General features: G+C 46.2%; 8 protein-coding genes across 20 annotated transcripts in view; 4 read left to right on the top strand and 4 right to left on the bottom strand.

The window, feature by feature from the left end:
• sfrp5 (secreted frizzled-related protein 5) overlaps positions 1-1,206 on the bottom strand; it is a 13,387-nt gene extending 12,181 nt beyond the window's left edge. Inside the window, exon 1 of the mRNA XM_048988240.1 lies at positions 381-1,206. Coding sequence (XP_048844197.1) covers positions 381-942 — 562 coding nt within the window. The 5' untranslated portion in view covers positions 943-1,206. The remainder of the gene's footprint in view (positions 1-380) is intronic.
• Positions 1,207-25,146: 23,940 nt separating this feature from the next.
• LOC125715963 (golgin subfamily A member 7B-like) lies at positions 25,147-40,412 on the top strand. 2 transcript variants are annotated; one of them, XM_048988132.1, is made up of 6 exons: positions 25,147-25,385; positions 32,988-33,113; positions 34,426-34,578; positions 37,091-37,192; positions 38,350-38,456; positions 40,079-40,412. In XM_048988132.1, exons 1-5 carry the CDS (start codon positions 25,374-25,376, stop codon positions 38,434-38,436), a joined length of 480 nt encoding a protein of 159 aa, XP_048844089.1. In that variant the 5' UTR covers positions 25,147-25,373; the 3' UTR covers positions 38,437-38,456; positions 40,079-40,412. The 2 variants fall into 2 exon arrangements, with proteins under 2 accessions (XP_048844089.1, XP_048844088.1); XM_048988131.1 differs by having other exon boundaries at positions 25,150-25,385; positions 38,350-40,412.
• Positions 40,413-59,772: 19,360 nt separating this feature from the next.
• r3hcc1l (R3H domain and coiled-coil containing 1-like) lies at positions 59,773-63,687 on the top strand. 4 transcript variants are annotated; one of them, XM_048987912.1, is made up of 7 exons: positions 59,773-59,872; positions 60,663-61,107; positions 61,686-61,867; positions 61,956-62,026; positions 62,394-62,489; positions 62,764-62,904; positions 63,545-63,687. In XM_048987912.1, exons 1-7 carry the CDS (start codon positions 59,802-59,804, stop codon positions 63,595-63,597), a joined length of 1,059 nt encoding a protein of 352 aa, XP_048843869.1. In that variant the 5' UTR covers positions 59,773-59,801; the 3' UTR covers positions 63,598-63,687. The 4 variants fall into 4 exon arrangements, with proteins under 4 accessions (XP_048843869.1, XP_048843872.1, XP_048843870.1 ...); XM_048987915.1 differs by having other exon boundaries at positions 59,819-59,925; XM_048987913.1 differs by having other exon boundaries at positions 59,852-59,986.
• A 4,097-nt stretch (positions 63,688-67,784) lies between these two features.
• On the bottom strand, positions 67,785-90,430 carry LOC125715960 (lysyl oxidase homolog 4-like). Of its 3 annotated transcripts, none has more exons than XM_048988124.1 (15): positions 90,315-90,430; positions 88,610-88,878; positions 87,389-88,131; positions 85,676-85,890; positions 80,927-80,965; positions 80,411-80,633; positions 79,590-79,770; positions 74,628-74,782; positions 73,894-74,061; positions 72,592-72,754; positions 71,877-72,120; positions 71,316-71,431; positions 71,066-71,202; positions 69,046-69,157; positions 67,785-68,485 (listed from the first exon to the last, which is right to left on the bottom strand). In XM_048988124.1, the coding sequence occupies exons 2-15, from the start codon at positions 88,869-88,871 to the stop codon at positions 68,415-68,417; spliced, it is 2,829 nt and encodes a 942-aa protein (XP_048844081.1). In that variant the 5' UTR covers positions 88,872-88,878; positions 90,315-90,430; the 3' UTR covers positions 67,785-68,414. The 3 variants fall into 3 exon arrangements, with proteins under 3 accessions (XP_048844081.1, XP_048844083.1, XP_048844082.1); XM_048988126.1 differs by having other exon boundaries at positions 90,311-90,333; XM_048988125.1 differs by lacking the exon at positions 90,315-90,430 and adding an exon at positions 88,973-89,092.
• A 1,927-nt stretch (positions 90,431-92,357) lies between these two features.
• zgc:123010 (uncharacterized protein LOC641500 homolog) lies at positions 92,358-109,125 on the bottom strand. Of its 4 annotated transcripts, none has more exons than XM_048987314.1 (16): positions 108,802-109,125; positions 101,606-101,692; positions 101,298-101,378; positions 101,160-101,216; positions 100,922-101,086; positions 99,863-99,988; positions 99,067-99,112; positions 98,496-98,586; positions 98,278-98,419; positions 98,076-98,180; positions 97,849-97,939; positions 96,710-96,743; positions 96,494-96,571; positions 96,299-96,401; positions 96,025-96,149; positions 92,358-95,907 (listed from the first exon to the last, which is right to left on the bottom strand). In XM_048987314.1, exons 1-16 carry the CDS (start codon positions 108,904-108,906, stop codon positions 95,769-95,771), a joined length of 1,575 nt encoding a protein of 524 aa, XP_048843271.1. In that variant the 5' UTR covers positions 108,907-109,125; the 3' UTR covers positions 92,358-95,768. The 4 variants fall into 4 exon arrangements, with proteins under 4 accessions (XP_048843271.1, XP_048843270.1, XP_048843272.1 ...); XM_048987313.1 differs by having other exon boundaries at positions 101,606-101,691; positions 108,795-109,123; XM_048987315.1 differs by lacking the exon at positions 96,494-96,571 and having other exon boundaries at positions 101,606-101,691; positions 108,795-109,124.
• Positions 109,126-117,112: 7,987 nt separating this feature from the next.
• On the top strand, positions 117,113-119,922 carry atpv0e2 (ATPase H+ transporting V0 subunit e2). The gene is made up of 4 exons (XM_048987524.1): positions 117,113-117,320; positions 117,655-117,702; positions 118,089-118,195; positions 118,515-119,922. The coding sequence occupies exons 1-3, from the start codon at positions 117,217-117,219 to the stop codon at positions 118,180-118,182; spliced, it is 246 nt and encodes an 81-aa protein (XP_048843481.1). The 5' UTR covers positions 117,113-117,216; the 3' UTR covers positions 118,183-118,195; positions 118,515-119,922.
• A 2,542-nt stretch (positions 119,923-122,464) lies between these two features.
• LOC125715689 (CREB3 regulatory factor-like) lies at positions 122,465-132,417 on the top strand. Of its 4 annotated transcripts, none has more exons than XM_048987522.1 (10): positions 122,483-122,550; positions 123,026-123,098; positions 125,219-125,349; positions 125,591-125,707; positions 125,976-126,633; positions 127,046-127,207; positions 128,000-128,189; positions 128,643-128,716; positions 129,049-129,171; positions 129,340-132,417. In XM_048987522.1, the coding sequence occupies exons 3-10, from the start codon at positions 125,341-125,343 to the stop codon at positions 129,444-129,446; spliced, it is 1,440 nt and encodes a 479-aa protein (XP_048843479.1). In that variant the 5' UTR covers positions 122,483-122,550; positions 123,026-123,098; positions 125,219-125,340; the 3' UTR covers positions 129,447-132,417. The 4 variants fall into 4 exon arrangements, with proteins under 4 accessions (XP_048843480.1, XP_048843479.1, XP_048843478.1 ...); XM_048987521.1 differs by lacking the exon at positions 122,483-122,550 and adding an exon at positions 123,616-123,719 and having other exon boundaries at positions 122,577-123,098; XM_048987523.1 differs by lacking the exon at positions 123,026-123,098 and having other exon boundaries at positions 122,465-122,550.
• A 416-nt stretch (positions 132,418-132,833) lies between these two features.
• On the bottom strand, positions 132,834-140,940 carry LOC125715856 (ectonucleoside triphosphate diphosphohydrolase 7-like). The gene is given in 23 exon segments (XM_048987871.1): positions 132,834-134,407; positions 134,409-134,448; positions 134,818-134,840; positions 134,842-134,963; positions 134,966-134,979; positions 135,276-135,361; positions 135,465-135,527; positions 135,529-135,626; positions 135,629-135,786; positions 136,170-136,297; positions 136,299-136,337; positions 136,473-136,628; positions 137,092-137,150; positions 137,280-137,383; positions 137,656-137,806; positions 139,125-139,158; positions 139,161-139,217; positions 139,219-139,257; positions 139,259-139,282; positions 139,285-139,336; positions 139,514-139,696; positions 139,914-139,977; positions 140,413-140,940. Coding segments are annotated over 22 exon segments (1,818 nt in total). The 5' UTR covers positions 139,922-139,977; positions 140,413-140,940; the 3' UTR covers positions 132,834-134,227.
• Between the last annotated feature and the right edge of the window lie 757 nt (positions 140,941-141,697).

Genomic DNA, 141,697 nt, shown 5'->3' with positions numbered 1-141,697 from the left:
ACGCCTGTGTCCTTCATGCAGCGAAACAGCAACATTGACTAACACACCCCAACCTTCCCTTGCGGGTGTCTGACATTCAGTGTGAAGCTTCATACGCTGTGCCTGACCTGCCCATACGCATCAGTCAATAATAAAATAAAATACATAATCATCAATTTAAAATGAGCTTTTTCTTCTAATGCATGCATACACATACCTAAATGTTCGTATGATATTTGCTGATATTTGCTTTGTCTTTAGGTTTGTCAGAAGAGAGATATGGAAATTAAAAACCTCAGTAATAACTGAATCAGTAATTTGTCGCTGATCAATGTGACTTATACTGTCTTTGACATTTGCGGCATGCGTTGTTGCTGCGTGCAGGAGGGCGGTGGGGGTACCTGGTGTTTGCGTTGCGCTGAACTGCATGGGGATGCAGAGGTCGTTATCGATGGGGAACTTGTCACAGCGGAGCATCTCGGGCCAGGGGAAGCCGTAGGTCTCCATGACGGGGGCACAGCTGTCGCGCACGGCCTCGCAGAGCGAGCGGCATGGGTAGATGGGCCGGTCCAGGCAGATGGGCGCGAACAGCGAGCACAGGAAGACCTGCGTGTCGCCGTGGCAGCGTTTGGCCAGCAGGGGCACCCAGCTGCCGGCCTGCTGCCGCACCTCCTGCATGCTCTCATGCTCCAGCAGGTTGGGAAGCCGCATGCGCTTGTAGCCCACGCTGTGACACAGGCGCAGGTCGGCCGGGATATCCACGCACTGCGGCCGGCGCGCGTAGAAGCGTCCGCCACCCGCCACACCGCCGGCGCCACCCGTGTGGAAGTTATCCGACTGCCAGCTGTAGTAGTCATACTCCTCGGCAGAGGCGGAGCCGAGGGCCAGGAGAAGGAGTCCCAGGGCCAGGAGGGCAGGGGCGGCGGTGCCCGCGGGCGGCGTGGGGCGCCTGCGTCTCGCCATCCGCTTCTCGTTTCTTCGGAGGATTCCGTCAATTTTTGGGAGCTGCAAAGGGAATTAATCCTCTTTCCCCGGGGGGCAGTGTGGATGCTGTGGTGGAGGGCCCCCCCACGAGTCAGCTGAGGGAGGGATGGTGCGGCCAGGCGCCCCTGGGGGTTTCCTGCGACTGTGCGCTGCGCTCAGGTGGGATCCCAGGCTGGCCCGCTCTCCTCCTCTCCGAGGTGCACCTCTCGTTTAAGACCCGCCACTCGGCCTGGTCCCTCACCGGCCTCCGGCCCCCTCATGGGCTGCCGGCCCATCCCGCCTCTTCCCCCCCACCCCCTACCCTCGGTGAGGCTTTCCCCTGGCTGCTGTGAGCCTGAGCTCAGCCAATCGTGCCACACGGGGGCAGGGCCTTGGTGCTGCTGGACACTCCCATGCCACGCCCCTCAGAACCCCTCACCCTAACCCCCCCCCCCCCCCCGTCATGAGCACTTCTTGAGTTCTGCATTTTGCTGCTCCTTACTTACTCTTTTCTCCTGTTACACTCTGTCCCCCTGTCTCCTTCCCTCCCACTCTCTCTCTCTCTCTATATATATATTTATGTGTGTGTGTGTGTGTGTGTGTGTATTCCATGAACGCACCTACACAGGCAAACACAGATCATCCTCTCATACCATCACTGGCTCACAGAAGCATGGCGAATGAAGCTTCCATTCCTCGACAGCGAGAGCCAGCACAGCTACAGGTGGTCTCGTCCGTTGGCCTCTCTGGGGGGGGGGGGGTATGCTAATGTTAATTCCTGGCTGTGAATAGACCTCCATCTCCCTCTGTCTCTCGCTGTCAATCCCAGTTGGACAGAGAGGCCCCGCCAGCCCCCGCTCAGCCCCCCACCCCATTGGTGGGGCTCTCTGCAGTGGAAGCCAGGCAGACCCCGCGCTGTGTCCTCCATCCCACACCCCGTACCTCATAAATCTGCGGCTGCACTCAGCCCCTTAGCCATAATCACATAATTACTGCCGCTAAACCTTTTTCAGGCTGTTGTCACAACAGACAAGGATTTAAAAAAAACCAGCACCCACAAACAGAATGATTTATAAGCAGCACGTCACACACAGTCTCATCTTCTCATTAACGACACTTCCTGTTATGCCTGGTTTTTCTTATTCTGGGATGTTTTAAAATGATTCCCAATGACGCCGTGGATGAAGGGTGATTGAAGGGTTACGCCAAACTGTGACAAACTGATGACACTGAATTCAAGTAGTTTGCGTCGCGCAGCTAAAAGCAAAGCCGCTAACTAGCCAAAAAGAAGGTGATTTGTGGTAAGAAGACCTAGAAGAAGAGGTATGCAGGACATTCCTGCAGGTGAGAAACAAAGGAAAGATTATGTCTGTGAGGAGCTCAAACCCACATCAGAAGGGAGCAGAGATGCTAGGCGTAAATTCTTGTTACGAGAAGCTAGTTTATAATCCATTAAGGCTGAAAGGGAATGAAACACACTGTTATGTTTCATTCTGTTTGGTGCCATTGTTCGGGTTTATAATAATTATCATTACATTGGTCATTACTACCCCCACAATAATAATAACCGCACGTTGACCTCATTGACATTATGTTTGTTTCATGTAAGTTCATAAATAGAAAGTCTGTTCTAATACTTTCCATACTGAAATTGACAGCCTACTGTGCCTGTGTGCGTATGTCAGATTAAAAAAGGAGACCTTGTCTCCGTAGATAATGGAAATCGTCGGACCGAGATCCGACCCTTGTGGAACACCAGACGAGCAGACGTGAATTGCAGATGGAACCATTTTTTCAGGCAATATTTTTGCTGTTTCTTTAAAATGATTAAATAGATTCTGAGACAGTTCATATCCTCCCTGGTTTTCAGGAAATGCCAGTATTACTGTACAATGCCATCTGTTGGGGGCAGCGTGTGGCTCTGTGGGCTAAGCCTGTGTGCCTGTAATCAGAAGGTCGTAGGTTCAAACCCAGCCTCAGCCTGTGGGTCCTTGAGCAAGGGACCTTAACCCCCAGCTCCCTGGGCGCCGCTATGGGTGGCAGTCCTTCGCAGACAACTTCCTCTATGAAAAAGAGCAAGTTGTGGGAGACAATTTCCCTACGGGGATCAATAAAGTATCGATTATTATTTTGGGAGATGCGTAAAATGATGGGCCTCAACATACCTTCCATGAAAACGCGCTCGGCCACGAGGCAGGCAGACACAGTGAGGGGCTCTCCGGAGCAGCAGCAGACTCCTGGAGGCGGCGAGAGGCTGGCTGGGCACAGTGTCCCGCAGGACGTCACAAGAGATGCCACCTGCTGGTCAGGTGAAACACCATCACATCCATCTGACAAGTTAATCATCGATTTTGAAGCTTCCATCCCATTAATCTCTGAATTTGTGTAAGAAAATTGCACTGCGCCTTGGTCTGAACTCACAGTGCTGGACCAGAAGGGTTACTGGCAGATGGACCTGTGTACAGGACAATAGTTTAAGTTAAAGTGAATTAGGAATCAGTCAATGAACAGGTAGCCTGTAATTAGTCATTATTGAGTCAGAAACTTTTGTGGCCTTTGCCTGCAGAAAAATCATTAATTAGACCTGAAATATCAGCCAGCCACAGAAGGCCGACGTGTTCTGATACAGTTTGGATAGGAGACATCGTTCTTTTAAAAAAAATGGCCCCAGCCAGCTGCTTCTAGACAATCCGCAGACGATGTAAAGATCTTTCCCCCTTCATAAGAAGTGACAGAAGCATGCAGCACAAACACCGAGCTTGATATAGCTGCACATTCCCTAAGAACCACGAGTCAGCTTTCACCCACAGACCTGCGTCGCTCGCATGGTCAATAACTAAATAACTTACAGCTGTCATCTACTAATTTGGTGCCACTAAACGCGATTGGAATGGCAGAGTCTCAGCGAACAGACGCCGGAAGATCTTAAGAATGAAATGATTTATTTCTTGTCAGAATTATCCTCAAAATGAAGTCCTGAATGGTGTGACTGCGTCGTTTGCAGTGAAGGCTCTGTTAAGGCGTTAAGAGGACATGCTGATCCACATTTTCTCCCATTTAGCTCCAAAATGTCTTTCATATTATTTATTTTATACACTGCAGTGACTCCAGGTTCACAGTTGCTGACTAATGATGGACAGGCCCATAACTCTGGTCGCCCAAGCCATGAGGTCTTGAGATTTTGATGCTGGTTCATGTTTTACCTCAGCTCTAACTTCCATTACAGAGTAAAAAACTTGTTCAGTGACATCTGGTGTCTCGAGTGTACATCAGGCGCAAATTAAAATATGTTCTGTAGCATATAAGATTTCAGCTCCTGAAGGATAAAGGTCTAGGGCAGGATTGCCCAAATCCGGTTCTGGAGGGCCAGTCTGCAAGCCTGTTTGCAGGTTTCCCTACTCAAACACGTCCGCTAAACCTGGCAATTAGCTGGTGAGCTGAATAAGGTGTTTTAGCATGGAAATCTGTAAACCATGTTGCGGACGGGTCCTGCAGGACCGGATTTGGGGGACCCTGGTGTCGAGGTTCTCACACTTGAGCAAGATTTCCTCAGACCCAACCATATTCAGATGTGGGAATTTGTTCTGTTCCAGCTTTTTGGGGTTTGGTATGGCCAACCCAATAAGACACCTCTATCATGTAGGTGGTACCTTCCATCACATCTCGCTATCGTCTTCATTAGCTACACAACGCAGGTGAAAGGTAGGGGAATAAGATGGCACCTTCCTGTCTTACACCATCCGTATCCCTTCCCTAAATGTGTCGACCATCTTGAGTGGATTTTGGCTGTTGGTAGGGCTCACCACGCTTTTGGCCAGAGGACAGACCAGCAAAATGCAAACAGACCCAAATTGCAGCTTAGAAGGTTGAAATCTGTAACCACTCCCAGCTACACCATGAACTCACCCCTCACTAGATGGTTAACCTTTGAACACCCCCACGAGAGATCAGGACCTCGATGTCAGGTTGTTGGTTGCCTTAGAACTGCTGTCACCTTCAGCTGGGCTAGAAATCTTTGCAGAGTAATCGTTGAACAAAAACTGAAATTACGCAGCTCCATCATACGTATCTGCAACTTGCGATCAGTGAATTAGCATTACTTAGTCAGCATCTTCAAAGGTTTCAGATCTTAGACTCCATTTATAAATCTTCTCTATGAGCCTCTGCAGTAACTTGTCTGCAAAATGTGTGCTGTTCAATGTAATCGGATAGAATGGTGGGGGGGGGGGGGGGGGGCGCACGGGGATGTACACGTTCTCTCTTGTGGTTTGGACATTTGCACAAGGAAACCATTGGAAGTCTGACATCTCCTGGATGCTGTTTCACTGCTATGGAAACGTTGGGGGAGTCTTTCACAGCAGAAGAGGTCCAGGCTGTCACCTCGTCCTGCACGCATTGTGGCAGAGAATTCATTTACAAAGATGTCAAAACAATGGAAGGCAGGGATTATTGAACCGTCTAGTGTCGTGTTCTGCTCTGGGAAACGATTTGTTTGTTTTGTTTACTGACGACATGCTAAAAATTCAGCCATGGTATAAATAATTCTGGCCGGGGAAAATACGTGGCGGTTTGTACTCGAATATGCCATAAAGGAAACCATTTCGCATTCCGTAACACGCGGAGGAATTTATCTGTTTTTAACAACATTTGGATGCGATTCAATCTGGCGACAAACTGCCGCTGTGCAAAAACAAAAAAAATCTAAGTGGAAAAATACCAAGGATGTTAATCGCATATAATACAACTACTCTTATAACACTAGCGTTTAAAAGTATTAACATGAATTAGGAACTTCATGCAAAGCAGGTTACATGCATAGTAATATTTCTAGGAATAACATGAAATAATACATTCCAATATTTTCCTCATTAACTTCACCTTATCGTCAGAGAGGGATACGTCGGAAAATTACTGCGAATCGATTTTTAATAGGCAACGTCAAAGCGGTAGCGGAGGACAAGGGGGTGAGCAACATGTACCAAGGGATGTGCCGCCGCCCCCAAGGCACCCCTCCTGGCCAGGAAATTTTACTGAATAACAGACGATCATTGGTAGATAAATCCTTAACAATTTACCTAGAACCCCCCCCCCTTCCGCCTGAAAGTCTACAGAGCCAAATTAAATGAGCGTTATGAACTGAGCACTACTGTGAACGGACTCCTAGATAACGGCGTTATTTTTAACAGACATTAAACTGATTTAACCAAAAAAGGCTTAGTAATCCGGATAACCGACACTAGATTCCTGGGCCTATATTCGAGAAGTTTTTAATGAACTACACAGAGTGTAGAGAAATAATTGATCAGTATGCCAGGAATGACTTTAACGTGAAAACTTACTTTTATTATTCAAATCAAACCAAGACTGCTTTAGAAATTATTCTTGGAGCATGTAAATGAATGGGGGGGAAGAAAGGTCCAGCATTTTCAGTGACAATGGGGCTTTTTAAAGAGTGCGACGCTCAGTTTTCCCTCTGCGGGGAGAAGCGTCTCCGAGCGCTTTGCTGTCTTCGCACATTCGCTTTGCCGCTCGGGTGTCATGCCGCAGCAAACGGGGGACACGGGGAGCACAAAGAGCCGGTTATTAGGGCAGGGACCGGCGCCAAGAGAGCCGGCATAACAAAGGCTCATCCCGGGGCTTTTGCTTGTTTTTCCGCGAGTGGCTGGCGCGGATGGCAGGATACCAGTCGAAGCGCGGCGAGCATAGTTCAGGCGGAACCAATCCGGCTTTAGAAACTGGTCTGCCCGCGGAGAGTGATATCTAACGCCGGGTAATCATCTGATTGTTGTGTTTGGTTATACGTCAGAGACTCTGTATCAGGGGAGTCGAATGGAGTCCTTTTTGCGTGATTTTATTAGGGCGGCAAAGAAAATACTTTTTAAATCACTGATTCATCATCTTGATCTCATCCTTTCTATACAGCGCTAGTTCGACCAGTGCGCGTTTTTGAAATGCGCTGCAAGTTGCGCAGTAATTCTGGACTGGATCTTTCATGTCCCAGTAAGGGTCTAGCACTCAGCGTTTCCTCGTCTGGCTGCTCAGAGTGCTGGGCAGAAAAACAAAATGCAAAAATGCATAGAGAAACAAAACACAGAGCGATGCTGACTCTCCTTCGATCCTCAGTCTTGGACCACCGGCAAGGGGTCACGCTGTCGAGATGCACAGCAGGAGTCAGCTGCGATCCCAGGCAGTGTGGTCACTCTTGGACCGCGTCTGCCGGAGTCGGCTTTCCGAAGGGGCCGCGGGAGAAGGCGCTGCTGCTGAGGGGGATGGGAACACCCAGCTAGGCTTCGCCGCTCCCGGTTAAGCCGTTTTTAATGGCCGGGGAGGTATGTCAGGGTTCCTAGATCACATGAACTCCCCCCCCCCCCCCCCCCGTCCTTCAGCTTGGGAGCCCCCTACAGTTGGATGGAGAAGGGTGAAAAATTAAGTAAAAGAATACAGCGGTGTGAAGATCTATGCGTAAAGACGAACCAGAACCATGCAGAGCTTGACCTCAAAGTCACAAGAGTTAGCAGTTTGGGTAATATGTGACTACACAGATGTAGAATTATGGTGAGCTGTGTGTGTGTGTGATTAATACATTGGGGACCAGATTTGCCCACAATGTGATAAAAACCTGCGACTTTTTACCTTGTGAGGACGTTTTTTGGCTCCCCACAAAAGATGTGAATACAAACGTGTGTATGTGTGTTTGTGTGTGTTTGTGTGTGTGTGTGTGCGCGCGGTCGCACGATTGCACACCTGGCCTCATTTCTTGTACTGAATATTGGTGGGTTTTGTTTTTGGAAACTGTGCAGTGTTGGCAAAGCCCATCTGAGTATGACATGTGAAGTGTGGAACCTTTCACTGTCATCAAGAGTAATGTTACTCCAGAGGAGCGTCAGCAGAAGATGGGTGAGAATGAGAAGGTTCTGGAAGTGCGATAAGGTTCATAGCTGTTAACTGGGTTTTGCTTTCCAGTGGAATAACAAAATCGAGCACTGGTTTGCATCAAAGGTCTCCAAAATTACTTGGATTGTGGTAGAAGAAATGTAACTTCAGAACCCAAGATTGGTGGGATTTTGATTGACTGTCAATTGACTGGTTAAATTAGCTTGTCGTTGAGTCGCGTTGAGTGAAGCTGGGCAGCTGCTGAGGCTGGACAATGAGCCCACCCACCGCAGTGGCTTTCGAAGCCTCATTTTTCCCACCGCTATCGAAAACATTGGCCTTTCTGGCTCTGTTGATCACACGTGGCCGTCGGTGCCGCTGACACTCTCGAGTGTTGTTTTTGGTCTCGTCAAAAACGGCGGTAGCACAGTGGCTCGGAGGGTAGCGGACCTTCCGCACTCCTCCTGGGTTGCGGGTTTGAAATCGTTAGCCGGGTCTGGGTGTGCAGTTTGGATGCTCTCTCTCTGTTTGCCTGAGTGTCCGCAGGCTCTGTTTGGGTAGGAGGCCAAGCCAACTTTCCGCAGCCTTCGATTTGTTAGTTTGGGAAGTCGGCGCGATCGTAATGAGCGGGGAGAGTTAAGAGAGCTCCTCTTTCTCCTCGTCCCCTCCTCTCGGTGGAGGTCTCCCGGCCAGCGTGGACCTCCCTGCGGGTTCCAATCCTCGTGATCCATCTGGGAAGCTCTTGAGTCTCACCAGAGTTCTTCACAGCCAGAACGCTGGTGAGATTCGCCCGTGAGCCCGGAGGAAGTAAACGGGCCAGGCAGGGTGGGCATGAAAAGGGGGGGGGGGGGGGGAAATAAGGGCAAAAAAATGTGAGCTTTGGGTTTTTTATTTCTGCTCATTTTCATGTTTTCTGTATCTGGTCAGTCCTGGTCCGTCTTTCTGTGGATTGGCACAGAACCTGGACTGTGCTAGAGATCCTCCAACTTACCCCTCTGCCCTCCCCCACACTGCTCTTGAAATTGAAGCGGGGGTGTACATCTCTGTACTTCTCTCATGACTGTAAATGCTAGTCTGGCCCGCTGTCCTCTCACTTACAGATTTATTAAAGTGCTGTGTGTGTGTCTGTGTGTGTGTGACCCCCTTCCCTACATTCGGTTTTCCGTTGTGCCATCCTGCTTGTGTCCTTTATACCTGCTTGCTCCTTGTCACATGGTATGCGGGGGGGGGGGGGGGGGGATTTACTGTTTATAGCCCCCCTCCACCTGATTAAGTAAAGGGGCCTGAATGTTTAACCAGTTCGACTCCTGACCCAATGACGCCATGTATTCTTTTCTTGTGAGATACATGTGTGTGTGCCATGGCGGGGGGCCCCAGCAGGGGGCACTGCGCCTTCTTCGCACCACCCTCACCATCTGCCCCATACCTTGCTGGGTTTGCTGACCTACAATCTTGAAATTCGGTGCGTTTGTCCACAGGATTTCACACCACCAAGACATGGCTGCCAGACGATGAAGCCTTTGTTTGTGAGTGTAAATTAGTTTTAGTTTTTATATGATGATTTTTTTGACAGTCGACGTCTTTTTTGGGCTCAGTGGCTTGATGAGTAGTGTTATTGCCTTATACCTCTGGGGTCTGGGGTTCGAATCCGGCCCGTGCTGCTGCTGTGTTGCGTTAGCATGTTCTCTGCCCCCTTGCTCTTGTGGAGTTCCTTCGGGTGCTTCGAATTCCTCTTGTAGCCCAAAGACACGCATGTCGGCCCTTAGCGTGTGGACGTGCACGCGTGAGCTGCCAAAATCCTTGACTGGCTCAGGTTCCCTTGTTCCCTTTGTCGTGGCTGAATCGATGCTGCCTTGTCCTCCTCATTTTTGTCACAGCCTATGAAAGTCAGAATGCCCTCCTGGAGGACTAACACCCGCTGGTCCGTCTTGGTCTTTCACCAGTTTCAGTTTTTACTGTTCATTTTCACTCTGCGCCACAAGGGGGCAGCCTTCCCAAATGAGGACAAGCTTGAGGCTAAAGGACAGAAAGACGAGATTCCCCCCACAGGTAAAGAGAATTCACCAGTTTGACAAACATCAATCTCTGTTGTGTTTAATTAAATACTATTCTATCAAAAAGTCTAATAAGCAAAAGGCCTGTAGTTATTGTATCGCTTACTATAGGCCATATATGGTAGATTCTGATTCTGATACCGATTCAGGTTCTTAGGGTTCCTGGTAATTGAGTTTTATGATGGTGCTCTATTCCTCCCTGACGTGCATTTTGGGAGTACGGTCGCAGCACGTCGGCAGGCCTGCGTTGGTTCGAGTGAGGGGTAGGTGCAGACCATAGGCTGGCGAGGGGGGGGAGGGTTGGGGGTGTAGACGGGGCACCAGGTCACACCAAGTTGTTTTTGTACATCAGTGTTTCACAATCTGGGCCACAGGGAACAGGAAGGGAGCAAAACTGTGGAGCGTCTGGGGGCCCCGAGGACCGGGTTGGGAATCACTGCTACATGTTTAGGAGAGACAGGGACACACAGGAAAAGTCAGGCATTGGCAGTCCTCTGGGGCGAGCCCCCACCCACCCACTCTGGCTAGATGCTCATTAACAACACACAGGACAGTGTGATTGGGGGGGGTATTTTATTGAATCCATTTTAAAGGCATGACCCCCTCCATATGTGAGGAACGAATAAAACAGTATTTGTTGCTTGGTTCTGAACTCTCTGCTCATGTATGGAGGCTCGGATTACACGTCTGCTTGGGTCTGTGAGCGTCAAGCCCCTGTACGCACAGCTGGGAGCCCCCACCCCACTCTCCCCGCCTTCTTCTTCCTCCCCACCTCACCCCTCTCTGTTGGGTTTGGGGGGGGGAGTCACAAAGCGGCCGTCACCCGATACGCCGGAAATGTCACGTCCTTCACTGATCCGATATAATCGTGACGCGATTCCCAAACCAGACCGGCCCTCCTTGGCCTCAGCCATATGTTTGTATGTATGTAACTATCCTGAAATATGTCTTATAAAAAAATACTGATTTTACGGGAATTGCTGTACTTTCCTGCAGTGGTTTGTGTCATATTCATACTCCTCAACCTCGAGATGCTTCCAGTACCAATTATGGTGTGATCTTCACCCATAACGTGGGCAGATCCCTGTCCGCCGTCACGAGCGACCCCTGTGTTTAAATCACAGGCTTTTTTATCTGCTAAGGTTAAATTAAGGGTTGTCGTGATCCGTTCACAGTCAGTGCTGCTCTGCTTCTCACGTGCTCAGAAGGGGCTCTTGCCCTCCTTAGGTGTGATTAAGGCTCATCATGTGTTTTATCTCATTCCTTGACAGGTACGTTGCTTCCAGGCTGCTCTCCCTTAAACGCCTCTTCCTTTCTCTCCTCCATTAATTACTCTTGCTGGTAGAAAAGATCAGTTATCAAATCTCCACCCTCTCTGGTTAAAAAAATAACAGCTGGGATGACCTACATTTCAAGTGATGGATAGCAAACTGCAGGTTTCGCAGGCTTGGTGTTACTTCCTGTGTTTGTGCAGAGATGGTGAAATCAGGTTCATGGATAATCGGGCTGCTTCCTCGACCGGATCCCCCCGGACTGGAGAGCGGCGCTAATTTGCAGTTCGGCCCGGCACCTCGCTGCTCGGCCAAGGTCTTGCGGTACGGGACGCCCAAGGGGAAGGCAGGACAGGCTCCGGGTGTCTGTAACATCCTCCCAGAATCAGTGTCTGCTTCCAGGCAGCTCTGCCAGATCCTCAGGCGCGTGAAGGCGCTTCGACACAGAGAATCGTTTCCTGATTTAGCATTACAGGAGTTGCTAGGCACCAGCGAGGTATATTTGGCTGCTTGGCTGACATCTACATTAACTTATTTATACATTTATATATTTATACTGGCGTTCAAAATAAGGACTTTGAGTAGGAGTACAGCAGCGGTACTCTTCCTGGGTCTGGCAAACTTATATCCATCTGCCCATTGGCTTGGACAGGTAGGGGTGAGACCAGGCAGGTATATGGCAAAGACCAGAGATGAAGAGATTTCCCAGCTGGGCAGAATGTATTCAGTAGTTGTAGTGAATGGCACGGCGACACTTGTGCCATAGTAACCTTGGAAATAATAGTGGCCGTGTTCCTGGGTGTTCCATTGTGGCCGCCAGACGTTCTAGGATCCCCCCCCGGGGGTGGATTAGCTTACCTGGGGACCCTCGGTTGACATCAGCATAGACACTCGCATGTTGCTGATTTAACCTTTGCATTTTTCCTGAGGTGGGACGGAGCCCTAACGTTTGCAGGGGCCGTAGGCTATTGAGGGCATATTCTGACGTCACTCCCCTTTGTGAACACGCCCCCTTCCGACGAACCGAGTGGTATTGTAGTCGGAGAAACCGCAAACAAGTATGATTATCTACTTATATTCAAAATAGCTGGACTCGACAGGGATGCAAACTTAGCAAAGGGTGAGGAGACCATGACCAGGAATCGGGTTTCTGGACGTTTAAATGTGTAGTTTGTACACCGTCATCATTTAACACGTCAGACCACACTGTCACCTTCCAGCAACTTTGTATTTGAAATTTATTATATTTTAAAATATCTTTATTATTCTTTACTCCCTCAGTTTCTGTGTCCTGTGCACAGACCCGAGGAAACACATTTCATTCCTTCATGTTGCACAGTGTGTTGATGTTTAGGAGTGACAATAAAACCTTTGAAATTCAGACTGATTTGAGTCATATGTACCTCATGTAAATAGTAGGGAAACACGCGCAGCAAAGCCTGAAGGCAGACAAAAGGCTCGGCACCTGGTCGTATTTCAAGGCGGATTTGTTGATGAAATTAAAGCGACGAGGACACCAATGGATATTCTAGTTATTTGTGGACAGGTTTGTACAAATATTTTTTTATCACAACTTCTCTTTGGTCAGAAATGACAAATCAGGGTTTCTATGGATTGCAGCGATCCATTTGGTTCTCTTTTTCTCAGCAGTCTGTAAAAAGATACCTCTGATTTCTTGTTAAATTGATTTGTAGAATCAATGGCAGGGCAGCTGTTTCCATTCTGGATGTGTTTGTGTCCAAGCTGAATGCCGATGCTGCCACTCAGTCTTCTTGCCACTCAGTGGGTGTAACCGCTGTAATTTCTGCCTACTGTGACATCATGTGCATTCCTTCTACAGCAGGGTCTCTTAAACTATTTAATCAAAGGTCCGTATCAGCTTTTTATTCAAAGTCAGAGCTCTGCAACAATTTTAAATAATTTGGTTAACTTTAATGAATTAATAATGATCTCCAGACTTTGAGACCCTTGCTCTACCGCCAAGGGTTGCCTGTGCATTAATCGGCCCCTGATAGCGACGTCAACGAGGCTGTGCCCAGAGATGAAGAAATGCTGGCAGCAAATGTGGGAACATATCTCTACAGGGAATGAGAAGACATCAGACATCAGCCACAGTGTTCCACGCGTCCCTGGGAACTCCGAGAGGAGCTGCATGACCCAGGGCCACCACTCACCGACTTCTAAGAGCAGATCCTGGCAGATATCATGCTCTGGGGTGTGTCGACTGTTACGCTTGATTTTCACCATCCGTTTGTCCTGGATGGGACGGGTGGAGTCAACGTTTTAAGCACCCCTGGGTTTCCCATCATGATCGGCATAGCGGGGGCCTCGTAAAAGCAGCCGCTCTGTAAGTCTTCATCTATTAGTTCCCAGCTACCCTTCCTCATTAGAGCCAATTAAACATAATGATCCCCCTTCACTCTGTCACGCGATGAAGATGTGCGGTTTCTTTGGACGCCACGGCTGCGTCCACATGGCGTAGACCTCGGTTAATGATTTCTGGGCACTTGGCCTGGCTGTTGCCTTCCATTAAATACCTAATTAAGCACTGCCACAAAAAAACATTGGATCTTGCTTTCGGTGACAGCAGATTCAAAGAGTCAGAAATTCGGGCAGTATTTGTGGCCATTTCAGATGTTCCTGTGTGGCGTGGTTCCTCTAGAGGAGACCTCCGGGATTATGGTGCTGATTATTGCTGCACAGCATTGGAATATTGGAGGCTTCATGTCTAAATAACACAGGAACATCTTTAAGTTAATATTTGGCAAGTTGGAGTCACCATAAGCATCAATAAATCTGGGTATGAAGCAGAATATTCGCGGCTGGCATAGATTTTCCTTGCGGTGGCGTTTACATCCATGGTTCTGGGTCAACGATGATAGTTTCACTGGCAGATGAGGTCAGATAATGCGACATGGATGGGTGGGACTAGGGATCATGTACGTCGCAGAGATGTTTTTCCAGAATGACTGAGACAGCAGGGTCACCCAGTCCCTGGAGCAATTGAGATTAAGGACTCTGCCCAAGGGCCCAATGGTGACATCACTCTGCCGGCCATGATGTTGCAGTTCCGGGTGCAGCATCCGAACCCACTGAGACAAACACCACCCCAAACTGACCCCCCCCAGCCCCTAACCCCTGTCTCACCACAGTCTCCAACTGCAAGCTGCTGCATCTGTCCCAGCACCCACTGAGAATCAAGCCCGTCCAGCAAGCCCGGTGCGGTCATGACCCCGTTCGCTGCTGGCCCACTGCAGCGTGACCCGAGCCAGGGTGCGACAAGCCAGACGTTTGAAGATCAAGAGGTCTTTGAAGGCCTGGGGGAAGATGGATTGGAGAAGCCAGGAGCGAAAGACATAGGAGAAGAAAGAGGAGGAGAACATATGACAAGTTAACACGCAGCAGGCGGGACGTTATTGTTTTGGCTGTTCCCTGCGCCTGGGCCTGTCCCTCTGTCCATGGCTGTATACAGGCGCCTCCAGAAAGCAAGGGTCAGAGGACCTGAGTGGAACTGAGGACCCGCTGGATCCTGCCCAGGGGTTAACAGGCCAAGGAGTGCACTCATGTAGAAGGATCCCTCTCGGTACTTCACTAATGAATATCTCATTTACAAAATCCCAGCTGAAACCAGCAGCTGAATCACATCTGGTTCCACGCACCCGGAAGGTCTGACGCTGACCCACGAGCGGCCGCTGCTTCCTTCACCTAGACGGTGGTGGAGTTGAAAGGTCATGCTTGTAATTCCTCGTCCCAACTACACACGTCCCAATTAGTTCTGCAAATGCCCTTGCAAATAACCTGCTGCCATAACCTTCGTTGCCCTTAGTTGTTTAAATACCATAAGGCCTCAATACCAGCGACTCTAGCATGTTGAATAAAAGCTCAGAATATGATCGCTTAGACTTAAATGTCACCATTCTCCTGAATGTGGACTGAACCCAGCAAAAAGAATGTCTGTTTCCTTGATTGGTGGACCACAGAGGCCAGACTGGGACGCAAACCTACCAGGGAAGACAGATGTACTGGGCCTCTTCAAGCGACAGGCCATGTGCTAGACTGACACATTTACCACAGGCGATATTTAATTGAAATTTAAGTGATATTTAGCTTAGCGGCCGCTAAACAGTCCAGTCAGCTGCTTGGATGACTGTGGGAGTTACATGGTGGATCCAGCAGCAGAAGGCACATGAATAATGAGATGTTATAAAGCTTTACCCTCCTGGTTTGATGGATATTTATGAACTCCAGGACCGAGGGATGCAGTCTGTGGGACGTTTGGCAAATCTGCCAGCGGGCGGCGTACAAACACTGGGCTTAATGTAAGCCAGTTTCTGCTGATTAAGTTGTTCAATTCCTTGCAATCGGCCCTGAAATGCAAGCCGAGGCTTGGCGCTCGCCGGCCTCCCGGTCGAACCGAGTTTGCGTTTCGTCTTGTGCGTTTTGTTTTGTTTTGTTTTCCTTCGCAAATAGTAACATGCCGCTTGTTCCCCCTGACTTTGACGGGAGGGGGTCTGGATGGCGGATCGACTTACGATAGCTGGCTTGTACTGCGAGGGGGAGGCTGTGATATATGGCCTTCATTTTTACATCGGTCGAGCCTGTAACTATGCCTTTGTCTAGCTATTTTCATGTGTTGCTGGGGAACGTAGCGAAAAAAATTGCACCTGATATTATTTTTTTCTTGGCAAGGCTGTGAGAGCTCGGTGTCTGGCTTTGTATTGAGATTTTTCTGGCACGACATGAAAGCCAGTAGGATGTGGAATGGGCTGGATCGCCCCGTGTTTTGTTTGGTTTCAGTTCCGACCGCCCTCACTGGCACTGGCACTGGCACTGGCGCCGCCTTTCCAGTGCATGACACCCTTTGTTTCTAAATCTTTTTCGTACAAACCCTTTTCTCACTGTCATCCCGTAGAGCAGCGGAGCCTCCTGAGTCCTCCATCGCCACGCCCTCTCCTAGGTAGCACACGATTCACCTAGCCGAAAAAAAACCTCTCTTTTTTTGTGACGACTGCGTGTCATTTCTCCCGTCACGCTCCGTCGCATGTCGGCCTTTCTGCGTTGCGTAACGCTGGGCTCTCCCCCGGCGTCTGACATCGGGGACGTCGTTTTTGAGTCAGTCGCAGGAAGGTGGGGGAGCGATGTTCTGTGTCGTTCTGGGATGCTCCGTTCCCGATGCGTGAGCGGGGACTCCAGGAGGAACTGGATCGCAGTTGGAGTCAGGAACGCGAGGGCTTCAGCTTTGGTTCTCTTCAGGGGGTCTGTGCAGTTAACCACCGTACCCCCTAAACAGGTGAAATTCCAGACTCCAGTGCCGACCCTGTCATGTTGCCCTAATGGCTCAGATCCCCCCTGCTTTAATTAAGTAACCCTGGTCTTACTTGCCATACCCTTTACCCAATGGCTGACATAATTAAATCCTTTATACCCCGCCAGCCTCTCCCCTTTAATCTAATAGCTCACATTCTTCACCCCCCCCTTTGCTGAATGATGACTGCTGCCCCACCCCTGTACTAGATGATTACATCCTGCAGCCCTTTACTGTAATAATTCACATCATACAGGCTAAGGTCATTTAAACTATTGGCAATTTTCTGCACACTATTCATGACCTCCGATGTCCCCCCCCTCGCCAGTACTTTGCAAGCCACTTTTATGCCACAGACAAATTTATCTTGCAATGGACCCCTGGCTCTCCCCCCCCCCCCCCCCCCCCCCCAACCGCCATGATTTCTGTGCCTTTTCTCCCTCCCTGAACATTACAGTGAAAAAAAGAGTAAGCAAACGGATCCATCCAACAAAGGCCTGCTTCCTGTACTTTCCTCTTACTGTCAGTGGGAGGGAAGCTGTCGGGGTGTCGGGGGGGAGGGGGGGGGGGGCTGTAATGTCGCAGGCCGTCACAACCCAGCTCAAGATGGGGCTCAAAGAGAAAGGAACGATTTCATCTGCTTGGAAATGCCTCTAGCTGTTATGTTTGACATCGTCGTTCTTTTGTATCACAAGTCCTGTTAGTTTTCATTGTTTCCCAGAATGCCACGGTCTAACTTGCAGACCAGCTGGATGCTGAGAGCTTCCTTCTCTAGTACCAGACATGGGAAACCCGCTTTTACTCCAGGGCCCTGTCTATAGACCCGTGCTTATAGACCAGATTGGGAAATAATGGTATAGACTGTAAGGAAGTGAAGCTGCCTCTCCTCTGTTCAATTTGGTCGTGCTGCATACTCACTCCAGGCACTGCATTCTTCTATGCATGTCCAGGGATGAATTCAGGGGTTCGGCCACAGGGACACTGGCCCAGCTGGAAGCTGATTGGCCTTCTCCTATGTCACTCACAAATTCAAGGCATACCATTGGCTAATGATAAGGCCAGCCCCTCCATAGGAATTTTGGCCCCTCTCATACCTCCCCCCCACCTAGTACCTTATGGTACATTCATAAGAACTGAATCTCAAAGGACATCAGATGCATCCATCCATCGTTTATGCTACCATGCTATGCTGATGCTGTTTTTTTCCTGAGAGAATGTATGCCTTATTTCTGCACATTCTGTTTCATTTTCATTCTCAGATATTTTAGTTTTTAACATGACAGTTTTATAACAGTAGAAAGACACATTTTTCAGTTTTTAGCGAGAAAAAATTATCTAAATTGCTTAAGTACATTTACAAGCTTTTCCTGGAAAGGGAAGACACATGAAAAAAATGCCATTTTGGATGCGGTAGAATGGGCAGCCTTTGCTAAATATGAAACAGATGTGCAGCTTTTATTAGTTTGATTAGCAGAGAAATAAACAGTGCAGATATAAAACCAAGTCTCTGTCATGTGACCGCCACGTGTCATGTGACCGTCATGTGACCGCCACGTGTCATGTGACCACCACGTGTCATGTGACCGTCATGTGACCACCACGTGTCATGTGACCGCCGCTCATTATGCGTTTGTCCTGATCAGCATGCAAAAGGAACTTGCCTGTCTTGCCTCTTGCAATCATTTTGCCGGTGAATAGAGAGTATTTTTGGAATTTCCAGTGCTGAGTACCGCAGCTTTGCCTGTGTAGGTGTATCGCCTGTGTAGGTGTATCGCCTGTGTAGGTGTATCGCCTGTGTAGGTGTATCGCCTGTGTAGGTGTATCGCCTGTGTGCGTAAAGCGTGTGGTTCTCCTTATTCATCGGATTCGTTGGGTGTCGGCAGACGGAGGAATGGAAATCTGATCAGATTACTGAGGCTGCGGCTGAGGACACAACGTCACCAGCTTGGGTCAGACCTGCGGGGACTGAGTTCGCTCTCTGATCTTCTCCATTTATACTTGGCCTGGTTCCGGCCATGTGGGGTTTCTGCACAGTGAAGCAAGGCCCAATTTCTGGAGATGGGAGCCTTTGCAAAAGGCCCGGAAGGGCTCACGGTTCTCTTTCCTCTGTTCTCTCTCCTTCTTTCCTGTCTTTCCATCATTTCCACAGGTGTTTGAAGGCTCATCAGTAAGGCTGGAATAGCGCTGTTTCCCACAACAGGAGATATTCCTTCCTCTGAGTCTGTTGTGAAGACGGCCATGAAGAAAACAAATGGCTGATCCATCCTGCTATATCACATGGTGTAGTTGTACAGTTTTAGGTGCTGACTGCCAAAGATCAGTTGCAGCATGGATCACGCCAATCTCTTCTGCCATATTTTTAGTCATGTTTGTGAAAATACCTGTCGACAGATTCATTTCTTCTCCCTGGGTCTTCCTCTATCCACAATATCTGTGATCTTATTTGTTGCACTGCAGGAGTAGCCCAGCCGCCCCCCCACCCCCGGTTCCCTACTTTCTACAGCTTCCCGAATCCCGAGCGAAACCTCACTGGTGGCTGGCGGACCGGGAACAGAGGAGGAACAAACATCTGCTTTGAATTAGGCTCATCCCTGCCTCACCGAAGGGAGATGGGAGGCAGATGTGTACAGTGGCTGAAGCTCAAAATCCCTGGCCAGTCCTGCACATGCATGTACAGACACACACACATGTGAGGGGGTAGAGTGTTAACACCTGGTGATGCATCTCTCTGGTGCTTTCCTGTCCCACATCACCCCAAGCAGACAGGCAATGGCCTTGTCTTCAGGACAGAACCTGGACTCTCCTATTCCTCAAGATAGTTGCTGGCTTCAGCTGCTAATATCATTAGCTTGAAGCTACTACATCACCAAACCTTTAACCACGAGTGAAAAGGTTCACACAGCCTCCTGGGTCCCTGAAACGGAGCGAAACATGTCGCTTGCGGTGTCAGACACCTACGGCATGGGCTCTGTACGAAACGCCTCCTTACTGGGGCATCACGGCTCCAGCGTTCCAGTGGCGTCCCGTCAGGAAAACTCTCCCTCCCACCTGCCTGGGTTTTCGGGTCCCTGTTTCTATTTTAAGCCCTTGTGGGTCAGTATCCTACTGTGGGGCTTTTCGAGGGATTTCCGAGGATTTGGAGTGGGACAGTTTTCACGTAGCGGGTGGCACCTTTCTGAGCAGGGGAGTGTATTTTGATGTGAATGATACATTTTACTCCGTTAGTTGTTCCAGAGGAAATCGCTTGATCAGGAATAATCCACTGACAATGCTGCACTGTGGGCCTACTGGGGTCAGTGTAGCTTTTTAATGTCAGTGAATAAATCCCTCAGCTCTGGTGCCAAGTCCCTGTCAGGCAGCTCCTCAGCAGATGTTGCGCTGATGTTATCTTCTGGGACTCTGTCTTCCTCTCTTTTCTTTCCCAGAGTTCCGTGCACCATTTTGAAAGCATTATATAGTAATGGATTGCCACACGCTCTTGTCTAATGCCTTGGGGCGACAATCTTTTGAAAGGAACTATGTAAAATAAATTGAACTGAATTTAATATTAGCGTTTACATTCTTGGGTTTTTCATTTTTTATTTTAGTAGTTCGCGAGGAACTTGCAGCTGACTGGCATCCTCTCCAGGATCCTCTTTGCTGCCTGGGATTGGCTGCTGGATAAGCGCTTGGAAGACTGGATGATTCTTAAACCTACATGATTTTTAAGAAGTTCCAGGCATTTCATGAGGTGGATGGAGAGGGTTAGCTAACACTCCAGGCTCAGATGAATGTTCGTGGTGCCTTTTGGTGGTGCTGCACGCCTCTGAGAAGCGGGTTCCTTCAGGCCCGGAGTCTGCGGTTCTGTCTCGTCCTTGGGTGGACGCCCAGGCCGGCGTCCTTGGTCCTGGGCTGTCACCCTGTCAGCGAGTCCGACTTCAGAGCGCTCATTAATTCTCTTTATTGCGACATCGCCCAGGTCCGTGCATTTATTCTCGCCGTCTTTGAAACGCTCATTTGTTGCATTCCCGCGGAGTCTTGCACTGGATGGGGGTGGGGGGATGCATGCTTGAGGTAAATTTTGCCTTGGTGATTAAAAAAGCGGAGTTCTGCCCAGGGGAGGAGAGAGCTAATTATGTAAACGTGCGCCTTCCATGAAATATGCGAAAACCTTTTAATCTCCCTCTTTTCGTTAGCTGCACAAACGCAAGCGCTGGTTGCTGACAGGCCTTTTCAGGCCCTGTAGCTGCGTAATTGGTCATAATAATAATGATCATAGTGCTGCATTCAGCAAAGTCTGTAATAAAACAGTAAAAGCCAAGGAACTCTGTGTTTTTCTGGCAGTTATTTATCTGGAAGTCTTCACTCTGGCCTGATGCTCGTTCCCTGACCCAAGCTATGTTGGTCTGTCACTCACTTCTCCACGGTGCCCTGTTCCTCAGACCCTTACTGTCCTCCTCCGTGGTTCCATGTTCCTCAGACTTTTACTGTCCTCCTCCGCGGTTCCATGTTCCTCAGACTTTCACTGTCCTCCTCCGCGGTTCCGTGTTCCTCAGACCTTCACTGTTCTCTCCGCGGTTCTGTGTTCCTCAGACCCTCACTGTCCTCCTCTGCGGTTCCATGTTCCTCAGACCCTTACTGTCCTCCTCCGTGGTTCCATGTTCCTCAGACTTTCGCTGTCCCCTCCGCGGTTCTGTGTTCCTCAGACCCTCACTGTCCTCCTCTGCGGTTCCATGTTCCTCAGATCTTCACTGTCCCCTCCGCGGTTCCATGTTCCTCAGATCTTCACTGTCCCCTCCGCGGTTCCGTGTTCCTCAGACCTTCACTGTCTTCCTCTGCGGTTCCGTGTTCCTCAGACCTTCACTGTGCTCCTCTGTGGTTCCATGTTCCTCAGACCCTCACTGTCCTCCTCCGCGGTTCTGTGTTCCTCAGACCTCCACTGTCCCCTCTGCGATTCCATGTTCCTCAGACCTCCACTGTCTCCTCCACGGTTCCGTGTTCCTCCCTTGGTGACCAAGGCACACAGATATGCCGACAGGACTGCTATGCCAATTGCCTGTTGTCAAAGTATCTTTTACTGTCAACTCAGATGTATGATGCATGGAATCATACGCTAAGGTGGAATATTACCTTCTTTGGTAATGCTGACGAAAAGTAATGAACAGCATATAAAATAGACAAGGGCATTAAAACATTAAAATGAAAATGAAATACAGTCGCCCGCCTAATTGGTGGGGAAAGATTGTGCAAATTTGGCAGAAAGTGCCATAAATAAATAGATTTTAGTTCCGGAGTTATGAGTCCGGAGCCGTTATTTCTTAGACTGTTCAGCAATCAGACAGTCTGTAGAAAAAACCTTCTTTTAAAGCGCTCAAATGAAAAGTTTGTTTTCGTCTCCGAGGTTCTTGGGGTCGGTCTATTTGTGTTTATATTCTGTACTTTCTTCCTTTTCTCTTCTGTTTTTCGACAGGTAGAAATGGAGACGCTGAGGTTGACGTTGCGTTTCCCCCCCTCCGGAATTTCTCATTTCCTGTCATGCCGGAGAGGAACGTGACTGATTCAGCAGTGTTGGGGTGATGTTTGTGGTAGCAGATGGCCTGACAGGCTTGGCTCTGCGGCTCCCTCCCCAACATGTACACACAAACCCCCCCCCCCACGTTTCTGTCCTGCTTGGTAGCTCCATAGCCCTTCCAGGCAAAACACTGCATGTGCAGCCTAACTGAACATCTACCTGAAAGGGTTCCTGTGAGGTCACAGCCTTTCTAATCGCTTATCCCGCTCAGATTTGTGGGGAAAATACCATTTCATATAAAAAAATTACTTTCAGTATCTTTGTTTATGGCCTTATGGTGTCTTCCTTCATAAGGCATGATTGATGCCGTCTGACACTCTATTGTTTTTTCAAGCGCTTTCAGGGTTTGATCCATTGTTCGGTCTCCAGCAAAGACTCTGGTTTCTGACTGATCAGGCCCAGAGCTGACTGCCTTTAAACTGACTTGAGCTGAGGACCCTCAAAGAGCTCTGAGGCAGAGCCAGGTTACACCAAACCATCCTGAGCGGCAGTGTCCGTCAGACACAACGTCCGGAAATTTCTGTCACATCTATGGATACGGCCTCCAGACCTTCAGTCGCCGCTGCCAAATCATCCAAGATCGTATGTGTTCAGGAAAACGCTGATCTACATCTTCATCCAATTCATCGCAGTGAGTTATATTTTTATCATGACTGTCGGAGCCCTTTGCATGAATTCCAGTCGATTTCAGAGCAAATAACTGGAATAGAGTTTTCAATAACTGACCGCCTGCATTCCTGTCAGTGAAGGTTAACGCGACGATGTCATCCACAGCGAATCACCGAGTTTCCCAACCCACATTCTTCGCATTAATCCCCGTTACAAACACGACATTTCATCTTTCAGTCTTCCTCATTTCTGACATTGTGTTAAAACATTTTCGACGCCGAATCCTCGCGCTGAAACCAGACATCAGATTGCATTACGTTTCGCATTAAATATTGCGCCATGCCTTGCTGGAAAGATGGGCCATTTTTCCACAAAGCGCACCCCTTACAAGCAGGTCCCACTGCGTCTCGCAATAATCCAGTTAATCACGCTCCAGACACGTTCTGTGGCCAGTAAAGGACGGGAACAGCGGCGCAGCAGAGCTACACAGCGACCCGCTGACACTCGCAACTGTCAGAATAATGTCAGTCTGGGCTAGTCATTATAATTGCACTTACATGTCTGTCAAAATCCTGTCCCTTGTTTTGTGCCAAGTACATCTGTGACTCTGCTTTTCTGTGTAAGAGGTCATACAGGTTTTTCTACATGCTTTGAAACGGTTCTATAAATTAGAGAGAGCTTGCTTGCAAAATGTATATTTCTTATGTTTTTTTTTATTTTTTGGCTTGTAGTTGTCATTCAGTGAATGTGTTAATTTAACAATCATTCGAAGGTCTCCACAGTAGGGTTTTTGTGTGTGTCTGTGCATGCGTACGTGTGTCTGTATGTCTGTGTGTGTCTATGTTTGGTGTGTGTGTGTGTGTGCGTGTGTGTGTGTGTGTGTGTGTGTGTGCGTGCGTGTGTGTGTGTGTGTGTGTGCGTGTGTGTGTGTGTGTGTGTGTGTGCATGTGTGTGTGTGTGTGTGTGTGCGTGTGTGTGTGTGTCTGTCTGTGTGTGTGTGTGTGTGTGTGTGTGTGTGTGTGTGTGTGTGTGTGCTCGTCTGTTCACCTTGTTCACAGTTCGCAGACACACACGGTTACATCTCCATCCTGCCCCTCCCTGCCTCCATCTCCTCCTATTAATATCCACTCAGCTGTTCGCCAGCCCTGCGGATATAAACCCCTTCGCTTCCTGGCCTCAAACACCAAGCCGCCTTGTGACCTTACACACGTGCTGCCGGCCACTTTGAGGCCCCAGTCAGCTCACAGTCACAGTGAGACTGTCGTCATGGAGAGAATCTCTGCCTAGACCTTCTCTTGGCCTGGTCCATTCTGTCCTGATCAGGATCATGATGTGGCCTGGAATCCATCTGCCCTGGTGCACCTAGAATGGCAGTCCATAATGGGACACACCCCAGTACTGGTCAACCCATTAGGCGACAGGTGAGGGGGTACAAACTTAGCATGGCTGTTTCACTTCGTCACCACCAGGGGGCGCCATTGGAGGCACTTGATCAGGATGGGCTGTGAGCAGTACTGGCACACAAACAAACACACACACACACACCTTGGGTAATTAAGAGACAACAATTACTCTGTTTAACACAGCCGGAAGCTTGTTCTATATACAGGGAGACCATGCAAATTACAAAGAGCAGAGGCAGGATACAAACCCCCAATCCTGAAAGACTGAGGCGACCGCGAGCCCAACGTGTGTTTCAATAAGTCCCTCAAATTTCCAAATGATTGCCACTCACTTGTGCTGCTAACAGACATTTCAAGCCAGATGTATCTGTCTGCATAAAGGGATTCCTCAAATTTTCCCCTATTTGTGAAACCTTTGATTAAAATGTGATTTCCCATGCCTACAATGAACAGATTGTCTCTGACAGAATCGACAAGACAAAATAAAATACACAATATATTGCTACAAATGTATCTTTGCGCATGAATAGCTTCCACCTTCTTAAATTTACACTGTGGGTTAATCTAGTAATTAATTCTTTTTTTATATATACATTTTTTTCTCCTTTCTTAGCTAAATAACTTCCCACGTGGCAGTGCCCCCGTCCTGGGACCCTACGGAGCGTCACCGTTGGATCCTGTCGGTATATCCCGGCGCCTCGGCCCGTTACGGTCCCAGGTCCGGCGCAGGGGTTCTAACGCGCCGTTCGTGTGCACAGACCTCTCCGGCAGAAACAGCCACTGCGGCATCCTACTACAACTTGATTACGTAAATAAATTATAGAATATATAGAGTCTTTTAACTATTGGACTGAATCCACGGTCCATCACGATGATTTGTTTAGCCACTCTGATAAAATCCAATACTATTTATAACGCACGAGCGGAGCTCCATGAATGTACGCTTTATAGTAGAAATAATAATAATAATAATACTAATCATGTGAAAATAGGATATTTAAACGCACGCGAATTAGTTTTTCCAACAAGTCCCTAACAAATGACGTTGAATCATCATTACTGTAATGATAAATGCTTATTTTAAGATTCCTCTGGCACACAGTTTACTAACTTCCCCCGGTATCTCGGGAAGTCGGCAGAAAGCTGATTCCTCGCCAGGGGGCTCAGCATCAATGCATCGTCACAGACAGGCGGATCCGGTGTGATATCCCTCGGACGTGATGGCCAAGCCCACGGCAGCTGCATCCACCCTCCACCTCCACCCTCGGCAGCTCGTCCCTCCCACCCCTTCGCCAGGCTCTGCTGCGCTGTCCCACTAAAGGCGATTTCAGCACCGGGACAGATCCCGCACTGTCGGATGGCAACATGGCGACAGAGGTAAGCATCAGCGGATCGCTTCATGAAAGCGGCATATACCTCGGCTGCGATCTCCTTTATTTATTTCGGGAAACGAACTGCACAGGGATCATAGACATGATTTGCCCGGCACGCTTCTCCTTTGTCGAGAATAACGCCGGATCATTCGAGTCCGGATGAATAGAAATTTTAACCACAAGAAGTGAAGGTAAAGGGCACAGGTTTTATTAAAGGAATCGGATAGAGAGGAGATCCCTGCTGCTATTTTTGTCGATTGACAATGGGAACGAAGGTCGTTCTTACAAACGCTACAAGTGCACGCTGGACATTCAGAACCACATAAAATATATAAAACTATCGTGAAACGAAATTATATCATTCAGTCCGGGAAAAGGATGGAGAGAGTCATGCAAATTAGTTAATTAAGAAGCAAATCGCTGTCCTCGCTGACGTTTTAAACTGCACACGATCAAGGCATTATGCATTTAGAAAAGTAAATCCGTGTAAGTATGCATAAGCCTTTGTGACTGCGGTATTTGTCCTGGCGTTTTGCGTTTGGGGCTTATAAGCCTGCTGCATGCTTCCTGTTTACCGTGCGCTGCTGTTGCATGCAAGGCGCCATGCGTGACGCGCGCTTGCACTGTTGGGATGCTGAGCCGGATACGGCTCCGCTCCGGGAGTGTTAATCTCCGTGGGTGGCTGGCTGGCTGGAGGTGTCACACCTTTTTCTGCCGGATCTAGCGGGTTTATCGGCGTGCAGGTTTTGGAACTGGGTCCGGGGGCGACGGGTGCGCCCCGTCAGCACCGTGGACAGTTGCTTCATACATATGCAAGCGTTTCATTTTTGCATACATACTGTTAGTCCGCAGCTGGGATAGAGTGGCCTGTGCATTTGTACAAAAGAATCAGTAAATAAATTAATTCCATAACTTATTTTTATGCAGTGTGTGAATAGCGCTAGAGAGTGAACGGCAATGTCTTGTGTTAATATTCTTATGATTTATTGAAGGTAATGGATTGCTGTCTGTCTGAATTTAATAAATCTCCACTTTGAATGGTGCTTTGGCTTTGCCTGAAAGCTCTGGAGGTTTCACTTAACCGAAGCGCTTTAATGGAAATCGATGGACGGGCAACGCTGGATGCCCGCGTTTCTGTTCTCTCTGCTGTTTTAGCAGTTCGGCGCATGATTTTTAAAATTTAATTTTAAGTCAGATCGCCACCTTCCGAGTTTTTTCCAAGCTCGTGTTATGCTTCACTTACGACTGCCTCATTTTGTTAAAATGTAGAGCTGTGTTAGGCCTATATTTAAATAATTTACTCTTACTTACCGCATTAAAAAATTCGAAATATCCCCGGTCTTTCACTAAGTTAAAGGTATTATAGAAACCACTACAGAAGTACAATTGAAGGCTATGCACAAGGATTTTACTAGGTGAGACATGTTTATTTTGTCTTTTGGAGTAATTTAGACAGATGTGAATCCTAAACTTTATAAATCTTCCCGCACAGAGGACTTATTGTTCTTGTCATTAGGTGAGTGATCTGGGGGGGGGGGGGGGGGCTTGTCATTCTAGAGGGGACCTTTTGCTCACTTCGGCATGTCAGGTACAAACGCACAGAACTCCGTGTTGGGCATCATTCAGCTGCAGAGATCACGGTCCCGAATCGCTGTGAATGACGGCATAGTCCACGTCCACCGGAAGATCCGCCGAGCATCAAGCTCCGTCTCCAAAGCAACCGCGTGTGGTTCCGACCCGCTGCTTGCTCAGCGTTGGTAGGACCGTGTCCCCCGCATAGCTATAAAAATAGCAGGCGGGAGAGGGCGTCTGCAAGCACGCGCTCCTCACCACAGACCCAGGTCTCCTTATGCTTGTCCTTTCAATCCGCACTCGTGTCACTGTTATGGTCAAACGAAGGAACCATATAGCTTAGGTGTATGGCAGTCTGATTGATTTATTGATCTTCTGATAGCGGTGATGTAGCTTCAGTTCCAGTGTAAATGTCATCAATGATCAGGTGACTTTGCGGCTGTGACGCTGAGGGCAGGCTGGGGCAGGATCCGAACTTTGACTTCCTGTACTGAGACGGCCGGGGTATCGACCCTGCTTTCCACCAAGTGGAGGCTAGTTCGCAACCCCTTCAGAGTTCTTACACCTGACCTCCGGTGGGATGAAAGTTAGCTTAAAGTATGGCAGAATACTTGGCAGAAGACGTCATGGACGTCGTTAGGTCCGGTCACTCGGGGATAAGCCCTGTGCATTTTAAGCCGAACCCCAAATATTTTAGCGACGATGCCAACCTTCATTCAAAAAAGGAGTAAGTCAAACCCCGGGTAAACTTGACTTAGCGCCTGACCTTTTCGATAGCTAGAAATTTCCTGGGAAGATGCTAATGTGGTGAATAGCTTACCCTGATTTTTATTTGTGCCCCAGGGGGCCTGAACCTTCTGGGTAATGTAGCGGTGAGAGAGTGTCCCTGAAGAGGGAGACAGACACCCAGGTCGCTTACGTATCATGATCAGGCCACTCAGCTTCCCCTGGTGCCCCTTTTCAGTGTCGACCAATTGGCCGTCAGATTAGGTAACCCCTATATTCAGCTGTAACAGGTACAGCCGGGCGATTGAGACGCGCTGTATACATTCCCGAAGATTCCAGCACCACAGGCTCTGACAACAAGCTCAGAATGAAGCAGGGGATGCTGGGAGACCCAGCCATGTGGGGTTTCCCTCCCCCGCAGAGTGCCAAGAATTCTGGATCCAAACACTATCGATTATTAATCATGTGCTTGATGTCAACACTCCCGAGTGTTATTTCACACGCTGTCCCCAAAGAAGCAGCTATCAGTCGCTTCAGCAGCCCTGCTCCGAGGCCTGGACTCTCCACAGCAAGAGAACACGTCCTTGGGGGTCACTGGGAAATTAGCGGGCACTGGGCTCAGACGGCACCAGCGTCCTTGGGACGGAGCACTGAAATTCGAGGACGCAGGGCGCTTTGACGGTGGTGGCGGCATTTCCCTGGGGGGGGTATCGAATGATCGACGCCGTCGTGTAGAACAGCTTGTGAAGGGCGCGATGCCCACCGGGGAGCTTGGTTACATGCCAAGTCTCACAGGCTTGTTGTGACGGTCTCCAGAGACGGGTGCATTTTAGGGGAAAGACGGAGGCATTTCACGGGTGAGGCTGGGACATTTCAGGGAAGAGGCTGGGGCATTTCAGAGGTGAGATTGGGGTGGGGCATTTCAGGGAAGAGGCTGGGGCATTTCAGGGAAGAGGCTGGGGCATTTCAGGGAAGAGGCTGGGGCATTTCAGAGGTGAGACTGGGGCATTTCAGGGAAGAGGCTGGGGCATTTTAGAGGTGAGACCGGGACATTTCAGGGAAGAGGCTGGGGCATTTCAGAGGTGAGATTGGGGTGGGGCATTTCAGGGAAGAGGCTGGGGCATTTCAGAGGTGAGATTGGGGTGGGGCATTTCAGGGAAGAGGCTGGGGCATTTTAGAGGTGAGACCGGGACATTTCAGGGAAAAGGCTGGGGCATTTCAGAGGTGAGACCGGGGCATTTTAGAGGTGAGACCGGGGCATTTCAGGGAAGAGGCTGGGGCATTTCAGGGAAGAGGCTGGGGCATTTCAGGGAAGAGGCTGGGGCATTTCAGGGAAGAGGCTGGGGCATTTCAGGGAAGAGGCTGGGGCATTTTAGAGGTGAGATTGGGGTGGGGCATTTCAGGGAAGAGGCTGGGGCATTTCAGGGAAGAGACTGGGGCATTTTAGAGGTGAGACTGGGACATTTCAGGGAAGAGGCTGGGGCATTTCAGAGGTGAGACTGGGGCATTTTAGAGGTGAGACCGGGACATTTCAGGGAAGAGGCTGGGACATTTCAGAGGTGAGATTGGGGTGGGGCATTTCAGGGAAGAGGCTGGGGCATTTCAGGGAAGAGGCTGGGGCATTTCAGGGAAGAGGCTGGGGCATTTCAGAGGTGATACTGGGGCATTTTAGAGGTGAGACTGATGTGGCTGGGGACTGGGGGGCAGCTTGCACTGGGCGTGTTTCGCAGATACTTTGTTTAAACTCTGAAACCTGTTTGTCAGCTTTGACTTTGGGATTATCACCATTTTTAACGGGGTTTATCGTATACTATGATTCTCAAATTACACCGAAAAGTCCCACACATCAAATTTTGCCAGAATTGCAAGGAAGTGCATCAATTTTGTCCAATGGATCCCAGAAAAGCAGCAGTTTCGGGCCCCTGAACCCATGAGAGCTGGTTACACTGTGACGATATATAGAGCTGACCAGTTAAGTGGCGACAATGTACCTGAATGAAACTGGGGTTATCTATGAATGACTAATTTAACGGATAATTAATGTCTCATTGGTTAATCTATTATCATTTACTGCAGACTGATTAAACTCCAGCCATCTGTGACTGACTGATAACCTACAGTTGATTAGTTAAACTGTGATAACCTGTGGGTGACTAATTATTAGACATGCGGCCATTTTCCACACCTTGAATCAAAACTCCACATCATTAATGGTGTGAAATGCAGCAGCTCATCAGGCGAAAACCTTAGGATTTGAGCCGAGAGACATATTGTGACGTCATGCTTTATGCTGCTGTCGTGGACCCCAAACAGTCCGCACTGGTGTTAAAGTGCAGGATTAATGTTCAGAAGCTGGTGCGCATCGTTAAATTTGTGCCCTCACCTCTGTTTAAAGTACAAAAAGTCACTGAACACGTCTCTGTGGGGAAGACAGTGTCCCCTGCCCACGTAATCGTCCTTACTAATAAAAGAATACAATTACAGCCATTGTGATAGCAAAGCATCAGGAACAAAGCAAAACAGGGCTGTAATGGAAATGAAGCTTAACTGTCTTCAAAAACAGCACCCCACTTTTGTCAGAAGGTCATTTCTACAAGAGAAATACCGATCAGTAAAGCTTTGCATAAATGAGAAGACCTACCAAGTTTACATCGTCAGCTGGGGTGATTTTATTTGCTTCTTTAGATACGGCACATGGCAAAACGTTTTGCGCATTGATCGCATCTGACATAGTGCGACTTCACCGCACTTGGTGTCAGACACCATGTCAGTTTTTCACTACAGTACAACAAACGACTCTGCATAAGTGGCTGAGAAGCAGCCAGTCGGCAGATAGAAAGATGTCAGGTGACAGTTTTCGGCCGAAATGTGAGTGGAAGTCTGATCATTTTCAGGGATAGTAATTCGGGGGGGGGGGGATTTTTTTGGGCCTGCTGGAGGTAGTTTTTTTAAGGATGATGATAGTAACTGTTTAAACATCAGGGGGGCTCTGGAGTCGAAATGACCCCAGCCATCTGGACTCTGCTCAGCAGGTCTATCCACAGCACCGGCCCTCCCCAAGGAGGAGCTAGAGAGGTCATTTTTCGGCAGGGCGGAGTTCAAGCTGAATACACTGGAAAACAGAGGTGACGTTTAAAGATGCAGATTCATCCTGAAGGTTGCTAGTTCGAGTCCCCCTATAAAGGCCACCTTTAATGAGGGGCTCCGAATCACTCTAGCGGTATAAATGGGGAAATTGAAGAAAAGCGTGAGCTAACACACACTCCCGGTCTCGCACATGATCCAACGTGACCGCTCACACTCGCGCACGCCTGCTAACTGAACTGCGAACGCATCGGGGACTCCAAAAAATCCATGTTCCCGAGAACGTTGGCAGCTGCCGGCTGCATCGGTCATTTCCACTAAAACGGTGATGAAAGAGGACCTTTAGTTAGTTTTAGAAATCCACTCTTTCACCAAAGAGCCGCAAAAGTCTATGGAGCGTGTGAAACACGAGTCTCACGGGGAAAGTGAGAATGGCACAGCGAGGCCCAGTGGGCGCAGCTGGAAGAGCACGAGGCCGGGGTGGGTTTTACTAATGAGCAGATGCACATGAGCTCAACCCCACTCTACCTGGCAAAACCCAGTTCTCGGGTCCAGATCTGCCAGATGAAATCGAATCCAGCAGAGAGGTAAGGAATGCAGCTGGAAAATGTTTCCTTTGATGTTTATAAATCTGGTCAGGTGACTGAGTGCATGGGGTCACATGACCTTTCTAGAACACATGATTAATCACAATTAATGTGGCCATTTATATAGAAGATGGTCAGCTCTTTGAAAAAAGGTCATGCAAAAAGGGACAGATCCTTTCAGTAAAACACCCAGTATAATTTTCCCGGGTCAAATGTAGTGGAACTAATAGTTTTTTTAAAAATAGCACCCTGCATTGATGCTGAATTTAGACATGTTTGTTTTGGAGGCCTGTTGGTGGCCTCATGTCTGTGGGGTGTCCCTCGACTCAGTGGCCATAGACCCCCACAGACAGATGGTGCGTAAAAGGTCAGTGTGAGAGCTGCAAGGCGTTTATGGTCTCCTAAGAGTGTTTCTCAATCCAGTACTCAGGACCCACAGCCGGTCCATGTGTTTGCTCCCTCCCAGCTCCCTCCCAGCTCCTGGTAAAAATGTGGACTGTCTGTGGGTCCTGAGTACTGGATTGGGAAACACTGTGTAAAAGTATTGTGGCATCAGCAGGCCCTTTTCCTGCATTCCTCTTTGGGCTCGCGGGTCATTTGGTTGACGGCGGCTCACGGAAATCCGTTGGGAATGAAAGACCCCCTGTGCACATCAGAGCCTGAAGACGCAGGGAGGACATTCAGTAAACATACAGGGAACTTACAGTGGACATACAGGGGACTTACAGTGGACATATAGGGGACTTACAGTGGACATACAGGGGACTTACAGTGGACATATAGGGGACTTACAGTGGACATACAGGGGACTTACAGTGGACATATAGGGGACTTACAGTGGACATACAGGGGACTTACAGTGGACATATAGGGGACTTACAGTGGACATATAGGGGACCTACAGTGGACATACAGAGGAATTACAGTGGACATATAGGGGACTTACAGGTGATGTACAGCTTACACCTTAATTATGATAAAGCTCTGATCAGTAATGTATTTGCAGACCTTCCTCTGTGTTCCTGAACTTCAGAGAAGGTCTTTCGGAGACTGAGGCATCTGTCATGTCCGTTTCTTATTCGAATATTACTAAAAGGGGCAGTTTTGCGTTTTCAAACGAGTCCCTAATTAGCACTAATTATATTATTATATATTAATTATAACATCCAGATGTCATGGACGCAGGTTCCAGGCATTGGATATGCCTCAGATTAGGCACACGCACACGTGCAGACGGATTGAAATGCGAGCCTGCGTGTGGCAGCTTACAGCTCTGGCAGACTATACGGCTGCAAATCGCTGAGTTTGGTCCATATTCCCTGTCTAATAAAGCCAGGAATGCACTCCCTCAGTTTTCCACCTGTTTTTGTCCATTGGAAGCTGTCATGAGCACTTTGAGTTCATTATGAGGTGGAGCAGTAGGTGGCACTGTGGTTAAGGACGTCGTTAAGGAGTTTTTAGTGCCAGCCCCCAGACGGGGTCCAGTTTAACCTGAATGCCCTCAGTAAAACACAATGTTATAAAGGTCATTTGTAATAAAACAACTGAACGTACAGACGCAATAATAATAAGATAAACCCTGTGAAATTTTTGTCCATTTTTAAGAATGCTGACCATTCTTTCTCTGTCTCTCCAAGTTCCACAACCTTCAGGAGCTGCACCACAGTGCATCTCTGGCCACCAAGGTCTTCATTCAGAGGGACTACTCTGAGGGGACCGTCTGCAAGTTCCAGACCAAGTTTCCCGCAGAGTTGGACAGCCGGGTGAGCATCCCCCTGCCCCCCAACCCCGCCCACAATCCCAACATTCCCGCCCACGAACATCACCGGTCAACTCATTAGACAACATAGACAGCAGCCTACGGCACCATCTTCTGAGGAGGTGCAACATAGCAATCCAGGTTCGCTTTCTCTCAGATAGGGGGCAGGACAGACGGAGAAATGCAGACTGTCCGACAGACAGACATATACACAGACAGAGACACAGACGGACGGAGATGTAGTCAGCTCGACAGATACACAGGCACAGACAGACAGAGAGACAGACAGACACAGACAGACCCTCAGAGCCACAGACAGACAGACAGAGTGACAGACAGAAAGATAGACAGACAGACACAGTCAGACCCTCAGAGCCACAGACAGACAGACAGAGCAACAGACAGAGAGACGCAGACAGATAATCCTGTTGAGCATCAACTCAACAGACAGACACATTTATTATAAGGTGCTAAGAAATATAAATATACCAGAATATAACAGATGGAAATTGGTTTAAAAGTGCCTGGAAAGGCCTGAGCACAAATATCCATCCTGGGGGAGGTTTGGGTTTTTGGTTAACAAATTTACAGCTGAGCTGTAACCCATTTAAGAGCCTCGCAGGAAGACGCCTGTGGGGGTATCGGGTTTCCACGGCGTTTAGGGCTCGTTGGGGTGGCTGTGCTCCCCATTACAGCCCCGACAGTTTATTAGTCTCATTAGGAAGCAGCCCCAAGGGTGGGGGTGTGTTAAAACCCGCGTTTTCCAAGTCCATGAGCACCACAAGCAGCTAGCCTCCCCGCCCAACACGCCAACTCAGCTGAAAAGGGGAAAAAAGTCGATTCGAAAGTGTCGTTCACATTAATTAACTCTGCCGAAGTGTTAATAAACCACCGAGGGGTGCCGTGGATGCACAGCCGGGGGGGGGGGGGGGGGGGGGTCGCGGGAAAAAAAGGATATTTTTAGGACGGGTTTGGCAAGCAAAGTCGCCCCTGTTAATTAAAAAAAACTGACAATAGCAGTGCCAAAAAGCGAGAAAGAGAGGGGTAGAAACGGAAGGAAAAACAGACGTCAGGCAGCTTTAGCATAAATTAAGATCCCGGCAGAGATGACGGGGGGGGGGGGGGGTCCGGAATCTGTTCAGAATCACGTTTTATGTCTCGGGGACTAAAAAAGACAGGAAATGATGAAAAGACTGGAGTTGTGGTAGCCGGAGGAGAACCACTGATGTACCAGGATACCAGGAAAGTTCTAGAAACATAGGCTGACCTACTGAAGCTGGACATTGTGCTCGTGTCGTCCTTGCGCATGCATGCAGATCGAGCGGGCCCTCTTCGAGAACACGGTGAAGACGCTCAACGATTACTACGCGGAGGCCGAGAAGATCGGCGGCCAGTCATACCTGGAGGGCTGTCTGGCCTGCGCCACGGCATACATCATCTTCCTGTGCATGGAGACGCGCTACGAGAAGGTGAGCAGCGTGACCTAATGCTAATGCTAATGCTAACGCGGCCCGTGAGCTCCTCTCCAGCCCATGGTACCACAGCAGGCCCCATTGGAATAAGCAGGAGGATTAGCTTGCTTGAATTTCAACATCTGAATCCCCAGGAAGCCAATCAGGAAGCCAAGGAATCCACAGGGAGCCAATCAGGAAACTGAAGAATCCACAGGGAGCCGATCAGGAAACTAAGGAATCCACAGGGTGCCAATTAAGGCACCAATGAATTCTGAGATCAGAGACCCTGTCTGGCGACCAAGAAATCGCTAAATCAGTGAGCCAGTCTGCCAATTATGGAATCCCTAAATTAGAGAGCCATTCAGGGAACCAAGGGATCCCCAGATCAGGCAATCATGTGGGGAATCAAGAAATCCTCAGATCAGGGCACCAATCAGGGAACCAAAGAATGTCTTGATCAAGGAGTCAGTTGGTTGAGCAATGAATGACAGCTCAGAGAACCAATCAGAAAATGAGTAAAACACCAGGTCAGGGAAGCAGTGTGTCCCTGGCCTGGATTCTGAGGGATGACACACATAATGAACAGTACCCACCACTGTATGCTGACCCAGCTTGCAGTACTTCTGCAAAGCAGCCTCTGTCCTGTTATTATGGAATGTGTTTAATAATACATACCGCTTTTTGGAGATGCTTGGATTAATAAATATTTTATTCAGTTCTAAAGTAATAAATATTTGATATTAAGTATAATATCCAACTGGATCCAGCTGGAAAAATAGACCGAATATAAAGTGCTGATGTTACGGTTTGAGGCTTATTACCCCCAAACAATCTCAGAGAATGTGAGCAGCACCCCCAACGCACTGCACTCTGTCTCGAGAGCCCTCGAGTGTTCGTTAATACCAAGACCAGCATCTGGGGACTTTTACCCTCCTCTGTACTTCTGTTGTCGAGTATTGGAACTGGTCTTCAGCAATGGAAGATGACAAGAAGGGGTGTACGAGAACATGACTACGGTCAAGTTCACCTGCTGAGAAACACGCTTCGCTGTAAAAAGCAATCCCATTAGGCACTGGGGTATATCTGTAAGTGGATATATCATGCTAAGGCTCAGCAAGCCGGAAGCTACGTGCTGAGCAGGTCCAAGCAGCAGAAGGTGGATCTCCTGAGATGTAGGACAGTCGAGCCGCTGAAACAGGCTCTGCCTCTTTTTTGTTGTTGGTCTGGCTTTGGCTTCTAGTAGCGTGAGGGTCCTGATCATTTATGGCTTGAGGTATTTACCACAGTATTAAGTAACATAAAAGTCCTACTGGATCATATATCCACTAGTTGATGTTCCTTTAATTTCCTGGAATTTTGAACATGGAAATGTTCACACCATGACCAGCAGCAGACCCAAAAACGACCTGGTATGTAGCTTACCAACCACCAGAATTTTAGGAATTTCTAGGAATTTGAAAAGATTTGAGGAATAATCTCTGCACATGTGTCAAATTCCCATATATTAAAGACGAGCCTTTTACGACCCCATGAGACGTGGCCCCACCCCAGCTTGTGGGGTCCAGCTGCCCCCACACACACCCATCCATCTTTCCTCTCTGTTATTCATCCCCGCCATGACCCACACGCCAAGTTCACTGTTTACTGTCTTTAAGCAGCTGCATATTCTGGGATTTCTGCTTATGTGTCCGCTAGCTGCATCCCTGTGGTCTAACAGCAGATTCCCTCCTGGGATTCCCCCCTCCTGCTCAGCGACATGTTCCTTCACGATGGCACCAACCGCCTAGCCTTACTTCCCACCCTTTGCTCGAGGTGATGTCACGGTCACATCACGGTCACGATCGCATCACGGTCACGATCGCATCACGGTCACGATCGCATCACGGTCACGATCGCATCACGGTCACATCACGGTTGTTGATCCTGACAGCCGACGGCATGAAGTCCCAGATGAAGCTAATTCCAGCCCTGGGGCGTTTATTTAGAATGTCACAGCCTGTGGTTGCATTGTGCAGACCCTCACCTCCTCACTGCTCCTGTGCTGAGCAGATCTGAGGTCTCCTTACAGAAACAACAAAAACATGGTTTCCCAGATCGTTAGCGCTCCTCTAATTAGCCATGGCCTATATGCACACCACTGCCAGAAGCTAATGAAGCGGATCTGAAGCCCTGGATCACACGACACTCCACAGGGATACGAAGGGGCTGTTTGTCATTACCGTTAGGTCAAAGGTCGCCTTGCACTGCACAGCGCGGAGGCGAAAGCGGCACATGCTCCTGTCGCGCGGCGACACTCGTGCTCTCACTTGAAATTATGCTAGAGACTGAGAGAAGGCAGATTTTAGTTCATGAAAAGGCGAAAGACCCTCTTTTGTGCTGCGTTTGCAGGACAGGCTCCTCCCCAGCCACGGTGCCCGGCTAAAGGATGGCAGCTGGTCGGGGGGGGGGGGGGGGGGGGGTCTGTATTCTGCTTTCTGTCCATCTAACCATCTCTGCAACCTGCCCCCCCCCCCCCCACTGCCCCCAGGTGCTGAAGAAGATCTCCAAATACATACAGGACCAGAACGAGAAGATCTACGCCCCGCGAGGTCTGCTCATCACAGACCCCATTGAGAGAGGCATGCGAGTTGTATCCTTTTCCAGAATCGTCCGGGATGGTTCCTCAGCTGGGTTCTCCAAATAGGAGAAGGAGAACCGGAACGCTGGCTTGGGGAATTCTCTCCCTTTCCGATATTTACTGCCTTTAATGGCCTGTTAAACCCACCCAGCTGGTATCGAAGGCAAAGCGTCTAGCTGCACTTTCAGCAAATGGCGAGGACCAAAATCGCATTTTCTCACAGGTTATTGTGTTTCACCCGACTTGGTCCAGACACAGACGATGACACAAGCGAGAAAAAATAAAATACTAAGTCATACGCCACTATTTCATCAATCTCCGCTCCATATTAAAAACAAACACCACTGTGCTGAAAAGCTATAGTGCAAGCAGTCTGCATGGGTGTATTTGTGTTTCTGATTGAAATGCTGCCAAGTTTTTGATAATATCAGTGCAGTTTACTTTCCGAAGGGCAGATTTAATGAAGCGTAAAGTTAGGCTGGACCTCTGGTGTTCCTGCCTGACAGGTCGTTGTCATACACTAACCCCGAAGCCTAATCTAGCCACATTTGTACCTTTCGTTCTGAATTTCTCAGGTCTGACCTGCAAATATTTGTAACCAAAATCCATATGGACACAAAGGTACAGGTAGCATTCAACTTACATAAAAACCAATTCACGTGGATCTGGACTTGCGCAAAAAATATCGGAGATTTGCAGAAGCGCCAACGCAAAAAGGTACCATACACTGCTAAGTAAATTTGCAGTTTAATCATAAAAAATGTTATATATGTTTTTTAGTACGTATTACTAGTGTATGTTGGCTGATATGTTTTTAGGTGTCTCATAGGTAAAGGTTTTTGGAAAGGATTACTTACCTCAGTCGAGAAGAGCCTGTATACCTAAAAAACACGAAGATATACCGAGAAGACGGTATTTGAATTATTCCAGTGCCGTTTTTGGGTCTGTGGAGGTGTGGGGGGTGCCAGTGGAGATGGCGATATCTGTGTTGTGGAGGAGGGGGGGTGCAGGGTATGGGACAGGCTGAACCAGACTGGTCAGCTGGTATGCTGAGGTGGGTAGTTCAGGTCCAGAGAGAATAAATCCAGACTCAACCAAACTGGATTTTTACTCTTACAGAACTACCCACTTCTGCCAGTGCGTTTGACCCTTGACCTCTACGCGCCCAGATCGAGATCTCTGTCTTCGAGGACCGCGGCTCCAGTGCCTCCAGCTCGGGCAGCAGCTCCACCAGCAGCAGCAGCAGCGGCCGATGACTGGCGGAGCAGCACCAGGGGTATGGGTACCGGGGGGCGGAGGCGCTCCCCAAGATCCGCATGCTGAAACATGAGAGCACCCGATTCTGAGCCGGGAGCAGTGCCGTGGGCAGTACACTGCAGCGCACTGCACCACACTGCAGCCAGGAGCTCACACACACGCACGCGCACACACACGCTCCCCCCTGTCCCGCCCCCACTAACCCTGTCTCTGTGGTCATGTCTTTCATCCGCCATTTACACAGATGCAAAGTCCAGGTGCAGATAGTACAAATCCAGACCAAAGTTTCGCTTCAACCGACCCGTTGAGTATAATGAGTAACATTCATTACTGAACTGGTTGGTCGAAACAAAACACTGGACTGGATTTGTACTTTCTGGACCTGAACTTTCCACCTCTGGCAATTCACATATGCTGCTTAGTTGGGCTGGTTTTCTCTGTGGCACCATCCTGTAGTGTCGTCACCACTCACCACAACTGCTGCGTAGCCCTAAGAGGGTCCGAAACAGAATGTACGTGGCACATGGTGGGCCAGTAATTCTACACCGGTGGTCAATGGACTGTCATGGCACCTCCAAACCCTTACCTGGGCGGACAGGGTCACATCTTTACATGATTATTTCCAGGGAATGATCGTATTGGTCAAACAACTTTATATGACCATTGATAGACAAAAAAACAGAGAAGGACCCTCGTTTTTCCATGTATGTGACATGGAGGACCCTCCATACAGGCATCATGCAAGAAGATCAGCAGAGACCGGCTCAGCCTGGTGTTCCTGTCATTCCCAGCCCCATTCCACGCCTGCGATCTCTTTTTAAGGCTAATGATCCACTGTCCCGAACCCCGGGGATCCTAAGCGTGAGCCCACAGTGATGGAGCCACAGTGCATTATGGGAATGAGCGGATCTGATGATGCCATGCTGGGCGCTCCAATCTCAGACCCAGTGCGCTTACATCTTTCGTAATGAGATCCTGCAGATTGCCTGTCGGTACAGAAGGCGGAACACTATAACACTGACCACCCAGCCACTTATCCAGCACAGGGTCGCAGAAAAACTGAAAACTGCACAGCCTACAGCGCCACCATTGGGCCGCAGTGGGAACTGCAGGGGCCCGAAAGCATGAGACACGAGACAGCTGATCATCCCATGACCCTCATATCTTGGCCTTCTTAGTCCAGGTCCATTTCTCCTCATTACAATATGCTTTCATCACCACCAGTCATTATTATTATTATTATTATTATTATCATTATTATTATTATGCAATTGGTTTTTATCTCTTGAATTATTCACATATCTTCTGGTTTTGTTTAAATCTGTCTTTATTTTGAGACTCAGAGGGTTTGAAGTTCTCTCTAGTACCTGTCCTGACCCTCCCCTCCCTCACCAAGCCCCGCTTGGCTTTTTGCCCCCCCCCCCCAGATTTCTCTTTGACTGGAGGTGCTTGGTATATCACAGCGTAGCACATAAGGCTGGAGGGGGCATGAGGGGAGGGCAGCTGGCATCCGACAGGCAAGGTGGCACACTTTTAGTGAATCAGATTTGCTTTCCCGCTGGCTAACATGATTATGATTTGTGTTTATATAATTTACCCCTTTAATTTATCCTCTCATTTTCCTCCCCCTTTTGTTTTCAGCACATCACCTGGCACCCCAACAACAACAACAACTATTTTTTAACACCTGTCCTGAGCTTTGCACATTTATAGAAGTAGCTGATGGCGGGGGTCCTGGCGGGAGAGGCATGTTCGTTAGCTCCTCCCCCAAAGCCCCGCCCACACCTAGCCTCACACTGCACACTGTTCAGGTAGCTCCTGTGCCCCACCCTTCCTAGCCCCACCCACCGCCATAACGGATGCCTTCATGTTTCTCCCCTGTGGATATACTCAACCTTGGCGCTGAAAAATGGACCCTTCACCTCTGCTGAGCCTGATGTACAGTTTACAGTGCATGAAGCCATTTCTGTATGCGTGGGGGTGTGTGGGGGGGGGGGGGGGGGGGTGGGGGAACAAAACAAAAAGTCCTCATGTGTTGTTTTAGGTTGTGAAAATAATCATCAGGATTATAACCCCCCCACACTTGTGAGTTGTCATTTTGTGGATGCTGAATTTGGGGAGGGATTTTCAGGACAGCAATAGAACCTCCTGGGTGATAAAGGACAGCTGGGGGGGTAGTTATTAGTGACCAGTCTGAAAGGGGGGGGTTACCTGGATAGTTTGTGTGTCAGTTATAATGCGGTTGGTGTATCATTATGAGTCCAGGAAGCTTGTGTTCGGTCTGTTCTCGCAAAGACAATGGAAGCTGGTTGTCATGGAGCCTCGTGCTTCGACAGCAATCAACCGCTTGCAAAAGCTTCCTCAAACTCTTCTTCAACAGGACAATCTTGGCCGGCAGTAAAACATCTTGATTTCTCAGAACTTTGGCCGTGCAAATGTACCCATTCCTGATGCAGACGTAGATCTTCAGGAGAGTTTGTAACAAAGCATGAGGTTTAGTAACGTGATCTTCGTTGTGATGTCTGTGCATGAGACGGCTGGGGAGAAGGTTAGTCACCAGCTTTCTACTCAGTGTGGTGTTTGGAATGGAGGTGGAGGGTAGGGACCAATAAGCAATAGGGGAGAGGTGGAACTATGTTTCAAGGAGCCAATGAGAGATGGGAGGTATTTATGGACTGGACCGTGAATGAGGAGAATGGCGTAAGGAGCCCAATAAGCAGTCAGGCAGAGGCGGGACTATGTATCAAGGAGTCAATGAGAAGGGGGAGGTATTTATGGACTGTATCTTGAATGAGTGGATGGACTAAGGACACTATTTTGACTTGGACCAAGTTTACATACCTGTAAATGTATCCTTTGATACAATTGTTTATTTTTGTTGATGTAGCGACCCGTGAAATTGTAGGGGTTTTCAGGAATGTCTTCCTACTGACAGCGACCAGAGATTTCATGGTCTCCAAAGAGTTTGTGGTTCATCACCTGCTGCAGAAGCCCAGCATCATCAACACTGACGTGTCCAGGATGATGGGTCATGTTCACGCAAGTGTAGTTAATGCTGTGGATTTTCATAAAACAAAATGTGCCGGTGGATACTTACCAGTGCAAGATTGTGATGAATGATGGACAACAAAGGAAACAATAAATGCTATGACTCACATGAGCTTTCTGAGTCTCTCTGTGTCTTTTCCATTAATCCCGACTCGGTTGGGGTGATGAGGCGGCGTGAAGGTTTGCACTGTTGCCTCCAACCGGCGGGATCAGTGTTTGAGTCTCTGCCTGGGTTCTATTTGCGTGAAGCTAATTGTAGCTACCGAATCGCCTGTAGATGTGAGTGTGTCCTGTGGTGGGTTGTTCTTCCCTGCTTTGTGCCCATAGGCTCTGGACCCTCCACAGCCCTGAATAATACCAGCAGTTGCAGAAAATGGATGGAGGGGTGAACCAGTTACAAAAGCCGCTGTTATTATTAATTCAGGCACAAAGTACTGTATGCTTCACTGAAAATGTAACAAAAGTCTTCAAACATGCTTCCAGAATGGTCTTTAGTGGACTTTATTCAGGCTTCTAAGGTTTGTATGCAGAACCACAAAATCTATGTAAGCTGTTATCTGCAGATCTTCCATGTATCCTGGTCAGGGTGATGGGGTGGGTCTGGAGCCTGTCCCAGTTCCGGCATGCACTCTGGATGTGCCAGTGATTTGCAGAACACTTACACACATAATCATATATCACTTATTGACACCAATTAGCCTGATGGCATGTCTTTGGACTGCGAGAAGAAATCCACTCAGCATGGACGGGATACGCGCATTCCACACACATGGAGCATGGTTGGGCTTCGACCCCACAACCCCGGATGTGTGAGAGAACAGCGTCTCCTACTGAGCTGCTGATTTGTACATCGAGATTATTTGTTTTCTGAGTGGCAGAGCTGCCTTGTTTTCCACTGACCTTCTGGGTAAATTCCAGTCGGCCACATGACAGATGGAGACTCAGCATCTCTCTGAGCAAACCGAGTTCCAAAAACCAGTATGAATACCGGGCCTGTCGGGCACCTGGAACGAAACCGGCGTCACAAGGCAGGCAAGTGGTCAAAGGGGGACTGCGGCAAGTTCAGGGTTTCAGGAGAAGGACCGGTTCTTGAGGGATCAAATCTAAAGGATAAAAATTACATTGATTTATTCAGCAGACGCTGTATTCTGAAGCAAAGTAGATTTTTGAGAAAGCAGAGTCTGATGGTCCTTGGAGCAACCGGGGGTCTTTGATCAAGGGCCCAGTGCTGAAATCGCTCTACCGACCCTAAGATTACAACAGATGACCTTCCAATCACAGGCACAGAGTCCTAATCCGGTGAGCCGTGTTCTTGGGCTGTATAATGAGCCAGAAGAGTATGGGAGGTGTGAGCTGGATTAATGGATCTGGGGATCTGTGAGGAGCACAGCCATCAGCCCTCCACCAGCGGGATCATCGCCATGGTAACCACAGCAGGAGGCGCCTTGACTGGATTGGACTCAGTTTACAGCCAGACCTCGCAGACACAATCGGCGAGGGCGACGGCGAAGGCGCTGAGGAATTCAGAGAAAGCAGAGCCGTCCCCATGGCGCCGTTCCCACGCCGATGTCCCTCTGCCAGGGAATGAGCTGCCATGCCGCCCCAAATAGCAGAGAGGACATCTCCAGGCCACTGAGCCTGCGGGGCTTGGCTGGGCATCCCGGAGACGAACATCAAAGCAGAGGAGCACATTCGCCAACGCAGAAGGTCACAAAGTATCCACTAGCCTTACAGAAGTAAATAAATTGTAATTATTGCATTAAAGAGCAAAGGGGTATAACTGAATGTGCATAATGACCATTAATCAATGCATGAATCACATACAATCCAACAAAGACATGATGTGAATAAATATAATCTCGTCCTGGATATAACATTTAAAAAGAAGAAAAATAAACTTTCATATATCTTTTAATTTTTGAATTATGTTTCAGTTCCTTTTATGCTTATTCCTCACACGGCACAAGATTCACGCTCGCTTGAGCTTCCATTGACTGGCATGTAAACATGCAGCATATTTTGCTCATTTTTGGCAGGGCCCCGAGGTCTGCTCCCACAACTCCGGAAGAGCGGGGGGATCCCTGGAGGACCAATCAAAATAAAGCAGCAACCTCGAGTCAGGAGGCCGCTGTGGGCATGAAGACCATCCATTTAGAGTAACTGAGCCACTTTGCAATGAGCTCCCATCTCTCCACAGCTGGACAAGAAGTTCTAAACAGCATGTCAAAGTTGGTCCGCATCCATCATTCATTACCCATTACACAAACCCACCAAGATGTGGTTTCCATTGGCCCTCGTGCTGAGCATTCATGCTTCTTAAAAATTCAATGATCTCCACTAAGCAGTTTGTATGAATTTAGGGGGGGGGGGGGCAACAGAACAGTGTGCTCCTGCTACAGACCTTTGAACATCGTGAGCGGTTAAAATACTCCAGATGTATTTCTGAGCATTTTCCAGCTCTTTATCACACATAAAATTCGGAAGACTTGCAGCCACCAGACCACCAAAGCCTGAAACATTTCATGAGCAAAAAGCCGTCTTCCCAACTTCTGCCCTTTGTCTGGCCGCATTTAGACCACGGACTCTCAGAATTTATTTGCGCTGCTTTCTTTCGGAGCCACTTTAAAGTCATTTCTCAGATCCCTCGCTTATTAGTTTTGGACGAGCATCTTTATTTTTTGTTTTCACTCTGACTGGTTGATGCAATTTATTTTTTTTTTTTGCTGTTGCTGTTTAGCTCCGATCTTTAATGTACAGAGGGCTTCTGGGTAAACACTGGTAAGCCACGATACCAATAGACACAGGCTGCCCCCGGTGACAACAGAAGATTCCAGAAGGTTCTCCGGAGACCACAAGAATGCTCTGCTGCCTTCCAGAGATGGCAGCTGCTACATAGGCTTTAGTTCCTTGAGATTTTAAATTAAAATAAATGTTCGGCCGAAGTTCAGAAGTTCATCTTCCGTGGTCTTTATCTTCAGGCCATCAGATATCCTCCCATGGAGGGTAGAACATCATGCATCATCAATTCTGCGACTTTAACAGACCGAGTTATGAGATCAAACTAAGAACTGAGCTCATAGGAATCCAATACATGACATATATCGGCTCTAGCTCTGCTTCATGATTGTGACGTCATAATCCCTATAGTTATAGCTTCTGCAAATCCTTTCCCAGAACGGTCTTTGTACCAGTACATCCTCATGGGTGGTGAGTGGTTCAGTGGGCTAATTCTCTAGGCATGTGGTTAGAAGGTTGCCTGTTCAAACCCCAGCCTTGATCAAACAGTCATATGTCTATGGGCCCTTGAGAGAGGCTCTTAACCCCCAGCTCCAGGGGAGTTTATTTTTTTTTTTATCAGAGACTGTTGACAAACTTCCTGAAGATCCATCACAGGAGTTTGTGTTGTTGCACCTCCTCAGCCGTGACCACACTAGAGCCAGGTAGCGAAGCTCATTCGAAGTCGAGCTCACTCGCCTGCTGGCTGCTTTATTCCAGCCTCTGTAAGTTCTGCTGTTCCGTTTGAAGCCAAGGCCTGCTCTCCCTCTGCCGCCCGACTTTCTTCCCCTGGCTTCCAGGCGTTGGAAGCACCACCCAGCTGTTGGCGTGTCACAGCCCGCGATGTTCCGAAGGTCTCCGCGGAAGGCAGCTCTGCGGCCATTCTGGTCTGATGCTCAAACTGTGACTCACGGCTAAGGGCCTCATTTGACGTTGGGTCTCTCTGTCCAATGTTATGTTTCATTCCAAACTTCTGTGTACTTTTGTTTTGAGGGTTTTTTATGGCCTTGTTTTGTAGGGGTGCATGTTTACCAGTCCTGCAGAACTCAGGCTTGTCCTGTTGCTTAATTTTCCTATACTTGCACCCAAAAGTTATTTTGTTTTCAAAGACGGCTTCTCTGTCATAATCGTCCCGTCCTGAACCGCAAAGGTATTATATTTCAGATTTTCCAAAATATCCTGAATATCTTAGGGAGCTCAAAGCGTCACCCAAACGTGAACAAGGGCCCAAGCCTCATAGTCTCCATTCTAATAAAAGTCCTTCCTCTCTTGTTATGAAGGGCTGGTGAAAATATGAAAATTCAGAAAATTCCAGAAGCCATTAAATGTTAAGAAACCCTAATAATGTTTAAGCCTGAAGTGGATTTCCTAATGTTCCTCGCAGTGGTAGAACCTTGCAGTTCTGTTCAGGTTCTGTTTTCATTACATGGAACCCTGCTATGCATCATAGAATTCCTCATGTGCTGCTTTTCAGCCGTATTTAACTTACCTGGACCTGGAGATGATATCAGTCTAGGGGTCTGTCACTCTAGAGCTCCCTCTACGTCCCGCTTCCAGGTACTGTCTGTGCCGCTGAGCTCTGGGAATCTGCACCAGTGGGAACAAAGACAGCGATCGGGTAGCGGGGGTCGAGTGAGAGGGACACGTCACTCCCGGGGATAAGTAAGAAAACTTTTCTGCTGTATCGATGGTCTCTTCTGGGAATCTACTCTCTGCCTCAGCAGATTCCCCAGTTGAGCAAAGAAAAGCGAAGCTGCTTATCTTTAACGAGGGCAGAAACGTTGCAGAAGAACTCGCCGACGTCGCTCGCTGTTCCTCAGACCCCGGCGCAGCCGAACTGTCCTTCTGTCATGACGCTGGTGCCGAGATGATGACAGACACGCTCATCAGTCGATGCGAGTGACACCCGTCAGGGCCGCTGGGTAGAGATGGCACCCTGGGCTGCACCAGTTTCTGCTCCTGGTTCTCTGTGTTATACAAGAGTCAGGATTTATGTCACAGAGGTAGTGACTCAGGGCAGTGACAACATTCCAATTGAGCCAAAGTGCAGAAAAAATATCCTTTTAATATTTTTTGTTAATATTTCAAATTTGAATACTATTTCATGCATACATAACAATGGGTGACCTGTAATGGTACGTAAAAAGTACGGAAGTTTACGTAGCATTATTGACGCTGCATTGCTATTGGTCAGTGTGTGAATCCTAGGTTGTGCATGTGACAACGGTAAAAAAAAGGAAAGTGAAAAAAGTGGACATATGTGCAGCTTGGCAGCATATAGTCTTTGGACCGTGAATCCTCATCCGTTATTATTCTGTTCATCGTTGATTGTTAATTGGAAATATTGAAGCTTATTCACGGCTGAATGTGATCCCGTTGATGACAACCTTTTGAAAATAAAAGAGATCGACGGTTACAAGGATTTGGAGTCAGTAAGTGGGATTGTCAATGAGGTGGATGTTAGGATGATGTGGACACGAGTCAAAAAATCATCTAGCCTGCTCATATGAAGGAGTGGTTAAATTTATTTGATTAAAACACAGAAAATTTGCCACGACACCAATTCATCTTCTTATAGTGCTAATCGTTCGCCCATCTATACATGAGCTTATTTGGCAGATCCTATGAGCCAAATCAACATACAACTGAGAAAATAGGGTCAGTCAGTCTCTGGAGCAATTGGGGGTCGGGGGCCTCGCTCAAGGGCCCAACGGTGAAATCATTCCACTGACTTAAGGACTTGAACTGACAACCTACCGATCACAGGCACATCTCAACTTCTGATTTAGCAGGGGATTACAGTGAAGTAGGCTAATTTAGCATCCAGCTGAATGGCTGCCCCTCTGATGCTGTCTCCAGTTCGGACCAGGGGAAGATGGTGTCTTTGCCCGATGGATTTTGGCAGAGCGGGTCACTAAAGGCATTCCAAGAAAATGTCACTTCCCAGCACGACGCAGCGTGGCACATCCAATCACATTCACTCATCATACATCAGTCTTCGTATTTTTCATATCAGAGCGTATGTTATTCATCCTCAAGAATTTTATTGTAAGTGGATTTAGATGCCATTGATGTTCACAACAAAATCCTTTAATACAACCTCGGTAGGTGAGTTTTTGTCATTCCGCAATATTTGCTAAAGTTTTTCCCGTTCATAATATACACAGACATACACACACACACACACATATCTTCACTTCCTCTGCATTTTTTGCAGTGATTTTTTGCAACCCCTTGGCGGGTTTTGCAGAATTGTCAGAGTTTTCTTTTTACTTTGGCAGCTCATAAGCCAAACCAAAAGGCAGAGATTTCACTTTTTCATTCCGCACAGGGATATCTCAGTCATCAGTTCATTCTGCAGATGAAATACAGCTGGTCGTCTCCCATTCAGACAGAAAAAAAATCACAAATAACCAGATTTTAAGCTGAGGCCATAAAAACACCAGAGAGAGAAGAGATGTGATTTACAACCTGCCCCCTCCCCCCCCCCCCCCACGCTCCCCAAAGCCCTTCTCATTGTGCTCTCTGGAAGCCCTTGGAGAAACCGATGAGAAGATCCCATGATGCTGTTGGGTGGGGGTGGTCTGGCTCGTATGGAGACAGGACCGTTTGAGGATCGCAGGAAACGGACAGTCCTGCATCCCAAGCCGAGCCGGGAAAGCACCCTGACGGCCTATTATTTAGGCTGCGCTCGCACACGGACGTGCACGGCCTGCTAGTTTAGGAAGAGTAAGCGATCTTGTCGGGGGGATACATGACGACATTGTGTAATGACCTCGATTACCACTCTCGCAGTTATTGGTTTTCATTAATCAATCATGAGTCTAAGGAGCCCCCACTGCAGTCCACGTCGGCGCAGTTACACCGAAGCCACTTTTCCAGCTGGACCGCGCACCGACTTCCCGGCCCGGTGCGATATTAACTCCAGGCTATGAGCGTTCCATCTCCTCTCACCTCTGCCTCGGCCAGGGTGAAATTAAATTTCGGGGCGTGTTTAACCTGGACGTCTGCTCCGCGTCTGGGAGAACTGCGTTCTTATCGCTGACTGGTTCGTCGATGCGTCTTTAGCCTGCTGCTTCTTCTGTCTCATGGGAAAACACCTCCCCAAAGAAGGAAGTGCGTTATTCGTTTAGACCTGGGGTGGCCAATATAACCCAGAAAGGGCCATCGTGAGTGCGGATTTCCACTGCAGCTCCCTAATTAAATTACCAATTGAAGGATTGATTGGCTGAAGAGTCCTCGCACCTGGGTTTGTGCAGCTGACCTAAAGGTTACCCCAGAATCCTGCATATACACTGGCCCTTTGCGCATATGATCGCCCACCCCCCAGTCTAGACCCTTAAGTTCCAGCCAGGCCAATCAGCTCCAGCATGTGAAAGGATACTAATGACAATAATGCACTTTTACTATCTATCTATCTATCTATCTATCTATCTATCTATCTATCTATCTATCTATCTATCTATCTATCTATCTATCTATCAGATTATAGCTCTGCCACCATGACATTAGATGGGGATTAGACGTTTTTGATGGGGGAGGGATGCTGTAATCTGAAGCGAATGAGTCTGTGGAGTTGGTGTGGTTGACGTCATGAATGTAGCGAGAGCAGATATTCACGCCAAAACACGGACAGCTGAAACGCGGCTGCTGTGGTACAATCTGTTGTCCTACCCATAGATTCAACAAGCTCCTCCATGAATGCGATATTCCGCCACGTGAAGCGTCGCAGTCAGGTTCTGGGTGAGTGTGAGAAATGCGGCCCTTCGCTGTTCTTCCGCAGCGAGCGCCGTCCACACAGCGCAGTGGACAGATGGTGCGCCATATGTCACCGACTCCAGGGTCCTGTTTGTCTCTCCCTCTCCTTCTCTCTGCCTCAAGGCTGCCATGTCATTCAAAACCGGCAAGAACGGGAGGAACCCAAAGCCTGGGAGCCGATCCAGCTGTGTTTCTTCTTAACACCACGCACTGACTCCACAGATTGATAGTAGCCGAAGGAGAACCGTGAGTCCTCCCGTTACAAGGGCTTTCGGAAGTCTGGATGATGGTGGACCTCTCACGGCTTACATCAGGTAAGGGTGTGTAGCCTAATAGAACCAGCAAAGCAATTTTCCAAGCTTTGTTTCCATTCTCTGCCTTTCAGTCAGACGACACCCCCCCGTCCAGAGAATCGCCAGAAACCATCAGGCGCAAAGCCTTGCATGAAAAGACGCAGAGGCACCTTTACAAACACCAGGGGCAGCAGGACCCAGGGAGACGAGCTTCCTGAGGGCTTCCTATCCTCAAGCTGCCGATAGACTGGTGAGGAGGTAATGCCACAGCCGAATCACGGGCGAATCACGGGCGAATCACGGGCGAATCACGGGCGAATCACGGGCGAATCACGAGCCACGTAGGCCTCGGACACCCCCTCAGCCGGCACAGAAACAGGATGATAACAGAGTTAAAGGACAGACAGGAGCAATCATTCAGGGTAAACCATGCAGTGAAGGATGAATGTAGTACATTAACAATATCTCTACAGACCTGATACACAGAGACCGGCTTAAAGGGGCAATTCGCTCCAAATACTGAACTCCACACACCAGTCGTATCACTGCTCTGATACTGTTAGGGTGCTTGTGCTCGAGTCATCGGAGCAATGATACGATTGGCGTGTGGAGTTCGGTAGAAGAAAATAGTTCCTACATTAAACTACTACAACTTCTGCGGATTACAGGGTCATGATTTCCGGTACGAGACGCTGCTCTTCAGTTTTCCTGATGTATTTTTTTGGCACTTTAATCACCGCAGAAAGAATGTCATTCACTCCCATTATATTCGAGAGAAGCCCGACATCCCTACGGCCGATATCCCCAACGCTAGGCAACTGGCAGCAGAACAACCGAGATGGATAGACAGCACTAACTTTTTCAGTTTTGGGGTGAACTGTCCCTTTAAGAAATCGTATCAATCGCCTGTCCTCGTTCACAGGTCAGTGAAACGACCTGTACAGAGCAGGACGAGAGCAACACATGCTTTCAGCACAGCGGGGAAGACGGATGGATGAGAGGGGATGCAGCCGCTTAAAACCACAGCCGAGAGGCTGTCCGAACTGAGACAAAGAAGAAATTCAAGGAGACAATCCAGAAGTAGGCCAACTGACATATTTTTACATCCAATGAATAGAAGATGAAAAAACCACACTCTACCCTACATAAAATGTAGCTGCCAAGGCGAAGCACAATCACCAGAAAACCAGAGGTTGTGTCATCAAGCAGAGGCACAGAATAAAGGATTCTGAAGACTATCTACATGTGACATCCAAGTGGCACAGTAAACGTGAACATCAGCCAGACATTGTTCCCGAGCAGGAGATCCAGCCCCGAACCTGTGTAATTAGCCTCTCGAGTCGTTGCCATCCCAGTTTCACGAATAAAAACCTTTCATTACGTACGAACCCTCCTTTCCTCCAGCCAGCTTGACAAGCGCTAATCGCCTTGCGCTATTGCAAAGGTGATGTCACACCAGCAATTCCCCGGAGACCCAAAGAAAGCCAGCAGTTAACCTGCTTTGTCAGGGACTATGGAGGCAGGGGAGGAGGTGACTCACGACTCCCAGATAGCTGTCGTCTTGCGTTGTTCAAAGGCACGAGACCCCGAGAATCTCGAACGCCTGCTCCCCACAGGCTCAGAAGCACGTCCAAGCTGGCCTGCGGGACTGACCTGTCATTTACGGCTTTGGTCATTCGAGGCTCGAGGTTCCTGCCTTTGACACAGAATAGGAAAAAGCAGCACGATACCATGTTATTCTGTAAGATGGAGCCAGATGCGAACGTGAAGCTGCCGCCAACTCTGTACACCTCTGACCTTACGTTTCCTTCATCAGTGATCGTCTGGTCCCTTTAAGGTTATTTTTTTCAGTCCAGTACCATTCTGATGAGCGCACTTCCAGAACCAGTCTGAATCCCAGTCCATTAAGCTGTCTGTGCACAAAATAAGCTTTAGACAGACTATTACATATGAATAAAGAGAGTGCAGCTCTGGACGCATTACAGCTGCTCTTTAGCAGTTTTATTCCTACTAACCCCATCAGTTTCACGCCATCGACATTTAATTAGACTAGATACTTATCAATGAAAACAGAGAGGACCTCCAGACGAGGCAGCACACAGAACTGAGACATCCGGTGACCTTGTCATGTAATGGAGATACGTTTGACTACATTACATGAACTCATTATGGTTATAAGCCCAGTTAAATGTAATGCTTGGGCTGTTGTCTGTGACGGCTGCCTGTATTTTTTTAGAGTTGCATACTTGGGGATGAAATATGCTTCATAATAAGGGCTGTTGAGCATCTCAACAGAGGTGGATTTTGACCCAGTGCTTACGCCAAACACACCATGTTGTCGTCTTTGTCTTCCGTCTTCACTCCTGGGCCAGGTAATCGAGAGCTTGATAATTAGTTGACTAGTTGACAGAATTGGGTTGACAGAATTGTGTGTGTGGTGGGCAAACCATCAAGGAAATCAGTCTGGATGAGCTTGAGGGGGGTCGGATAGCTAAATAACTGCTGTATTTAACGTCTTATGTCAGAGACACATGCTATTTTTAGCCTGTGCTTTGACGCCTTTCTGTGGTACCTGAATTGCTAGAACAGGGTACAACTGACACTCAAGCTTCCGTTGTAAAACTGGCTTGCTGACTGTCTCCGTGGCTGTAGCTGACCCAGTCAGGCCGGACGCCTACAGTCTTCGAAAGAGAATATGTACAGATATCGGATATCCCAGCATTCCTTCAATGTGCCAAAAAACATTCTGCGATCAACCATTCCCAATACCCTGTGCATGAAATAATGATTCTTGTTAATGAGCCAGTCTAAATTGAAATAAATGCTACATACTAAAACCATCTTGAAACAGATTTGTAAGATACAAAAAGCATTTATACCAAAGCAAAGTTACAGCTGAAAATTTTATGGCTACAATAAAAGTAATACAAGATGGATGTGCAAGATACAGTAATGAGGTGTGTTTTTTGTAACCAATAAGGTTCCAAGCACCGTAACTAATAAGTTTTATATCTATTTGACTTCACAAAAGGCCCTTTGCCTTTTTCTCAGAGGATTAAGCGTTGACTCACCAGCCATATACCCGTCTCAAAAATGTAAGAAGCTTTTCAACAATTCCTTTTGTGTAATTGTGGTTTCCGTTGCGCTCAAAGACCACCTGAGAGATATTTTCACTGACATTTTTTATTTCCACAGCTGAATATGGTCTTTTCCCCAACTCAGCCACTTAGCTGCCTTCCTCCACTTTTGCCATTTAGCGAAAAGCTAGTAGGCATATTTAATGTGTGCGCTGACGACCCGTCCATTCCATTCCCTGCGGACAGAATCTCAGCTTTCCTCCGCTTTCAGCCCTTTTGTCGATCATAAATCCATGTCTATGATGAAAGAAGCTTCAGTTCCCACATGCCAACTCATACGCTCCAATATTCCTGTGCCGCATGCTACAGACCATGTGGATGTATGGGTCAATGGGAGATCTTTAGTGCTCATTCAAGGCTTTTAGTTCGTCGTGTGTGTGGATACCAGTAGTCTGAATTGTACAGTTTATTTTTTCATATCAGACAACAAAGGTCCACATCAAAAACCACGCAAAACAAAAATAAGATATATAATGTATAATAAAGGCAATTTTAGGACATTTATTGCAGTTCCTAAAGGAGAAGGCTCAACATGGTTACCCCGCTTTCCGTATCCTCTCCTCACCCTTTGCCCCGTAAGGGACCTCCCAGACAGAGTAAACGTCATTGGCTATGAGCGACCAGTGACACCTCCATGTTAGTGGCTGTTGCTTTCTCCATCTACCAATCAGAGAGCAGAGAGGAGGCGGGGCTGTGGGTCACCGTGCTACTTTTTTTTGTGTCGCTCTTTCCCCTTTTTTTGTTTGGGTGGTCGACCTCGTCTGTCACCAGCGCCCACAGGGTCCAGCAGACACAATGAATAATGAGCTCCCTCTCGCACCACCCCCCCACCCCCCCCATCCCGTCCCCCAAGCCCCCAGTGGGAATAATCCGGCATCTGAATGAAAGGCCACCCAAGAACCAGCTGCAGAGGAGCCAGGCTAAGAGAAACTATTTGGAAAAGACGTCAAGAGGTTCTTCAGGAGCGAACAAAAGTTGTCCTTTCGGGGGTATGTGGCAAAATTAGCAAGTAAAGCATTCTGCATTCCTAAGCTTTTGTTTTTATTCTATTATTATCAGTAGCTTGACAGACACTTTATTTAAAATAAAAAGCCCACATCATGAACCATGATACTGTCACACCACAAAGGAGGGAACTGGAGGGAGAGAGTTGTGACATCAGCTTGACAGGCCTCTGTTTGCACTGATCAGGAATCACTGATTGATTGCTGAGGGACAGGGTAATGATTGCAGTCTGGGTGCGGCTCTGGGGCCCTCAGTCACAGTCTGGGTGCGGCTCAGGGGCCCTCAGTCACAGGCTGGGTGCAGCTCAGGGGCCCTCAGTCACAGGTTGGGTGCAGCTCTGGGGCCCTCAGTCACAGTCTGGGTGCAGCTCAGGGGCCCTCAGTCACAGTCTGGGTGCAGCTCAGGGGCCCTCAGTCACAGGCTGGGTGCAGCTCAGGGGCCCTCAGTCACAGGTTGGGTGCAGCTCTGGGGCCCTCAGTCACAGTCTGGGTGCAGCTCAGGGGCCCTCAGTCACAGTCTGGGTGCAGCTCAGGGGCCCTCAGTCGCAGGCTGGGTGCAGCTCAGGGGCCCTCAGTCACAGGTTGGGTGCAGCTCTGGGGCCCTCAGTCACAGTCTGGGTGCAGCTCTGGGGCCCTCAGTCACAGGCTGGGAGCAGCTTTGGGGCCCTCAGTCACAGTCTGGGTGCAGCTCTGGGGTCCTCAGTCGCAGGCTGGGAGCAGCTTTGGGGTCCTCAGTCACAGTCTGGGTGCAGCTCTGGGGCCCTCAGTCACAGTCTGGGTGCAGCTCTGGGGTCCTCAGTCGCAGGCTGGGAGCAGCTTTGGGGTCCTCAGTCACAGTCTGGGTGCAGCTCTGGGGCCCTCAGTCACAGTCTGGGTGCAGCTCTGGGGTCCTCAGTCACAGGCTGGGAGCAGCTTTGGGGCCCTCAGTCAAAGTCTGGGTGCAGCTCTGGGGCCCTCAGTCACAGTCTGGGTGCAGCTCTGGGGCCCTCAGTCACAGGCTGGGAGCAGCTTTGGGGTCCTCAGTCACAGTCTGGGTGCAGCTCTGGGGCCCTCAGTCACAGTCTGGGTGCAGCTCTGGGGCCCTCAGTCACAGGCTGGGAGCAGCTTTGGGGCCCTCAGTCACAGTCTGGGTGCAGCTCTGGGGCCCTCAGTCACAGTCTGGGTGCAGCTCTGGGGTCCTCAGTCACAGGCTGGGAGCAGCTTTGGGGTCCTCAGTCACAGTCTGGGTGCAGCTCTGGGGCCCTCAGTCACAGTCTGGGTGCAGCTCTGGGGCCCTCAGTCACAGGCTGGGAGCAGCTCTGGGGCCCTCAGTCACAGTCTGGGTGCAGCTCTGGGGCCCTCAGTCACAGTCTGGGTGCAGCTCTGGGGTTCTCAGTCACAAGCTGAATGGACCACTGGGACCCCGATTACTAACAAGGAATCCTGGTAATATATCAGGCAGTGGACCTGGAAAACTCTGATCCCTAGTAAACCTTGGATAAGAGCAACTAAGGAGAGGCTCCATCACACCTGAAACCTTTATAAAATCTAAGAAGACAACAGTGCCCCCTATGGGTAAACATCATGCATGGGATCACAGGTTATCCAAACGCAAGCTTTTCCCCTTGGCTCACCTCTCCCCTTATCAGACCTTTCCCAAAGAGCATCACATGCCTTTGAAGAGCCTCCCAGCCCTTAATTAAAGCAACCTTTCCCAGGTGAACAAGACCCCGTTGTTCTCGGAGAAGGTCAGTGTCAGCAGGGAGAGTCTGGCCATGGAACAGGTGACATTTCATTGTTACCAGGTCAGGCCGGACCGTCCCCCAGTCATCTAAGCAAAGCCACCCTTATTAAATCTGCGGCTGTCAGCCCCCCCCCCTCCCCAAAGGTAATTCCAAGGGAGCTTATCAGGCATTGAGTGATAATCCAAGTTCAGGTAAACAGACTGACCTGCTATGTCTGAATTGTTGGGTAAGAAGCCAAATAAAAGCAAAGCTGAGCCTCTCCTGCAGTAATTCAAGCTGCATTAGCAATTACGAGCTAATCTTAATTACAGACTATCTCTTAGCAAGGCTCCTGTGGTCATTATACCGGTCCTTTCAAAGCACCCTTGAGTTGCCCTTGCGTTTGAGCTTCTGCTCAATCATAACAAAGGTATACAACCTACCAGCCTCTACCAGGCCAGCTCTGGGGTGGCACCATGCAGGAGAACCTTGGACCAGCCTGGCAGAAACCACCCAGATAGAAACTTCCCACATTCTGGCCAGACACGGTACCATGGTGGTCCATTAGGTGGAAAGGGGCCTTGTGAAGAACAGCCCGGAAACACATTGGGCTGGGTTCTGAAAACACACCAGAACTTCCCTGAAATCCATTACACACCCCACACATCCCTCAGCTTCTCTTCCAAATGCATTTGGAATCACACCAGCGAACTAAAAACGAATTCCTCGTTCCAACTTATGAGTTCTAATTCAAGTATTTTTTATCGTAAACCCGAGGACATCAATCAAGCTGCTCTTTTCCTGCTTGGTAGTTTAACAGAGGTTCTCCTGGAATGTTCCTCACAGTACGGCCTGAGGTCCCACCCTAATCGCTCGATCCAGGACTGGTCCGATTGAGTGAGAAAGACGCAGAAACACTGACACTCAAGAAAGTTTGACAAGCCTGGCAGCTCTGCTCCTTCACAGGAAGCGTCAACCATCCAGCCGCCTGATGCGTCCCCACAACCTACCGATACGTCTTAATTTCTTTTTCGTCTCACAGCTGCAAAAGCCATCGCCTCCTCGGCTTGGCCGTCGGTTCTTCTAGTCGCCCCCTGCTGTTTTGTCTGCCGCCGGCATTTCTAGACCAAAGCCTTGCAGAATTCCTTGCGGAACATTCTACGGAGGGCAGGTTCTGCTATCGAGCCTAAATACCCTCATTATTGCCCCATGGACCTAAATCGCCACGTGAACACAGAAGCCAGGTGGTGCCGGCAGCAGGCGGGTAGCTGGTGACCATCTGAAATGCAGCAGCTCTTCGCAGAAAGGGCTCAGTTTGCTGATCCCGGGACAGCTGGAGATGAGTGAAGTGGCTCTTTATTTTGTATGAGGCCCGTGATAATCATACCTAAAAGTAAGGAGGAAGAAACCCTGTTATTGACAATTTAACAAGACGCAACGACGTGACAAGAGACCTGCACAGCGGTGCGGCTTGCAAAACGTCTCACGTTCAAAGGCCGTTCAGATTCATTAGGCTCTAGTTCCAGCTACTTTATTACCTTTAAATTCCAAGATGCATTCAGTTCAATTCAATTTAGCCAAAAGAGAAAGGAAATCAAAGTTCCTGTGGCAGCTAGGCGTACAGGAGGAAATAAACCTCTGAGAGTCCAAGGTCAACTGACTGCCATGTTGTCCTTATACATGCCAGTAATACGCTTATGTGGGTCAGTAATAGGTATGTCAGAGTTATTAGAGCTAGAGTAGAAGCAGACAAATGCGTTTCTGCCGTGCGGGATCCGTCAGGTGTGAGGAGCTGTCTGACTCAGGGGCCCAAGTGAATGACAGAATCCCTCAGCCTGCAGAGGTACACCGCGTGCATGCAATTGTGCATGCATACTGCATTATAAATATCAAAAATCATGCAACACTTGCCACTTGTGTTATGCAATAACCTTGCATGTACTAATCAAGGTTCAGGTTTCAAGTTTTGAGATTTTATTTGTCAAATACAAAGTTGTACTCAGTACAATGTGCAGGTATGCAAATACAGGATTAATATATTTCATATCTACACGAAACGGGCGTGGTTACTTAATAATCGTGCTCACGACACCAAGGTGTGTGCCCTCTGGGTAATAACTGTGCTGCCTCATATCACCAGGTGATGTACTGCATCCCTTTAGTGGTGCCGTGTTTTACCTGGGACAGGCTAAAAGTCCCATGTATAATTCTCCTAGAGAAGCAACTAGAATACTGACAGATCATACAGCTGCATACATGTAAACATACAACCAGGCACATATACTGTAGGTGTGGATGAACATGCATGCATGTACCTGCACATATTCTTGGGCACCATTGTCCGCAGGGAGAGGGCAGTAAGAGAAGTCGAGGAATGACATGCCTGTGATACCTGGCATATCACTGGATAATCTATGGAAATAGCATACAGACTGTGATTATCCAGTTCGTTCTTTCCGTTTTTACAACTTGGGCTTAATTTCCATTTTCACGATTCTCTGTTGCCATCTAGTGGTCAAGAAGAGATTGTACCCTCCCACATCGAAAAACTCTTGGGTCACTATGAGATGATATCACATGTGGGGATGCAGTAGACACCTTTGGCGTTCTCTGAATGAGACTGTACATGTATTTTGTGCCTTAATGATTGACTGAATTTTTTGCCGCAATGCAGAATTGTATATAAAGTTTGGTTATTTGTGTTAATCTGGGGTAAGTACAGTATTGCTCGTCACATTCCATAGGTCTCCTCTGATAAGTGACCTTTGTTTTAATAGAAGAATCTCTGCATTGTCCTCTATGATCAGGGCGTCTGCCTAGATATTCTGAGATGCCACCACAGCTCCCATTAGCGCCGACACTCGGTGCTTTACAGAGTTAAATAGTATGCAAAGGAGAAACACACAGAAATAAATCACCCCTTAAAACTCCCAGTCGTGGTGGTGTGGAGTTTACTGCTTTCTTAGGCCACAGCCAGCCGGATTCTGGCCAGTTCTCACAACCTGCCTGGGGTGCTGGAAAGCTGGCTGGCTCTGTGGGACAGGCTCTCTGAGGCGGACCTGCCGAGAGGCATGTTTGTCTCCAAGGCACCATTGGCCCAACCAAACTGAAAAATGCTGGTGGGGATTTAAACTGCCAGCATTTTCCCTGGGCAGAAGGGCAAACGGTTCTTGGTTTTCTCTTCAGCCAGAGAAATTTGGTCAAGTTTCTCAGGTGCCAGTTATGTAAACATCTGGCTGTTGGTTTTACAGGCTTGGATTTGCCCACTGCCACCTACTGGCGAATTCTGCTTGCAAAGGAACAAAGGTTATGGACCATTTCCTGAATGTAAGTATGCTAGTTTTTCTGGATAATGTTTTCACTAAATATCAGACTGTATTCACATTCAGTAAAAGAATGCATGCATTTTTAACTACAGGGCGGCACTGAAAGCTCTTCCAGTGTACATACACTGGAACTCATCAAGTTAATAGGACTCTGGGGTATTCAGTTTTTTTCAGTGTTTCCAGTTGGATAAAGCAGAGTTTTTTGGTTCTGGGTTCTGCAGGAACCATTTATTATAAACCATGCCAGTGCTCATGGGATTTATTCACAGGAACCTTTTGACGGATCTTTAGGATGTAAAAAGGTGGAGGTCCAGATAGTTTGAAAGCTCAGCAAAACAGACAGAAGGGCAAACTTCCATAAGATGGAGTTAAAGAATCCCTTGAGCACCTCATTCACTCCTGATTCCAAACATTTGGCTTCTTCAGGAGAGTCAGGTTGATTTATTCATACCAACAAGCTTAAGAGAGAAATTTATCCACATATTCAATCAAAGTAAACAACTGGCATCTGACTGGGAGGCTGAGAAGCCACTCTGAGGTATTCCTTCAGGAAGAACCTCACCAGCATGTCATGGTTCATCAGTTATGAATGCATAGCCAAGAAATAATTCTCTGTAAGTATTGCAATTCTAGTAAACAACTTCTCAGGTGTATTCTGCAGAAAGTGTGTTCTCTGTTACTTGGCAGACTAAGCCCATGCAAGAGAAATGTGGGCACCAATTAAGTTCCTCTGGTAATTTGTAGGATTTCCTTCATCCTCCAACGTATGTCTTAACCTAGTGTTTCCCAACCAGGTCTTCAGAGACCTCCAGACAGAGTTGGGAGGGAGCAAAAATGTGGACTGTCTGGGAGGGATGTGAAAAGGAGCAAAAATGTGGACTGTCTGTTGGTCCCCGAGGACCAAGTTGGGAAACCTTGTCCTAACCCATCTTGTTGTTCCAGGTGACATCCTCCAAGGCCATCTCTCAGCTGCATTCCCACTCAGAACAGAAGGTTCGGTATCTTATCCAAGAGTCTGTAAAGATGTGGGTTAATTTCCCAGCCATACAAACTGACCAGTGGTTTGAAGATTGATGAAAAGAAACAGTGATGGTAATGCATAAAAATTCAGTATATAACGAAATGTTCTCACAAAGAATGGGGGCAGTGTTATGGCAAGACAAAATGTAAAGCATTGTATGTGGTACAGTACTATAGTTTATACATAAAAAATTTGTTTTATACTTTCGAAGAAATCAAACTTATTTTTCAAATTCCGGCACACTACAATTCCCAATACCTCCTGGCTCCAGGAAGTTATGTGACGTCATGCGGAAATAGATGATAAACATCCGGTGGTGGGTTCCGTGGAAATTTGCTAGTTTTGGAGAGTTAAAACCAAAGAGATACAGGTAAACTGGCGGACGAGAGTCGTAATATTCCAGGCGGCTGTGAAGCTTTGACGGTCCGTTGAAAACCAGCCGTTTGTAAATTCAAGCGTTTAGCGGAGTTTACGAATTTAAGCGGTAATCAGACCTGTAATGACCTCTTGTGTGTCACGGCATGTACGGCCAGCGAAATATAGAAGCAGCGTTAAGTTTGTTTAGTTTGGTGTCTTTGTACACCTTGGACATCCCAGGATTAAGTTACCTTCCCCTGTAAACGGTGTTACTGTGGTTATACCAGTCCGTGCCGCAGGGATTCCACGATCGATAGTGGTTATAATGATGATAGTAAAACGAGATTTTAAAACAAACTGATCATCAAAACAGTGGTTCTTTCTAAATTATGTTATTGGGTCTTTGCATTATTCACTATATGCTGCGTGTGCTTTTTTAAGTAATTGTGTTTGGTCCGTTAGTATTATTACCGTTAGTATTATGTTAAATATGATATTATTGTTTCAGAACACCTTAGATTTTGGGTGAATTGGAGAGTAAATGCACACGATTTTCAGTAACATTGAATTGGTCAGAATCGTTGTGTTTGCATGCTCAGTATGAGGTTTATAGTGACACTGATCTGGTATCAGCGAGAAGCAGATACTCCAAGGTCAGAAAGATGCAAAAATCATTGTTTCAGTCCTGTGCTAGGTCTTCGATCTAGGATCATTTTGGGTCTGTTTGGATATATTCCTTGAATTTTACTTTTTATCTGTTTATTGGGAACTCCCCCTTAACATGATATCTGTGTTTCTGCCAGGTGTGAACCAAGCTGGGGGGCAGTGATGGAGAATGGGGAGGTAAAGGCCCCGGTGTGCTCCAGGCAGGCCAAGGGGGGGACAGGAAAGGAGGGCCCACCCACACAAAAGGCCCCCAAGCCCCGGAGACCCCGCTACGGGGACAAGCACAAGAAGAAAAAGAACCCGGCGAACCCAACCAAGGAAGGAGGCTGTGAGGCTGGGGAAACCGCAGGCTCCGACTGCAACGGCACCATGGAACCTGGAGCTGATGGCGTCTCCCAGAGGCACGGGAGCGAAGACGGCAGGCCGGGCGAGGGGCCTGGTCCGGCCGGGGATTTCCAGCAGAACACAGCAGAGGCAGAAGCACCCCAAGGGGGGGCGGGCACCCCTGAGGAAGAGGGAGAGAGCTGGGACACCCTGTTCAACGACGATGGCGACTGTCTGGACCCGCACCTGATCGAGGAGGTAAATGCATGACCTCCTCAGTCCCCAAACACACGTCACATCTCCTGTCGCAGTGAAGATGCACAGGGAAACAGGTAGCATGCTCCAGCGTACCGTCAGAAAGGAGGGGGATGGACCCCTCATCAAGCACTCCATTTTGTTAGTCAACATTTTTTCCTCACTCGTTTAATTTTGCTCTTGCTTTTCGTCGAGGCAACAGTTTTCCGAGGGATCGTGCCCTTAGCAATACCCAGTGCAGCGCTGATCCGCCCACCTCTTATTGGGCGTAATGTGCGTGTTGTTGCCCTGCTTAGTAAGGTAGTAAGTAAACAAAAAACCGAATGGTTCATGATTCTGGATGAAGCTGGGCACATCAACGGTCGACGGCATAAGTTACAGGAAGCCACTCTGTTCTGCGCCAGTTTGCAGTGCCGCTTATGGATGACAAGCGGAACGAGCCTTTGACACCGATCTTCCCTGCTGTCTGAGAGGGGACGCGGCGTTAGCCGTTTGTGGCTAAGTTGCCCCGACCAGCTCACACTTCTGCCGTTTGTCTGTGCTGCATGCTTCCCTCCGTCTCTCTCCATCATTACCCCCAGATCTCATTGACGGAGGGGAAGAAGAAGAAATCCATCCAGGATCCACAGTTCGACTACTACAACTACGCCGTGGAGCAGGAGGTGGATCTCTTTGAGGACGAGATGTCCCACATCTTGGAGATATATGACTTCCCTGTCGAGTTCAAGGTGGAGGATCTGATGCGTGCCTTCCAGCTCTACCAGTGCGTCCTTGTCGTGGAATCATTTTCTATGACAGCATGTCAGGTGTAATGATGTCATGGTTACATAGCCTTTCCTTCTCCTCGATAGGCAGAGAGGCATTGACATCCAGTGGGTGGATGACAGGCACGCCTTGGCGCTGTTCTCCAGTCCAATAACAGGTGAGTCTGACAAACTTGGGCCACTGGTGTCGTTTCAGCAGGTTTTTCTGTCAAAGTCTGACAGAGACGACCATCATACCTCTTAGGCCTCTTGTTTTTCTATAAACCAAGCCTTTTGAGATTTTTATGGTTTATAAAGTATTCGTAATGAACGCATGTTTAAAGGCTGCCGCTGCTGCCTTCTCGTTAGTTGATTTGTTTTTCCAGCTAGACCTTTCCAGCTAATCTCCTGGGTTATTCTCAAGGGCTAAAATACTTTAACCTTCTCGAATTTGGGAGCAACCTGGGGTTCTGCTGAATTCTCTCATGTGTGAAGGCGCTGCTCCCATGTCAAACTCACACCGTCTCCTGATTCTGTGCCCCCCAGCCAAAGAGGCCCTGAGGTCGAAGCACCCGATGGTGAAGCTGCGATCCCTGTCGCAGGCATCCCCTGCCAGCAAGGCCAAGGCCCGCCAGTGCTCAGGTGCCCCAGGGTGCCCTGCCAGCCTCCCCTCCTCTATGACCATCGCTCTTGAGTAGCAGCTTTTGCCCCCTTTAAGTAGGACTGGCTATGGAGAAAAAGGCACCCCATGAACCATTTGCTGTATTTTTTGACCCCACTAGGTGGTGCTCTCTGTTCAAAAAAGAGCACAGAGAGCATGCCCCAAAGCAACCAAAGAGCACTGTCTAAAATGAAGCGTCATTTTGTCTATCGCTTAGTAGAACCCAATACATTCCTGTGTCTACCCCCTTCCCAGACGACGTCCTGCCTGCCAAGGAGCGACCACAGACCAGTGCCGCTCTTGCCCGTCGCCTGGTGACCAGCGCCTTGGGTGTGAAGAGCAGGCAGACCAAGGAAGAGCGGGAGGCGGAGAGGAAGAAGCTGCAGGAGGCACGAGGTGACACTTTTCACTGCTCACGACAGGCCTTCTAAACCTGGGAGGTGTCCCTATTATGGTTGGGTCTTCTCAAAATATATGACTTCTAAAAATAAGGTTCTTACGAGGGCATGGTGGAAGGTTTTTCAGAGTAGGAAGTTCCCCCCTTTGTCTGACTGCTGTGAACTTGGCACCTACGCAGAACCCACTAATGCCGTCACATTTTGATCTGGCCATCTGCTTAGCACCCACCACTAGATGGCAGCACATTTCAGGCCTGCTCCTCTGTGATATAACCTCAGTTCTGTTAAAGAGATCTGAGCCGTTTTTAGCACCAAACAAAATTATGGTGGTTTTTATGGGAGCTTAGATCCCTTTTCCACCAATTGCAGCTTTGCTTATAGGAACCACTTGTTTGGATCATGGATACTTCTGAAGCAATAAAGCAGGACTAAGGGACCTGCTGTGACTGTCATACACGAGGCGTTAATAGGACTGGATATTTTTACTGCCACCGTTCCGGTTAAGGATCGTGTCCCAAGAGTACTGCTGAAAGGCTCTGTTTTGGGCAGCGTGGGGGAGTACAGGAGGACACTGAAACAGGGAATGAGTCCCCTGCTGTGGTTTCATGGTTGCATTTTGGCGATTTTTTTTTTCTTAGAGCAAAAGCGCTTGGCAGCGAAGCAGAGAGAGGATGCCTGGGAGGGGAAGTGAAGCAGGATGGATGGATGAGAATGAAGACGCCCCCGCCCCCCCCAAATACCCAACAAACTGCCAGTGAGCCCCTCACCGACCCCCCCCCCCCCCCCCCCAAACACCATGAAAGTTCATGCGCATGCAACTCACTTGCCGAAGTAGTGTGCTGGGTCTTAGAGCTTATACAGACATTCGGAGAAGGCCCTGCTGCCGTCACATGACCCACCATGATCACATGCCCTGCTGAGGTCACATGACCTGGTCGCAAAGGAACACGAAGGCTTTTTTTTTTAATAAAATGTAGCCAGGCGATGCCACGAAGGTGGCATTTTTAGAAATGCAATCAAAGCAAATCAATGGAGAACTTTTCATTAATTATAAGACGTATTAAGCAAATAAGCTGTTTGTTAAAAATATTGGGTATGTACATAGTTTTTTTTTTTAATTGAGAAAATGTATCCAAAACTTTGTTACTGTGTTTCCAAAAATAGCAGGTTATTTATTTTTAATGATTTTCAAAGGCCATGTCAGCATTCCTATCAGCATGACAGTCACACAGTTAGTGAGTTTAAGCCAGCCGGTGTTAGCATAGCGATGCTGCCTAGGTGAACCCCAAAAACTTACCAGCTCCCTCCTGGCCGTGATCTATGATTATCTGGGTATAAGCCCTTAATCTTCATTGTCTCTAAATTTGAGTGCTTGAGGTGTGGGATTGTACAGCTGTCAGTGTGAACCATGTGACCGGCTTGTTTCAGAGGAACATTAAATATTTTTCATTTCTGTATAATATTTTTGGCTACCTTTGATTTTTATTTTATTTTTTTACACCTTTCATCTACTGTGAAGTTGGTGCGCTTACTCTTCTGTCATGAAATAAATGGTTTTACGTCTGTTTCTGCTTGTCAAGTCAAAATCCTGAGCAACGCCCTAGTCTCTACATCGGCAGGTCATGTCCTCTTGCCTGAGACTTGGGTCATCTGCATACTGCCTGTCGTTGAATAGCCTCATCCCAGGAGAGTAAGCAGAAATCCATTCCAAGCATCAGTGGATTCAGGGTTCGAAATCGACAGCCCTTCTATGGGGTTTGGAATTTTGGCGCTCACCAACCAATCAGCCTCTGCCATCTACTCACCTGTCCCGGTTTCCTGGAAAGATGGAATGTCAGTATGTATTTTTTGACATGATAAAAAGACTTTGGTCTTTTAACTCCTTAAATTATTTTTGGCAGGACTGCATTGAGCACCTGCTTAAATGTCTGAAATAATTGGGTTTTTTAATATACTATTAACACATACACCTTCCAATTGATGCAGTGGGAATCGATGCATTTACATGACCAAAAAAGAAAATGTGTGATATTTTTCCCTGCCTTCCCTCTCAGTTTTTCGCCTGGTGTTAAGTTACCTCTGTCCACCAAGCCTCAACCGGAAGTTGGGTTAGTTGCCATGTGCTTGGCTCATCCACGTTCCATCCAGACCACCTTTCGTGTAACACATCTCTCAGTAGTAGCATTAAGCAGCTACTGGTGTAAGCCATCTCTAACCATCTCCTATCCCCACAGAAGCTTCCAGACACTCACTGGCACAGGAAAGTCTGTTTCATTGCTTGCGTAACAGTTAAAGAACTCCGTGAGGACATACAATTTTGATCACCACAGATTTTGTATAAAAACTGAAGTCTATTAAATGTATACAGTGTCATAGGATCTAGCAATAAATGTTCGAAAAACTTATAATTAAAGGTCAGAAAAGATCTTTTCCTGTCATTTTAGGGCACATTGTGGTGTCTGAAAGCTTTTATGGTTAGAGGTGGTTTAGTTGTGTTTGCTATTTAGGAAGACCTAAAGAACGTTTAGGTTACCGAATGTTAAACAGGAATCAAGTCGACGTGCTGAGAATCTTTGGTGCTTTAAAGCAAAATTGTGGGTTTCTCAAAATAAATCGGTGGGCTAAATTTTGCCGAGGTAGCCCAGGACTGCTTGTCTGAGTAATGAATGCTTGCTTTGAAGGCAATGCCGCGTTTCACGTTTGCTTAAGTGCTTGATTGTGTTTGTGTATAAGCCAACAAGAAACCCTGCGTGTCTAAAAGTGTTTTCAGCCGGATGTAAGCGTACTCGGGAGCTATTTTTGCTTGTTCCACTCGCTCGGTTAGATGGATGTTGCTTAGTGCCACAAAGTGTCTTGATTAATTTTCATTTTCTTTGATCACTGGTTTACCTTGGTACCCTGGTTGCCTGTCTTAAATTGTGTAATGTTGTAGTCGCACTGTAAAATGCCTAAGCAATCTAACTAAACACAAACTTTTGTAATATAGGTCTGCGCTGTTTTTTAACAAAAGGTTTTTCGAGGACACAGATGATCTCCCAGAAATATACGTGTGCATTTGTCTGGAGCAAGTTACGGGCTTTCGGATGAAGAGAAATAAATGTTTCGTTAAGTGTGAATGTTGAAGATGCCGCAGTACGTCACTGTATTGTTCTGACAGATGTTCTGTAAGGTTACATTTACAGATGTGCATGTTAGTCAGCCATTACATACGTGCACAAAATTACATGGTTTTCTATTTGCTTGATTTCCCCCCCCCCCAGTTGTTTGGTAGGTTATTTTTGCCCTGACATAGTCACTCCCTGTAATAGTGAAGAACTGCAGTGTTCATGTCTGTAAGTGTTCAGTTGCCGCTGTTACCCAAGGGCACGTTAGGCATTGCAGTGAACGACAAGTCATTTGAGCTCCAGTGCTTGCGGTCAGTCTGCATCATGTGCCTGTCTTGGCTTTTCCGGGCAGTTTAGACCCCCAATTCAGCCTAATTTGAAGTAGTTCATTTACTGAAATTGATGCAGCGCTTTTAAAAAAACCCACGTTTTATGTTTTTTTTTTCTTCAAATAACCTAGACATAAGTATTGATGGTATGTAGTGGAAGTCGGTGTTATTCCCCACTGTCATCAGCTGTTCCCATTTCATTGTGCAGTATTTTATTTTAATGCCATTGAAAGCCTCTTGCATTTCATTTTGGCTGATAATAAAAAGCATGCTTGACCTGCAACTATTTCAGGCAATCTGAATATAATTCCCGCTTTGCTATGTTGAAGGAAGAGCATTTATCGGGCTTCCAACAAGAGGCGTACTACACTGAGCTTTTGGTTGTTCACTCGAGGGAGAGTTCATCAGGGGTTCTGGGCAGTCTTAAACTCGTTTAATCTCTAAGATTCCCATTAAGAATTAAACGAGGGAAGGGATTAAGACTGAGTATATAAAGGGCTACCAGAGAGCAATTTAGCGCACCAGCAGGGTGCATCGCACTGACGCCGTCATATCGAAAGAACAAATGTGATTGTAATTGATGGAATCTCTCTGTTCAGTCTCTTGGTTACAGAGCGATGGTAACTGGGCGTCACAAAACAATAAACAGGAAAAAAATCAGTCAGACAGACAGTCTAAAATAGACATGAAATGATACCATTGCTGTTCCTTTTAGGTGAAGTGTTCCCTTCAAAGCCGGCTTTCCACTCTGTGGTACCTCCTCACCCATAACGTCTGTTAAAGTGGTTTAGGCCCAACAGTCGAAGCGGCGGCTTGAAGGTCCAGGCGTTCCCACTCTGCCCCCCCCCCCCCCCCTGGGAGAGCCCACCATGTTCTCATGGGGGCCCATGCAAACTCATTTAATGCTTTTAAGTGGGTTTTCCACACAGTACCTAAATACTGCTCGCTCTTTCCAGTACCGGTTGTTAGTATTGAAATTTAACATCTTTAACATTTCTTTCACTAATATTACTAGCATTTATTTTAAATTTATTCTTTGGTCGGGTGCTTCATTTAACAGTAATATTTCTCTTTTTCTTTGTGAGTCACACGTAAGCAAACTGTACACAAAATATACAAAAGTTTTAATTTTCTTTATATCACCAGCAGAACAAAGAAATGTACATTTTCACTAAAGCGTCGTCATGCTGACGTAAACGCTAGCCCAGTGGACACTTTGGAAAACTGTATATTTTCGCTGCCATTGTTGGTTATCATTTTGGTGACAAGTTTTGCGAACATAACTGTTTAAATTCCAAGGACTAACAGGAAAAGTGCATTATTTCATGTGAGTCGTCTGTAATTTTATATGGTATGACAGCACCCGCAAAACATAGCAGGAGACAATGACTTGTTTTGTGTTTTTTAAAAAAAAAAACAAAACACTTAAAACATGTACATGACAATACAAATGCAACAGTACATTTATTTAAAACTTATTCCTAATCTGACAAAAAATATGTATTTTTAATTAAAAACGCAAAGAATACTGTAATAAAGTCCAAGAGACAAAGCACCAGTTTCAGGGTGGATATCACAGATCTGTTTCTAAAGACACTACACATTTACCTAAAGAGGATTCTTTCAACAAGGACGGCAAGTTTCAAGTCCACTGCTATATATTAAAAATGTTTTTTCAAATATCCTTTGTAATAGTTCCTGAATAATTTAAAAATATCTTAGAATAATATTTAGAAGAAACATTTAAGAAAAAATGAGTAGACTGTTTAATCGGACCCAAACTTTTAAATTATGAGCTGTTTTAAATTAAACTGTTACCATTAAAACATCTGTCCCTGCAACTGCCATTAAGATCCCATTCCGGAATGTTATTTTGGCACCAGAATCCCGAAGATCCAATTGTCCTCAAGGCATGAGCCACTCAGTATGGCTCCCGTAAGCTGACAGTTTAGAAGTACCCATGCCCTTCTGTACCTTTTCTGACATCGTTACCTACCTACCATATGACCCTGCCATTACCCCCCCCCCCCACACACACACACACCCCTCCCCCCCAGCTTTCAGCTCTGCCCAGATTAGATGAAGTTATTAGAGATCTGAGCTTCGTGCTCGAAGAGGTCCTCAGACTCGGGGCTGTAGGCATCTCCTGGTGGGGACAGAAATGGTGAGTTTCAACAAGGCTGCCTACAGGGTTTAGGCTGAAATTCACTGCGACTTGGTCAGATCCGAGAGAGATGCAGCAGGCAAATAAACATGGTTCAACACTGCTGACGGTGTGGGACAGGAGGTCTGGGGAAGCATCCAAGCAAAGCAGTAGTGATGAGGAAAAGCACCTAGATTTCAATGTGAACATATCGGTGACCTACAAAATAACATCAGTACGTGGGAGACGGAATACTCCAGATGAAAGGTTACAATAAGCAGACAGGTTATCACGGCCGGGATCATGTGGGGAAAGGGGGCTTAGAGCAAAGAGAAAGGATGAGAGATGGGAATCAGGGGAGCCTGCAGTCTGAGCTGGACAGATGAATGACATCGTGATAAAAATGAACAAATAAAATGATTAAAACTAAAGCACCGACTCATCACTGCTACCTCCACAGAGCCCGGACTGATCTTCAGAGGAGCAAGTTTAGCAAGTTCGGCTAATGGCCAAGGCTGTGTGTGTGGGTGTGAGATGCGAGGGGGTACGCATCCGGCACTCACTGGTGTGACAGCTGTACAGAAAGACTCTCTGTCCGTCGTATCGGCAGCGGCAGCGCATCACGTTGTTCACGAAGTCAGATTCTGCCATGTCCAGCGAGGGATTAACCTCCACCTGCGGAAAGCCGGGCAGGAGAGAGACCCCAGTCAGCGGTGTGGTCCTCAACACTGCACGTATGTACTCAGAAAGTGTCAGGAAAATATGAGCCCTCCCCAGACTCTTCAGTAGACATTTATGGATGGCATTCTTTGTAAGTCCATCCCTAAAATAAAACGCATGGAAAACGAAGGACTTAAAAATTAAAATACTGCAGATGCTTGAGTAATTTAAAAAGGTTTTTACAACATTCAGGCAGGAAATGCATAAAAAAATCATGTGAGCATTCGTCCCCAAAAAAAAATCATAGGAAAAAAAATATCTCATCAAGAACAAAAGAAAGATGAATGTTACAGAAAAGCTTATTTTACTAGGGGCCTGTAGTATTGCTGGAAAGAGGTCCTGCTGTGTAACCGGGGACATCATCGCACTGAGTCATGGGCTGCACATCCCTCCAAATGGCCCCTTTAGCTTTTAGCTACGCCCTGTAATTCAGTGAGGTTCGCTATATAGCACGCTAAATGGTCGCTGTCTGAGACGCCCCAAAATCAGAACCGACAATAGCACAGCCCAGTAACACACCAACAGCCCCGGTGCCTAAGTAGGGCAGGGGCCAATTACAGTAGCCTTTCTAATTATGTTAGGATAAGGAGGTAACTCTGAGTCTGTTGTCATGGATATAACACTGCTGCCCGCCGTAAAATCAGCCGACTGCCTTTTAAATTAAAATGCTGCATCTGTATCTCCAAAGCAGTTTTCCATGTATCCATGGTTTTGGGCCTGTTTTATTAGGTCATACTGGATCCACATGACGCGAGTCCTGCATGCGGGCCCTGGTGATGTGCGCTGACGACATGTGCCACACACAGACGGCGGAGCAGCAGAACAGGAAACCTGGGGAACTGTCCTGCGTTCTTCCCCAAAAAGCTTTGAGTCAAGGCTTGTTACGCAGCGGCCGTTTTCTTTAAGCATTATCCGAAAGAGAGAAAACAGACGGCTCTATCAGACATGTGCCACACACAGACAGCGGAGCAGCAGAACAGGAAACCTGGGGAACTGTCCTGCGTTCTTCCCCAAAAAGCTTTGAGTCAAGGCTTGTTACGCAGCGGCCGTTTTCTTTAAGCATTATCCGAAAGAGAGAAAACAGACGGCTCTATCATACAAAGTGACACAGTTAAGAAAATTATGTCAGCTTTTAAATTCAATTAAATACAATTAACTTTTATATAGTGTGCCCCCCCCCAACATGGATGTCATGAAACAGTTAACAAAGATTCAGCAAGAAAATTACAGAGATTTCATTAAGGGTAGCATCAGAGGGAGCTATCACAGCAGTTAATGTTATACTAATTATATATATTTTTGAGACAGTGTAGAGAAATGACAGGATAATAAAAATAGACCAGAACTATGGTTGGTATAGGAGGAGAAAGAACAGGAGGGAGGTACCGCGGTATTTGTGGGGTGATAAAGATGATTTTACCAATTTCAGTACTGTACTTCTTAAGCGTTTTCTCAGTGGTGAAAATGACACAATGGCTGTAAACACACTTTCCATCTGCTTGTTTTTTCTCCAGAATGGTCTACGCCTTAATGAATGCAAATGATTCAGGCAGACTTTCCCTTCTTTAATTACAGCCTGCACCTTGGCTGTGGATCTCTGGGTCCCTGTGCGTCCTGCCTGCAAGTCCAGTGGCTTTACAATGGCCTCTGCTTCCAGACACAAAGCAGAGAATTTCATGTGCAGTAAATCACACTCTTCAAAATGAGACGAAAAGCGGAATCTAAATACCAGGTAAACAAACACCATTGTTCTGTTGTGTCTGACTCTTTTACTGTGTAGTCAACTCCTACTTGGGAAGTGACCTATTTAGCTCATGTCCTGACGTCAAGAACGGACGCCCAGTGACCTGCATGAACTCTGACCTGGAAGATGTAGTTCCCCGGCCTGACGTCTGTGATGTCGACCCACTGGCAGTCGATGTCGTGTCGGTACGTGTCCCAGCAGCCCGCCGTGACGCCCTGGTCACCCATATTATAGCAGGAGTACCGTTTCTGCAGTCCTGCACATCAAACCATCATAGCTTCTTCAGACTCGCACGTGTGACTGTTTATAGGAATCGTAAGAAGCTACTGAAAATGACGACTGCTGATAAAAGTAAAGATAATGATGTACCATCGGGACAGGTGGTGTCCTCCAAGCAGAAGCTGGCTTTGTGGCCCTCTGCGATTCTACTGCCGTTGAGGGTCAGGAGGTCATAGTGTGTAAACACCTCGATGCTGTGATAATGTCTGTAAACAGAGAAATTGGGCTCCCCATCAGCGCCCATCGCCACTAACCAGGCCCGTTTATATTTTGACAGTTCGAATATCACATCACATTTTTGCGGGGTCTCATGCAGAGTTTAACATGTGGGCCGTATTTGTGGGTCATACTTGTGGTCCCGCAAAGGGTGTCTTCAGTGTCATGTTTGTCCTGAAGGGTGTTCCTAAATACTTGCACCAACAGAAACGATCCTGTGCAAACTGCAATTCATCTTAAATGAGAACCAACAGCTACGCTGATACACAAACAAACGATAAGCGCTATAATCTTGCCACATCTTTCTTACTGAGAGAAACATGCGAGAGGGTGGTTGTGTGGTGGACAGAATCTGAGAAGACGCTTCTGATGAGCGTGGTTAGACTGATGGTAATAAGCAGGGGGTACTGGTCCTCGCAGCACCGCCACGCCCACCTGTGGCACTGGTGCCAGACCCAGGCCTCCCGGGAGGCGCGGGGTCGGAAGTCGGCGCGGCCCAAGTTGTGGATGCGGGAGGAGAAGCGCAGCAGGCGCCGGTGCCCGTAGGGCCACTGCATGCGGTGGGCGGAGGAGGACAGGCAGTTCTCCTCGTGGGCACAGGTGAGGAGGTGCAGAGGCCGGTCCTCCACATAAGCTGTCTCCTGTACAAGCTGGGCGTCTATCACCAGGTCAGGGGCCGCTATGGGGGTTGCGGGGGGGGGGGGGGGGGGGGGGCACTGATCATCATGAACGTTATCATCGATACATGACAAACAACAAATATAACCACAGCTATGTGCAATCTATGGCAGCAATATTCGACACAATGGTGGTGTGTAGCTCCATGGTTAGAATGCTGTAGGATGCCTGTTACTGGAAGGTTGCCGGTTCAAATCCCAGGATCAACACAGATCCACAATTGGATCTTAGAGTAAGACCCTTAATTCCCAATTGCTCCAATGATTTTCTTTCTAAAAAATCCACTGCTTTGGATAAAAATGTCTGCTAACTAAATAAAACGTACTATTATAAAAGCTTAGTTCTTACAGTGTCTTTGGGTTACCCTGAGTGTCTTCCACAATGAGCTACACTGTAAAGGGGGTGAGTGTAGGGAAATGTTTCGGCTGTGGAGGTATGAGGAGATGGGCCTGATGTTGGTGGGGCTACTCACTCTCCACACAGGTGACGCCCGCTGCCCTTGTCCCGCCACCCCGAGGGCAGTACACCTGGCTGTTCCTGCGACACTGCTGGATGGACAGCTCGGACCCCGTGCAGTGCGCCCCACTTAGAACCACGTCACTGGCACTGGGGTCCCCGGACCAGAACCATGTCTCCTGCACAGCAGTAAGCCAGAAGCCAAGGTTAACGTCTTGCTGATGTATCTTGTCGTTTACTCCGCCAACCGCGGTCAGATACCCTTAGCATCACATGACATCAACAGCACAAGCAGCTGTTGTGTTTTTAATGTTATTTAGCATAAAGAGGGCGCATTAGCGGCACCCACAGCTAATCCCACCAAAGATTAGCGACCAGCAGCACTAATAACTGCAGTCATTAGCAGTCCATAGCACGTAGCATAGCACAGTCTTTTTCCATATGTATTTGCCACAAGCATCTGAAAAGAAAAATTAAAACACCAACATTTTTTGGCCAATCCAAGCAACGAAAACCTATTTTAAGTTTGTTTTTCTTCCGACTCTTTCTTCTGCAGCGGTCACACGTTCTTTTTTGTAAAGCCTGCAATTACCCGTTTGGGAAATAACTCCGCACAAAAGAACAGCCTTCCAAAATATGAACACTAAGTGAACCTGTGAAACACTTCATGCAAATGGAGAGGACTGGGGAAAAATGAGACATTAGGGAATACATTTTTAAATATATGCAGCAATAATGATGTAATTTAGGCCAAACGCAGGCTATTACTAAACTGCTATTAGTAAGGAGTATTTAAATGCTGCTCATATCTATACTTCTGGGCAAATGAATCAAGTGAAAATAATCACCTTGAAACTGAATTTTTTTCGTTTTTTGTGCAGCCTAAACACAAAGGTTTTATACCATGTGTGACAGGTGTGATCAATTAACACACTATATCTTAAAATGTACCCAGCACCTCATAATCTGTCTGTAATTATCCAGTCCTTTGGGACCTAATGCAATGGAATTTCATCTCAGTCCACATTCATATGCCTCATAGTATGTAGACGCGTGGAAAAAGAACTGAGTCATGCAACTTAACTAAATGTTTTGCACCTGGTTTAGCAGAATAAAAACTTTAATTTTACACTATTTTACAGCCCATTCTAAGGCTGTCCTCAGTATTTTATAGTATTTGCATTGACCTCTCTCAGCGCTTGCTTAATCCAAAGTGATTTACACGTCATATTCAAAGGTTTTCTCGCAATAGCAGGTTTTCTGTTTACATCGGCGCTCCCACACGCCCACGCGGTGGCGGCCATGACACCCCGCTCACCTGATGAGCGCGTGACGCAAAGCCGAAGCCCAGCTGCCGGCACACCACCATGGCTTCGGTGAGGCCCCAGTTCTCGCTGCAGATGGCCCCCCAGCGCCGCCTACCACCCACATCCAGCAACACCTCCACACGGCCCTCAGCAGGCTCCCGGCCACCCACGAGGCGCACCTAGGTGGGGCAGCAGGGTAGGTCAGGGGTGGAGTCAGGATCAAAAGGGACGGAGTGGTTAGGTCAGGGGTGGGGTCAGGATCAAAAGGGGCGGAGTGGTTAGGTCAGGGGTGGGGTCAGGATCAAAAGGGGTGGAGTGGTTAGGTCAGGGGTGGGGTCAGGATCAAAAGGGGCAGAGTGGTTAGGTCAGGGGTGGGGTCAGGATCAAAAGGGGCGGAGTGGTTAGGTCAGGGGTGGAGTCAGGATCAAAGTGGGTAGAGTGGTAAGGTCAGGGGTGGAGTCAGGATCAAAAGGGGCGGAGTGGTTAGGTCAGGGGTGGAGTCAGGATCAAAGCGGGTAGAGTGGTTAGGTCAGGGGTGGAGTCAGGATCAAAAGGGGCGGAGTGGTTAGGTCAGGGGTTGAGTCAGAATCAAAGGGGGTGGAGTCATGATCAAAGGGGGTGGAGCCATATTTGAAGAGCACAAGGAAGGAAAGAAGAAAGAGAGCGAAAAGCAAGACAACATCGTAACACCCAGTGAATCTTTTTCATGGCTGATGATGGTCCACTGTGTAGGAATGGGCCTCACCGTGCTCTCCAGGCCCATCTTGGGCACATTGCAGCGGACCGCCGCATCCTGGGAGTGTTTACAGGTCCAGTAGGTGGCTTCTTGGTGCTGGCACTGCAAGATGGACTTCTCAGTGCCCGTGCACTGCACAGAGTTCATGTGTATGGGACCCGTCCCTGCAGGGGGAGTGCAGGCCGTCAGCCCGGTGCCTTGGCAGGCTCCTTTGTGCCAGATTTACACAGCTATCCATTTTACACTTAACTCACTCAAATGGTTCTTAAAGCACTTCATCTGCATCAATCAGAACGGCACAGAATCCTTCATTAAGAAACTTATTTCAGCATCTCATGCTTTTATCTCCTTTGATTAACAGCACTTAGGCAGCCCTCACCAATTAAGGACCGGTGCATCAACAGTTCACAGCATATTTTAATTTTCCAGATGGAATAATTTTTTCATTTTTAACTCTGTGCAGTGTCCTCATTTCTCCTTAAAACATAAATTCAGTTCAATCGAATTAATTTTTATTTGTATAGAGCATTTTTACAACACGGGGGCAGCATGGTGGTGCAGTGGTTAGCACTGTTGCCTCACACCGCTGGGACCCGGGTTCGAGTCTCCACCTGGATCACATGTGTGTGGAGTTTGCATGTTCTCCCCATGTCGTCGTGGGGTTTCCTCCGGGTACTCCGGTTTCCCCCCACAGTCCAAAAACACGTTGAGGCTAACTGGACTTGCTAAATTGCCCGTAGGTATGCATGTGTGAGTGAATGGTGTGTGAGTGTGCCCTGCGATGGGCTGGCCCCCCATCCTGGGTTGTTCCCTGCCTCGTGCCCATTGCTTCCGGGATAGCCTCCGGACCCCCCGTGACCCAGTAGGATAAGCGGTTTGGAAAATGGATGGATGGATTTTTACAACATTACATTGTCTCAAAGTGCATTACATTATCCCTGCCCAAAGCCCCTGGAGAGATAGCCAGGGGAGACAGTGGCACGAAAAACTCCCTAAAAAGACTCCAAGGGGGAGCCCATCTTCCAGGAGCCGGCAGAGGAAGTCAAATGAGCAAAATAAAGTGACATAACAGTAAGACTAACATCAATGATGACACATTCAATACAGTCTGAATACGCATGCATTTTCCAACCACTTATGCAATACTAGGCAGGGAAGAGCCTAGATTCCAGGAAGCAAGGGGGATCATTCACTACGGGCTATTTGGAGTCACCAGTTCACCTAACCGCATGTTTTTTGAACTGCAGAAGGAAACTAGAATACCAGGAGGAAACCCAAGCAAAACAGGGAGACCGTGCTAACTCAACACACACACTGAACCACCATAGTCATCTAAAATATACAGCACTAGACTACTGGTAATGCACTGCACAAGATAATTACATTTATACAGTCGGTCCTGCTACAACGAGATTAATGCGTTCCTGAAAAACCTTGTGTTCACTAAAACTGCATACTAAAATACAAATATTCAATGGGGAAAATAAGGTTAGGGGAATGCACAAAGCAAAACTTAGTAACTTACGCCTACAAAATGAATCAAATTAGAAAAAGAGTGGTACCAGTGGCTAAAAATGTAACTGTATGGCTTTTCAATAAGAAATAATGATAATAAATTATATCGTAAACATCTCCTAATGGTCTTATGAGTCTCATAAGAATTGCCTAGTAACTGCTTCAACCGAACATGCTGAACCCTCTGACTTGTGGATTGCCTAGAGTCGGGAGTAGTGAAGGCCAAAACAACGCTAAATGAACCATTTGCTGTATTTTCTTACCCCACTAGATGGTGCTCTTGGTTTGCTTTGGGGCATGTTTTGAGCAGTTTTTTGAACAGTGAGCACCATCTAATGGGGCCAGAAAATACAGCAAATGGTTCGTGAAGCGTCGTTTTGGCCATCATTAGTCAGGAGTAGTGGACCACAACCGCCATGCACCCAGGCATGCACACAGCACAAATACAACAGATTACGGTATGCAGAGGGGCAAATCAACATGGCTACAGACAGTCTGCATAAAAAGCAAACAAATAAAAGCAAGTGAAATAAAAATACCATTACTATGTTTGTATATGACAATTTGTCAAAAACTTTTTGATTTTTAAAATCTAAGACTTTGACCTATGCAATACTTAATTAAACAAAAATTTCAATTTGTTTAGATTTGAAAACCGGTTTGACCAATTCAATGAAAATAACTGGTTCAAAAGAATGATTTGTTCATAAACTGGACATCACTATCGTTCACTCGTACAGCTGTTTTTGTGTGCAAGTAGTGTTTGTTAAAGACTACATGGCTTTGTAATTTGCATGGTGACCCTTTCACTAAAAATTGCACAAATACAAATGCATTTCCACATTGTATTGGACTTGGGTACCAATAAATCAGTTAGAACAGATTCAAAGTGTGATATTACGCATTGTAGCATGGCTGACTGTACATAATAATGCAAGTGTAATGACATATACTGTAAATACACAATAAACTGAAATGATTGAAAATATATTGTGTTGATTGAGAATTCACTTTCAAACATATCTCAACATGTATAACCCTCAGATAATGGAGTGACGAGGGAGGGGGTCGATGGGAAGTCTGCACTGGGAGACCAATCACATCGCGATGAATGCAACATGAATGCACTTCGAAATGGCATTTTTCTAGACAGACATGCCAGCTGTTCCCAGCTTTTACAGACAATGACAAGACTGGGATCGACTTCTAGGGTCAAAGACACTTGTCATTAAGTGGAATGCAAAGGAGACCACGGCTCCACAGGGGGGTGCATCCAGAGGTAAAAGACCGGGAAGAAAATCTGCGGCCCACAGAAGAAAAGAAGCAGAAAGCCGCAGAGTGACAGGGAAAGTCCCAGAAGAACAGAAAGCCCTGGGAAGCTCATCCTCTGATTCTTCCCTACTTGTCAGTTGTGTTATTGATATAACCCACTGACAGACAATGTTAACCTAAATGCATTGGCTGCAGGGAGGATCGCTGGTCTAAATCGACCAAGCCTTGATACTTTTAATGTGGAGTGAGGAGCCACAAGCAAGGGGTTGCTACGTCACTGACAGAATGATACCGAGACTCGCAAAACCAAGGCCCTAAAAATGAAAATGGCAACTCTCTGCCCTCTGTAATTTTTCTGGCATCCGAGGACATGATGGATCATCTCAGCAAGTTATTTTAGCTCTCTGCAAATAAGAAAATAATAGCTGGCGGGAGGGCTTAATGTTTTGGGTGCAGTTTTCTGATGGACCTTGTGCTGACCTCTAATGGACTTAGGAAGAACTACTGTTAATTTATTTTAAATTAAATTGGACATATGTTTCCGTTACCTGGCTACCAGTAGACTCTAACAACCTTCAATAACCTCTGACCTTGCAGCAGGAATAAGGAAGAGGAAACCCATGTCGTATGGCTCTCCTCACACAATCCTCAGAATAGCAGTTAGGCTAATTGAGTCAGACCCTTTTAATAATAACGAGTTTTATTTACAAACTGTTTAAACTGTGAGGAAGTGCAGTCCAGTGTGTAGATGCTGTCACACAGCACCCATAGTGAAAGCATTTCTAAATGGCAGTGTTCTCTAATCCTCACTTCAACATGGCTGAGGACAAACGCATCTGTTAAACAAACCAGGCATCGACAGAACCAAGCTCATTATCAGGATTCAGATCAGCACAGCACGTGTTCGCTATGACTGCCTTTGATCTACAGGCTAATAAGTGCCTTCACTAACTGCTGTGTGTTTAACAGCCTGCATTGCCACAGGAAAAAGTTACATTCCTTAACACATACACAGGATCTCGGCTCCTTTCACTTTTCTTGAGGGGTTCATCAGCTAAACCAAACAAAAGGCTTTTTGGGCAAAGATGGCGAAACATCCCAAGCTCATCCAGATCCACAGGAAACGCCAGCGGGTTCCAGCAATTACGGCTGGTTCTGAGAAAAGTGCCAAGTAACTACAGAAAAACTTCTCAGAACTTATTGGGACTTCAGTCATGTACTTTACTACATAAATGAAAATCGCACAAATGGACTCTGTTTGGACAACCATCCAAAATAACTTTATGGTTAAACATTACATGATTATTCACTTCTTAACTTCTATAATGAAGTATAATTAAGCAGACATAGCCTGATACCATTCACTTTCTGCTGCATATATGGGTATGAATATCTGTTTACAGTACAGATAACATCTCTGATGAGATTCATTCATGAATGATTATACAGGGATGAGAAATCAGACCAAAGAATGGGCTTCATCTATACAAGTTGTTCCACACAGCCTTTCCATGTGAACGCTTGGTGCTGTAATGCTAAATACAAAATTTGACACATCAACGGTTCCCACTGAGCATGACCCACCATGGGTATTTGTTTTTCATTGTTAAAGATTAAGGACTGAGAGGAGACCAATGGCAGGCTTTGCCAAAGCATGACCAGCCAATCACTGATGAGTCTTTTTTCACATCTGGTGACAGTGAAAATAATTGTTTTTTTTTTTTTTTTTTTACCTGTTCAAAGTCTCATTTTTGTAGGGATATTTTTCACCCTCAAGCCTTGTTTTACCACATTCAGACTATCTATTGAGCTGGATGGATAATATTTAATCATGCCCAGAAGATTAGAAGAATGTAGTCACTTCCCATAAGAATCAGTCAAACACTGTTCTTGATTATGAATGTAATCTCTCATTGCCATAGCAACCAGACACCACTAATGCTTCCCAGGGGTTCAACTGAAATATTTGCTATAAATGAAACACAAATGACAAAATGCCAAACATGCAAAATCAGAAACTGAAAATACCCGACCATTAAAATATATGTACACCTTCCAGCTCACTGCCACTGCAACCCGCAGTGGCGACTCCACAGAAATACCTCACTATCCTCATGGAAAGTAAGAAATCAGGGTGAATCCCTGGGCACGGTGACACAGGAGCACACAGCAGGAGCGCCTCACCTTGGCCCAGATGTGCCCTGTTAAGTGCCTGGCGTGCTGTGCCAAAGCCAAGCTCCCGACACACCACGCTGGCGTCCGGCAGGTCCCACAGGTGGTCACACACTGTACCCCACTTCCCCTCGCGCAGAACCTCCACGCGCCCCTCGCCCAGACGGGGTCCAGCCTTCAGTCGCACCACACCCTGGAACGACACAGATGACATCACAAATGGGAAACGCACATATACTCAGTGTAACTCACACGGAGCAACAAATTCAAGCATAACAGTCATCCGCAAATTCCTTGGCCAGTGTGCTTCCTCAGTCATAGCTGCATGATAACTACGAATCGGATTCTTTAAAAGGCGGTGAGACAGTTTATCAATTTTATGTATGTATTGTGATTTCTGTAATAAAAGTCCCTTAAATTCACATCTTATTCCACAGGCATAAATACATACACCAAAGAGGCCTGAAACTGGAGTTAAAACTGAAGTGGCGACAAAGAAAAGAGTTGTTTTTTAAAAAAAAAAAAAAAACATGTTTTGAGCCTTTGAAACCCTGTAAAAATGTGCTTAACATGTGTGGTCCAACTTTCCATGCATTTAATCCCAAAGAAGAGAGGGTTCTGTTCAGCGTGCTTTTTAAAGTTTTGCAATGGTTTTCAAACTGCTTAATTGCAATGTACCATTCTGGAAATAGTCCATCCAGAAGGATACACCAGTACTGGTCATTCTGACTGAACATAACAGACAGAGCAAAAAGGAGGCCAGTAAGCACTCACCTGATTGGTGTGGGGCACCCATGATGTGCTCTCATAGGAGGAGGCCAATAAGCACTCACCTGATTGGTGTGGGGCACCCATGATGTGCTGTCATAAGAGGAGGCCAAATTGGCAAACTGGGCCCCTGGGACACAGCGAGTCACAGCGAACATGCCGCCTTCGCAGGGAACCTCGCTGTGGGGGATGGAGAGCAGTGCACGGCACTGCTCCAGGCTGCTCTCTGTGCCCTGACAGAGCACCTTCTCAACCCAGGAGGTCTTCTTGCTGACCTGGGAGCCCAGCCTGCAGGAAGCAGCCAAGGTATCAGACTTGAAGACAAAACATTGTGGGTGTAAAGTATTACCTTTAAATAATAGTACATATTTAAGTGTGAAATAAAGGACAGAGTTGCAAGCTATGGGTAAAAATGTCTGCAGCAACATATTGCATGAATTTTCCTAGACTTTATGTGAAACAATCTTTGAATTAAATTAATAGCCATAATATTACCACTAAATTACGTTGCCTTTTTGAAAAAACATTCAGCTGCCAATTCTTCTCTGTCATATATTTTTAAGACAGTTCTTCACCCTCACCTGTCAGATGGATCAGCCATCATTGTGTCCCATGCTTTCCTGAAATACACAAATAGGGAAGGTCATTGCATTGATTCAGGGAAAATCTTTTGCTGTACCAATGTGAACATAACTGATATATCATCACTGGACAAGGGGAAACAAATCCCGACTGCCACACATTTACCAACCACATTTCCTCAAGATCGTTTCCTCATTTAAAGGTTGTTCATTGGCTTTGCACTTGAAAACAGGCAGCAGTTTGGATGGGTAGTTTACTGGGCTGCAGGTCGTGAGGCACGACTTAAGCCGAAACAGACCAGCGTACGTCAGTGATTAATCCTGAATTCAAGTATCAGTTACATAAATAATTTATAACAGGCAAGAGACTTAAAAAACAGATATAAAGTCAATAACTTGTAATATAATAAACATTGACAATGAATCAGTTTTATTTATACAGAATAAAGAAGCAAATAACATTTTTATTGCAAAAATTTAAGTGAGAATACAAGAAAAAACGTTTGGGGAAAACCATAATTACTGCTTGGTAAGTGATCAAAAACGATTCACCAAGGTGAAAGTTATGTCTGTAAGTGTGCAAATCCCAAATACAGTCTGTGTGGACATTAAAATCATCTCTAAATCCCATCAAAGCACACCTTGATTGAGGTACATAAACAACTGTGTGACCTCAGAAAATATCCAAAATGCTACACAGTACAAGTGCATGCAATAAAATGTCAGTCTTGTACCTCAACGCAGGTAGCATATGACTGGGAGCCCCTCCACTCAGTGTTTGCCACGTTACAGACAGCTGGCAAATAAACAGCCGATAAATCATTCGGGATGCAAAACAAGCAAAAATGTTGGTGCAGCTCTGTGGCCACAAACCAGGAGCAGCCGAAGGTCTCAATGTTCCCTTTGTGGAGCCAAGTCGGACTCTCCATGCATGGCCACCTCGGGATATTTCTGCCTCACATTTAGGGAAGCTGTCTAGCCAAAGTGAACACATTTGGAATCACCATCGAGATGTAAATCATACAAACATCACCTGTGGGTGGAGAAGCACCTCGACCAAGCAAGGCGGACACTGCTCTAACTACACATAAAAAAGGCATTTTCAGCCATTCCCCGGGCTAATGCTTTTATCCAAGACAGAACATTTGAGGGTCGGGAAACTGCAGCAGATGAAGAAATGTATGCGTTAAGAGTCACATCTGATTTTCATGAATTTTCATGTACCTACTGCTACTCAGGTAGATCTAAACTCAATGTGTAAAAACACCTGCTACACGAGCTATTGTCTGTAGCGAGGTAAGAATACTATGTTATGACTATATTAATGTATATTAATGGCACCTTAGAATGCGACCCGCTCACAATCCCTCAGGAACAAGGCCGACAACGACCTGCTGCGCCAGTGTGTTCCACAAAAAAGTAAATATTAAAAAATGGTACCGAATTTGAAACAGCCAGGATTTGGGGCATGCTGTTGATGGTCTACCCTTGACTAAGGTATATAAACTAAAACACAGACTCCAAAAAGTAAGCCAGTTTGTGAAGGAGGAAGTATTTTTATTGACCACAGTGAATGTCTGCCATTCAAGGACTAACGCAGCTGCCAAATCCATCCGATTAAAGGGCCCTGCCTCTTTTTTGTTCCATCTGGTGTCTCAGGAATCCGCGGTACGTGTTAATGTGGGCCGGCCATAACAGTGAATGCCGCACACTTCGTACGCTCGAGGCTGTCTTGGCCTTCGCTTGGTTCCTCCTCCCGTGAGGGAACCCGAGAAGAAGCTCTACAGTTAGACTCGGAGCTTCTGCGGTTCATTAATATGAATGGAGGAGCTGAATTTAGCCACTGGTCTTGGGAATGACTTGCTTTAATACGTCTGCCACGTGGCACTGCAGTGGTACTGTCATGGCCGAGCCCAGACAACATTTTTTTTTGGATCAGAAAAACCAGCTAATAAAAACATATTTGTCTGAAACCTGTGGTGTTATTGCAACTACCCTACATTTCAAGATACTAATACGGATGTCCAAGACAAATAAATAGGGCTCACAGACCTAAAGAGAGCAAGACCTTGTCTGCAAATCAGCTGACTACTGGCAGTTAATGGGATGTTCCATGTAGCAAGTAATTCTTCAGTCTGTGTTCTACTCGGGCTCAGTGAGACTGTGAAACATCAGTCATAATCTGTATGCAGATAAAATACAGCCAATGTTATTTTTATAAAAGAGAAACCCTGATGCATTTTCACCTTCATCAGGTTATCAACTTAAAAATACTATGTTAAATAGTACATTAAATATTATTTAAGACGCAAGGTGCTACATGATGCTCCTCAGACAAATGAACCACTGGCTTTTCAAAATGAAATGAATGACCTTCCCCCACACCAGCCCCAGCACCTAGACAGTTTCACACTAAGCATCACGCTTATGCTGACAAACAGCCGCTTAACTCACACCAGCTAATTATCAACTTCTGTGGCAAGTTACCACAAGGCAAGTCACTGGAGGGATTCCGAGAAAAACATTCCTGCATCGCAGAACCAAGTGCTTTCACTTTATTCAACGGCAAAATCTTTTTCATGGCTGACACCTCTGTGAACCAAATGTATAACACTCACAGATGGGTCATTTTTTAAAGACAAGCAACTATGGGATTAGTGTATCCCAAGTGAGGTCCTCACACAGCCAAAATTCAAATATGTAAGTACTAGGCCACAAAACCATCAAGGGGATTGATCATATGGCAGAAGAGTTGCTTCAGTGACACTAACATCTTTCACACTTGCTTCCTGTGGTGACAGATGTTTCAGGGTCAATGACACCAATGAGAATCAGTTTTACCAACTTAGGATGCTATTGCCAGTTTAGTTAAGAGCATTTAATTATGCAAAAGTCACTTCTAAAATGCACTACAACGATCACAGTTCATGTGGTCAACATCCACAGACATGATCCATATCACATCCCTGCTTATTTCAACTTTCTGAGATGACTCAGGATGTGAATCAGATCTGACCTTTGCTGCAGAGATCAAAAGGTGTGCTAGCACAAAAAGGCTCGTGTCCACCGATTTAAATCTGAGAATGACACGTCTTCGAAACAACTATTCAGGAGAGATGATTCTTGGCTCAGCAAAGTGACCCGTCAAACGTGATACGTGCCTCCTAAAAATGAACATATTCAAGATAAAGTCATCTACTCATACTTTGCTTCAAAATAAGCTAGATTTAAAAAAAAAATAAAACAGTGGCTCGAACAGAGAAGAGAGTATTTTAATCACCTCTGGTGAGACTTGCTGACACTGCAGGGCGTTGTTCAAAAACACAAAAAAAAGCTTCCAAGGCCTCAGTCTTCCTTAAACATATAATTACATGATGTATAGGCTATTCAAGAGACCTGATTGGATGCAACAGCAGCCCATGCTTAGAAGGCGGAACAGAAGAACGTGCGTCTCCACATGAACGCTAGTCGTGATGCAAAACTGACAATCTTCACCTCATTCTAGGCTATTCTGATCCTAGTTATGCCTGAAGCAAAAGAAGCTTAAATGGTGCAATTTAAGCAATGGGATGCAGGCCCCGCTTTGTGTATGTGTGACGGTGTGTTTGGGAGTGATTCTTTCACTCCAAAGTGAAATGGCAGGAACTGCTTAAACCCGACGTCCTCATAATCAAAGTGTGAACTTCAGAAGAAGTCCAATGATCTGGCTGTGTACAGGCGACATCTGTTGTTCTGTGACTGGAGATCCTTGCAGCTTTTAAGAATGAGAAATGCATTTCATCCAGACACAATGTGATGACTGCTGCTCAATAATTATTTCTGAGGTAGTGAAGTGGTTTAAGGGGTAAATCATGGAAAAGTCAAAGCTTAGTTTTATGCTTAAAAGATTTTTTGTATTTTTTGACAGTCTAGCACTCATTGATCAAAAGTACTGAGCAGAAGGAAAAAGCATGTAAATGAAAGGAAATAAGGAGTATAAACTCCTTAAAATGTATTCAAAATATGTCACTGACCTAATTTTGGGACTATCGGTGTACAGATTTTCTGCGCAATCCTCGAACATTTGTGGCCAAACCACTTCCCCATTTTAAATCACCTGTGTCCAGACCAGCATTGTTTTTATTCACCCACAGAACACTGTCAGCATCGAACCGAGTGTCTGACAGAGAGGAAAGAAAGCTGAAGTAGAAAAGCAAGAAAGTCAAAGAGGAAGAAAAGGAGAGAGGAAAAGGGCATGTGCCCAGTGAGGCCAAATAAAACGTAAAATAAGTGTGCCATTAAGGCCTTCTGGATGGGGGGGGGGGGGACACCGCTAATTTTAAACTGCAAATGCTTCACTCGGGCCACTAAAAATAGCCGTCTGACTGTTAGGCACTGCAGTACGGCTGGACAGCCACGGCAGCTCATGCAGACATACAGACATTTCATACAAAAACACACACATCTACAAAGACGTCAGTCAGTGTCGGTGTCATTCATGTTCACACAAACATATCTTTATACGCATACAGACACTCAAAGATACTCATGCTGACATATATACACATTTACACAAGCCCAGATGCAAAAACAGAAAGGCAGACACACAAATAATCCGTATCCACCAGTCAACTCTAACTCTGAATAGGAGGGAAAAGCAAAACAAATAACTTCTTTTTAAATGTGGTTCTGACATCGCACCATATTCTGCTTAAAGATGAATAACATCATTAGCATCCACCTCATGAACCATGAGTGGATTGGGCTTACCTGTACATGTTGACGTTGTGCTGCTCCGCCGCAGGGAATCCCAGCATCCCGCAGACTACTTGACTGGCACTGAGGTCCCATCCAAGGTCACAAACATACCTCCAATTCCCATTGTACATCACTTCCACCGCACCCTCCGTAACCAGCGCGTAACCCCTGGTCGCTGGCACGACGGGCCGCACACGTACCTCTTCAAAATTCACATACGTGGAAGCCTGAGGGGGAAGAAGATGACCAGATATTCACTGTGGTATTCCCATATTCCTAAGGTATCACTCCTGGAACATCATGCCCATGTTTTGCGTGCATCCAACCAATGCTCCCCTGCTAGGCCTTAACTGACAAACATTACAGACTTCTGACTGAAACGCGGTTAGTGTCATGCAGTGTTTTAATCGATCACTTTCATCCAAGTGACTTCATTCTGACCTTAATACATCTGAATTCTTATTGGTGCAATTCAGATTAACTGCCTTGTCCAAAAGGTTCCACAACACAAACCTCCTTGGAACTTCTCCATACATCCTAATGGGAGTCACAAGTCTGGCTCCCTACTCACCACTGAAGCTGCTTCCTTAAACTGTCACCTTTGACAGTATGAAACCTTACAGGAATCCAAACCAGGAAAGTGTTTTACCTACATCCTGTAACCGTCAAAGAAGGTTTTCGATATTGTATCTCCATCTAGTAATCTGACAGACATTTTCATTTGGCCATCAGCCAGATACTTTCACTTACAAGCCATGTCTACACATGTGACCAAATGCATTCACTTTGCACCCTCAGCGTACCCTGAAACCCAAGGGCAAGGCCTGGTACAAATCTGAATCCCAACACAAACATGCTGTTTGACTCCAATCTCTTGTACATACAGTCATGATCAGATTTCTTTCCCCGCATCTTGATTGTATAAATTGTTGTTTCTCAAACGTTTTGCACCAAGATCCAATTTTTACCAGGCCAGTTCAATCATGACCCTATATCAAGTATAGATTTATATTATCGCTAAGAAGAAGTGCATCGTGCACTCTGTAATTTATGCTAATCAACACCTATTGCACAACTCTTATTGGATTTGCCAGTGAATTTTAAATTAAGCATCTGTGGTTTGGCTTCTTGGATTGGTTATCACTAGTTTTGCATTAAGCAGCAGCCGACCCAAGACCGATTTATATAAGTTAATTCTAGGACCGGGGCTGGGAAATCTGATCGTGGATCAACATAGGAGCTTGCTGATTTTCAAATTCTTATATTTCCAACTCTGCGCCGCGACCCTTTCAGAACTTGCCGCGACCCAATATGGGACGTGACCCATGGGTGGAGAATTTCTGGTTTAAACAAAACTTTTGTCTGGAATCACTCCAGCCACAAAAACAGTCAATTGTGTATTTACAGGTGTGAGTTTAGGAATACAGGAAAAAATGAGGGAAGATAAATGAAAGAATTTACTCTTCAACAATCACAAACTAACAAACTATAAACTAATGGGATTCCTTCCAAAAAATAGCATCATCAGTCTTGGGAGTGTGGGTGTGTGCATGTTGGTTTGCATGAGTTAATGTGTCATTATATATGTAATGAGTGTGTGAATAACTCTCTAGTGGCTAGTAGGTCTGGTCTGACAATATTTAAAAGTATCCTATTTTAAAACCACAGACTGGGCAACAAACTAACCAACAGTAGAAATGGAAGCAGAACCCTATGATTCCTTACCGAATCATACTGGCTGCTGTATCTCTCCGGTGCATGTCTGCTTACTGGCTCAGGCCGATTTTCCTCTACATGCGTGACTGCATTGCTGGGCCTTTGCGCAGCAGCACTCCCAAGACCTGTGGGAATCTGGTGCCCACGTGGGACCGTGTTCCCATTGCTACGCTGTAGGTGGATCACATGTCCACGGGGTTGGGCTGGCCGGCGCCCCTGCCGTGGCGTGTTCAGGTTCCGCAGCAGGGCGATCTCATGACCCCGTCGAGTCTGTCTCGTGCGCTCTGGTGGAGGAGGGGGGATCGTGCGTTCTGGCTCAGGGGGAGCAGGACTCACACGTTGGATGGCATTACCTGACCAGGGAGATGCTGAGTTCATCCGTTCCGATCGTGGAGATGACGTGTACGCATCCTCCATCCAAGGAGAGTTCACTTGTTCAGAGTGTGGAAAAGATGACTCAGCATTCTCTGACCATGAGGAAAGTGAATTGAAGTGCTCAGATGGTGGAGATGGAGAAAAGGCATGCTCTGTCCAAGGGGACAGTGAGTTCACATTTTCTATCCGTGAAGATGCTGAGTTCACACGCTCAGGCTCAGGCCTGTGTTGCGGGGGGCCGGACCTTCTCTGAGGACTGCAGATCACACCGAGGTCCTCAGCATGTGTGCAGTCGTTGACTCCCCAGCCATTAAACTGGCAGTTCGCTATTGATGTTTCTGTACCAGTGCAGCGAACGTTATCCATCCAAATCGGACCTGATAAGGGACACAGCAAATTCCTATAATGAGACACTAAGTTATTGGCCTGCTTTGCTGTTTAAAAATCAAGGAGGAGGAGGTTTACCAGCACCCAAGCTAATAAAATACCTCTCAAAAAACATTTTGGCCAGTTTATATCTATGCATATTATTCGGCTTTAAGGACTAGGAAGGGGTGATCAATTTGCTTCCCTAGAAATGCATAAAATTGAGCAAATTACATTTTATTGAAAAACTGACTGACAAGGGGGATGTTATAGAGACCAATAAATAATGTTCAATGTAGTTTTTGCAATATGCCTCTTAGAGGATCCAAATTCAGAAATTATGATTATATGTGATAAAGAGGTTATAAAAACGTACAGCTGGTATGTGCTAGTGCAAATAAGTCATGACTTTCCTTGAGATATAGTAAAGCCTATATTATTGGGTTTAAAATAGAGCAAGCTTAAACTTTAAAAGGAAATGATGCTCACCTCGCCCTTGTCCAAACTTGGCACTGTGCGCCCACGTGATACCGCGCCGGAAGCCGAGCTCGCGGCAAATCACGTTGGTCAGCTTAATGTCAACCTCATCGTCGCAGACGGTGCCCCATGCATTGTTGTAGAAGACCTCAATGCGGCCTTGGTTCGGTTTCCTCCCGACGCCACTGCCGGCCAGGCGTACTTTAAAGGCCGGCGGGAGTCCGTGCGCCAATTGGAGCAGCACATGGCTCACGAAGAGGAAAAGCACCAACATGGCGTTTCTGTTGTGAAGCGAAAATCACAGACCCGGTCTGGTGAGAACGGCAGACACATAAACCTCTGTACAGAAAGGGTTGCGTTATATTTTTAACCTACAATTTAATTCAGAGCGCCTTATGAGTTTTGCATATTCTGTCGGAGGCTAGGCAGGTCATAATTGGGGGGTTACGTATACAATTCAGTGTAACTTCCTAACGGTTTTCCCGCGAGACTCGCACGTGCAGGTCTTGATAAATTTCCCCGAAATTCTCTCTTGTTCATTATATTTCCCTTTGCGTAGGGAAATTTGTGGAACAATTTCCACTCTTTGTATATTTTAACTTTCCGTGTTCTTTTTTTCTCACTAAGGTATTGCGATTATGTAGAAGAAGAAATGAAGGGATACGGTTTAGAGTTTTTGAGAAAACATTAATTAGATAAAGTATATATATAATTTGGTCTGCGTTGTGATTACCCAGAGAACAACAGTGACCCCCACTGGAGAGGAACATCTAACGCTAGTTCAGGGACTAGGTTGAAACCGAGTAATTAACGTTAGCCGGTAAACTAGTCGAGATTTACGTTATTATTATATACGTATAATTTATTAAACGTATTTAAGCTCATGATGTTCAAAAGCTTATAATAAGTTTAATACTTTAAATAAATTTGATGCTGTTGCTATATTGGCTCATATATTTAAATGCATTTTTGACTTGGATGCGTGGATAGCATATTACAACTGTACGTGAAAAATAAGTAAGCTGCTACAACGGAAAAAACGAAAAATGATACAAAATACCTTAAAGCAACCTGTATTACATAGGACTCAGTCCACACGGTAATACCTATACGCTGCTCGTTCTCAGGCAAGCTGATAGCGATTTTAAAAATGCCGGTCCTCTTTGGATATATGCGACTTAGGTGTCATAAGTAAAAATCTCCCTCATTAGGGTAAAACGTAATTTCTTGTTCGAAATTAATATTTTTGATCAACCTTGTTTCTCTTGGATTTTGTCGGATTAATCAAAAATCGTGCATTTTCGCGTGATTTTTAAAGATGTTCTTATTTTGTATTTTATAGCATCAGTAAGATAACTGCAAAATGAGTACTCTGATACTTTAATTCCTCCTTTGCAAGTGCTGCTATTTGTGCTGGAGTACTCATTCTGTCATCTTCCTCTTAACCAATTAAACCAATTCAATTGAAATCGACACAGAAGTTGCCAGAACCTGAAAGAACTCTCATAAATTTTCAAGATCCTCTGTTTTGCGTAGACCATGCAGAATTAATAACTCATGCAGAATCATCATTATAGTGAGCAGACAAGTACAAAAAATACACATATTTCATATCCAGTGGTATACTACTGTAGGAGTAAACTACTAAATGAGCAGAATGGGTCAGTAAAGCAAAGAATAGTCTCATGGCAGCAGTTAAAGTGGGAGACTCACCCACCTGACAGCCAGCTTTGTCTCTATGTGTGGCTCCCTTGGAGAGAAGGAGAAAATGAAGGAGGGTGATAAGCTGAGATCTTTGGTCTAGACTGGCCCTCTCCTCCAATCCCTCCCTTCTCTGTTCCCTCCTTCCTTATGTCCCTTTCTCCTTCCCTCCCACTTTGGCCTTTGTCAGAAGGCTCACACATCGACATTATGAGTGCTTCATTGTCAACCGTAGCCTGCAGCTTTTTGTATTCTTTTTTGGTGGGAATCATCAGACATCCCTCCTGTTGGGTGCCAGTTTCTGTGTTAGTCATACACCTGTTGCATGGAATGAATACTTTATTGAACTGTACTGCCTGCTACTTGCAACTGAGATGTAAAATACATGATTTGATTATTTATACCAAGAACAGTAGTTTTGATGGAGCTCCAGAAGAAAGCAAGTTCTTTTGGTTGATCATCATTAATTTGGTGAGACCACTTCATCAGTCATTTCTAAATCACCCATAGTGTGTGAGTTTGTGTGTGTATTTTTCTGCCTTGAGATGGAGTGGCATTTCATAGACTGGCATTCCCTGCTTCGTGTGCTATGCTGCCTAGGATGAGATTCATACCCAAAAATCTATCTTTTTCTGGAGTGAGATTCTAAAGGACACAGCACCCAGCTAAACAGCCATTTGTCTACTATTTATTTGTATAAGAGTCTGGCTCTAGTTTTTGTTTATCTGCAAAAGGACGGGTAAGTGTTCCATCAGAGAGCTCTAATCAATACAAACCTCGCTGGTTGAATAAAGGCATCAGCTAAACATACCACAACCGCCACTACTTCTGGTTATATGACAAAGTGTGATCTAAACGTTCACCAGTTCACAATCTAAATAAACTAGTAAATTTGCAGTGTATTTTTCTATACATGAAAGACCTAACCTCATGGAGAAATTATATTCAAATATACATTTTATTTTCACGTCCTCTGGCACACAGGCCATTTGTCTTCAAACCTCACATCCAAGTTTCCTTGCTCCATGGCAACCCTGTAAAGCATTCCAGTAAAGAGGAGAATGAAGAACTCTGCAGATATGAAAGAAAAAAAGACTAAATAGCTCACGCTCCGTGATGAGGCATGCGTGACAAAGAACTAACGACAAGTCTGTGCAGCACAAGGGATGTGTGTAATTGTTACCAACATCCATCCCATGCTCATGAACATATCAGGATGGTTGATGTGAAAGATGGCCCCTTTAAGAGAATAACGTCGGCACAAGTCTGTAATCACACACTGGGATCCCCCAGCTTTGCCTGTACCCACAATTTGTGGTGACATAAAATAAGTATGTTTTCCAACAATAACAGCAGCGTTTGAAACTGTGGAAGCTACCCTGTTTTTGTTTAAAGTGCTTCATAATAGATGCAGCCATGACTTTCTCCCAAAAATAGACCCAGATCAATGCATTTTACATTATCCTAAGATATAATAAAACATAGGATTTTTTTTAAATCTCCAATTTCTACCATTTATACTTTGTGATATTGAGCAAATTTAATTCTTAAAGCACGCACTACATATGGAGGCTGAATCGCTGAACTTCCCACTATTTATTTGTTTAGTGTGTTTCTCGGTGTTTCAAGTGTGATGTTTTTCTAGTTCAACTTGTGGTGGTTTTACAAAAAACAGAGACATGCTTTGTATGGAAATGCATCTTTTTTTTTTTTCTTTTTTTTTTTAAATCAAGTAGTCAAAACTGGAAACCGAGGCTTATAAATGTATACCTTTCCATGTCCCCAGAACCAAAATTGGCAGTTTGTGTTGAGAAGGAAAAGTCTATTTTTGTTTTCACTTTTTAAAACATGGTTAATTCCACTGAAGCAAAGTAAAGCAGTTTTCTAGTTTAGGATATGAATTTATCCAAGGCACATTCCTGATAAAATATATTCAGCTGGACGCCTTAAGAAACCAGAGTACAATATTATTTCCTAGGAACTGCTACCTTGCTGCCTAATCGTAAGCCCTTGCTACAATGCATTCATCAAATAAAAATACAGGAAAACACTGACAAGGTTAGAATCTAAACGCAACATCTTTTATTTCACTCTTTGGTACAAATTGTGTATAATGGGATAAAAATAAATAACTTTGAAAAGAAAGAATAATCCTTACCCCAAACAGTCAGTTGGGAAAAAAAGTTAAAACTAACTTAATAAACAGAGCATTTAGTGAGACAGATTCATTATTAACCTGAAGCACATTGCACTTTGGGAATCAGTATCTCTGTAGGAATGACGAAAAAGTAAAATGTAATATTACAAGGTAGAACCTGAATGGAGCCAATGTGTGCTTTTGTTTTTCATGAAAAAAGGCACTGTGGTGAACGGGAACATGCAGCGATTTGCTCAGGAACTTTAATAATAATAATAATGATTTTTAAAGCCCAAGAAGTGATGTAGCAATTCTTCATCCCAGCAAACCACAGTTAACACCAGAGCTGTGCAAGTCATTAGAACAGACACTTCCGGGCATGTAAATAATCTTATGCACAGTTCCTTTAAACCAGTGTTTCCCAGTCAGGTCCTCAGGGACGCTCAGTTGGTCCATGTCTTTGCAGACGCTCGGAGGGAGCAAAAATATGGATTGTCTGGGGGGGTCCCCAAGCTCTGGGTTGGGAAACACTGTACTAAACTATATTCATTGACAGAGGAGTCCATGGCTTCCTCATCCGCTAAGAAAGCACAATGTGCAGCGCTGAGACATCACCTAACAAGCCATGCAATGTACCAATGCAGAACTGTAGAAATAGGACAAAAGACTAATATAAAATTTAGTATCCAAGTAAAACAAAAAAATCTGACGTTTTGCTTTAGTTTTACATTTGAACTGGCTTGGTTTCCCAGCCCATAAATAAATTGGACCTTTAAATCAGTAAAGAAAATTCTTATTTGGTATTTTAGTGTTTAAGATTATTACAGCACAATAAGATGCAAGTACTCTCCTTTTTGGTCAGTACAATAATAATAAAAGGGACAAAAAAAGTTAGATTTTTAAAAGAATAAAAGGTTTGACTACAGAATGGAGTATTCCAGGCTTTGCAGTGTATGACTTAGCAGTCCTACAGAACCCCCCCTTCCTTTCGGACAGTACTCAGTGTAAAGAGAACATGACGTGTGTATCCACCCGGAGAACGCATCGGGCATCACTAATACAAAGGGCCTACTAAGAAAACAGAGAGATTATCCAAGTCTTTCTGACCATTACAGCTTCCAGTTTGAGGTTTCTCAAAGACAACACATGAGATCTGGACCATGCAAGGCAAGAAAAACAGGATATTAAGATGAATGGGACCTGACAACATGCTTTATATGAAAGGTCCCCAAGACACTTATGGTCCACCCCACCCCCCCCCCCCAAAAAAAAAAACACACACACACAGAATCCAGCTACCTCCTGTGAAGAGGCCTTCTAATTAATGCCAGAGAATAGCAAGCTACAAATAATGTATTAGGAAACATCAAGCACATAAGCTCAATCACACTAATCTTGTCACCCTAATGCCACTGTTTTGTCTCCCTCCATGTTGTGATTGTGGAAACCACAGCAAAATACATACAAAGCGACTGAGTGTGAACAGCAAAGGCACGTTGCATCTTTGGTTCCCATACAACCATCCTCTACTCATTAGCATCTCCGGCAGCTGGACTCCAATTAGCATGAAGTCAGTACATTCCTCTCTTTGCAATCAGCACAACGCCAGCAAGTGCTTATGGCATAGTGTATGAAATTCTCCCAATGGTCCTCTGCAATTTCTGCATAGTAGTAATTTTCATGACACATAACCGAACAGTAATAATATATTGTTATAGGAAAATAAACAAGGGTGGAAATATAACGAGTGGTACATATTCCCTTTTCCTGAGAACCTAAAACCCAGAAACTTCATAAAGGAAAATCTAGTAAAAAAGTAAAACCAGGAAGCTGATTCAGTCAATCTTTCCGAAGTCAATTTTGTAAAGCCCAGAAGTGAATGTGAACACAGGACAACAAAAATGTTTGCATAATCAATAAAAATTAATTTTGGAGTTCTGATACAGAAACAACAAGTCAGTAAAAGACTGAACAGACTAAACATGAGGGTCTATTCAAAAGTTCTACTTTGAAGTCAGTTAACATTCAAAATGCCTCAGTGTTAGCCTGGACTGCGTTTAATCCTAAGACTACACTCTAGATTTTCTGACTTTGTAAACTCCTGACACCGATAAACTTGTTCAAGACAAGTCAGCTCCTTTAACTGACTCGATTCTTCGCAGAATCAAAAGACAGTAAACAGTTTAACATCTAAAGGTTGAATCCCTGCTGGTGTAAAACCTGACATCTAGTGGTTGAGGGATGTAAGGGCATTTAGGCCTGAGAATTACAAAGGGTGATAATGTAAAACAAATCCCCTAAGTGCAGTCTCCTAGCTACAAAACCTATCCAAGAACCCAAGCTAAAACATGAAGACGCACATATAAAATAAAATACTGTAACAACCCCTCTTTTCACTTTGGATGTGGGCGAAAAAAAAGCCATTCTCAATATCACATAAAACCTACAGAAAGCCCAGTATACAAATCAGATGACATCCCTTCATCCACACTCGAACAAACACTCAGTCCATTGGCAAGTATGCTGAAGGGAAGCTCTTGTGTTTGTATAATTTAGCTACAGTGCACCCCTTCAAATCCACCCTTCCCGCAGAAAGACGACTTGACAAAGGATACTGTCAAGAGCCACCACAGATTATGTGCGTTTAGAAAATGTTGACCCTTTCCACGGTTCAAGAGAAGCTGGAAATGGAGCCTAAGAAGTGCAAAAGGACCGTTTCTTCAAAATGTTTTCTCCTTCTCTATAGTAAACTGAACATGGTGTAAAAGATGGTTTTAAAAAAGTAAACTGACACATAGGGGCACATGGAAGGGTGTCACTCAAAGGGACTACCAGTGACATCCATTTCTTCCTTCCAGGTCGAATGTCAAAGGAAATGAGGCATCTTGCATTTAGGGCCGCTGTGTTTCTATACTGGACAAACGAAGGTTGGATTTAACTAGAAAATGGATTTGACATCTTAACTCATTCTGTCGACTGCCTTTGGTTGGATTTGAGGAAAAAGCATATCGGTTAAACTAACTATGGCAGATATGAACCACCACCGCTAGTAAGCGACTTGACCATTAAGTATGGAATTATCAATTTACCAGTCTCCACATCCATTCCAGTACCATCGTTTTCACAAACTGACTAGCACTCTGTGACAACATGTAGCTTGTGCAGCCAGCTGGAACTGTGCAAAAAATAATTTAGGTAATAAGAAAGGAAGTTCGTCTTAACAGGCGCTATACCAAAGTGGTATGAGATCCCAGTCCTGCTGATCTATAGTCCTCTCCCCTCCTTTTTTTTGTTGTGCTGATGGGCTAAAATATGTGGGGCAAATAAAATGGGTTATGACGGCTGCCAGGGCTTCCTGTCCCGGCCACGCTGCTCTGGGATGTGCTTGTAACGGCACTTGTCCCCAAAGTAGCAACCAGAGGTCCTCCAGAAGTAACACTCATCCCCATTTGTGGGACCCTTGCGCCTGGATCTGTGGACAGACCAAGACAAAATCACTCTAAATTTAGTCATGCAGAGTTAGATCGAATCAATCCATTTAATCCTGTCTTTGGAATTTGTCCTCAAAGTACAACCACAAATCAATTACCCAGCAGCTGAGGTCAGTTGGGATGACAGGGGGACGGTGCCTGAGGTGGGCCTCTGTGGTGAGGGCACAGCTCTCTGACGATCTGGATACCGAATCACAAGTTTGGTGTCCTCAATCTCTACTCCCTGGAATCAATGATGGATGAAACACAAGTTACGGAACTACAACTTACTGGGGACACGAGACAGATTCAGCCAAGCACCGTCGGATCCAGTTGACCTTTGGCATCATCAGCATGTCGAGCGAGGAAAATGTCATATTACAAGAATCCTACCTGTAGCTTCTCCATTGCAAGGGCAGCCATGTTGGAGTTTCTGAAGTTAACAAAGGCACAAAAGCGTTCATGAAGAACTCGTATGCTCTCAATCTCTCCAAAGCTGGTGGGGGGACAGAAGTACCGCAATGTAAAGCACCATATTTAGTGTTAATTATTCAGAGACTGGTGACAGCTCAGAAATATTGACCCTACGTTTTGAAAAGGCTCAAAAGGTGCTTCTCGCTGACATCTGTGGTGACATTCCCCACCCACAATGATACGCATGGGGACCTGTATGTATTGTGAGACGGACAAACAGGTGACAGAAACCAGCTTTGTCAGAGCACTCCTCTGTGACATCATCATTCAGTCGTTTCACAGCCCCAAAGCTCAGCTCACAGGTGTTTGGTAAAAGCTCATCATACTCACCCTGACTGATTCTGCACAGAATTGAGATCCAGTACTAAGGAAGGAGAAATTAACAAGATGAGCACTTTTGGTTGTCCAATATCTAACTTCCTAAAGCAACAAAGCAGGTTATTGAAATTAACCTAATAGTCTTTATAATGCAAACCTTAAAATTATTTTAAAATGCGCACACTCATTAAATAGCGTTTAAAGAATTAGTGCATCATTTGTAGCACAGGTGTCTTTGCTGCCCCCATCTGCTGAGATATGGCACTGCACTACCAATAATTTGAAAAAATTGTTCCCATCGTTTATCTATTAAATGGCATTGAGAGCAAATTAAAGTCGTTAGGAATTCTAATGTGTTGTGCAGTGAAAGTAAAGTATCAAGCAAATGATATTACACAGCTAATGAGAGAAGTGAGGGCAGTACTGCTGCCGCACACCTTCAGGGTTCCACTTCCACCGTGTGGAGTTTTCATGTTCACCCCATGTCAGGCAAGTCTCCTCTGGCTACATGCAGATGAGGTACCCGGTGTCTCTAACATTCCCTTATGGTTGTGTGCGAGTACCCTCCAATGGATGGGCACCTCATCCAGGATGTACTCCTGCCTTTTTCCCTATGCTGCCTGGGACAAAGTGCAGGTTTCCCCTATGGGGTTTACATAGCCTCCTTCCCGTCTTTGTGTGGTGTGTAATTCTGGTTTCCTCCTATAGTCCAAAGAGTGTTAGGCGAGTGTGTGCCCTGCGACGGACAGGCACCCGAGTGCGTGTGCGCGCGCCACGCCAGACAGGCACGTCAGCACGTGCGCATCCATGCGCTCACTGCAACGGACAGGCACCCCCAAATGCATGTGCTCGCCAGTGTGCCTGCCCCGCAGTGGACAGGCTCTAACCAGGATTGTAAACCTAAAGTGTTAGCTGCTGCATTTAAAATAAGACTAACTGCGGCCAAAAGGATGCAAGTTGCATTGCCCAGGTTGCATGCTTAAACCCCAGCTACTGTTGTGAATTACAGACATTTGATATAAGCTGCTTCAGATATGCATGGAGCTGAACTCTGGCTAAAGTAATGGTTATGGAAAGGCAACTGGCAAAAGAAAAAAGGTACTGGTTCCTCAAATATGACGGGAAAAGAATCTCCAGTTAGCTGTTCTTACTTCTTGCCGCCTCAGGAGAGGTGACTGCGTCTTGCACAGTGGCATACTTTTCCAGCAGCTGTTTGCTCTGTGGTTCCTGAAAGCCCATTCCCTAGCATAGACACATTTGATATGATCAGTTAAATGCTATGAAATACAAGCTCCCTCCCCCCACCATTTAGATCAAATAGATCTGATAGGTCATTTCATTATATATGTGCCAGCCAATCACAGCTCAGTTCATTCACCAAGAGCTGCTGCAACTTGCAGTTGTACAGGTCATAGGTTGCATCCTTGCAGTTCGCATCCAGCTTGAGCACCTGCTCCATGGCCTCTTCTGCCTTGTCGTACTGCTGCAGATTGCAGAGGTTAGGGTCAGTAGGTGGCCTCAAAATTACATGCAGCATTAAACATACAGAATTAACATTGTGTGAAGATCCAGGTGCAGACCTTCATTCCCATCAGTGCCCGTCCTTTACGGAAATACCCATAGGGCCAGTGGGGTGCCAGCCGGATGGATTCCTCAGCATCCGCGAGGGCCAAGGTATAGTTACCCAGGCACTCATAACAGCTGGAACGATTCCCAAAGAACCTGCCCCAAAAAGACAGGTCACTCTCGGAGATGAAACTCAAGGAACTCTGGCTGCATTGTTAGGCAGGACAGGTACCTGTGATCTTTGGGATCGCAGTGAATAGCTTCTGTAAACATACTGACGGCCTGAGTGTACTTCTGCTCTTTCCACAGCTTAATGCCCTTTTCTGATGGGACATCAGACCAAAACTTCAGGAAATGGGAATTGTAATGGGGGTAAAAGGTCAGGTTAAGAGAAATAAAACAGACGTCACAAGAATGCTGGAAATGGGAAGTCATAGAGAGGCTGCTAAATTTGATTTGATTATGTTAAATTAAAGTTTCTGTAGAAAGCCAGTATGATGAAAAGTACCGTGAAATGTCAAAACGTAGCTATTACACACCAGGACAAACGGCTCATTGCAGGTGGTTTTAGAGAAAGGAAAAAAAAAAAAAACATCAGCAACTTCACTGTCTGGGCAACTTCTGTGCGTTTTGCTGATAAGGCGCCAAAATGGCAGAGACAAAAACCACATTTCCCCAGAGGTGAAACAAGCTCCCACCGTTGCTTGAGGTTTAGGGTTTATCTTTGCAGTAACAGCCACCTTGGCAACATGGAGGCCGGCTTTGCAGCTTAAGTCTTGGTTCTGATAGGCTAAGCAGCTCACCGGCCAACGACGTGCTCCGCTTGGCCACAAGATCTGCAGGGTCCACCTGGAAGCCACAAGCAGGACATTCAGTAGCCTACTTGCCTACATCCCCCAACCAAGTACACAGTAATCACTTCAAATTCTCCTTGAACTTCAAATTTTATGTCTTTTGTATTACAATAATTTTTAAATGTGTCCTCCCCCACCCTCTATAACCATCGCACCATATTAGTCACAGAACTCTCAAACTTGCTTTTCAAGTAATATTGTGAACTCGGCTAAAAATACAGAACAGGAATTTCAACACACAGTTACACTTCCTTCAGCCTCCGCCTCACCAGCCAGTAAATGCGCTTCCTCAATTTACATACCTGCCGGCTGTCCTTGCACAACAACAGGCATGGAGCAATTTGCAACTCGAGTTGAACAGTATAGTGTCATGAACAGACATGTTTTGGCTTTGCAGCAAGAGGTGTGCTGTCTACAGAACTCAGAGAACCAAAATACTATGGATTTCTACAATGTACTTCTTCAGTGCTGTGCTTAACCTCAATTCTGTAAAATACATTTCAGTTATAGAAGTGAAAACAATATTTAAAATAATCAAAAAGTAGCTATTGTACACCTATTTGACATCTAAAAAGAACATTTACTGATTCTGTGCTTAAGATAATGCTCTTTGTCCGTTGTTATGTACATATGGTTCAGACGCATCTATATGCAAAGCATTCTGGGTGAAGCATGTCAGGCATGAATTAGTGAATAAATCACTTTGGAGATCATTTTCCAGTACTTTCAGCACGTGGTCACTCACCTCCCTGGTCCTGACTTCGTTCTCTTTGTTCTCCTTTGACCCCTGACTCCTCCCCAAGCGGCTCTTCGGCTTGATGTGGCTGGCAGCATTGGCGTAGAAGGCACTGCTGACGTCCCAACCCGGGTCCTATGACGACATAGGTGCACACAGCTGACTGAGAGCAGTCTTCATCCAGCTAAGAATTAAGACGCCCAGTCATGGCCTTCCACATACAGTGCTCACAGCAAATCACAGGAAGCTTGCTTAATTCTATAATAATGTTACAAATTTATTGGTTTCATAACAAAAACCCATTGACAAGCAATGCTGAACATATCAGCAGATATGTTACACATTTTATTTTTGTCTTTTTTTTTGTTTTTTACTGACTCATTCAGTTTTGTTCTTGCCATTTTGCTATTAATTGCAATTTCAGTCACTGGCTCCCAAAGGGATACTAAACACAAATATTTGGTGTTTAACGTTATTGCAAAGGTGGTACTAATTAAAAAGCACCCAATGATGCTTGGCAATAAATGTTTTAACTCAGAACAGCTGTTTTAGAACTATAATTTGAGTTTCAATAGATTTTCTACTTGAAATGTTATACTTTAAAGGTTCCAGTTGTTTCTAATGTAATATATATATATATTTTGTAAACAAATGAATGAAGTAATGATTTGTTTACACAACCCAATAAATCTGCAATATTTTACAGCATTAAGCAAGCATCCCAAGACTTTCTATGATCACTGTAACTGTAGGAAGAAAGCTTGCTCCAAGAAAAGACACTGGACAGATCTTGATCCGAAGACATATTCTTGGACTGAAAAGTGCATTATGGAGCACCTCACATACCGGAGAAATGATTATGGTATACAGAAATTTGGTACTCTGCAAAGGCAAACACAAGCCAGAATCCTTACTGAACTGAACTTTATGACACATTAAATCAGTGAAAGACCAGAACGCCCCACTTCAACCCTGGGGTTTACTCCAACACACTGAGGCTTACCAGAACTTAGGCAAGCACAACATTCATTCCTATAAGTACAATGGTTTCATTACTTTTGGCAGTACCTCTTCACAAGGGCTGCATGATGCATGGTGATCACCCCTGTTCCCTGAAGCTGCAAGCAGTTGGACAGGCACTCCTTGACAGATCACCACCTCGTCCTCCTTTTCGCTTCCGCTCTCCTCAGACTCCAGCTGCACAGAGTCCTTCTCATCCTCATCCTCCTCATCCTGACAGACATATTGTATAAATAACCCACTCTCCCTTCAACAGAAATCAAACCGTAAGTGACGTATCTCCTACCTGCTCAGCACTTTCATTCTTTCCAACTTGTTCCAACTTCTTCCGTTGTCGCTGCCGCTACAGAAAGACGTTAAGGGTCACGGTACCCTTCTTGACTCCTGTGAGCATAGGACACGATGGTGGAGGACCACCACTCACCTTCCTCTTAGCTCTGCGTCTCTCTGCACGACGCCTGGCCCGCTCCTCCTCGCTGAAGCCCTCCTCTCCCATAAGGCCATCCTGTTGCAGACACGCAGAACTGATCAGCACAAATCACTTGCACTCTATACACAGATACAACCTCCACCTGGGTCTCCCCCAGCCAAGGAGAACGTTCTGCACCTACTGTACCCTGATAAAACTCTTCCTCCTCTTTCCAAACCTCAATTCTTCACCTAACAGAGCATGATGTCCCTTGTTCCCCTATCAATCTGAAACAGTCAACAGTTCAGGAACCGCTGCCGTACCGGAGTCAGAGCAGCGTCGTTGGCCCTCTGGTTGGAGATCTCTGCACTTCCACATTCAGGCTGCTCTCCCTTTCGCTCGGAAGTACCTTTCCAGAACAGAAGAATAATGCCGCATACTGGCAATGTCACAACACTGCAAAGCAGAACCACATCGATCCCAGAAGCTTCAGAACAAGAACTCATTCAGGAGATATTTAAAATGATGTTTCCAGAAAGGCATTAAAAGGGAAAATAAAAGCCATACAAAGAAGCAGCACAGCGACAGGAGCGAACATGCGCAGAAAGAAGAGGAAATACATGCATGCAAGCAAATTCATTTAATCCTGTCCCTCTGCTACAAGAAAATGATGGTCGCGCACAAAGCCTTGACAACTCAAACCTCACTTTTTAATAAGCAGAGCTCAAGTAATTACAGATGTTTTCTGTATTTGCAAATATTCATGAGCAGAATCATAACATGAGCAATGTTTCAATTAAGAACACAGGACGGGTACGGCAGTCATGTTGCAATAAACAGTTCTGCTATGGTACGGCTGGCTTGAGGATGCAGTGACTAACCAGAATTACGATAATTGAAAATGGATGTTTGGTCACTAACAGAACAGGTAAATGACTTAGAAGTTTGCACGCTATTCTTATAACAGTAAGCAGACCTTTTTATTAGGCTAAAAAATACTGGGATTTTGAGTCAGGGGAAAATAGCAATCACTTGTAGAGTTCCATATTTGTTATGCAAAGCATGATAGCCTCGCGGATTCTGATATTGTAAAACAGCTGCCAACCAAAACACCTTCTCTCCAAAACACGGCGACACCTGCAGAGCCGCCTTCGCCACAACCTGAGGTGTGTGAATAAATCATTCATTTCTCTCTGTAAAATATATGCTAAGGGACCATCTGTAGAAAACTGTCGGGGGAAAAATCTTTTATAGATGGTATGTCCTAAGAAAACAATGACAATTTTTTGCAATGAAGGAACTATGCTGAAGGACAAAACCAAACGTGTATTCTCTCTTCCAGAGCTCAAAAGATTTGATTATGATTCACAGCTGTAAAAAGTCATGAGATGATTAAAACAACTGAATGGGCCTCCATTTAGTCAGTATGATTCATCTAAGAGTAGCTAAATGACAAACTAAGCGTTTGTTTAAGTCCCATGTTTGCTTGGGATGAATCCACACAAGTCAAGAAGCATCTGCCATTTTGATTACTTTTGTGCTCTTATATCAAACATTGAAGTACAACATACAGGAGAAAATGTTCAAACGCTTTTTCACAACTGGATTCTGTCAGACCCAGTGCACGCAGGTTTTCCCCAACCTGGTGCTGAGAGACCCACAGACGGCCCACGTTTTTGCTCCCTCCCAGCTCCCTGCCAAACAGTTCCATGGACTGTCTGGGGGTCCCTGAGGACCGGGTTGGGAAAACTGTTTTAGATTTTCAGCTATGAAATCTGACTCGTCAGTCTAATCAGTTATTGTGTGCTATTTGTAAATGTTAAATGATGTATTGCTTTTTCATACAATCAAACTGAATTTTTATTATGAGTAAAAATCTATAAATTCAGTGTCACAGCATAACAGTATCAACTGAAGTTGAATGTTAAATAATCTTACAAGCTAAAAAGAAAGAGTGTCACTAATAAGGAGAGGAAAACTGCTCAGGATGTCAATGCAGTACCTGTAAATTCAGATGACAGATGAATGTAAGCGTACCCGAACACACACAGCATGCACGTTAACCCCCATTAAAATGAAGAACATCATACAAATTTTGGTCAAAACAGGGACTAAGAGGCAACACTAGAACATTATAATATGGTTAAAGTCACGTTACTTTATTGTCGTTTTACAACCGTGTGATGAAATTGCGATTCCTCAGAGCATCAAACAGCTCGGACAAAATGGATGAGTGATAAACACTGGAGAGTAAATATGGATTTTTTTGGGAGGAGGTGTATATAAAGGAATAAAAGTAAAATAGTCATATGTAACAACAATGACAGCACAAGTGAAACAGGTAAACGCTGATGCAGGGCAGCGTATATAGACAGCAGACTATGCAAATAAGCAAAACATTGTTGTGCAAACGTGCATTTTCCTCAGCATTTATGAGGCAAGCAGGAATTAACAGGTCTGACAGCCAGATAGACTTAAAGTAGTCTTCTCAGGAATGCAGCCAATCACCAAAGACCTTTCTGGTCTCTGGACATCTTCCAGTATCCCCCAGCACTTTCGAGGTGACAGACATGCATTTACGATTTCAACTCAACACCAATGGATGTTCAATCATCAGAATAAAGATTGGTCACGCGTGATAGACTAAGTTGTACTACCAATAATAATAATAATAATAATAATAATAAAAATTTCGGTTTGTGCCTTCAGTTTTATGAGAAGCAGTGGTGGAATCCAGATGCAGGACAAAGTTTGGCTCACGTACCGCACCATGCCACAACCAGAAAATGATGCTGCTTTCTCTCTAGCTACATGGGAACGGTCTGCAAGGACAAAACAGACTCCCAGCTGTCTCCAATGTTCTTTGAAACACACCATAGACTGCAACAAATGAAACCACAGCTGTGTGTAACAATGCTATGTTTTGTTCAGAACCCAAGAACAAACGGCAAGTCCCTTAATCTCACTAAAGATAACAGACCAAAAACATTCAGGAGGGACAGCTGCACAGGCAATGTGTAATAACTGAGCTGAATAAGGATTCCAAGCATCACATTTTCAGATCATTAAAACAGTAATGGTTAATGCTTACTTGCAGTAAAAATCTAACTACACGGTAACTCTTTACATTAACCGTACCTTCATTCTGCCTTTATAATGCATACATAGACCATTCAGTGCACCTTTATAATGCATCCATAGACCATTCATAAACAGCATGCAAGTATACCTTAACATCCAAAATGCATTAAAAGCTTTAATATACAATAACAAACACTGTACGGTTGTAATGCTTGTTATCATATAATTATTAATGTATATTAAAAGCTGTTAATGTATACTTTCATGCTGCTTATGAATGTTCTATGAATGCATTACGATGGTGCACTGAATTTTATATGAATGCATTATGAAGGTGCAGTTAATTTAAAGTTTTATCAAATAAACAATTGACTGTTTATAAAAGCAGGCAACATATTTGGATTTACTCATTCTTCAGCCTAAACCATGCTGCCTTAAAATGGAATTCTCTCCTGTTTGGAATGTTGTAATTGTTTTTTTTTTTTTTTTTTAAGTCTAAAACGGAAGTATTGGGGGAAAATACAGGCTAAGAACATTTGGGAATGCCACTGCTGTCCGCGAGTTACGCCACCTTTAGTTTTACGCCTGATCACCAGCTCGGCAGAGACCGCAGCCACTCGCAGGAGATCCGGCCACGTGCATGTCACACTGTGACATTCTTGGCTCTGTGACAGCAGTCTATGAAACTCACTGTTCTCCATTTTTTATTCATTCAGCACATAATACGTAATTCACAGCAACATCTAAATGAAGACAAAAAGTGATACGATTTACACCCCCCATTCCCAAATAAAGTGTTATCATACTGCCCAAAGGAAATGCGATTAAACTCTCCCCCCACACACACACACAAACAGAGGCTTAACAGTGAGCAGTGGTGGCTTAATAATTAGGGAAGCACACTTGTAATTAAAAGATCGCAGGTTTGAATCCTCTACCAGCAAGGCACCACTGAGGTACCCTGAGCAAGGTACCGCCCCCAAGCACTGCTCCCCGGGTGCTGAATTAGCTGCCCCCTGCTATGTCACATTGTCACATATGGGTTAAATGCAGAGGACACATTTCATTGTTGTGTACGGTGTACTGTGGTGTGTCAACAATGACCACTGATCACTAAATTAATTAATACAAACGACTGAAAGTGAACTGCAGCATGACTGCTTTCCACAAACCCCATACACTTCCCTTTAACATCACAAATTTGAGAACTCGGCTCTGATGTGGAGGGGAGATATTAACACACCTTGTGCATCAACCTGCCATGCGGACATCCCGCGATAAGCTACAGCTTACTTAAAACTTACTCCAATTTTTTTAAAAAGTGGCGACTGGCAGCTTATTTGTCCATATTCACCCCCCAGTAACTCTAATACCACAGAAATGCAACATGTAGGATTGGGAACCATCAGAATCGCTCCAGATATTTGTCTTGACAAGCGAGATGATTTCAGTGACGTTTATCACCAGCAAAAATGTCTGGTCACAGAACTCCAAAATATGCAACTTAATCATTTCCTACTCTCTATCTCTGTTCCCACCTCCATCACATGCCTTTGTTTTTATGTTGTGTTTTGTATGTGGGTCACAGTATGTTTAATAGCACTGTGATGGGCATTTGGAATTTCATTGTATTATCTATACAGTGACAATAAAGGCATCTTAATCTTCTAGTTCTGTTTTATGGTGAGTTACTACATGATTACAATGACCCTCCCCAGCACTGAAACCAAAGGACTTTTGAGCCAGGAATGTGAGAAGTGAAAAAAGAACCATGAAAGAATTGAGTAGGACATAAGCAACATAAAGGGTGACCACTTCTGCTGCTCGCGGAACTGAGAGCCGTCCCATGGGTCAGACTCGTCTAAGGGAGACATTATCTCACCTGCCACCCAGTGCAGAAGCAGCCATGTGACACTGTTGCGTGACCGGGAGGTCACTGCCGTTAAGTCTGGGGTTGGAGAATGTAACAGAACAGTCCTGGGAGAAGCAGTACAGGCAAAATTGCATAACACTTTAATAAAAAAAGAGAAATGTCATGGAAGAGCACTCTCTCTTTAATACATAATAAAACATTTCAGAAAAGTCACAAGAGAGCGATTTTGCCATGTGTGGGACAATATGAAAGCTACCAAAACAAAACTTTCTCAAGAAAACCATGCTGGATAACTGTCATTTTTCTATGAAACGTACAAAATAAAGCTTTCGAAATTTTAATAATTTACCCTGTTTATGTAGTTGGATAATTTCACTGAAACAATTCTGATTTATGATTTTGTTCGAGATCCATCATGAAACTAGAACCAGCAAACTTCTGGTTAAAGGCCCACACCCTTAACCTCTAGGCAAACTGGGCTTGCTACCAGGCCATCTGTCACTCTGATTAAGACTATAAATGCCTTACCAGTTCTCACGAATACCCATAATGCATCCTGGTTCACTCCTCTGCAAATTCCCACTCCTGACCATAAAAACAGCAGCAAACATGGGAAACCACCACAGCGCAACAAATACAACAAAACTACACATGGTCCAGTTAAAAGGTCAGATGAAGTTCTAGTGTTCTGAACAGAACCCAGGGATCCCACCATTCTAACAAAGGCCTGACTGAAGAGGACAAAATTCACAACGGCTACATGTGTTACATCACGTCAAGAACATGCAAAATTTAAAATGATTTAATCCTTTACATTGGACTATGTCCATAAAGTCTGCGGCAATCTAACATGTATCCATCTCAAATACAGCAAGACAATAAAAATACAGCAACACAATAAAATACATACAAAGTGCTGGAACCAAAGTCTGGATGAGTAGTTCAGAAAAAGTGAAACGAATGGGGATTATGAGACGAAGGCCACTGCAGAAATACCACGCGCCACTAACCTGCTTTAACATGAAACTACTGTAATAAAACTAGCAGCCAAATGCTCGGTTATCTCACAGATAATTAGCAACATAGGATGGGAGCTTTTGACGGTTTAAAATATTCTAAATGTTTATATTGCAGATCTTGAGCGAAAAATATTATTCTTATAATCACTATATCAGATTAGATTACGCTACTTTTGCACAAGCATAATAATGGGACTAATGCTGTTGTCACGGATGTATGAGAGAGTTTGATATTTGTGGGGGGGGGGGGGGGGGTTGGGGGGGCACAATCTAATAACTTAAAGTCTATTTATTGAGTGGATGAATGAAGCCAGATTAAATGCTGGTGGGTAGATATCCGCTTCCCCACAGTTCCTATGGCCCTGGCTGTAGCACATTACTAGGACACACCAGCCACCAAGTGCTAATCAAATGGAAAAGTCTGCATGAAGTGACAAGCAAAAATAATGTCAATTACTCAACTACATGGTCAGGATCAAATATGTAACATTCTGAATCCTTTGAATGGCCTGGTTTCATCCCACAGCTACATAGCTCGTCATTAAATATGCTAATTCATGCACCTCAGACATTTAAACAGCATGAGTCACATGGCCGGCCAGTTCAGCCATACTGGTTTTCCTAGGTTTTACCAGGATTGACTGGATGTTTTGAGACCCAGACTAAAAGATTGTCAACAGTGGAGGGAATTTGATAATCTGTCATCAGACAGCATTTACCCACTGAGCTCCTAGTTTCTGCTACTTACAGCAAAAGCTTAAAAACATAAACGTTCACAAGGATAAAGAAAAACATGTCTTTGTGTTAGCTATGTAGGCCTATGTGCCGTGATATTTCCTTGTAAATTTTAATACGTACACGTGAGATTTAAACATTCTCTACATCATGAATTTACAGAAGTGCAGCTTTAAAGACCTCCTCTGTTAATAGAAATAATGCCTAGACAGCTTCATTAACGAAAGGAAAAAAAAACATACAAAGCCGTCTAAAGGACATCCTACAAATTATTTTCGAAAACGTTTATTTTTTTGTTTTCCTACTGGTTTCACTTTTTAAAACATTTTCTAGTCTTTGGTGCCGGTTGTTAGTCTTTATGGTGTTAATATTAAAGTATGAGCGAAATCACGAGGGACGGCTAGATGGTCCCAGGAGGAAGCGCCCACGAATGACACGGAGACAAACACCCATATTTATCAAAGTGTGAATTCCACTACAGATATTTAATAAAGTATTTCCCCGATGCTCCCTTCCTTAAGTAAACTATTGTGAAGTCACAAGATAAAAGAATGCATTATGTGATACAGGAACCCGTGCAGCGGCTCCTTAGCCGTTGGTATCTGACAAACTTTGCTCTCATTCCAGCCGATGTCACAGATTTAGGGACAGAAGCGTTTGGTCGCTCGCGGGGACTCGCACGCGCCGGACGCAGGACTTACCGGCCGACGGGCGCGAGAAGAAGGAGGAGGAGGAGGAGCGGAGGGAGACTTCGGAGGAAGCAGGACGGAAAAGTTGCTAAAGTTGCATGCGGCGATTACTCACCGATCCCGATCCCGATCCCAAACAGCCTGCGTATGTCTTCTGTGAACCTCATGGCCGCCACCATCCAGCAGTATTGATTCGAGTGCAGGTATAAATATACGGATGCGTGCATTTAGCACACAGGAGCGCTCGGAGGCGCAGGCGGCCGGCTCCACATTTAAAGTGCCTCCGGTGACTTCGATGGTTCCCCTCGGTTTTGTGGACTGTCGGTACATTAGGGTTTCGCCGACACCCCTACGCGCGTCTTAAAGGGGCCATAACCTCATCAGCTCCGGCAGGCCGGCAGCACGTAACAGACGCGCACGACAGAGTCCCAGCAACGTCGATAATAAAGCTGTTAAAGAATGCTTGAGCTACTGATAAAAACACCATAATTATTATTAAAGTACATAATGGCTGACAGATCGCATAAAACCTGAACATTGTGGCTTTGGATTTAATTTCACTTTCATTGCGTATAGTTAAATACACAGTGTACTTCACATGACATCCATTAACCGAAACGCAGGCATATAATTCAAGTTCTTAGCATTTTTTCAATCACGAATGCCTGGTTATCGGGTTCCTGTGTACTTCCTTGTTGTTGCATGACAATAAATATATTTAAGTATGTGTCTGTATTCTCTATGGTGAGAACAGCTAAATCAGTTCAAAACAGGTGAAATATCTGCATGACTAAGCAATTAATAATGTAACTATTATTATTATTCATTGCTTTAGTATTTCTGGTGCATTTTAAATGATGATCTGAACAAAGATACTACACAATGAGTTATCCATAGCGAGCAAGTATTGCGTCAGACTTCCTAACGAGTTTTTTTAAACGTGTCTGCGTGCTGTAATTATTGCATTTGCTCGATCTATTTAGTCCTGTATTCTGTTGTCGTGTTCAGGTTAATGAATAAGCTTGTCTCTAAGGAAGTTGGACAACGAAGTGATTAAAAAAAGTTATTGTAACTGCATTTGTTTAAAGTATATAGTATATTGTTTACAATAAGCTACGCAAGTTGACGCATATCACTGTTGTGTTTGTGTTTAGTACAGATATTTTATGGGTTCCACTGAAATAAAGGTAGCTGATTATGAGAAAGAACTCGGTGTGTATGTTGATGCTTCCATGTTCCACTCCCGCCAGTGTGGGGAAGCAATAAAAAAGGCCAATAGGATCTTGGGTTACATCTCTAGGTGTGTGGAGTTTAAGTCAAGGGAGGTGATGCTACGATTATATAATTACTTGGTAAGACCCCACCTAGAATATTGTGTGCCGATTTGGTCACCATACCTTAAAAAGGACATTGCAGGGTGCAACGTAGGGCTATAAGAATGATTCCTGGTCTTAGAGGTCTTGTTGGTTCTAACAATAACAGTATTTGTTTCACAAATTAGTGAATATTAATCTTCAGAGGCATTAAAGTGAAGAGCTAACATACTATTCACCAATTTCATCTCTGTTTGCAGGAGGCTAACAGTAGCCTAACTGAGTACTCAGGAAAGTGAATTATACCCCCACCTTAACATTAGCCACTGTAACCATCCATATAAAGCTCTCATAAGATAGCGACCAGGTCTTGGGAGACACAATTGATAAGCAGGTTTCTGTCAATGGACCCCTACCCTAACCCTAACCCTACCAAACCTCCAGGGATATTTCAGTCAGCGAAGAGTCCAGTATGTAATGTTAACAAAGTTTCTCTGATCACAAATGTCTGATTCTTGTAAACTGAGAGGAACTAAAGGCCCAACTTGGGCCTCCTAGATACAGTTTAAAAATAAGTCTTGAGAATGTTAATAAAGCATTGCTCACTATTCATTTCACCAGTATACAGTTAGGCCTGTTATTAATAATTAATCAGCTTATCTTAAATAAATAGCATGCGTGTTGCTAAATATGACTCCTCCTTCAGTACTCCCTCGTTAGTTGCTGTAGTGGTCTTGCCGGTGGCATGATTGAGGTTGATGGGGTTCAATTGACTGTATTGTGACTTCACACCTCCCAAGTTGTGGGTTCGACTTCTGACTTATTTGTGTCTCTTCTGTCAGTGTGGAGCTTGAGTGTCCACACTGGTTTCCTCTTACGTTGCACAGACATGAAGTTTATATGGCTGCCCGTCTTTAAAATCACCCCTTACTGTGTGTTCATTCACGTATCTGCAGCATCAGCGGCCACTCCGTTGTGTAACCTGCCTTATGCGCGTCTGCTTCCTGCGACCGGCAGCCAACTTTCCATGGCTCTATTTTGAACAAATGTTTGGAGAATGTTTCTGGAAACTCAAATAAAATGTTGCATTCCAGGTGTTAAAAATTTAGCTTGGAATTAAAGCAGAGAGCACTTTGGGACATGTACTGTCTTGTAAGGACTTTTTGCTGGCATGCAGTAAATTCAGTGTTATGGGAAATCAGAGCTTTAACTGAGAACGTACTAATGGCTGTAACTAAATTGCAGCAGCAGATTTGTGCCAAATTGCATTACGAGCCACGTCAGAGGATGTTGTTCAAGCTCCAACCCCAACCTACACGTGTCGTCATTATACTGATGATAATTTTTTCTCTTTAACTGGGCAATTATGAGATGTGTACATTTCTACACCATTCCTTATACTTGCGTACTATCATGCACTGTGACAACTGTTCTGGAATTTCAAACTAGACTTTTTTTAGTTAAACTCTGTCTTCCCCAGGTTTGCTCGATGCAGGTTGGTGGCCGAGTGTAATACTTAACAGACTTGGTTGTATTTATGGTTGTTTCGGTGCTAAGTGTGGTGGTGTCACAGCTTTGACGTCTGAAATAGATGGGCCGAATTTACCCACTATAATTTCCTCCAATCAGTGGGCTGGTCTATCGGAGTCTCAAGAAACCAATAAAAAAATACATAATTTCCAATTATTTTTTTTCTCTCTGTCGCATCATCCATCCGTCTGTTCACCTTCTATTACGAACGTTTCCATTTACGGAACCAGCAGTCCCAAAGAAAGTCACACCTTATTGCCTTATTAGTCTTTCCAGGGGAACATTTTAAGTGTAAGAAATGCACGGATTTTAACCTTGAGCGCCCCCTTCCCCCACTAAAAAGAGATAAATCTGAGTTGTACTTCATAACCTACAAAAGATAAATACGTATGAGAAATGGGTCAAATGTAGATTAGCTTTATTTTTAGCAAAGCCCTGCATGGAAAAAAAAATCTATAAATAACATCATATTTTAACCGTGAATGCACGGATGTTTATATAGTCCGTTTGATGAACAGTGTGAACACCTTTGGGAGGGAATTAATCCACCTTAAAACAGTATTACACCAGGGAAGACAACATGAACAAAGCCGTGAAACGCAGCTGCATTTGAACTTATTTCTGGCCAATATACGGTAGGTTATATACAAAAAAACGCGACTGTTTGCTTTGAATATTACAAATGCAATGGCAGCCTTGGATTGCAGTTATTTGGTTACATGACCAATGAATGCTATCGTTTGTACTGAAGGCACCGGGAAGAGCTCGCCCATGCAAACTGGAGTCCTTATCTTCAAAGCTTGTAATTTTTGTATCCAGCCAAACGATCCACTCTCCACCGAAACATCAAAGTCTAATCCACGTTGTCCCCGCTTCCAATTAGTTACCTTTGATAGACATACAATTCGACACACATTTTACTGATTACTAGTTTTGTACTATAAACTAGTATTACTATGCTAACTTTTAATACCCACTGTAAATTAATCATCATTCTGGATCTTACGTCTTTTAACTAAACAACACTGTTTATCCTGGTATAAGGAAAAACACTGCGAACCCATATGACAGTGCTAGGCCGTAAGGATATTATTTATCGCTCAGGGCGCGTGACCGGATACTCCGCGAGCACGCGGGACGCATCATTCCGACACGCGCCCAAACAACGAGCACTTTATGTGCACATCAGCCGCAATGATGCACAGATCGCCCGCAATGATTACACATTCTGCCTTACACAGAGATGTAGCATGTTTGCCTTCGTACGAAGCTGGATCCCGTCATTTCAATTAGGCTCACGGGTGTTTATCTTTAGTAACGCATGATTTTTAAATCATTTTACATACTTTTTTATACACAAGCTGCTTAAACTTTTCCTAGCATCTGCCATGTTTACATATATTCATATTTTTTACCCTTTACTCCATCTCATGAAGTTTCTGGCTGTAAGCGGACAGTCTAGTATCTGTAGAGCACAAAGGTGTAAATATTCATGTGCACATACAGAAAAGCTCACTAATAGACGACTTGCCGCTAGAGGGCAGTGCCTTACCAGTTATGAAAAAAAGGCTAAAATTCAATTTATTTAAAACAAATACCAAATAATTTTTTATAATATTATAACAACAGGGGGCGGCATGGTGGTGCAGTGGTTAGCACTGTCGCCTCACACCTCTGGGACCCGGGTTCGAGTCTCCGCCTGGGTCACATGTGTGCGGAGTTTGCATGTTCTCCCCGTGTCGTCGTGGGGTTTCCTCCGGGTACTCCGGTTTCCCCCCACAGTCCAAAAACATGCTGAGGCTAATTGGAGTTGCTGAATTGCCCGTAGGTGTGCATGTGTGAGTGAATGGTGTGTGAGTGTGCCCTGCGATGGGCTGGCCCCCCATCCTGGGTTGTTCCCTGCCTCGTGCCCATTGATTCCGGGATAGGCTCCGGACCCCCCGCGACCCAATAGGATAAGCGGTTTGGAAAATGGATGGATGGATTATAACAACAAAACAATTCAAAAATATATTCTGTTGGCGTTATATATGTGGTGTTATTAAGTATATATATATATATATAGCTTTAACGTATTTGAATTGCTGCAGTTAACAAACTGGTGTCTCTAGCATACCTGTAGGGGGAGTGTGTGAGTCCTATAATATCTTTTAGTCTAAAAGGTTCCCCCACCCTTAAATATGCTTTCAAAATTACAGATCCTGACATATAATCCCTTTTTTGTAATATTCCATGTTCTGTTCATTTCCGTTTTAAGACTTCTATAAAAATAATCAATCTTCTGTCCAATACAGATTTTCATATTTACTTGAAAAGATTTTTTTCATCCGAAATCCATAGACCACGCTGCACATGGCTCAAGCCGTAGAATCATTTTCTTTAATCTTCCTTTCATTATTTTACTTTTTTGAGATGATGAAGACAGAGGTTTCCTGTCCCAGTGTGTTATCCACACATACGTATTAGTGACTTTTAGCTTTTTTGTTCACCTTGAAATTTAAATCCAAATTAATAAAAAAAAAACCATGGGAATAAAGCTACAATAAATCGTACGCGTTTGAATACATGAAGAACTTTCCTTTCAGATTTTTTTCCCAGGCGCCATCAGCACACAGTGATTGATGTTATCCCATAATAGATTATATCACCCAGTCAGTGGATTTCCATGATAGATTTTAATTAGTTCTTCTTACGGTTTTGACATGCCCGAGGTGTGTTGCACACCAAAAACCAGATAAATCAAAGACCTGTAAATCACGTTTATCGTTGGGGCTGTTAAGAGTTCAGCAAATATCTACCAGGTTCACTCCAAGTGCTCGGCTTTCACAAGAAAGAAAATAACACAAAAATCTGAGGTCTGGCTTCTCCCCACGCTTTTCAAGGACAGTGAAAGTGATGTGTAGCGAAATAATGGATTTTTCAAAGGCCTAGGAGAGCCATCATTCTTACATCCTGCTATATTTGTACTTGAATTCACACATTGTTAACTTCAGTTGTATCTGCATTCAGGTACAATAGTGAGGTACTCCATGCAATAATAAGGTAGCTTATTGTTGTTGAGGCTTTTCCAGCTAACAATGGATGCATCAGACATGTAGTATCAATGACAATATATGATATAAGCAATGCACAAGTACTTAAACAGCCATTGTCCATAACACAATGTGTCACAGCTGAAATTGCACAGTCTGAAATTCTCCATTTTATGGCTAAAACAATTCTGCTTATTCTTTTGACATCCACCACTTGGATTAGGATGGAAGGGCTTCCTTAACGAGTGACTTTTCTGCTGACATCCTACAGCTGTGAAGTTTCCACTAACCATTCCAGTCGTCGGTGGGATTTTTCCTGCACTGAGCTTCTACAGATTCCCCACTTCTTGTGACGTTCCTGGTGAAAACCTCAGCAAACATCGACACACACACACAGCTTCCAGACACCGCTACATCAAAAGCTTCGGTTTGTGTCCACGGGTTCCTTAGCCTCCGATAACATCGCAACAGTTCGAAAGTCGTTTATAAAATGTGGCAAAGCATGTCTACACAATTATTATAATCAGATCATATTAAATCCCCAGCATGGCAGAAAATTACAATCTCTGAGGTCAGAATGTCACATAGGTTTGCAACCCATCCGGGAGCCTTTTATGGCAAAGACTATGTTATACCATTGAACAAGCTACTTCTGTTACATATTCAGGAAAAGTGGATGGAAAGTTAAACTGCCAGCCATATAAACTGTTTTTATGTTTAGCGGATAAATTTATACTTTCAAGCTGCCATAAGTTTCCCGTCTCAAACACTGCAGATACTGTGTCGCATTCCTGCGCAGAATAATTTCTCTCTCCAACTCCACCGCCGGACACCGCCATGCGGAAATGCGTCACTTCAGGTGCCACAATGCTGGAGTAGAAATGGGACCTTTTACTCAGTTGCTACTCAATGGCAAAAGGATTTTCACGGCACATGACAGCTGTTATTAAAAGTTATTGGATGCGATGTGCTCAGCTGACACAATTCTGATACCCAAGTACGAAATACATTTTAGCGGTTGCTTTTATCTAAAGTAACATACAACTGAAAAGTGAGAGTCAGCCAGTTCCAGGAGCAACTGTAGTGAGGAGCCTTGCATCAATGGTGAAATCACTCTGCCAGTCACAGAATTTGAACCAACAACCTTCCAGTCACTGGCACAGGATCCAAACCCACTGAGCCACACACCGCCAGAAGGAAAACAGTAAAATAATATGAGTGAAATCAAATTTTTAAGAATATTACAACTGTGTACTGTGTAGCAACCCAAGGCTGCTCGGGTGTCTGTCTGTGCTTTTTGATTTATGTTGTATGACTTAATGTGCAATATGTGTATTAACATGTGCAAAATGAATGATCACGCATTAGAACAAGATCCTTGTACATGCCTGTACAGAGATAACGCTGATTCTGATAATTAAACCCATCCATCAAGAAAACAGAGATCCAAACACCAGCCAAACAGAACACTTTTAGTAACATAACTTCTTAACAAGCCAGCAGTGCATAAAGAATAAATAATACTATTAAAATCCTACAAGGTACCACACTAACATGACAGAGTGAAAGACCACATAGACTAGACACATGAACTGTACTTCACATGTCTACCGAGAAGAAAGGGCACATTCAGTGATCGTTACTAAGTGCAGTTGATGTAGACAGTCTGCTCCTCCAATTGAATATGTGACTGCAACTGAATATACGCAGCATGCAGAATCATCAGCTTCAGTTACTGCGTGACTAAGCATTAGAATTACAAGGACACTTGATATAAGCAATTTTAAAGATAGTTTTTATTGTTGGGTGTGATGGGTTGGCGCCCCATCCTGGGATGTGACCCACCTTGCACCCGAAGCCTCCAGGAGCCTCCCCCATGACCCTGAACAGGATAAGCGGCTTCAGAAAACGGATGGATGGATGGATGGATGGATGGATATTATTGTTGGTGCCAGATGCGGTGACCCCAGCTTCTCAGAAACAGCAGGACTCCTGGGAATTTCACTAAGTGTCTATGGTTTACAGAGAATAGTGTAATAATCAGAAAAGCACATTGTTGATGACATAGGTCAAGTACAAGATGGACATACCAGTTAAAGCTATCAGGCTATAAGGAAAGCCACAAACGCAAACCGCTCAGTACAATGGTGAGAAAGGCATCTCCCAACACAGAACTCCTCAGCCCTTGAGGTGGTTCTGGACACAAAAAGGAGATCCTACCTCGTTCTACGTAGAGGTGGCTAACAAAGTAGCCAATAAGTGTATGAATACACCACTATTTATACCTATTAAGACGTTAAGTTAATGGCCGCAGTGGGAATAAATGCACGTCAGTGCTGTACCAATATGCAACAAACCACTCTACCTAACACAAACCGGTACGTGACTTCATTTCCTCCGTTTTATGGAGCGCAGCGCAGCATCGTTTTTCTATTCAAACCAATCGCAGATCGTCTCCGTCCCAAGCGCCCTGATTGACAGCGAACATCGGCCAATTGCTTCAACGAGTCTCAGAGCCTTCATCCAATAGAGTCGCCGGTTTGGTTTGTGGGTGGTGACGTAACGGTAGCGGAGTTTCTGTGGGAACAGGACGGACATTTCCTCGGTTTACCCTCTGCTGTCACTGTCCGCCCTCTTTGCCGGTTCTCTCCGGGCCGCAGCCATGGTTTATCACTCACTGGCGTTGCCGATGATCTGTTTCACGACGTTGTGGGCTCTAGTGGGTATCGTCGCTCCCTTTTTCGTGCCCAAGGGACCTAACCGAGGGTAAGCATCTTCTGCTCCTTATGCAGCCCTGATGTAACTCAGTCATTTAATTTATATTTTAATATGACAGCCTGTTTGGAAAATATCGAACTTGCATCGGGGGATAAGGTCGAATCGGAGGAGCGTGCATGCTGTTTGTCTAAAAGGATATTAATGTTAGAACGCGGTACCCCGAAGGCCCAGTTCGGCTCTCAAAATGCCTCCCAGCATCCGGAGCTGCTCGGCCCCATGCTGGCTAAATGCACCATACGCTGCATAAAAATATCGCTTTATATGTCTATATGTTTTCAGCCAAACTCTGTCCCCCATCTCCTCCCTCATCTTTTTTTTCCAGGGTTGTCATCACGATGTTGATACTGACAGCCGTCTGTTGCTACTTGTTGTGAGTATTTCCGGCTGTCACGCACCGGCACGTCGGTGCCCGGTTACCTGTTCATATGGTGAAGCGGGTCTGTCAGTAAAATAAGCCGGTGTGTGGTTTAGAGGGTCGGGGGACACCCCCATAGCCCGTCCTCGGAAGCCCTGAGTGACAACATGAGAATATGTTAAAATACAGCGTAAAATATAACTCTAGAATAAAAATATGAGATTGATAAAAACCCACGCGTTTTTGTTCCCTTACATATTTATAAGCTGTTGCATATAAATTATGTGTGTGTTTTTCCATTTTCAGTAAAATCTATAGGGCAAATGGTAAAATTATTTCTGCTTCAGTGAATACAGCAGAGTTTAACATTATGGAGCAAAATGTTTCTCTTAATTTTTCAGCTGGTTAATAGCGATTCTGGCCCAGACAAACCCCCTGTTTGGACCACAGCTGAAGAATGAAACCATCTGGTATCTGCGGTATTACTGGGAGTGAAATTCTCATCATGGTAAATCTGTAGCTTAGCTAACTTTGCTTTCCCACTGCATGTCTATACAGACTCTCACAGTCATAATACCACTGGCGTACAGCAACCCTGCCCCAAAAGCCATGTTCTACGTACTGTATATATTCAGATGGACTGCCCACAGGATCCAGTGATTAGTTACACTAAAGTAGAACCTTCACTGAAGGTTCTTGCACATCTTAAGAATTAAAATTTTTCTTTGAACATTTACTGTCACAAGTTAAGCACTTTTATCTGCATCCGTACACATAACAAACATGGTAATTAACGCTCCCCTCCTTCTCTCTCCATTTTCTTGTAGTCCAATTCCACCTTGAGGCCAGCCCTTTCCATTGCTCTTCCCAGGACGATGTCTGAACTCCAGTCTCCTTCCCCCAGTCCCTTATCAAACGCCCAGTAAGGATACATGAGGCACAACACTTCCTGTTTACAATGCGCACGAGGGCAGCGACCCTGTATTTTTCATGATATTGAAAATTATGGCATTTCCCTGCACTGAAAAATAGAGGTGTGGACTCAGACAGCTTGAGTAAACACTCTCTAATGCATCCTTTTCAGGCAGACACTGTCGCCATGTTCTTCTTAATCACTGCAATTTTCATATGACAACATCACTGGAATATTAACCTATAGCTGGTATAGCTGGAATGGAAAGGGTCGCCCACTGTAAATATTATCTCAAAAGTGAAAGTGCTGAAGTTGTTTATGTGAGATGAGCAGTCTCACATGTCTAATCCCATTCATACACAGTCGAGTCACGTGCTTTCCTTTGTGTGTGCAGTGTGTGGGTTGACTATGTAGAAGTGTTTTTAATTTTAATTTTTTTTTTTTAGGTTTATTTATTTGATTCGGTTTATTTATTTATGCATTTGTGTTCTCTAATGTATATCGGATAGCAGTGTTGTGGACGTGACAGCTATACTGTGAGCTGTGTGTGTCAGTCGTGTGTGCAGTCAAGAGGATTCAGTGCCGGTCATAGAATCTATAAGAGGACAATAAGGCCTACTTCACAAAGCCATCTCTGTGTTTCCACTGCAAGACGCTTATCTCCCATTTCCCTGAAGAGTGCTTAACCAAAACCCGTTTCCATGGTGAACCCAACAGTCACTTAAAGCTGCGCCGTTCTTACTGTCATCCCAACACGTCTCTGTAAACAGTGTTTTGCGTGTTTGACTACAGTGTTGCTGGCGAGGCTAATCTCCAGAGATGCTTTCCATCTTTGTTTGCATGCTATTACTAGGGCTAGAAGCATATAGTATATAGTTTTTAAACTGACCGGTGTGTGTGTGCGCATGTGAGAGAGAGAGAGACTGGCTAGTTGCTTTATTGAACTGTAAACAGTGATGTCATCGGTGCTTATGGGCTAAAATGGTCAGTGATTGTTATTTCTTTATGTTTTTCATTTAATGCCTTTGTCCAGAACTGCATGTACTTTCAGCGTTCAGGCTATTTCACCAAAGGCACATCAGCAGTTCCTCTCCCAAGACTTGAACCTTTACTGTTCAAGGCACCTGTGTACCATTCAATGGCTTTCGGTCGCTGCTGTGTTCACCGTGTAGCCTCCCCTGATGTGGAGATATTTTGGCACGTGTATAACGGAGCACAGACGATGGCTTTTGGGGGGCGACGTGCATGCTCGATAAGTAGATGTTTCCGCCATTTCCCCTGTCCTCCTGAAACCGCCGAATAAAGGTCGGGACGCATTGAAAGGTCCAGGCTCAGACGTCATTTTGTGTGTCCCGCCTCGTCTTCCTTTCGCCGTGCCTCTCGCGCTGCGGAACGGCGTGTTTCACACTCCGGGAAGTGTGGCATCATCACACCAGACGCTGAGGCACGGCAGTGGGTTGTGAAGACTTTCACCCTCTGCGACTTCACATGCAATGTCAAACTATATTCGTTCTGTTACAAATTGCACGTTTTATTTAGCATTTTTAAAGTCGGAGATAATCTTTTTAGGCCTGAATTCATTTCTATATATTCCTTTATTTGTTAGCGAGCCTGTGTAATCACGTAATGGCCCCGCGGTGCTGAAAGTGAGCATTAAGCTTGTGTTATCAAAGGCCTGTTAGCTTAGCGCACGGCTCAGTCATTCTAACACCTCGTATCCAAACGGGCCTCCTGGCAAGTGCTGTCGCCTCGTAACGCGCCGGGACCCAGTTAGCAGAATGTGTGCCACTCTCTCTCTCTGCTTTTCTGCCGTGTGTGAGAGTGGGAGGTTTATGTCATTGAAAGATAAGCCCAGTATTTGTAAACAAGAGCGAGGGACCCTGTGTGATTGAGTGGTATGCAAGTGACCTAACAGCAGAAGAAAAGACAAAAAATAAAGCTGGTGAAATGGAACATTATAATTAAACGCCGCGTGTGTTAATAACAACCTCCCTAGATTCCCAGAGCGTCCGAACCTGCATGGACGGCAGCGACGGGCCACAAATGGACGACGGCAAGGTGGGTCCATCTCCATTTTAGCAGGGGGCCTGAAAGGTAACTGAAAACCGAGATCAAAGTGTGCCTGGACTTTACAATTTGCCAGCCTTCTGTAGGAAATAATAAAAAAAAAAAGGGCAGAGAATAGCCTTTTCCCCCCGAGGCGGCTGTCGTTACAGTTCCGCGTGTGACTGTGGACTGTGTGCTTTTGAGTCCCAGCAATGTTTTAACCTTTCAAGTTAAAACATTTTATGCAAATGTAAACTTTGGATGTTTCTAACACGAAAATGAAGACGCGAAGGCATCTGCTGTCCTTATGAAGGATAATGGCTGTATGTGTGTCTGTCTGTCTGTCTGTCTGTCTGTCTGTCTGTCGGTGTATCTATACTGCATGTCATTCTGGAACTGGCTCTTTTATGTGCAGGATCTAGTGAGCATAAACTAGCTTTGTTGCGAAGACAACTGCAGCTGAACTTATGAGTATGGAACTCATCCAGGCCTATCTAGGTCATTATGTAAGAGGTGTTATATCAGATTTGGTGTCAGCCGGATGTATGGTGTGTGTCCTCCACCTGACATTCCTCTTCGCCTTAAAAAGAATGATTGTTATTAGCTCCTATATTTAACGTTCTACACCCAACACTACAAGTCTTCACGATTTTGTAAGGAGTTGTTTTTTTGAGGAACAGTCAATGGCCAGGATCATTGGCCAGCTGGTATTGGAGGGTCACTGGAATCTTCTGTGTGTTTCTGTGAACAATGATACATTGTGTGCACATAGCAAGAGAAAAGAAATGGTCCGTGCTAGTGTTTCTCAGTCCAGTCCTCAGGGACCCCCAGATAGTCCTTTTTTTTTTTTTTTTTTTTTTTTGCTCCACAGCTCACAAAAAAATGTGATCTGGGAGGGAGCAAAAATGTGGACGGTCTGGCAGGGAGCTGGGAGGGAGCAAAAATGTGGACAGTCTGAGAAGCCATGAGGACGGGGCTGAGAAGCATTGGTCTACACAGCTTCCCGAATGGCCGTCAGTATTTGAGTCATAAGTTTGATGTAAGTGAAGTGGGAAAAGGAACACACGAGATTTGAATCTGTAATTAATAAATCTTGGCAAATATAATAATTTAAACATACGCTACAATTAATACGCTTAGGATTAACGCAAAAAAAAAAATGAAATAACGTTGGAGGTTTCTGTTTATTCACGTATAAATATGAATTATGCACGTATAAACACAAATTTTTCGTGATGAACAAAACGTAAAATAAGGATATTATCAAATTATTAAATAAAATCTTGAATCGAGGCTACGGTGTTGCGGCGGTCGTAACGCACGTGGCTGAGAAGTGGTCATTTACACATCCTCGCACATTTGGTTCCATGTGCTTTGGGCATCATTGAGGGGGTGATGACGGCGGGGGGCAATGTGTGAGGGGGCGTTTCTAAAATTATTATAACTATCATTATTCTTAAAGATGATAATAATTAATAATAATGACAATAAAAATAACAATAATAATAATAGGAAGAGGAACACAAATGCACACGCCGCCAGCCTTTTGTGAGGTTTTCTTAGGTAACACGTTTGGTAACGATTTCAGCGCGTCGTCGCCGACCGCGGCGTGTTTCGTAAGTGACCCCATCTGGCTGCGGGCGGGGGACGCGCTTCGCCAGCTGCTCCCAGGACCAGGCGAAAAAAAGCCCCCAGATCCTCCATGGTGACCCCGACGGGCTGGGGGGGCGGGTCACGTGAACCCTTCCACTGACGTTGAATTTTCTCGTTCTCAGCCATATCCGTTTTCAAGTGCCGTGAACTCATTTGCCCTTTTTCACCAACACGGTGCTGTTTACAGCTGACACAGTTTCCATTTTACATACGGACTTTTCCCCGGCGTGATACATTGGCTTTGTGAATCGGTAAAAAAATAATAATAATAGCTTTCAACAAAAAAAGTAACATGTAAACTCACCGTAACTGAATATATGACCATTTCGCCGAACAAGAAAGAATTTTTCTTTTAATTCTGAGTCATGCGGGCGACACCATGTCTGTCGTAAGGGGGTTAGCTACTTTCCTGTGCATTTCTTAAGGATGATTACAAGTAGAAAACACAAAATGGTATCCCTCTGAAAGCACGGTGCACGTTGTAATTTAAGTATTATCGTTGCAGACAGGTTTATCCCCTGATACGCCATGCGTTCCGATATTTATTTAATTAATATTTATTTTTAATTTCCCTTTTATAAATTATGGACCAGCTCAATACCAGCTGTTTAAAACTAACTTCCTTTATATGGGATAAATAATTTGTTTGCTGTCTGTTGGTAATCTCTAACGTACCCTTATTGTATTCGGTTTTGCCCAATTATTCATATTTGGATGCCAAGGCAGACATTTTCTATTTGTGTATCCCTTTACTTGCCCGAAGAATTCTTTCAAGGGGAGCACGACGACACCGAATAAGGTAGCTAAGCTTACTTATTTAATTTACAGAAGTTGCCAGCCGTCATGTGCTTTTTCTTTTCTTGTTTTTCGGCCGAATATTAGTTTTGATCGCTCTTGCGAGTGTGTAGCAGACAGTGTCGGGGACCGATCGCGATTTTGGGAAGGCGGCTCAGCCGAAAGCGTGCGATTTCTCCGACTCGTTTGTTTAACTTTCGGCGTAAAAACTGTCACTGCCAGATCTGGCTGGATCGCACATACAGGTGGAAAAAGACGAGAAGGGGGAAAGAAAAGGGGGGTAACTTCCTTCTTAGTCTGTCGTCTCCTTTTTTATTTTGCCAACCACATTGGAAATAAGGCCGAAGGTCGTCTGCGTTTTCTTTAATTTAACTTGCCCCCACCGCCACCCGTTATTCTGGCTTTGGGAAGGAATGGACAATAAATTATTGACATCCGACGGTGCTTCCAGCTGCAGCCGAAATTTTATTTTGTAAGGTAACGTCCGCGACGTAATTTGTTGCCGCTGTGTTGCTTTGAAGTGTAATAGGGACAGACTGGACCATCGATGAGGGCACCGGAGGTTTCCCGACTTGTTTATAATTCTGCGGACGATTATGAAACATATCGCAAGTTGGAAGACAAGGTAAAAATCCGCGATCGTATCCCGGCGGCTTTTTCCTTTTCACAGTGGATAAACAGAAACTTTGACAGCCTGTCGTGCGGTAGATGGAGTAGTGGGCACAGAGGCTTGGGTCCGAGTGTCAGGTGGGACACATCTGCGCACCTTTCGGGCAGCTCCCCTTGCATGATCGGCCGCCTTCAGTGGCTGTAGCAGGATGCAGGATAGGTAAGCTGCGATGAGGTAAGGGCACCGGCCAGCAAAAAATCAAACCCATAATTCGACTCTGCCTTAAATCTCACATTTTCCTCGAGAAGTACTTTGTGGCAAGACTTCGGGGGGAGATGTTGGGGACAACAGTATATGCCATGTTTCTTTCTTGCGCTTCGGAAAGAGAGAACAAAAGGAGCATTAAATGTCTATTTTGTTGTTGTCGCGATTTAGACAGTGCCGGGGAGCGGACGCTGTCTCGGTGGCTTTTTACCAAAAACGAAACGCCGTCCCTGTGCACCGACTTCAGCCGACAGCACGGCTTCTTTTATATCTGACAACTCTGCCATGTCCGGCACCAGCTCCATCGGCTCTATCCCGGGTGTCGTGGACAATAAAGAAATTTCTGTGCCATTTGTATTTTTTCCCTCCCGAGTTTAATCCGACGTGGGTCACATTCCCGGCTATAACCAGGAATGTCGTTTTGTTGCTCGGAAAGGCGCTTTCTCTTAACTCCAGTTTTTTTTTTTTTGCTATTTAACAAAACTGCCTCTTGAATCCCGAAATTGAATTTGCAGCCTCCCCCGCAGCTCTCTGGGGATGCGAGCTGGACGATGCACCTACACCTCACGGCGCTGAAATTGCGAGCCGAGGATCCGCGGCCAGCCTGAATTCACTCTACTGCTGTTTTTGCGCATTTTGCCAAATTAAAGCAGATATTGAGTATCTGTAACCTTATTTTCCACGCGTGCTGATAAAAGGAAGGCCACACACGTGAAATCGAGTGCCGTTTGTGTATGTGTCTGTGTGTTTTTCCTAATGGAGGTAAATGCATTTGTAAATCCCTGGCTGTTAGTCAATATGAGATTCTCACCGTGTGTATTTAATCATAGGGGCCCCGGGAATGGGGTGCTGGGTGAATTGCCGTTCGGTGTTGTTAACAAATCGCTCTAGAACCGAACGTCGGTGATCTTCCAGCGAGGTGCCAGATTTTTCTGCTCTTGTGGAAATACCTCCTCTGAAAATAAATGTGCCTCCTGGTTCCACTTACAGCTGTGGGCCCAATATGTCAGCCTTTTATGTAATTATGGGTTTTCAGGCAAAGGTGCACTGCTTACTAACGTTTTGGCTCATGGGTTCAGCATCTTTCACCTTGCTCTTCTGATGCCAGGGTGTTTATTGAAGTAGCTACACCTGCAACCCCTCATTCTACATGGCGTAGTGGAAATACGTCGAGGATACAGCCAAACATAGTTATTTGTAGTTACGAGTTGTAATCAAGCAGCGGCAATTAGCGACTTGTCATGTGACAGGTGGTGTGAACCCTGAATTCACGGCTTCACAACGTGCGAATGGTCTGCTGGTGGTCTCACTTGGAAGAGGCGTCCCGTGACCGCTGAAGGTGTGACAATCTCCATCCAGCAAAGCATTGGGCATGCCTCAGGTTGGTTCCTCTGCCCCTTCCTGCCTGTCTACATTCTTATTTACCACAGTAGGCACCTATGGCATCGTTTATAACCAGGTATAACTGAACACTGACAGGAAACGCTGCTTCCCCATCTTTGTGCCCAACTGTGATTGACTAGTTTGAACAGTAACTGGTTATTTAGAGACTGGTAGTTATTTGTGGAATGATTCCAGCAGGAGGGGGGGGTAAGTCTGCTTCTGCCATCCTGTGTCTGCAGCCGGGCATGAACGGGATGGAACCGATATTTGGCGAGGCATTTGGGAGCCACCGGTGCCTACTCACGCCGTACCCGTTAGCGGGGTCTCCGCTGGGGGGCAGGACCGACTGCGACCAGGTGAGAGCGGACCTGCCGATCTGTGCGTGAATAACCCGTAAGTTAAAGTGTAAAAGTTAGAGGTGAGTAAAACTTGGATCAAGTTAGATGTCGCTTTACATAGCCCTGAGCAGTCGTGTGGGGGTCAAAGATATCTGCGGAATTTTTGGGTAGAAGTGTAAAGGATAGACCTTCGTTAATTAGATAATGTAAGAAAGGGTTACAGCTCTTTATAATTATGGGATTGTTTTAGCTGAATTGTCTATGGTGACGACTCATTTCCTCGCAGAATGTGGTCCTGATGCTGGGCTCCCCGGCGGTACCCCGTAAACGGCCCTTTGAGCTGCTGAGCGACCTGGTGGACGATGGCTTCGGCGAGGACCTGCACCACGAACGCTGGGACATTTCTGCACTGGATGATATCACGCGCTACACCAAAGGCAGCCTGGAGGGGGAGCTGGCAAGCTCGGAGGTGATGCTGATCGGCAAGTGGGGCAGTAGGGAGGAATCCACGGAGAAGCAGGCCGGGTCCGGGTTGGACACTCGGGTCCGGGATGAGCCTGATCCAACCCCAGAGCCCAGCCTCGCCAAGTCGTCTGCATCTGACAAGCAGGAGAGTACTTTGACACTGGGGGGTGCAGCTGCAGAGGCAGTGGAGGAAGAGGAAGAAGGGGAGGAGGAAGAGGCACAGGGCCAGGCAGTTACTGAAGCCACTCCAGTGGAAGTGTTTCAGCAGCCAGAGACCACGGCCTCACTGTCTCCCAGTGCCGTGGAGCTCCGCAGTGAGGAGCACAACTACTCCCTGCAGGCCGACCAGGGCTCCGGATCCAGCCAGGGCTCTGACAGCGAGACGGCAGACACTGAGGATGAGGAAGGGGAGGAGGAAGAGGAGGAAGAGGAAAGAGCAGCAGAGCCTGGCGACCAGAGCTCCTCTGGAACGGAATGTGGTGAGAGGCGCGCTGTGGTCTGACGGCACCTCAGCCTTGAATTCAAGTCAGATTCTGTTTAGGCTTTCAGTGGAGACTATTTATAGACATATATATATAAATATATGAATATATAAATACGTGTGTATAAGTTTAGTCTTGGTTCTCTGGGATTTTTTCTTTCCTAATTTATACTTGGCTGGCTCTGCTTTTCCTGAATTCTTCTTGAATATTCCACGGAGTCTTAATTCGTAACGCAGGACGTGGAAGCACCGGCTCCGTTTTCCTCGCCGTTAAAAGCAATTAGAGCAGCATGTGGGTAATGGAAACTCCGGGCCGGATGTTCACACGTGTGCACTGATAAACGTGCGCTGACTGTCACTGTGGAAAAAGTGAGTGGTGACGCGCGCGGGCCATGCTCTGACGTTCGCAGACGGCCACGCGGGCGAGAGGCCGGCGAAGCGCAGGTGCTTCTGGGAGTACAGCCACGGGCGCGACTTGGGGAGCAAGAGGGTCGGGGTGAGGTGGCCGCTGTCCTGGAGCTCCAGTACCCTGCCCAGCACCCTGTACCGGAGGGACGGGACGTCCGGCAATGGTTAGGCTTCCTCGGACGACCTGTGCACCCATGGTGGGATGTATGGTGCTGACTGCTGCCTGGTGCCTGCATTTTGTTCTGGTTTTCAGTCAAATGTTCATGTGGCCAAAAATGCAAATCGATTCTCAGAGCAGAACTTTAACCAAGGATGGGAGTGCAAACAATATAATTGTTCTATTTCATCCTGAAATATGAATGAAGGGAATGTAAAAAGACATCAAAATATTTGTCGTTCCAAAATTTCATTTCCAGATTTTACCCAAAGAACCAGACCAGAACTCAAACTCTGCACAGCCTTGAGTGAGATGTTTTCCTGACACATTTATTTATAGAGTAGGCACAGAAATGTCATTAACACATTAAGGCAGGGGCGCCATAAGAGGGGGTGGGGGGCAGATAGGACAATTCCAAGGGCCCCTGACTGACAGCATAATTGGATTGATCTGGGTTGGAGGCCCAGTATGAGATGCTGTCCTGCAGCCCAAAATGTCTAGCAGCGCCCCTGTGTTAAGGGTATCCATGCTTATGGCTGCGTAAAAGTCTGTATGCACACATCTGCAGGGCACACAAATCGGGCTGCTAAACATGGAGAAGAAAAGAGATTCTATTCACTGAATACGGTTCTTTTCTTTTAATGTGCCTTCAGTCATGTGACTGCAATTGAAACCCAAAGATTTTGGGTGGGGAATTCACCGCTTAGAAGCCATATTTGTAGACTCTGACTTGCAGGTTGATGAATTATATGGCAGAGTTTAAAGATTAACTGGCTAAATCCCCCACCCGCCACTTTAGGCAAGAAAGGGCGCCGCAAGGCCCGCAAGACGGACGCCAGCGACCTGACCCCCAACCCGCAGAAGCTGTGCAGCATCGGTGAGCAGCTGCAGAAGCTGAACGTGGCCATTGACGGCATGGGACCCGTCAATGATCTGCCCGTGGTGGCTCGGGCACGCTCCCGCAAGGAGAAGAACAAGCTAGCCTCCAGGTAGGAGCTGGAGAGGAGAAGAAACCGAAATGCTGAGAGAGACAGACGGGGTGACCAGTGTGGGACTGGCCTCTAGTGGTCTTGGAGGTATCTGTTATACAGCAGCTGGTTCACATCTAAAACTCAAGATGTCCTCCAAACAGTCGCTCCAGTTAAGTAATAGAATAAATTTATAGTCGTTGCTTTATAGAGTGATGCTTTCCAGAAGGGACTGGTAACGTGGGGGTGGGAGTACTATAAAATGTATCCCCTGACCTCTTGTGGAAAAGGACAGTTGAAACTATCTCTGGAAAACGGTTTGCGTAGAGTGCAGTACCATGTTGAGAGCTGGGATGAAGACCAGACACACAGCGATTCCCCAGAGCCTTGTATAATTGGGTAGAAGTTCATCTGAGGACAATGGGACGTGAGGTGAACGTGCATCTCCATCGTTTCTTTCTGGGCTCCTTGCAGGGCTTGTCGCCTAAAGAAGAAAGCCCAGCACGAGGCCAATAAGATAAAGCTGTGGGGACTGAACCAGGAGTACAGTGAGTGGATCCGCACCTCCGTCAGCTGTGGCTTTCAGTGTGGCCTGGGGGGACGTTTCCGGTTGAGGGATAAGAAATTTAATACAGTGAAAGCTTTGACATGCCACTTGTCCCCGAGGCCTGTTGTGATCCTAGTTCATCTGGAGCACTAATCCGTTCAGCTGACGGGGAATGCCCAAATCTCTGTCCTCAGGCGGCATCTACACTAACAGCACTCACCTGACGTTAGCGGTGATGGTGGAGTTAATATCATGGGTGCAGTATAAAGCTTCTTGTAGTGTGAGGAGGACCCCATTAATCCACCACCTACCTGTTTTTTTTTTTGTGGGTAGACAACCTGTTGGGGGCGCTGTTGAGGATCAAGGAGGTGATCCGGCAGAGGGTGGAGAGCAGCGACGAGTGCAGTGATGTGGGCATGACAAAGAAGCTGGAGGACATTCTGAAGGAGTCTGCTGGTGAGCGAGGCCCAATTAGATACCTTCAGCTGTGTGCATATCAGTGGTCGTCTCTGTCGGTTATCTGAAGCCTAATGCATAAATGTTTACGTTCACGTTGGGAATGTGCCGTAGGCACTTGGCCACTTCCCCAAGGTCGCCGTTCTCTCACCGCGTTTATCCACACAGGTCCCCTGGTGGCCGGCCGGACCAGAGAGTTTGTGGAGAGGATTCTGGAGTGCAGCGCCGGAGGGCAGGTGGACAAGAGACCCCAGGCAGGGACTCAGTCCGTCTGACTCCTGCCTCCCCCCCCCGCCCGGCCATCCTCACCCCCCCTTCCATTCCCACTTTCCTGTGTGTGTGTTTGTGACCAACAGAATGTAGTTATGCTTTTGATTTCCCTAAGATTCAGTAGCGGTAATATAACGTTTTCCACAGGCTGCTCACCGCAAGCTAGCTGCTACAGTTCTGTGTGTGCATGTGGTGTGTGTGTGTAAACGTGAAAGAGAGCACACACTATAATGAAACTGTGTGTGTGTGTGTGTGAGAGCACTAGGTTACCCCCCCCCCTCCCCCCCCACACCCTCCTTTATCCTGGGTATATTTTTATCCCATTGTGCCTAAAAATAGACTTCACACTGCTCATTGTAGTTGTTGGCTGTGGAAGGGAAGCTGGGTGCTGAGGTGGGGGGAGTCCTTTGGACGGGGTGGGCTGTACATGGCAGAGTACTTGTGACCGAAAAAATTGTGAATCTGGTGCTTTACAACAGAGGGCATAAATAAGCACTTTGAAAAACGTAAACACGTTTAGGAACTATGTCAAGTGTACACATCCTGAAATAACTGATTACCGTTACAAGCTTTTCATTTTCCAACCTTTACCCGGTTTGTACAAAAGGGATATGTCTCGATGCCTTTTTCGTAAAGCCTTCCGCAATCTAATGTGAATTTATGATTGCAAGTACTGGAGAGTTGTCTTTTTTTTTTGTAAATGTGAATAAGTTCAATGTGTGCTGTATGAAGACAGCCGGATGTTTGGACCAGGGGGGTGAAAAACACTTGATTGTACAGCTGGTGTCAGGGGGGTGTCAGGACTATTCACCGAATCAGCGAGTCTCAGGGCACTGTCTCTGACTCGTTGGCAGCAAAGCAGCTTGGTCTCGGTGACATGCGGCGGCCCGTAACCGTGAATCCTTCTGTCGTGATGTCTGCTGGTAACCAAGGGCAACGTTTCTGTGTTGAGTGAGGATAGCTTTATAGTTGAGGATATGTGTTAGTAAATGTCAACAGGTAGACAAGCTGACCTTGGAAAAAGGAAGAAAGACTAACTAGTTCTGAGAAGAGCACACGGGCGTGTCACTTTTGGGGAGGGGGCGGGTCTGAGCCTCTGAGCACGTGGCGAGTCCCAGCACCCTGGCATCGATACTGCTGCGCCGCTCCTGTTGTCTGGACACAGTGGGTCCGGTTCCGATTCCGCTCCGAGCCCCGGCGCTTTCATAACAATGCCTTCTGCAAGTGCCTGGAGTTAAAAGCCATAACGGGCAGCGCCAGGTAACTGGTGCCCGTGTTGGTGGCCGTTTCGTACCGCGACCGTGCCCTGGGAGGAGGGGTGTGGCCGGGCCAACGGAGGGCACATGCAGCCCGCTCCCCTACAGATATTTCGTTCACATTTACTATGTGCCCAACCCTGGCAGAGAGCAAAACAAAAACAAGTAGATTTTAAAGCAATAAGACCGACCAAGCGTGTCTTCAGTGTGGAGTCAAGACTACTCATGGCAGATATTGTCATACCAAAGACAACGTCTAGGTGACAGAAGAGAGTGAACCACCCTCTTCAGGATGATGTGTATGTCGAAAAAAAAAAACCTAAATGCTGTTTTTATTTGCCTCCCCGTCCGTCCGATGGAGGCCAAGGGCAATTGCCAGTTGAGCTTATATGTTCGCTCAAAGCTAGCCCAGTCTGAAGGCTGCTGCCACATAACGCTATCTCTGCGCTCGCCATCTCACGGGACCCAGCTCTGATTTCTGGCATAAGGGATGCAGGTCGGAATCTTCCTGCAAAATAACTGTGGTAATGCACAACCCGATGTTTGATTCTTCCTACACGTTTGAGGTCGATTGTACTTCACGTCATCCGGCGTGAAACCTGAAGGTTGTACGTGCAGTTTCTTGGGCCAGCATAAGAGCCGTGTTCATGACGTAAACTGTTCCTAATGCCAGACTGGGAATTTGGGTCATGTGTGATGGGGAGCATAAACAGCCCGACACAGACTGGATATAAACAAACCAAGGCTGCTTTTCAGGCTGTGCACATGAGTTGCTGCGTTCCTCCAGAGCCTAAATCTGAATATGCATAAAATCGCAGGAACTTGAGTCCGTCCATCCGGTGATGGAGAGTGACCTTCGTCACATTCTGGTGTCCTGCAGATGCAGACGGACGTGGTTAACACTACTCGTACTCCCATTGTCCTGTGTACTGTGGACCCCTGGCTTTATGCACAGCTACCGGTAATATAGTCTGCCTTCAGCCTTATATCTATGTAAAACACGGGCCATCGTTCGCTATGGTATGCACCAGTGTTTATCCCGCCGTGAACATCGCGCGCGCACTACGAATCCTACGTGCATCCAGATTTGCGGACCCGCATACTGGGTTCCGAGACGATACACCCGGAGCGATGCACGTGTATCAACACTAGCTAGCAAAAATAACGAAGAGAGAATCCATGCTGAGTGCCTATCCACAGACAATGTGCTTCTTCCAGTGTTATGCTGTATTCTGGGGGTTCTTTCTCTGCTCCTGGAATCCCCTTCCCTCCCTTTCTTTCACTCTCTTCTCTCAGCCGAACAGCTTCGATTTCATTCGGGCTTAATTCCATTCCAGCTCCGTGCGTCGGCGGAGCAAAACTTGCGCAACGGAGAACGGAGCGGTTAAATGAGGGTCTGGCAGCGCCGAAAGGCCGAGACGCGTCATTCCAGAAAGTTTAACGGTCCACCGCCGTCTCCTATCGCACCGTCTTTGTGCTCTGTGTCTCCTATAATCCAAACATAGGTACTCTTTGCTCATGCTTTGGTCTGACAGGCAGTCAGTAAGACTTATGTTACCCACCTTTTCTCTGTAGCAATCATAAAACACGAAAACAAACAAAAAAAAGTGCCGTACAAATAGAAGCCTAATTTGTTTTTCTGTGAGCGTACTGTATACCTGTATAATGTATATTTTACTATTTATAAGCAGCTGTTGTATTAAAGTATTTTTTTAAATGCTTTGCTTTTGATCATTGAATTGTCCCATGTCCTACACTGCTTCAGCAGGCCTCATACTGGTAGAAAATCCAGTTAAATCCTAAGAAAGGCCCAGTTTGATCCCTGGGAGTGATTTTGGGGTATTAATCTAATGCTGCTGTTACTGGGTAAAGTAACGAGTCTCGCATTTAGCAGAGACAGTGGCGAAGGCTGCCGGTTAACTCTTCAAAGGTGCTGGGCTGACCCTTTGGCTCTGTTCGGCATTCAGTTACATGCTTGGCCGTGCTCTAGAGTAATTGGTTTCAAGTAATAAAATGTCTTCTTGCAGGGTGAGCGGGGGGGGGGGGGGGGGGGGGGGAGGGGAGATAGATATAGACACGCCCACTTCAGGCATTAGCTCACGTGTCACACCAGCGAGCAACATGAACACCTCTGGCTTAGTTTAAAAAAAAAATAATTTAATAAGACTGCAGTTTATGGCCAAACAGTCACAATCCCAAAACCCCATCTGAAAACAACTGAGCATCCCTTTGCCCTGTATTTACATTGCACAATGCCCGGTTAAGACGGTTAGTTTGCTAGGTCCCATCATTGATTAACTCATCAAATCACACTCAAGACTTTGGCCTTTATAACCAAACCAATTCACACCTGGAAAATGGGGGGGGGGGGGGAAATCACCAAACCACCCAAAGGCACCTTTCACATTTTTGAGTACACAGGCGTACTTTGGTAGTTCAGGCAGTAGCGGGCAAAAGCAGCTGAGGATCAGGTGAGCTTCGGTAATGCCAGACGTACCGTGAAAGACGGACAAGTGCCTCAGACGATGGGGGAAGAAGTCAACATGGTTCGGCACAAAACAAGGAAAATATTTACAGCGGTACGGTGGGTGGGGGGGGGGGCGTGCATAGCGCTCGCTGGGGGCACGTTTCCAGCATAAAAGAGAACGACAGGCGGGAGTTCAATTTGTCACCACGCTCTATTTGCAGCAAGCACCCACCCCACACCTACCCACAGCTTCTTCCCTGGCAGCGGTGGTCTCCATGACGACGGTCTTGGTCACCACGTAAATCAAACTGACGGACGCGAATCCGGGCCCGTCGCATCGGTCTCTGCTGGCTGGCAATTAGCGACACTGTCACCCAAGTTTAGAATCACCTGGCTTCATATCTGTGCTAATGCCCCTCCCCCCACCCCCCCGACGCTGGAAAGCGAGCACTGAAATCAGCACTGTCCTTCATCTGATGCAACACGGCGTAACACTACCCCGGAAAAAAAAAAAAGAAAAAAGTTCATTTGCTGCGCTGCCATTTCTCATTGTGGCAGTATTAGTACACGCCCCTTTTGTTGCAGGGACAGGGCCCCATGAAAGCCCTGCGGAGAGGCGGTTCTCCGGTGAACCGGGACCTTGTTTAAACAAACATGTTATGGCTTCCTGGCAGTGGCCAGGTTGCCGGTAAGGAGCTGGGGGCGCTTTTCTTCCAGGATGTTGCAGCCTTCCGTGCTCCGCTTCTCTCCCGGCATGCTCGCCTCCAACCCCTCGGCAACCGTGACCCCGGACAGAGGAGCCCTGGACGACGCGACCCTGAGATGCCCGAGAAAACTATGCCGCGTCGACAACCCAGCCAGACGCTTGTGCTGGGTGGATAGTGCCCCCTTGAGGACGGAGGAGTAGAAATGAAATATCCCTCTTAAACTCCGCTCCTGCTGAGGACTGTCCTTGGTCACCCTCTATCCTCTACGTCTCTCCAATGTGGTGACTATATGAATCCACCTCCCCATCCCCACCAGAAACCCCAGCCGTGGCCGTCCGCTGCTTTGGCCGTGTCCCTTAGACCCCCACCAGGGCTTCGCCCTCTTCTGCCCACAGCAGGTCCAGGGCCTCCACCTGCCGCTGCTCCCGCTGGTGAATGCGCCGCAGTCGCAGGATGTACAGCAGGATGGCCAGCAGCACCGTCAGCATGCAGGCGAAGAACAGGTAATGGTTGTAGACGAAGGCGACGCGTGGCCAGCTGGGGGTGAAGTGGCCGCAGCGACTCCTGCTGGAGGTCCCTGGTAATGTGCACACACACAGAGGCACTAAACGCAACTATAAAACACTGTAGATCGGGATCAGTAAAGTATATGGATCTAAGGCTCACAGACTATCGGGTGGCAAAGTCACTAAGGGACAAGGCTGGAGGCAGAGAGCGTATAGGATTCGTCATCTGAAGGCTGCAGCTAAAAATCCAGGAAGAGCTGCTATCGCACCCTAAAGATAGACACTCAAACGGGATCACATTAGCGAACAGAAACCTACACTGCAGATCTATAAACGGATAACAGATGAGCTACACGTTTGCAAGGCCAAAACTGTTAACCTTAAATTTCAGAAGGGTATAAATACTAAAGATAGGTGTGTGTGTGTCAGGGGGGGCATACCTCAGCGGCAGGAATCGCGTTTTTGAACAGCATGGCCCCCAGTGTCCACTGCACTTCCTTGTCATAGACCAGCTGAGCTGTCTTTAGGCCTGCGTAGTCTCGTGGAAACCGGAAGCCGGAGTGCAGAACCTCGAACATCCAGGCGACTTGAAGCACTGGTACCTTGACAGAAGTTCGAAAGCTCATTTACACAGAGCGTCTAAGATGCACACCACCACTGCGTAAAAAGGCCTTTACATGTTCACTGCACATTAACCCACACGAGTCAGCTGATGTTCATTATATCAAGGGCATAACGCGTGTCCTTGTCGGGATTAACAGAAAATTCCAGTTACTTAGCATACACCCCCACCGTTGTTGTTCATTAGTGGTGTCCGGAAGGAATGTAATTAATAATAAACTGGGTAATAGTATAAAAAGTACAAAAAAATATATACTGGCAAGAACCAGGGCCGTACTTTAGTCTGGAAAGGTCTGCTTGTATGGAGAAAAGCTTGCTGTCCAGCCGCTGCTTTAAAGTCGACCATTTGGTGCCGCAATAATCCTGTGATGAGAGGCAGAGTGAAGTCGAGGCTGCGGGGAGCCCGCAGAGAGTGACATGGATCCAGCCGTCTTAACAGACATGGCCGAGTACGCTGGACAGTTACCGCTGCAGCCCTGGAGAAGCGGGCGCTGTCGTACTGTCCGCTGATGCGCAGCACGTCCTCGGTTGCAGTAGTAGAATTCGGAGAAGCCGTAGAACTCGCTGTTGTGGTGGTCGACGGGGGCCTGGTAGGCGTCGCGCAGGGAGGCCGTGTTGTTCGGCTGCCGAGCAGCGGCCTCACCGTCTCCTGGCACCGCTGCCAGTCGCCCAGCCCCCGCAGGAAGACCGTTTGCCCTTTCCGCTGCACCGTGTCGGAGAGACCCGCCGGCAGGCAGGGATCCAGGTAGGGCGTGGACTCAGCCGTGCCCGTCTGATCGTTCGTGAGCCTGGGGGGGGTGTAGCCGCTTTCAGAAAGAGGTCCAACTGACACCACGGCAGACAGTGACATCGACGCCCATTACACTGGATGACAGAAAAAACCACCCAGGTGTACAGGTCACGACCGCGACTCCTCAACTGCCGACCACATCCAGTCACTGACTTGGTCAGCATGGGTCCCCAAGTGAGTCTAAGTCGAATCAAGTCGAATTCAACATCAATTTCATTCCCAGGTAGTCTAATCATGTCATATATTGAAACAGACTCTCCAAGAGAGACCTATACCGGTCAGATTATACCAATTAATTAAAGAAGTAATTAATGATCTAAAAAAGAGCAGTGCGCACACACACACACACACGCGCACACACACACACGCACATGCACACACCTGTTCCTGGCCAGCGTGCTGTTGACTAGCTCGTCCTCGTAGCGCTGCCGGGCCATATTGCCCCCGTAGCCCAGGAACGTGGTGACATAGACACGGTACACGTGCTGAGCGTGGTCCTTGTCACAGCCCCAAGTTGAATTCTGCCAGCGAGTTCTTGGCCGTCTCCTCCTGGCAGGGCAGGTGGAGAGGTGAGGACATCGTTTAATCCCACACGGAGACTTTATCATTAACTTCCACATATAAAGCCTGCATCTCAGGAGTTTACAATGGAGAAAATGGCTTAAAGCCAGAGGCAGCCATTACCTGCTCGGGTGAGCTGAAGGCGATGGCAGTGGGCACTTCATAGGCTATTTGCAGCGAGGCTCCGCCCATGTCGATGATGCCAACCGTACGCCTGCGACTGATTGGCTCCTGATTCTGCACTCCAGTAGTAACCTCGACACAACAGCATCTTCCCCTACAACAATCAGGTTCGGTCTTGTTGTGAGAACCACTACCAGAATGTGGTTTCCCTTCATGCAGATCTGCTTATCATTTCTGCCCAATGTGTCACATGACTTCTACCAAAGACGGGGAGCGGACACTGTTCACAACCTCAGATCCTTATCAGCCAGCAAATATTTAAACCTAAAAATTAACCTCACACATTATAAAAGAGGATCTGGAAATGTAACATAATACCAATAACAAGTAGTCAGCATTACCGAAAGTCTTTCCTTAGATCACACAGTTGTAGAGTTAAGATCCTTCGTCAAGGATAACAATCAGGCACTGTTGCGTTACAAGCCTGTAGCTTTCGACGCCGCGCTTCTCACCAGTCCACCTCTCCTCACCGTGCACGAGTGGCATGCGAAGCAGATACAACGTGCAGATGGTGCTCTAATTCGGGCAAACGGAGCCACTCCTTAAGCTCACACTCACTTCGTCGGCGTGGGTCGAAGCGGCCAAGCACGAAATTAATGCCAATCCATGCATAAACTCCTGCAGTGAGAAAAAGCAGAGCAAGCCGATGACAACACGATAATGCGCGCAATATGTGGAAGCTGCAGGTGCTGCAGCCGAGGGACAGGGGGCACCCAAGAGCGCGGCAAACCAGTTGCCCTCCCTTACCTTCCTGTTTCCCAGAGATCACTTCCGCCTGGGAGCTGGAGAACAGGAAGTCGAACTTTGCCGGTACGTCTCTCGCCAGGTCTTCCAATATTGCCACCTGCTGGCTGGAACGACAACAGCAGAGTCCATCCATCAGACATGCAGAGGCCCAATGCGCTACAGTCTTGGCTCCACATCTGCAGTGCAGAATGCGAGCATGCAAACAAAGAAACAACCGTAAACAGCATAACATGAATACGCTTCTTTGCTGCCGGGCTTCTGGCTGACACACACAAGCTCGGAAACCTGTATATTCGCCTCGCCATCTGCTGCACTGTGGGCGCGTGACGAGGGGGGCTGGCGCGGGCGCCAGGATGTCAGACGACGGGTGGCCCACCTCTCGGGCAGCAGCCTCTTGCCAGCCGTGCATAGGATGTACAGGGGGGTCTCCCGGTGCTTCTCCCTAGGGATGCGAGCTGCCGCAAAGCTGAGCAGGGGCTGCAGGTAGTCGCTGGCCTTGTCAGGCATGAGCGCTAGTGTGGATATGCCTGAAAGACAGCAGAAAGTCAGAAGAGACTGGCCAGCCAATGTGGGGTGGGGTGGGGGGTCACCTGATACAGATCTCCACCAATGCTGACAGGTCTCACAAACAGAAAGTGTAGTGCAGGCCTTAACTCCACCGACAAGACTGAGGACCCTCTAGATTAAGGCAAGCGTCACACTCCACCAAACCAAACAATTTTATATTCTGTCACAATTTCTGTAGTAAGAATCTATATTTTCTTGAGCTAAAATTTAAATTTGCAAACAAAACCTGGGTGTGCAAACGATTTAGAAAATATGAGAGGTGGGGTAACATCAGCAGAAAATACTTCCTTGTTAAGAAGATTTTTTTTTCTAACATCATGGAAAACTTGAGTAATTGCTGATAAGTCCGAAATATTTTCGCCCCAAAGCCTGGGAATGTACCTTTCATAAACATGTGTTTTAATAACAGGAGGCCATGTCCCATGTTTCAAAATGACAGATAAAGCATCATTCCTCGAAACCACAACTTATGCTGTGTTCCATTTACCCCGGAGGTCAGCAGTCGGACTTAACCTCATTCCAGTACAGAAAGCCATTTAGCAATAACGGGGACCTGTTTCAAATAGCAGGATCTCTTGCTTAGCTGGATAACTGTGGGATTTAAGGTACACCAGTTTAAATGGCCTTTATCTTCAATCATTTACATTTAACCCAGACTACCTTTGTATCCGCCAAGTTACACTGCGATGCCAAGAAATCCTGCTTTCTGAACCAGGCCCAGTTCTACCCAGGTTTGTTGCTTAGCCATAACGTTTCTTGGTATTTTGCACATAAAACACCACAGCAATATGTGCACAGATAGCCGGTTGGACAGTACTGTGTTTGTGACCCATTTAATGAGCCACAACTAAGATGTAAGCGCTAATAAACATCTTATAACTACAGCTGAAACTTCTCTTGAGGTTGGGGCGCCGCCTTGAATTCTGAGGTTTGGGATGAAGAGGTTCCTCCGATTTTCTGAGCTGGAACCTCAGGGGGCGTTCCATTCGAAATTTCCAACTAGGAACTCGGAAGTTCCAACTTCAGAGTTCAAATGGAACGTAGTAATGATGGGCAAAATGAGGCTTCCTGAAATGTTTGTTGTATTTTTTAACCCCACGACATGGTGTTTTGGGGCAAGCATGGTGGCCCTTTTTTTGAACAGAGCACCATCTAGTGGGGTCACAAAATACAGCAAATGGTTCACGAGGTGTCATTTTGTCCATTTCTAGAACGCGGGAAATCAATGCTCCCATTCTCTACCAGCCAACCCCCCCTAGACGAATTAGCCCCCCATACCTGGCTTTATCTTCTTGACCACAGGGGTGCGGGTCCATGGTCCCGCATCTGCCGTATGTCCAGCAGCGAGTGGGGGTTGCCGTTGTGGGGGGGGCCAGTAGTAGACAAAGACACGTGAGCCGCTGCTTCCACAGGTCGACCACGATGCCGTAGTTCAGCGCGTGGGTTTTGTCACGTCAGTCGCCTCCATGTGCTCCAGGAAGGACAAATACCTGCCAGAGAGAGACGCTAAATCTGAACGAAGGCCATCTGTGAAACACAACCAGTGCAACTCTCCAGGATTCGGGGGGACAACGGTCATTCGATCATAGCAGCCCTGTGCCGCTAACATGCAGGTATCTGCACTGTTCTCACATGTGAGATAACTGATGTTTTCCCACTCTGCTCACTTATTCACGTGTCCCGTCCGCTGAGCAGGCTTCCAGTGCTCTGTCTGGTACAGGCCCAGGAGAAGCAGCAGCAGGCATGTGACAAGCACTGGCCAGAAGAGGCGCTGTCGAGGCATGCATCCCAGGGACAGGAGTGACAGGCTGAAGTGCCAGGAGGCCGGAAGACGGCAGGATAGACTCAACCTGGAGAGGCGGCGGGAACACTGTTAGTCCCACTCCCCATGGCAAGGCTCAGCCCAAAACCAATTCAAACTGACAGTCGGCATAAGAATCTGACAAGGTGGTGTGACACGCACAGAGCCATACATCAACAGTTTATTCAGCTATTGCACTTTGATCTCCACAATCAGTGTGAATCACGTTTCAAAAACGCATCAATTGCGTTTCGTTTATGGGCTACCTGGCCATGGGTCCGGCAGCGGCTGTCACCTTCTCATGGTCACGTGACACCGGGACCCTGCGGTCTTCGAGCGCCGCGCAAGAGGTAAGACAAGATTAGTCAGATTAGCCGATACATATTTACCTCAATGTCCACTCGGCGATAACGACAACAGGCAGAAAGATAACTAACTCAATAACAACTGCTCCTTTTAGGACGGCGAGCTTCCATAAAACCGCAAAACTTCGACTGAAAGTGGCTTCCGCTTTCGCAACAAAACCGTTAGTTGAGCTTAAATGTACTAATAAACTGATTAACTATTATTATTTCCCACATCACCAGACAGCTTTCTAACGTTAAATTAATTCTGTACTGTCTGATCACCTAAATGTGTATTTATATGGTCCCCAAGAAATAAAGTACCTAGTTTGCCCACATATATAAAGCTAGCTATTAGCCGGTTAGCCAGTCAAGGTAGGTAAACGTCGCACCCACGCTGTTAGTAGGGTATTAGCTGTACCTTAGACAAGCTGGCCGAGGCTCCACGCTGCTGCTCGGTTTGGTCTGAGGAAAACGCGATGCGCAGTCACTCATGTCGCCGTTATCGCTACCGCACGCCGCCCCGTTTTCAGCACAGCCGACGCCGTAGTCAGCGACCTGCCTGTGACGAAATACGACGCCACGTCACTAAGGAAACCGCAGCACTGTCGCAAAACGCCGGCGGCGTGACCCCGCCCCATTTATGTGGGCTCCGACGCCCGTCCACGTGTGTTATAACGCGGCCGGACTCTGCTACTGGTTGACCGACACAAACAGTGTCGCTGGTGTGTTGTTCACGCCGATAAAGAGACCTGGAGCTGAGTCATACAGCCCTGGTTCCTCCTGACCCCATCAAAGTGTCCTTGAGCAAGACACTGAACCCCGAATTGCTCCCGGTGAGCAGGTTGGCACCTTGCATGGCAGCCTCCGCCACCGGTGTTGTGAAGGGTGAATGTGAGGCATGAAATGTAAGGCGCTTTGAGTACTTGTAGGAGTAGAAAAGCGCTATATAAATGCAGTCCGTTTACCATTTACCATACTGCTCCATAAGTTACATCTAAATAAACCCACGATTCTTGTAATAAGCAACTAGATATCAAATTCAACGTAAGTAAAATGGAAAATATATTGTAAGGTTTAGGTTCAAATGGTAAAATCTTTACGCCTGTTTTCTGGTAATGATTATAGGCTGTATCGTATGCATCCCGTCCCAGGATACGCAATTACTGAACAAAACCTTATATGAAAAGATGTTCAGATACCATCCCATCCGAGCTGTACCCCAACCTTGTGCCCTATGATGCACGGAACAGGCGGCTCTGGAGAGTGAAGCGGGATTTCTTGCTTAGCCAAATGTCTCGTATTTAACATACCCAAGGTTGACATGGACATTACTTTCGTTCATTTAAGCATACATTTGGCCCAGATTATTTAAAATATGTCAAGCTATTCGGCTAAGGACGAAATCCGATTTGGTAATACAGGCCCCTGATCAGGATAAGCGGTGAGAAGATGGATGGATGTTTACATAAATAATTCAGTTTGGTTAACGTTAATCGTCTGAGCTAATTTTGCTTTCAATATATGGATGTAACAGAGTTATAATCAGATCGCCTACAGTCTGGAACGTAGAGACCAAAGACAAATGACTTCAGCATCAGAACGCCTATATTAACCTCTTTCGCAGCGTTTAGCTAATTTGCTAAGTTAAGTAGAAAGTCAGAAATTCTGACATCTACTTGCCACAGTGATAGCCAGTAACAATA

Source organism: Brienomyrus brachyistius, chromosome 20 (assembly GCF_023856365.1).
Source record: "Brienomyrus brachyistius isolate T26 chromosome 20, BBRACH_0.4, whole genome shotgun sequence".
NCBI lineage: Eukaryota > Metazoa > Chordata > Actinopteri > Osteoglossiformes > Mormyridae > Brienomyrus > Brienomyrus brachyistius.
Note: the sequence above shows the minus strand (reverse complement) of the source record. Positions and strands in the feature narration are given on the sequence as shown.

Excerpts from the sequence above, each read along its gene's own strand:
- LOC125715963 (XM_048988132.1), top strand. Across the intron at positions 34,579-37,090 it reads TGGAGACGCGCTACGAGAAG|GTGCTGAAGAAGATCTCCAA; the intron begins GTGAGCAGCGTG and ends CACTGCCCCCAG. Across the intron at positions 37,193-38,349 it reads TTGAGAGAGGCATGCGAGTT|ATCGAGATCTCTGTCTTCGA; the intron begins GTATCCTTTTCC and ends CTACGCGCCCAG.
- r3hcc1l (XM_048987912.1), top strand. The coding sequence starts at position 59,802 with ATGATAAACATCCGGTGGTGGGTTCCGTGGAAATTTGCTAGTTTTGGA. Across the intron at positions 59,873-60,662 it reads TTAAAACCAAAGAGATACAG|GTGTGAACCAAGCTGGGGGG; the intron begins GTAAACTGGCGG and ends TGTTTCTGCCAG. Across the intron at positions 61,108-61,685 it reads ACCCGCACCTGATCGAGGAG|ATCTCATTGACGGAGGGGAA; the intron begins GTAAATGCATGA and ends CATTACCCCCAG.
- LOC125715960 (XM_048988124.1), bottom strand. The coding sequence starts at position 88,871 with ATGTTGGTGCTTTTCCTCTTCGTGAGCCATGTGCTGCTCCAATTGGCG. Across the intron at positions 74,062-74,627 it reads AGATGGGCCTGGAGAGCACG|GTGCGCCTCGTGGGTGGCCG; the intron begins GTGAGGCCCATT and ends TGCCCCACCTAG. Across the intron at positions 68,486-69,045 it reads TCTGTACAGCTGTCACACCA|GAGATGCCTACAGCCCCGAG; the intron begins GTGAGTGCCGGA and ends TGTCCCCACCAG.
- zgc:123010 (XM_048987313.1), bottom strand. The coding sequence starts at position 108,906 with ATGCACGCATCCGTATATTTATACCTGCACTCGAATCAATACTGCTGG. Across the intron at positions 101,379-101,605 it reads ACGACGCTGCTCTGACTCCG|GATGGCCTTATGGGAGAGGA; the intron begins GTACGGCAGCGG and ends TGTCTGCAACAG. Across the intron at positions 98,181-98,277 it reads GGGCACTGATGGGAATGAAG|CAGTACGACAAGGCAGAAGA; the intron begins GTCTGCACCTGG and ends TGCAATCTGCAG.
- atpv0e2 (XM_048987524.1), top strand. The coding sequence starts at position 117,217 with ATGGTTTATCACTCACTGGCGTTGCCGATGATCTGTTTCACGACGTTG. Across the intron at positions 117,321-117,654 it reads CCCAAGGGACCTAACCGAGG|GGTTGTCATCACGATGTTGA; the intron begins GTAAGCATCTTC and ends TTTTTTTTCCAG. Across the intron at positions 117,703-118,088 it reads GCCGTCTGTTGCTACTTGTT|CTGGTTAATAGCGATTCTGG; the intron begins GTGAGTATTTCC and ends TTAATTTTTCAG.
- LOC125715689 (XM_048987523.1), top strand. Across the intron at positions 126,634-127,045 it reads CTCCTCTGGAACGGAATGTG|ACGGCCACGCGGGCGAGAGG; the intron begins GTGAGAGGCGCG and ends TGACGTTCGCAG. Across the intron at positions 128,717-129,048 it reads GGGACTGAACCAGGAGTACA|ACAACCTGTTGGGGGCGCTG; the intron begins GTGAGTGGATCC and ends TTTTGTGGGTAG.